This window comes from Malus domestica, chromosome 02, assembly GCF_042453785.1.
Source record: "Malus domestica chromosome 02, GDT2T_hap1".
NCBI classification, from domain to species: domain Eukaryota; kingdom Viridiplantae; phylum Streptophyta; class Magnoliopsida; order Rosales; family Rosaceae; genus Malus; species Malus domestica.
This window is the reverse complement of record NC_091662.1, coordinates 28092256-28236434: the sequence shown is the minus strand read 5'-3', so window position 1 is coordinate 28236434 and position 144179 is coordinate 28092256. Positions and strand designations below refer to the sequence as shown.

Below are 144179 nucleotides of genomic sequence, written 5' to 3'. Positions count from 1 at the left end.
AAATTTCAATTATTTTTAGGTTTGCTCATCCTCAATTGGGTTGTGGAAAGCTTTTCTCAGTTGGCTGCGACGGTAGAGGTTTTTTTTCTTTTTTTTTTCTCTCTCTCTCTCTCTGCCTCTCTATATTTCGATTGTAATTAATCTTGTCCATTTTTTCTTGTTGTTGGTGTAAACACGGAAATTCATGCGATGAACGAGACAAGAACACGTGTACAAAATAATATTTTGTATTAATGATTTTGGGGTTAGAATCTCTTTATAGTTTGATCATCTAATTTGATCTCTGTAAGGTGTTGATTTGTGGATGAGCTGCTGATCCAAAGGGCCGTCGAGGCTTGATCTTATGATGAACGGGTGATGAACGATGAACATTTTCTTCAAGGGCCATCGGAGCTGGATCTTGAATTGGTGGAAGTTCTTCAAGGGCTGTTGGGGCTTGATCTTGAAGGAGAATTTGACAAAGAACGAAGAGAGCTTTCTCAATCCTTCGGGATTGCTTGGGGGCTTTAGAGTTTCAAAGCTTCATGGTTTTGGTGTGATGTAAATTGTTTATGAATTCCTCCTTTAAATGAATGCCTTGGCTTCCTATTTATAGAATTCCAAAACTTGATTTTTGGATTTAAATAATCAGATGAAATAAATCATTTCTGCCAGGTGTTGACATGTGTCATATTTGATGACTTTTCCGATGACTTTCGATTTTTCGTTGAGTCACATGCTACGTGTAAAATTTATGAGACAAATGATTGCTGGAATTTTAATTATTGATCAACATTTATTTCACCGAAATTTCGATGTCTACAAAATGCCCCCACGTCAAGGTGCGTCGTAGACATGTGTTTGTCATGCATTGAAGATGCATTTTGAAATCCCTTAATGTAGATGTCGATCCAAGGGTCGTCGAGGCTTGATCTTGAATTGGGCTGAAAGTTTCTTTAGGGGCCGTCGGGGCTTGATCTTGAATTTGGCTGGAAGATTTTCTGGTCTCCTCCAATTGTTGATTTTCCACAGGCTTAATCTTGAATTGGGTTGGAGGGTTTTCTGGTTTCCTCTAAGGGTTTGAACTTACTCCTTTTATCTGAAGCTGAATTTGATTCAAGGGCGGTGGACACTTGATTTTGAATCGGACTTGTGATTTCTTCAAGGGTCGTTGGGGTTTGATCTTGAAGTTAAATAGGACCACGAGCGGTTTTTAGGATTCAGACACATGGCAAACAAGCACGAGGTGGAGGTGATGGTCTGTTTCTTTGTTCAATCTTTCCAATTCATGCCCGAGCAATTCAGTTAACAGTATGATCTTCAAGGGTGGTGGACACTTAATCTTGAATCGGATTTGTGATTTTTTCAAGAGCCGTCGGGGTTTTGCTCTTCGGCGACAGTGCCAGCGAAAGGTTGTTGAAACTTCTTGAACTCTTTGAGTATAACAATGACGACGGGCTAGGATTTGACTTAGACTCCTCCGGTTGGATTATGCAGATCTGCAGGGAAGGGCGTCGTGCTGCAGTGATTTGTTCCAGCTTATCGTGTTGCATTCTTCTCTTCTTGTTTCTTTTGCATAGCAGAAGTGGTGTTCAACCTTTTACCTTTAAATGGTCATTCAGAGCATCATTTCTCAGCGATTCATCCATGCTTGGCAGCTTCAGCGTAAAGAGCCAACATCACATCAATCGTCATGAAATATTTGCTGAGGAAATTCGAGACCCATCAACAGTTGAAGATGAGCACTCGAGAGCGATGCTAGGTAAGCAACCAGGCAAAGGTTCCCGGCAATCAGCTCCAGATCGGAAGTTTGATTTCAGGTTCTGACTGATTGCTTCATTTATCCTTGTCTTGCAGGTAAGAGCAAGGGCAAATGGAAAGACAGGGAAAAAACATGATATGAGATACCTTTGCTTTTAGCCCTGATGATATGAGATACTTTTGCTTTTGAAGAAGTAGCGGATGAATCAGCACATGTATTTGTTGCGCTTGTCTCAACATGCTTCGATGTATCATTTTCACCTGCCTTATATGTTATCCAAGCATCTGGTATCTTCTTCGGAAGTACATCAACAATTGAATATGAGTACTTGAGAGCAGTGCTAGGTAAGCAATCAGGGAAGGGATTCCAGGCAGTCGGTTCTTGACTGGAAGCTTGATTCCAAGTGCTAATTGATTGTTTTCTTTCTCCTTGTCCTATAGGGAAGAACAAGAATAAAGAAAAGAACAGGGAGAGAACATGCTATGAGATACTCTTGCTTTCAACCCTGATGATATGAGATACGTTTGCTCTAGTGTGGCTTGGTTGAAGAGGTATTTTCAGGGAGGAAAAAAACTGAGTATGTTGAGAGGTTTGGTCGCAGATGTATTCTTGGCAAGGAAGAAGAGTCAAGCATTTTGGATGTGTGCCTTGCCATGGAGGATAGGGGTCGACCTATATAGGGATTTCTCGATAGCTGGTAGTAGTGTGGATGTGGCCTTGTCACCCACGCTTGTCGGTAAAAGTGTGGTAGTTGGAATAGTGAACTTCATGCTTTCAACTCTGTTAGAGATCTTTGACAAAGTTGCACGTGTTATTAGACAAGTTGAGATTGCGTCTGAAAAGTGTTAACGGGCTTTACGCAGGAAAATCTGGCTTTTGAAATTTGGAGAGTGGTGTCTCTTAAATTTTTTTTTTAACTGGTGGGTGTGTTGCCTCTTATTTTATAGAGGTATGGATCACATCCAACATGCACACTTTGAAGATTGCCCGCTTGTGAAAATTGTCTCTGGTGTATTTATGAGATTTCACTCCGTCCAACCTTTTTCTTTTACTATTTTTGAAAATGGCTTACCCGTCCAACATTTGCTTAGATTTGAGTCTCATGAGCGATACATGTGCCCCACATCAGGGTAATATATGGCACCCATCCTTCTTATCTTCGAATGGCCCTCTTACAGTTGAAGACTCCGTGATGATGGATGCAACAATGGCTACCGTAATAGTTAGGAACCTAATCACTCCTAAAGATAGTAGGCTGCTTTCAAGACGATCTGACGAGTTGGCTGTCCAAGCCTCCCTGGTTCTTTGTGTTCAGTGTGCGGGCTTTGTGTCTAATATGGGCCAACGTTTACTTGCTGAAGCTCGCCAAGTTGACGGCCGAGGTGGAAAATCTTAAACAAGAGATCAGACAGCTCAAGCGCGAGAATAGAGATTTGTACATGCTTGCAAATAATTACTCGACGAGCATCAAGATGAAGCTTGATCAATTGCAGGACACCGAAGGTCGGATTAAAAGTGACCATCAGAAGTTTGTGGCTACATTCAAGAGGCACTTTTTGCCTTTACCATCTGGAGTTCGACCAAGTATTGAGGCGTCACATGATCAATCTTCAGTGCCTCCTTCTTCTAGGGTTCCGCCGGGTGTTGAGGCTTCACATGAGCAACCTTTATGAATGCTCCTTTTTTTTTTTTCTTTCTTTCTCCTTTTTTTCTTTTTTTTTTTTATATAAAAATTGTAATTTCCCAGATATATCAATAAACATGCTTTATTTTATTCGATGTATTGTGCTAAAACACATATCTCACTAAGACATGTTACATCCTTTTTTTTTTCTTGTCTTCCTTTTCCTTCTTTTTTTATTTTTTTATTTTTTTATTTAATTTTTTTTTATAAATATATGTGTGTGTGTGTGTGTATTTTTTTAATCATACTTTTCCAAGGTGGTGCCGTGCACCATCCTTCCTTTATTTTCTTCCTCTCAATAATTTCGTCGCCACCACCTCTTTTCCTTTTCCTTCTTGACTTGCTAACAGTAGCTTGCACCTTATTTTTGTGTGTGTGTCCATGTTCTAATGATGAGTACGGTAGACTGACACTGCTGGGTTCCTCGATGGGCTTCCTCACTGCACTGCATTCTTCTTGCATGCGGACCGTCTTTTTACTTGCGCAGTCACCTTATTCCAGTCTTCACTGCATGCGGATTGCTGTTTGCTTAGTCACTGCACCATTATTTGCACAGTCCGCACTTCTTTTACTTCTATAGGTTCTTATATATATATATATATATATATATATATAATGTACATGTATGGGATCGAACCGTCACTGCATAACCATTGCACAGCCACTGCATTGCTTACTGCCTTGCATCCCGACTGCCTTATCCTGCAATCCTGCATTGCTGCTGACTGCAATCACGATTGCGTGTGCTGCTTCTTCGTTGCACTACGTTCTCTGCGTCTGCTGCTTGCTGAACTCGGTGCTGGAGAAGAAGAGTGGCTGTGAGCGCATGTTTGAAGGCTGCGGTGAAGGGGGAAATGAATTCGATGCTCAACCTTTGAAGCCTTTACGTGGTGAGGCTTCTTTGCTTTATGCTAGGGACAACTTTTATATCATGGGGTCGCATGCATACATTCATATATATATACAAAGTCGTCGTCGTCCCTAGCGTAAAGCAAATAAGCCTATACATATACATACATACATATATATATATATATAATGTAATAAAATGTGACTATATATATGTATATATAATGCGTGTACCCCACTGATGGAATATTTTTTTTTATATTTGTAATGCTAGGAATCTTTAATTTTGAGAAGACAGAGCATGGTGCCAGGACCTCACGAAGCTTCTAGAGACGTGGTAGTTGGTGGCAGAGGGAGCAGGGTGTACCTATGCTTTTATGCTGCCTAGTGCTTGTGCAAGAGACTGCAAGGGGTTTCGCTGTGTAGTGCCTTTTGATCACAGTTTTTCCTCGGTGGTGCGCTGCCGTGTGGTGATGTGCAAGAGACTGTAGCGTAATCGCTGCAAGGTTACGTAGCATTTTGGTTTTCTTTGCTATCGTAGCGTGTCTTGAAAGACCGTCCTGTAGCTGCTCTATTTGCCGTGTTGCTCAAGTCTTGCGACTGATGTTTTTTGTTTTTTTGCAGTCATGGTATTTTTTAAGCGTTTTAAGAGAAACACCATTACCATTCTTGCGGAGGAAGGTGATTCGCAAGACAAGGGAACGACGTTGAAGCTTTATATGCCACTGACTGGTCCTAAGGCGCTTGCTCTTCCCGCAAAAGACCACTCCATGCATATTAAGTCATGGTCTTCTGAAGTATCTTGGGAAGTGGTAGACTCCGTTTGACCAAATACGAAGTAGAAGGTTTGCACATCGAGGGTTCTTATCTTGAATCTTTCGCACCATGTTCGTGATAATCATCCGGCTTCGTTTAAGTTTCTTGGTGATCATATCCGCAAAGGATCTATGGCTTGGAATGATACCCTGTCGACTACTGGGGAAACCGTCTTTGTTGAGCTTTATTGGGAGTGGCTTGAAGATGTCTTGAGCCGATCTAAAGATGTGCTTACTAATGTGGGCCTTTACCATGCTGTGTACGCATCTTTGTTTAGTTATGATCGTCATCCTTCCGTCCTTCGTGCATTCTTTGAGCATTGGTGTTCAGCGACCAACACACTTCACACGGTGCAAGGGGAGATGTCAATTTCACTTTGGGATCTCCACAGGATAAGAGGCTTGCAGATCCAAGGTAAGTTTTATGACGAGGTCATTCCCAGCGTGGAGGAACTTTCTCTTTGCAATAGCCGATGATTGCTTGTGAGTTGCCGCTGTTTGTTTTGGGCGTATCATAAGCTTTCCCAGGATGCTCAAGGTAAATCAGACATGAGGATTTCTTCGTGGATCCGATTTTGGTATTGGGAGGCCATGAGGTACAAGAAGTATTTGAAGAAAAGTGGCCATAACAAGACCATTAGGCCAAATGGAGACTCAGACCCGTCACGTGCTATTGGCTCAACCGGGCGTCGCATCTCTATTTAGTTGAGAGCGTTTGAGGATCTTGGCATAGCATCAGAGCATGTGGAAGAGTCTTACCTAGCTATTTTCTTAGCTTGTTGGTTTTGTAAGTTTATTTTCCCAACAGGCGACGTCAACTTTGTTCGTCCTAGAGTTTTCAAAGTTGCTAGCAAGATGGCTGCAGGTGAATCTTTTAGCCTTGCTATTCCAGTCTTAGCCAATATTTACAATGGCTTGAGCATTGTTTCGAACTCGGCAAGCATTGAAGATCGTGCTATGGTACTTCCTTACCACTATGTGTATGGTTGGTTGGGTGAATACTTTGGAACTCATTTTTCTTTGTCGACTTTAGACAAGTCAAGGCCTTCTTCCTCAACTGCAGTCAGGCTGGGGCTTTTGATGATGAAGTATTCTGGCGTGCTCTCTGCGAAGAGCCTTAATGATTTGTAAGCGCAAGCACTATTTAGAAGTTGCGAAGGCTTGAAGATGGACCTCCTAGCGAGAGCTGGCTCAGTGCAGCAAGGCATCATAGATGATTCACATCTTCGCTTCTCAGACTTGTCTTACCTTATAAGTCTTCTCTCGGGGTATGTTTCTTTGCGGCAAGAAGACCGATGCATCGTTCAACCGTATAATCCCCATCGTTTCAGCAGGCAATTTGGTTTCGTCCAGAATGTGCCAGGCAAGCTGAAAGAAAAAACTCAATCGGAATCCTTGCAAGCCGTGTATATGCATTGGGAGCCTTATACTCGTGCATGCACAAATGCTGTTAGCACCCTGCCGGCCAATGACGAGTTTAAAAGTAATCTGATGACCCGTGTCTATGTACGTTGGTGGTCAAAGGTACATTATAAGAACTTGGGGATGGCAAGTGGTACCAATTCTTCTCACTCGCTCAATGATATGTTGAGAAAGGGTTGTTCTGTGGTTTCTATGCAACTGGTACCTTTTGATTACGCAAGTGCATCTCTTTTACAAGATAGACCCCCTCAACGCCTGTGCTTGTCTTCTCAACATCTGGATGCTTTTGAAGAGGCGGGAGACGAAGTTGATTCACACGAAGATGGATTTGTTTTGCAACAGCGTCAACAGGTCTTAAACAAGCGGCCACTCAGCGATGTCAATTTTCGTCATAAGAAGAAAGAAGTGTATATGCCTCCTCAATTTGATGGTCGTGTGCCATTTGAGATAGATGTATGTGTTTCATTTTCTCTCGTGATTTCTTCTGCTTTCATCGTTTTAGCTTTCATTTCTAACATCTTTCTTTGTCTTCTTTAGGTTAGGCCTTCTTATTCTTTTGATTTGGCAATCGCAATCACTTATTTATATACGGAGATGCTATTTGGAGGCAACCTACCTACAGACTGGGAGATCGAGGATTCGCCTGGTGTAGAGCTTGTTCCAAATCCGCCAAATTTCATAAGTTTGTCGTGTGTAGATGAAGGTATGCAAGACCCCGTTATGCGTTTAACACATTTGCCAGCTAGCTTTGAGATCTCTTTGAGAGGGCCAAACCTTAATGGCATTGAGCAGCTTATCCATCGCATCCAACTTGGTGCGGTAATGGATATCAAGAGCCATATTGAGGGGAGGATTTCAAAGTGCCCATTGGAAGACCTTGCATTGCTCGAGGAGGATTTGTTGAAGCTTGTTTCTGCGATTGACAACCTTAACATTGATTCTTCGTTCTTAAAGATCAAGATTGCCAAACTTATGGCCACCTCGACCGAGTATTCTTCTTTGCGTGCTATTTCCTCGAAGAAGTTGAGTCCAGCTGTTAGAGCTCATCAACTCGCAACAATAGACTTGTCGCTGGCCCAAGTCTGGCCTTCTTAGCAAGCTACTTCAGGAGATTATCAAGTCATATAGACTTTTTTAGCTTCCGTCCAAGCGCGTCTAGATGCGTTGGTACGAGAACAAAAGCAGTTGGGAATCGAAACGTCACAACTTGAAGGTGTTCTTGCGGAGCAATGAGCTATACTTTCTCAGTACCAAGATGAGATTTCACCTAGAACAAGAGAAAGGCATGGCTATGGAGTTGCCAATCTTGTTTCCCACCGAGGTTGAGACTTTGAAGACTTTGGAAGACTTGTTTAAAGATCACCTCCGTAGTTTTAGGGACATATTTTTCGAGTAGTGTCTTCCGTTTGTAATCAGGCTTTGGAGCCGACTTCTTCCTTTAAAGAAATAAAGTATTCACACTCTTGAATTTGCTCTTTATTCTTCCAAGTGTTTGTGTTCTTTTTTTTTAATATTTTTTATTGCTGATGGTGTGATTGTACTTGAAGTTTTGAAGTTTCAAGTTGCCTACATACCCTCAGTTGATGAGGGATCAAGTCATAACGTAGTTCAAACACATATTTTTTTTGTGCTGTACGTAGTTTCTGCTCTTGCGGGCCAGGAGCATGGTGCGTTTGTTTTAGGGGTAGTAGCGCTTCGAGAATCTGCCATTGATAAGCCTGATCTTCAAGCCGTCTTCTGCCATGATTAAGTAGGCGCCATTGGTGTAGACTTATTGTATTACGTAAGGTCCATCCCATTTTGATGTGAACTTGCTTTTTGTTTTGTGAGTTGTGATGATAGGCCTACGCAATGCGAGGACGATATCTCCCATTTGAAAAGAACGAGGGCGAACTTTTCTGTTAAAAGCCTTGGAGATTTGTGTTTGATAACAATTTAAGTGCTGTTGAGCTTCGAGTCTTCTCTCATCCAACGCTTCCAACTCTTGAAGACGCAACTTTGCATTCTCTTCACATCAGTCAAGCTTTCTTGTATAACCATCCTTAGTAAGGGGATTTGACTTTCGAGCGGTAAAACAACTTCCATGCCGTATATGAGAGAATAAGGCGTAGCTTGGGTATGAGTCATATGTGTCGTCCTATATGCCCAAAGTGCTTCACTTATTCCTTCATGCCAGTCTCTCTTTGTTCGGCCGATTAGCTTCTTCATGAGGTTTCACAATGTTTTGTTGAATGCTTCTGCAAAACCATTGGCCGAAGCATGATACATGGAAGACTTGTGCTGTTTGAATTTGTATTTCACGCAGAGCTCGTCCACGAGTCGGTTGGAGAACTGTTTCCCATTGTCAATGATGATGTAGCGAGGCATACCATATCGATGGATGATATGCTTCTTGATGAAACGGACGACGGTTTCCTTCTTAACTTCCCTTAGAGGTATGGCTTCAGCCTACTTGGACAAGTAATCTATTGCAGCTAGGATGTAAGCTTCTTCTGCATATGACTTTGGTGAAATCGGCCCTACGACATCCAATCCCCATGCATTGAACAACCATGAAGCAACTGTATGGTGTAATAGTTCAGGTGGTTTATGTATGAAGTTGTCATGGAATTGGCAGGCTTGGCACCTTTTGGCATGTTCCAGACAATCCTTCATCATGCTTGGCCAGTAGTAACCCATTCTTTTGTTTTAAGGGTAGTAGCGCTTTAAGAATCTGCCATTGATAAGGTCGATCTTCAAGCCGTCTTCTGCCATGATTAAGTAGGCACCATTGGTGTAGACTTATTATATTACATAAGGTCCATCCCACTTTGATGTGAACTTGCTTTTTGTTTTGTGAGTTGTGATGATAGGCCTACGCAATGCGAGGATGAGATCTCCCATTTGAAAAGAACGAGGGTGAACTTTTCTTTTGAAAGCCTTGGAGAGTCGTGCTTGATAACACTTTAAGTGCTGCTGAGCTTCGAGCCTTCTTTCATCCAACGTTTCCAGCTCTTGAAGACACAACTTTGCATTCTCTTCACATTAGTCAAGCTTTCTTGTATAACCATCCTTAGTGAGGGGATTTGACTTTTGAGCGGTAGAACAACTTCCATGCCATATATGAAAGAATAAGGTGTAGCTTGGGTATGAGTCCTATGTGTCGTCCTATATGCCCAAAGTGCTTCGCTTATTCTTTCGTGCCAGTCTCTATTTGTTCGGCTGATCACCTTATTCAGGAGGTTGCACAATGTTTTATTGAATGATTCTGCAAGACCGTTGGCCGGAGCATGATACATGGAAGACTTGTGTTATTTGAATTTGTATTTCTTGCAGAGCTCTTCCACGAGTCGGTTGGAAAACTGTTTTCCATTGTTAGTGATGATGCAGCGAGGCACACCATATTGGTGGATGATATGCTTTTTGATGAAACGGATGATAGTTTCCTTTTTGACTTCCCTTAGAAGTATGGCTTCAGCCCACTTGGAGAAGTAATCTGTTGCAGCTAGGATGTTAGCTCTCCTGCAGATGACTTTGGCGAAATCGGCCTTACGACGTCCAATCCCCATGCATTGAACAACCATGAAGCAACTGTATGGTGTAATGGTTCAGACGGTTGATGTATGAAGTTGTCATGGAATTGGCAGGCTTGGCACCTTTTGGTATGTTCTAGACAATTCTTCATCATTCTTGGCCAGTAGTAACCCGTTCTTTTAAGCTGAAAATGTAGCTTTGGTTCAGACTGATGCACCCCGCATACGCCTAAGTGTGTTTTTTCCATGGCTTGATTGGCTTTTTCATCACCTAGGCATCTCAGAAGTACTTCTTCAAAAGAGCGTCGGTAGAGTGTTCCTTTGTAGTAGAGAAAGCGAGGTGCTCGTCGACGTATTTCGGAACGATGTCTAAGATCATCTGGAAGCTTTCCATGCTCCAGGTAGTCGATTAGTGGATATCTCCACTCTTCAGCATCGACTGGAAGTACTAAGATGACATGTGTACCATTTAGTAGCATTTTAGTGACAAGCGGGATCACCCATCTTTGGCAAACTGTCACGTTTGCAACTTCCTCTTCTCCTAGTGTCATACTTGAGGCTAGGTTGGCGAAAGTGTCTGCCATTTGATTTTCTTTTCTTGGCATATGTTCTAATGTCACAGTAGTAGTTGAGTTGCCAGCCTGAAGTATGGGAATATATCATCTTTCCTCACCTCATATTCAGTTAAGAGTTGATTGATTATAAGCTTGGAGTCACCAAATACCTCAAGGGTTGTGATTCCCATGTTGATCGCTATTTGGAGACTGATGATTAATGCTTGGTACTCAGCGACGTTGTTGGAGCATAGTTCACTTAGTTGCAAGGAATAAGGTAGTATTTGCCTTTGTGGTGACATGAATACTACTTCTGCCCCCGCTACATCTTCTCGTGTAGATCCGTCAAAGAACATCATCCATGTCAGGAAGATGTCGATGTAGAACACCTCTTTATCAGGCAAGTCGTATGAGATTTTCCAATTGGCTGGGATTGGATGATCGGCAAGGAAGTTTGCTAGCGTTTGTCCTTTGACGGCTTTAGCTGGGACATAGATAATCTCGTATTGATTAAGAAGCAACGCCCATTTAGCTAGTCGCTCTGTTAAGACTGGTTTGGACATAACGTATTTGACTGGGTCAGCTTTAGTAACCAGGTGGATGATGTAAGCATGCATGTAATGCCTGAGCTTCTGGATGGTAAACATCAAGGCGAGGCACATATTTTCTATTGGGGATTAGTTCAACTCGGTGCCGGTAAGAGTTCGGCTGAGGTAGTAGAACACGCATTCTTTCTGAGATTTATTCTTTTGTGCCAAAAGTGCTCAAACTGAACTTTCCTGAACGGCGATGTACAATATGAGTGATTTCCTGGGCGCAGGCGCCCCTAGGACAGGTAGACTTGATAAATACTTTTTTATGCTTTCAAAAGCATTGTGGCATGCTTCGTCCCATACGAATGAAACATTTTTCTTCATGAGTCAACTGAACGGTTGACAACGCCTTGCAAGGTTGGAGATGAAACATCCGATAAAGGCTAGTCGTCTTTGTAGACTTTTCAGCTTGTGCAGGTTTCTTGGTTCAGGCATGCTTTGAATGGGCTTGATCTTTGACTGGTCCACTTCAATGCCACGATGCTTGACAATGAAGCCGAGGAACTTTCCTGAGGTGATGCCAAATGCGCACTTTAACGAGTTCATCTTAAGGTCACAACCTTTCGAACACTATTCATGAATCCTTCAAGTGACCTGATCTGTTATTTGTCTTAACCACAACATCATTTACATAACATTCTACGTTTTTGTGTAGCATGTCATAGAAGATTTTCTACATTGCGTGTTGATATGTGGCTCCAACATTTTTTAGACCAAAAGGCATCACCTTGTAGTAGTAGATACCTTTTAGAGTGCGGAAGGCTGTTAGTTCCTCGTCTTCGAGAGCTATGCGAATTTGATTGTATCCAAAAAAGTCGTCCATGAATGACAGTGCTTTATGGCCAGTGGTTGCATCCATCATGATTTCGATGATTGGCAAGGGGAAGTCGTCTTTCGGGCAAGCATCGTTGAGGTCCCGGAAGTCTACGCAGACACGTATTTGTCCAGATTTCTTAAGGACGATGACGACGTTGGAGATCCACTTGGGGTATTGCACTTCTCGAATGAAACCTATTTCGATTAGCTTGTTAATCTCAGCCTCAATTTGTGGGATGAGCTTCGATCGATATTGCCTTTGCATTTGCTTTATTGGTCCCGCTCCAGGCTTGACTCCAAGATAATGCACAGTAATGACAGGGTCAAGGCTGGGCATTTCCTTGTAGGTCTAAGCAAAGACGTTTTTGTACTCTAGTAGTAGTTGGTAATACTCTTCTGTCTCATCCGCACTTAGCAGCGCACTTACAAAGATAGGCTTCGACTCCTCTTTTGTGCCTAAGTTGAGCTCCTTGAGATCATCAACCATGGCTTGCCCCCAATCCTCAAGTTGTGGTGGTGTGGCAGTGACGTCTTCCTCGGGGATTTCGTCTACTTTACCTTCTTGGATTGTGATGTGGAAGACATCTTGGGCTTTATCTACAGTGTCGTCCTTTCGGGCTTGTTGGCGTGAAGATTGGCCGGTATGAATGATGGTGCACATTCTCACTTTCAGTGATCCAATTGTGTCAACCTCCAAGATTGCTTGACGTTTCATCCTTAAAGGAATAGAGCTTCGAACATCATATTTTCTTGCCAGACCATCAAGCTTTTCTTCATTTGACGTCATTTCCTTTTTTCTAGAACGCTTCATGTTGTTTTCAAGTATTTCCAAAGCTGACCATCGCGAAGGAAAACTAGCTGTGTTGCTTCGTTTCTTGGGTTTTGACAACCTTTTGAAAACAGAGCTTTGGGATGTTGGTGTGTTATGCCTCTTGAAAACAGAGGTTTGGTCTTGACCACTAATACGATCAAGTGCCGAAATTCTAGGCCTTAAATGATTTATCCTATCGCAGACTGATGTCTGAAGGAGCGGACTTAGGCTCCTCTTAATTTTGTTCAAGGTTCACACTGATGTGTTGAGTGCTAACGTTTTTCGTTTTGCTTGAAATCTTCATAGGTGCATTTGGTGTGAAGTCGAGCCCAGCTTTGTTGTTGTTAACTCTGTAACCATGCTTCTTCAACTTCTTTTGAGTCTTGGTGAGGTTAGTCGTTGACGGTGTTTAAAACCTTTTTTCCAGGATTCGAAGAGGAAACGAAGTCGTACCCAGCTTTCGACATGAGCTTGTAAGCGTTTGGATTAAAACCTTATTCGGTCTTCTTGGTTGGAAGAAAGCTTGGTTCCACCCCCTTTGGTAGAGCTTTTATGAAGCCTTGTGGTAGTCTTGCAACCTTAGCATTGCCTAGCTTTGTCAGAGGCAAAACTGCATTCGTCTTGAGCAACTTCACATTATCCTTGTGCCACTGTGTGTCGGCTTTGCTTGCTCCGATTTCGACTGGGGATTGACCATTCTTTCTTCTTGACATCGGGATGTATCGGAATATGGGTGTGTTCGATCCTTCTGAAGGCGTCTTACTCTTTTGGTTGTTGTAGGTTTAGCAGGCTCGTCATCGTTTTTGCTTAAAGATGGCACGGCTTACCCTTCTTGTTTCTTGGGCATGGCTTGCCGTTCCTGTTTTTTAAGTGCTGCTTTACCTATGGATTTGATGTCTTCTGGAAGAGCTTCAAGCACCATGTCTTCATCCATGTAGAACTTGGCGTCTGCGAAGTGTGATTCGACTTCTGTGAATGGCTTGGTATCCCCTTGGATCACATTTACTCATTCTCGGTAGAATTTTTAGCATTGGTGGGGAGTGGATGGCACTACTCCATTCCTGTGGATCCAATGCCTTCCTAGAAGCAAGTTGTAGGAAGTTCTTACATCAATCACATGGAATATCGTGCTTGATTTGAGTTCACCAATAGTCATCTCCACTCGAATCATGCCCATCGCTCTTTGTCCTCCTTGGTTAAAATCCTGGATTAGCAGACAGCTTAAGGATAATTCATCCACCTTGATGCCAATTATAATCATTGTTGACTTTGGCATGATGTTTATGGCCGATCCACCATCCATAAGCATGCGGTTGACTTTGTGCTCCCTTATGTACCTAGAGACCAAAAGAAGGCGGTTGTGAGGCCTTGATCCTAACAGTAAGTCTTCGTCAGTGAAGTTGATTACATCATGGGGGCACATTTGTGTGGCCGAAGCTTCAAGCCTTCATTCTTGTTGTCTTGCACCTCATGGTTGTCAAGACTCGCCAATACCGTTATTAGTGCTTTTCGTATCCCTTTGGGTAATCGTAACGCTTCCTTGATGTTGACGTGTGTCGGTAGGCCTTCTTTGGGTGTGAGGGTCCTCTCTTCCTCTACTGTGATAGCATTACCTTTCGAAGGCTCTTCTATCTCTACATCCACCATGTGGCAGGCAACGGTAGTTCACTGTTGGAAGAAGTCATTGGAGAAGTACTCGTGCAAGAAGATGGGAATGCGTGGCTCTTGCTTCATAGGTTCCCCATCGTATGTTGGCTTAACAACCCTTACATTTCCTTTGGGTTTCCTATTGTTACGGTGGCGGTGCTTTCTCCCTTGTTCCGCCTTTGGCCTTGTGGCTTGTGGTTTTGGCTTCCTTGTCTTTTTGTAGGTCACCAAGGTCCATCTTTCGTCATCGTTGGTAAGTGCATCTTGGTTGCTTGCCCCTAGTGACGGTTGTGCAGAAGGTATCATGCAGCTTGAGTATTGACGGGAATGGTGAGGTGTCACTTGGAGAAACACGGGATCGAAGGATCCAAATGTAATTGTAGTAGTATATGTTGCAGCTGTGTCTTCAAGGTCAAGCTCAATTTACCCTTGTTATGCTAACTTCATGATAAGTTTTTTAAGGATGAAGCACTTACCAACATGATGGCTCACGATACGATGGTACTTGTAGTACTTAGGATCATTTATGTGATTCATCTCATTGGGACGCTTGCATTCGGGTAGTTCGATTACCTTCTTTTCTAGCAAGTCATTTAACATTGCAGCCATATTTGAATCAGGAAAAGGGTACACCTTCTACTCTAGTTCCCTCAAGGTGTTTTTGTACATGTCTTGGGTGAGAGGAGGCTCACCTATCTTTATCTCTTTTGCTTTGTTCTTGGAGGAGATCTTGATAGGCGCATATGAGGTTTTGGTGGGGGTAGTGTTGACGGTAAAAGCTTCCTTGGTGGGCTTCTTCCCAGTCTTGTTTACATTCGGGGCAAACACCTTATCTTTCTTGAAGTCGGTGATTGACTCCTTCTTCCCGTGATTGGCGATACTCAGTTCCATGTCATGGGAACGAGTTGCCAGCTCCTCAAATGTTCTTGGTTTTATGCCTTGAAGATGTAATGTAACCTTCAATGTATACCTTGAACACACATCTCAATGGCAGAGGTTTCAGAAAGTCGAACTTTGCAATCCAAACTTAATGAAAGCCATCTATTGATGTAGTAGACGACAGGTTCATCCTTCCACTGTTTCGTACTGGTCAGCTCAAGCATGCTTACGGTGTGGCGAGTGCTATAGAAGCGATTGAGGAACTTCCTCTCTAGCTGATCCCAATTGTTGACAGATTCGGGCTCGAGGTCGGTGTACCAGTCAAAGGCGTTACCTTTCAACGAGTGCACAAACTACTTGATAAGGTAGTCTCCATCCGTTCCAGCATTGTTGCAAGTTTCAATGAAATGGGCGACATGTTGCTTTGGGTTTCCTTTTCCATCGAACTGCATGAATTTTGGTTGCTGATAACCTATCGACATCTTTAAAGCGTCAATCTTCTTAAAGTAGGGCTTTGAGTATAGTACGGGGTCATGTGAGCTTTCTTCGTACTGCGTCTTGATGGTGCTAGCAATCATCTCCTGCAACTGCTGGATAGAGAGAGATCCCATGAGCGCTGTTGCTTGGTCTGGCTTTGGCTTCGCATCGACTTTCTTCACCGAAGGCTCATCTTCTTCGCCGACCCCTTTCTTTAGTGGATTAACCTTTGGGTCGGGGTTCTCGCCATCCTGTGCCTTCAGCCAGTTGACTAGCGCAGCGATTTACAAATCTTTTTCTTCCACGGTCCGCGTTAGCCTTACGATCGCTTCATTCATTTGAGCCAGCTACTCATCGATTAAAGTCGTTTCGGTGGTCATGACTTGCATGGCTGAGTTGCTACTTGAGTCGGCATCGGAAAGCATGGAATCAGAGTACTTCTTCGAACTTTCCTCCCTTGGTGCTCTTAGCAAGGCTAGGGTGATCACGGGCTCATGCCTTTGGTGCTCTTGCTCCATTAGCAGAGTTGATGTAAGGGTGGAAGAAGTGGCAGAAAGAGTTGTTGCCTTGCTTCGAGTTATGATGCCTGAAGTGACACCACTTGCAACGAAGACGCTCTTGTTTTTTGCATTGGTTGCGGAAATCACTTGAACCTTCTTTGATGCCATTTGTGCTTTTTGCGGATTTGAAGATAGAGATAAGAGGTAGAGATTGTCCCACTGGGTGTGCCAAATTTGTAAACACGGAAATTCATGCGATGAACGAGACAAGAACACATGTACAAAATAATATTTTGTATTAATGATTTTGGGGTTACAATCTCTTTATAGTTTCATCATCTGATTCGATCTTCATAAGGTGTTGATTTATGGATGGGCTGCTGATCCAAAGGGTCGTCGGGGCTTGATCTTTAGGATAAACAGTGGTGTATGGATGGTTTCTTCAAGGGCCATTGGGTTTGATCTTGACGAACGGATGAAAGGATCTTTAAGGGGCTTTTGGGCTTGATCTTGAAGAATGGTGGATGAATCTATTGATGTTGTTGATCCAAAGGGCCGGTCGGGGCTTGATTTTAGGATGAAAGGGTGATGAACGATGAACACTTTCTTCAAGGGCCGTTGGGGCTTGATCTTGAATTGGTGGAAGTTCTTCAAGGGTCGTTAGGGCTTGATCTTGAAGGAGGATTTGACGAAGAACGAAGAGAGCTTTCTCAATCCTTCGGGATTTGCTTGGGGCTTTAGAGCTTCAAAGCTTCATAGTTTCGGTGTGATGTGAATTGGTTATGAATTGCTCCTTTAAATGAATGCCTTGGCTTCCTATTTATAGAATTCCAAAACTTAATTTTTGTATTTAAATAATCAGATGAAATAAATCATTTTTGCCAGGTGTTGACACATGTCCTATTTGATGACTTTTCCGATGACCTTCGATTTTTCGTTGAGTCACATGCTACGTCTAAAATTTATGTGACAAATGATCATTGGAATTTTAATTATTGATCAACATTTATTTCACCGAAATTTCGATGTTTACAGTTGGATGCTGAGAAAGTGTGAGAAAATAGAATATCTGCTTGTTTTATTGAAAAAATTGTGAAATTTTGGTGTGGCTGCTTCTTAAATTTTGTGCTATACGAAATATGAATATCTGTGGTACTGGTGGATCTTTGGTGGAAATAGAAGTTATAACACATAGAACACATAGAACTATTACATTATTCTTCTTTCAATTGAATATAGCCTCAATTCATTCTATTCATTGCAGTAAGTAAACATATTTGTTTGTTTGTGGTGAAATAAATTTTGTAATTTGTATTCATCATGTTTTGGTTTCATTCTAGTGGCTTAATTTGTTTGTTATTAATCTTATTCTTAGAGTGGTGGATACAGTAAAGATCTGATTCCGATAGTATGTCATCTTTTATCTTCAACACTCTTCATTTGAGTTACAACAATTATCTCACTTAAGGCAATCTCTTTTGTCTACAGGTTGGATTCAATATGAAGAAAGTAAGAAAAAGGAATGTCACAATAAAGTTGTGGGATCTTGGTGGTCAACCAAGGTTTCGAATCATTTTGAGATGAAGGATATAAAACCCGGTTAGGGCGTCGTGTTGATAACGTGTTATAAATAAGCAAAATGAGAGATGACCTTTTCCATAAATTGGAGTGAAACATGAGCAATTGATCAATCTTATTATTTTATTTATTGATGCTAGTCAGGAAAATGAGCGTAAAAAAGATGAGCAATAACCTTGAGGAAAGTAGTGGTATTGTGTATTCTTTTTTTGTATATTTGATCATGCATTGCATGCACCTTATATATGCCTATAAAATCAAACAACTGTTTTGGTTTTTCTTAGATCACATCTTTAGGTGTATTACTAACAAGATTGCTCGTGCGCTGCTGCGGTGCTGTGCTGCTATATTTTGTTCTTACACAATGCTATCTACGATAAAGAACAATGAGCAGCGTTGAATTTAATTTCATCACCAATGGTTTAAAATTGTAGCATCAGAATTAAAAAAATAAAAGTAAAAAAATAAAAAAAACTAACTGTTATTAATATACATTGATCAACAAAAATAAAATGACAGATCCTACTACTTCTATCACGGAGAAAAATATTAACATTTGGAAAAGAAAAAAAAAAGAACTTCGAAAAAAAAAAAACTGAGAACGAGGATCATATTGAATGCAAACCATGAATAGCAAACAAAGGTAAAAGAAAGAATAACAATTGGACAAAAAAATAATAATAATTGAACCATAATCGAAGAAGGCATTTGGTTTTGAACCTTATAATTATGAAGCAATTGTTATAAGGATGAATGAGCCGAACTTACAATGCATTGATGAGTGTGCAATCTCGGCATGAATTTGCTAAAGCAAGATTATCTACACCAAACCAAGCGACAACATTTTAATGGTCCAACCTGTTCCTGAAAAAACAAAGAAAAATTAAACTAAATGAGGGGATCTATACCCTAAGACAAACGAAAAGGTTCATTAAAGTTAGAAAGCATCAAACTTCATAATTTTCTGCAAAAACATACATAGCTATGAAGGCTCCAATTTTTCGCAAGCAGTTATCAAATGTTTGACAAAATTTGTCAATTTGAACAAAATATGTACAACGGAATGATCACAATCGTGAAGACCAATATGTGCAATTCACTAGAAACACTCTTACGAAAAGAGTGCAACTCACAAAATGCAGAATGAAAAGAAGAACATAGAGGTTGCTTTGAACTTCCACAGAGTCCAAAGAAACTGTCAACTCATCGGGTTACATAATTTTAAAAAAGTGTAGTACTCTAAAAAAAAAATCCATCCGAAGGAAAAATTATGACATCAAATTTTACTCGCAGATGGAATTGTTAAGTTATGTAATTGGTTGAAGCAAGAAGAACCAGCCAAAAATGTAGAAGAGCAGCGAAAGAAATTAAATGGATAAATATTGTAAAATTAGTAGGTTGCAGAGAAAAATAAACATTGTTTTCTAGGAATCAATTTGATTGGATACGTAATAAGTCAACATATAGTAAGGCAGGAGAAATGATGAGACACGTACCAGAATTTGAAGACCATAGGTCGAGACGAGTTTCTAGTCCATGTATAGATATTTTGCAGAGTTTCACAGGTCAAGCTGTGAAGAAAGAACTGAGTTATCAGCAATTGTGGACTGGCTCAATTTGAGCTTAAAACGATCACGATACTTTCTTGACGATTATAACAGAGAGATTGGTGTCTGGAACCTGTGTTGTTCCCCTGAAAAGAATGTCATGAATTTATCTATTGGATAAGTGCCAAGGCACCCAAGAATTTTCATTGAAAAAAACCAGAGAGTTTCAAACTCTCAGACTAAAGATGCTTTGCAAGCAATAAAAACTTAACCAAGTTGAGATCAAATACAAACCCAAATGAATGTTAACCCATCAAGCAAAACATTACAAACTTTAAATAGACAATCAATAAAAAAGAAGCAAATGGGGTTTAACAACTTTAAAAATTGTGTATTAAAGCTAATAATGAAGGAGAAAATGTTGTGCGAAAACGGAAAAAAAGGCAAACACGAAGGAGAAGCAGAAGAGAAAGAGACGAACACCTTTCTTTTCCACCTGAGATTTTTGGGTGGTTGGGATTTTTGTGTACAAAGCAATGGTATCAATTTAATTTTTCCTGTGTTTTTAGACCAAACTCGTCTCAAAAAGTAACATAGCAAATCTGCATCCATACCATAGTGATAAAAATGGATAAGTTCTATAGGTAATTGGTAACACAGTTATCATCCGAGCTGCTTTGCGAAGAAAAATAAGAAAAACTAAAATATTAACAAAAAAAAGAAAATCAAGTTTTTTGGTCTTTATTATCCGACGCTACATACAAAATTCAAACTGTTAGCGGTTGACCTTGAAATACAAAGCACAAAAACAAATTGATCCTATATTCAATTTCGAAGGTAGATAAGAGTCATGCAAAGGTATTGCATAGGATTATAGACCATAACGAAGCTACTTTTATAGTTATTTACTTCCTCACATGATATTTACGGTATAGTTAAATGTTCTCTAGCTTTTTAGCAGTAATTAATCCTGCTTCCAACGCATTCGCTTGAGAAAAAGTAGCATTCAACGTTTTAATCAATAGATAAATTCATGGGAATGAACGCAGATTAGAAGTCAAAAGTAAAATCAAAATGAGAATGAACATTCATGAAGTGTAAGATTACAAATTGAGGACAATGGGTTGCAAAGAAGTGAAATAGAAGGAGATGAAACCAAAAAAAGAAAGAAAAAGGCAGCAAGTAGCAAAACTAACATCTAATCTAACAAATTCTATTGTTTGACAAAAAACTCATTACTTGGGTATAGATTAGGGGATCAAATCTGTGAAGTGTAAGATTACAAATTGAGGACAATGGGTTGCATAGAAGTGAAATAGAAGGAGATGAAACCAAAAAAAGAAAGAAAAAGGCAGCAAGTAGCAAAACTACCATCTAATCTAACAAATTCTATTGTTTGACAAAAAAAAAGTAACAGAAAACCGACAGCAAAAAATAGTTCATATATTAGAAACTAAATGTTTCAACAGATTATGTACCTTCATCAAAAGGCCAACATTCAAACACCGGCATTTCCTCAAAGCCAAAAAGAATGAAATCAGATAGTGACATGCAATATCCAATCACACAGACAGACCCTACAAAATTACAAAAAGAAAATTTAAACGTGAAATTTATCTGTAAATCAAAAACCCCCCAAAATAAATAAATGAGGACATTGAGAAAAGAAGGCTTACCAGAGGTTGGTTTAAGCTCAGCTCAAAACGACAGCGAGTCTCAAACTGTATTCAACACTGTGTTTGGAAGATGTAAAAACGACATGATAATATATTAACATCCTTGAAAACAGAGAGGTTCCAAAAAACTTATAAATAAAATCTTTGATTTGGTATAATGCAGGCATAAAAGTTAAAAGCCGTTTACATACAAAAAAAATAATAATACAGTCATCCGTTGGATTTTAGCACTTGCAACCACTTTTCAAGTGGAACCAGCATTTAGATACAAAAATTGGTAAACGTTGGTTTATGCATAAGCAAAAAATATTATGAAGTTTAGATTCGAAGGACATTTACATGGCAACCAAATAATATAAATATTGTTTGATACATGTGAACAAAAAACAATCAACATTTTTCAGCACTGGAGGTCAACTTTTGGTACCGCTCTGTTCATTCTTGAGAAAGCAACCTAGGGAAAGAAAAGAAATTAAGACGGTTAGATGGTTGTTAAGTATGCGTTACAATAAATTTTTCAGGAAAAAAAAAGGCAAGTTAAAAATATAGTCACCTTTTTTCTTGTTGGATGAGTGGTGTCCAATTTTGCACCAGTGGGGATGATTTTTTTTGTTTTGAGCAACTTGATCGGAACTTCATAGAACTCTCTTGGATCTGCGTCTGAAATTTCTTCTATTTCACTATTTTAAATGGGAGATCAATGTTAAACAGCATGAATGTACAATAATTTGAAATTTATACTTACAAAAGTAGTTATGAGACAAACTTTTGTTCACTGACAGTAAAAAGAGCTTTCCTAATTGATTTCTTCTTTTGTTTATCCAACTGTTCAGTGGTTTCAGTTAGGGCTGGGCACGGGCCGGGCCGAGCCGGGCCGGACCTAATTTTCAAGGAACCGGAGGTTAAAAGAAACGGGCCGGGCCGAGTCGGGTACATCATATTTCATTACAGAAATCGGACCGAACCCGGCCCGTTTGAAACGGGCCGGTCCGGGCCGGGTCCACCGGTCCTTGGTTTTTTTTTTTTTTTTTTTTTTTTTTTTTTTTGCGAAACCGCTACGGAAAGGACTCCAGAACCACCGCCATGCTGCCTTCGTCGTCGCACCACAGCTTCTCCACCTAGCCCCGCGCCGGCACCGCCACGTTTCTCACCATGGCCAACATCCTCACAAGCAACACCTCCTCCATGCTTTCCGACTCTGGTGGCACTTGCTCTGTCTCGGACTGCATCCCTCCCTGCTCCGTCTCGGACTGCATCCCTCTCTGCTCTTGAATACACACACACACACACACAACACACATACTCAGAAAATGCATACAGATTTGCACCAAAAAACAAAATCAATTAAAACATAAAAATAAATAAAAAATTTATAGCAAAACCCATAAATGATTAGGACAAATTTTTTTACTTTCTTTGATTTCTGGCCTTGTAAGCAAGAAACAATCTTGTGGGTATCTTCCATAAACTTCTTCTTGCCTTTGGAGGCGGAGACCCCAACTCCAATCCCGCCGAAGCAGACGACTCCATTTTGCGGGATGAAATCCCGAAGCTTCTGGGTTTTAATTTCTTGCAGGACGTTCGAGATCTCAATCATTTGGGATGTCGTCGAGGACTCGAGGAGGACAATCGAGGTTCCAGGGCCATCGTGGTGGTCGCCAGGGCCCAGACTCGCGACGGCGGTGAAGTCGGGGTGGTGGATGAGGTGACTGACGGAGAGTGGCGGAGTGTTGGTGGAAGAACCGTGAAGGGGACGACGATGGGGTGGTGATGGTGCAGCTGCAGTGATGGGTGACGATAGTGGTGAATCAGTGGTGGTCTGCGAGGAGAGATAGGAGTGGGAATAGAAAGAGGACGGCTAGGTGAACTTAAAGAGAGAGAGAGATCAATTTTTTATTTTTTTAATATGTTGATGCAATTATAATTATGAACTTGTAGGACTTTTGTAGCTAATAAGTACAAGTAGGTGCGAAAAGTGGGGTGGGTGTCTGACAATGTTCTCAGTTCTCGAGAGTGAGAACTCACGGGAAGCCTTGGAGAGTGAGACAGTGATGTTTTTAAATTGGGATGTTACCCAAAAGGGTCCTCGGGTACCCGTTTTTTTATTCTTCTGGACCCGGCCCGCCCCTAAAATTCTAAAGCCCCGGCCCGGCCCGCCCCGTTTCTCTTTTTAAAAATTAGGAACCGGCCCGTACCCGCCCCGAACCTTGATTACCCGCCCCGACCCGCGGTTCCTATACCCGTTTGCCCAGCCCTAGTTTCAGTTGTTGAAGTCGAAGATGAAACAGTGGTGGATGATACTATGATTTCTCTCGAGAATGGTTTTGGAGTTACTGGCTGCATAGTTGTACCTTCAATCACACTGTGAAGGAGGATATCATTTTAATTAAAATTATTTCTCATGTTGCCAAATCCCAGGTGGAAAATTTTCTTTTGTCCAATCAGCTTGAGAAATTCATTCGCTAACTGTTGTTGGTCCACCAATCTTTGATTTAACACCAGGTCTTTGCAAGCGATGCCAAAAAGCTTTTCACCACATTTACCAATTATCAAGTATTCATTTCATTGGTTTCATCTTTGAGAAATCAGATTGACTTTGTACCTACATTTAAAAACTGAACTTAATGAGATTTTTCAGAGCTGTGAATTGTCATAAACATAACAGGTTAAAAAGTTGAAGAAGAACATATTAGATATGTGGAGTACGTTTATATAATTATATGACCATCATGTGCAACCAAATATGAGAAAAGAGAAAAAGAAAAGCAAGTGAAGAAACAAATTTTTTTGTCATGACAGTAAAAAAACAATTAGATTTAAGTTTATATAACTCAAGTTGGACAAAAATACAGAGTAAAGAGAAGACAATGATAATAAAACAAAATTTTAAACATCATGTTAGCTACCATTATGTATATCTATTACAAAAATGCTCTACTATAATCTGGAATTTAAGAATGGAGAAATTAGACTCTCATCTCTCTTTATTCTATTGCATTGATTAAAACCATATTTCTTTTTACTTTTTGATCAAGGTCCGTAGCTTTTAATGAACGCATTATTTCAGTTATTAATTATTTACATTTCAGTTATTAGTTTGTACCATTTTTAATTTACAACCTTTTTTTTTATTTGTACCAATTTTCCTTTTAGTTTTAATTTGTACCCATATATTAATTTCAATTCGTTCCCATATTTTTATAATTTTTATTTATACTCATAATTTATTTATCATGCATCCATTTTTCCTTATAAATGTACCACTTTGTTATATGTAATAGTGTAAAATGTATCTTTTTTTATTTTATTTTTTTGTCAATGTGCCATTTTTTATATATAAAATGTACCCATTTTTTAATGTAAAATCTATTTATTTTTATTTATTTATAATGTATACATATTTTGTAATAAAATGTACCGGTTTTTCAATTCTTTTGAACACTATGGGTAAATTCATTTGACATTTATTATTTCAAAGCTATATTGTTATCGTTTTTATCTATTTATTTTATCAAAATTTTTTAGTATTTTTTTTATTTTAATTGTTTTTAATTTATATGCTGTGACATCCTACATCGTCCAGGGGAGTGGATCATTTAAGCTTTATATATATATTCTCATCTCTACATAGCATGAGGCTTTTTGGGAGCTCACTGACTTCGGGTTCCATCAAAACTCCGAAGTTAAGCGTGTTCGAGCGACAGCATTCCCAAGATGGGTGACCAACTGGGAAGTTCTTGTGTAAGTTCCCATAAACAAAACCGTGAGGGCGTGGTCGGGGCTCAAAACGGACAATATTGTGTTATGGTGGAGTCGAGCCCAGGATGTGGTGGGGTACCGAGCCGAGATGTGACAATTTGGTATCAGAGCCAATCCCTAGGCGGAAGTGTGCCAACGAGGATGTCGGGCCCTTAAGGGGGTGGATTGTGACATTCCACATTGCCCAGGGGAGTAGATCCTTTAAGCTTTATATGTATATTCTCATCTTTACCTAGCATGAGGCCTTTTGGGAGCTCACTAGCTTTGGGTTCCATCGAAACTCCGAAGTTAAGCGAGTTCGAGCGAGAGCATTCCCAAGATGGGTGACCCACTGGGAAGTTCTCATGCGAATTCCCAGAAACAAAACCGTGAGGGCGTGGTCGGGGCCCAAAATGGACAATATTGTGCTACGCTGGAGTTGAGCCCGGGATGTGGTGGGGTCCCGGGCAGGGATGTGACATATGCCATATAATATAGGATTTAAAAATAAAAAAATTAATCCCATAACATGTTAAGTAATTAATATCAAACATAGGAAAATACATATTAATAGCAATAATAAGGTGTACAGAGTCAAGGGATTTTGATAAAAAAAAATTGAATACTGTTTGTACCATACTTAGAGCCTCCGTATTTAGATCTCATATAAATACTCGAGAGACTCAAATGTAATTATGTAATAAATGAAGGGGAAAATATGTAATAAGTGAGCAACCCTTATTCTATAAAAGGACTCCTCACTTTCCTCATTAAGGGAGGCCAAGGTTTTAGGCCATGGGAAGAGAGCACACAAAAAATAGGCTAAAGAGCACACTACCTTTAACCTTCTTGTATATTCACCATTCAGAATGAAACAATATCAACATCAGTGTGGACGTAGCCCAAACATTGGGGTGAACCACAATACATCTTGTGTTCTTTACTTTCATGCAGATTCACGGTCGGATTTACGTTGTTCTAAGATCCCTCCGGTTTTGTGCATCAACATTTGGCGTCGTCTGTGGGAAACGACACGAAAAGCTATGTTGGTTCTCTTTCATTTTTTCATCTTACCACCATGAAACCTCACCACAATATCCACCGTGAATCTGCAGAAACCCAAAAACCAAACACCCGCAGAATCACTGCAAAACCCATCTCTAAAAAATGCAGAAATGAAAACTCCTAAACTCAACCACAATTTCTCCTCTCTCTCTCTGCAACTTTTGATTTTTGAATTTTATTCTATTAAAGAAAACAATTTGGGAAAGAAGGAGGAGGATGTACGACCCGCAGTATTTCCTGGAATCGCAAGAGAAGTTCAGTAATTTCAGGGACCCAAAATACTGGCTTTCTGTGGATGCCAACTCGTCCCCGACCCACCGCTCGACTCAGTCCTCACTCGCCCACTCCTCCACCGCCACCAACAACAATCTCGATCGCGTCCTCTTCAAAGATCTCGTCGAGATTATACCTTTCGTCCAGTCCCTCATCGATCGGAAAAGTTGAACAAAAGGGAGGAATGCGGCTTAACCCATTCCTGCAAGACAGAAGAGGGATCATGGAGATAAGGGCTCAAGCAAAAATGAGCCTTGATGCTGACAGCTTTTCAAGTTTTTCCTTAAGGGCTTCGACAGAGAAAAAGTATGGTGCTTACCAATCATCCAACTTTGAAAAAAAAAAGTAGTAGCACTACGATGAACAGGGCCTCCCTCTTGATGTCCCAAAAGGTCATTTCGCCGTCTATGTTTTGTGCACCTTGTTCTTTACTTTGGGTTCCGGACTCTTAAGGTGCCGTGAAATCATGCTGCCGTCGGTTTTGTGCACCTTGTTCTTTACTTTCTTTGATTCCTTCAATTTTTTTCCGTTGTTCGATTAGTGGGTTATTGCATGCTCGTGATAGCTAGGTGTTTGTGAAAAAGCCTAGCTGAGAGAGCTTTCACACCGATTGGCGTTTTCTAGTGATAGGTTCTTGCTTAAGTTCTAGAATCAAAGTTAATACCCCCCTCCACGATGGTTTACATTCAAATAGCAAGGTGTCGTCTGTCTCAGTGCCTTCAACTCCTCGGACAGAGGGCGAGATCCTGTAGTCCTCCAATTTGAAGAACTTCTGCTTTAACGAACTGAAAAATACCACCAGGAACTTCCGTCCTGATAGTGTGGTGGGTGAAAGGGGTTTCGGTTATGTCTTTTAATGGGTGGGTTGATGAGAATTCATTAAAAGCTATCTGCACCATGATCCCTGCCATGCCCTCAGTGATGTCATTGGCACAAGGTGTCATGGAAGCTGCTAAAATGAAAGAGTCCAGTCGTGAAGAAACGGGTTTTTGTGTGCTCAGAACCAAGTTGTCTACACCATGATCCCTGCCACGCCCTTGACGATCTCGTCGGCATAAAAAAAAGCACTTCTACCCCAACAACTACGACCACCACAACTCCATCTCCTCCATTGTCCCAAATCGGGTCATACCCGCTTCCGGCCGTCGTCAACAACCCAACTGGAAATTACCCATACAACCATCCTCCGTCTACTGATAACAGTGGTTATGGATATGGTGCTAATCCTCCTCATAACATCTTACCTTATTTTCCATTCTACTTCAAAAATGGTGCTCGTGGAAAGTTTGAAAGTTGTAGGAAATGGAGTGGGAAAGCAAAAGCAAAGCAAAAAAAAAAAAAAAAACCGAGAAAAAGCAGAAAGCAAAAGCAAGGAATAAAGGGAGGAAAAGGAAGTCTGTAGGTGGAGAAAAGGAAGTCTGTAGGTGGAGAAAAGGAAAAAGATATATGTTGATGCCAAAGTGCTTTCCGAATATTTTTATCATTGTGGAATCTTTTATGTACTGGGGAGGAGTGAAAGGAAGTGAGTCCTATTGGAGCGGGGAGATCAAGAAAAGCAAATGGGTGATGACGGAAATACTTTTTCACTTTGGCTCAAATCTTCAAGCGCCCTGCCCCCCGCAACTGCCAGCTGCACATAATCCCACTATCCAACCATCTGCCATACCCACCTTATGCAACAGTTTTTTTGAGTGATGTGATTTATTTATTTATTTTAATCTTTTGTAGACATCTATATAAACCCACCAGAGGGTAATCGTAAATAAAGAAAAAAGGCAGCATGCCAAAAAAAAAATACGTCCAGTACTCCAAAATTATTCGGCAGTCTGCCGCTATTATCACCAACCAGGTGATCAAAAGTACGTCCACTACTCCAAAATTATTCGGCAGCCTGCCACTATTATCACCAACTATGTGATCAAAAGTACGTTCAGTACTTCAAAAATTATACATGAGCATCACTCATGTCAAATCATACATAAACATTCATGAGCATCACTCATGTCAATCATACATAAACATTCATGAGCATCATTCATGTCAACATTCATGAGCATCACTCATGTCAACATTCATGAGCATCACTCATGTCAACATTTATGAGCATCACTCATGCCAATCAACATAAACATTCATGAGCATCACTCATGTCAATTAGCTCCGAAAGCTTCATTTACAAAGCTCCAGTTTCGAAAGCTCCGACTTCAAAAACTTCATTTACAAAAGCTCCAGCTTCAAAGCTTCACTTTTAAAGCTTCACCTACAAAGCTTCAATGCATGGTATACAAAGACCGCCTCCGAACAACCACCACTTCAGCCCATACATGGATTCAATTTGAAGTCTCAAACCAATAAACTTTATTGACTGAAGACTTAGGAGACTACACTATGTACCATATATTGGGCTTCTGCAACTGGGCCTCATGAAAAATACTTGGGTTACTTAACCCATCACTTATGTATTGAGAAGCGAGCCATTATTCTATAAAAGGGACTCTCTCACCATCATTAGAGAACATCGCCGCCAGCTGAGCAACCGCCTCGCCGCAAGCATCACTCATAACCCATCACTTATGTATTAAGGAGCGAGCCCTTACTCTATAAAAATGACTCCCTTACCTTCAACGCCACAAGCCGAGCCAGCCAAAGTAACATAAGTCATAAGCCGAGAAGCCTCGCAACATGTGCTACTTCTAGTTGAGCATCATTTCACATTGAGCACCGCCTCATATCGAGTATTCAGTTCTAGACGACATCTAGTTACTTCGGCCCACACATGGACTGAATTTCAAGTCTCCAGCCAAAAAACTCTCTTGACTAAAGACTTAGGGAACTACTGTTTATACCATACTTAGAGCCTCCGTATTTAGATCTCGTATAAATACTCAGGGGACTCAAATGTAATTATGTAATAAATGAAGGGGAAAATATGTAATAAGTGAGGAGCCCTTATTCTATAAAAGGACTCCTCACTCTCCTCATTAAGGGAGGCCAAGGTTTAGGCCATGGGAAGAGAGCACATAGAAAATAGGCTAGAGAGCACACTGCCTTTAGCCTTCTTGTATATTCACCATTCAGAGTGAAACAATATCAACATCAGTGTGGACATAGCCCAAACATTGGGGTGAACCACAATACATCTTGTGTTCTTTACTTTCATGCAGATTCACGGTCGGATTTACGTTGTTCCAAGACCCTTCCGGTTTTGTGCATCAACAAATACCATTAAAACAATGTTAGTGGCTAGAGATCAGATCCAAAGTCTTCCTTATATTTATTGTTAAGCTTTGTATCATATATTTCTATTTTTAGTTTGTACCATTGCACCCTTTTTTTTTTTTTTTTTTTTTTTTTGTAAATGTGCTATTTTTTATGTAAAATGCACCCATTTTTCAAATTTTTTGAACACTATGGGTGACACACCCTAACCGGAGTCGAGGTATGCTTGTCGACACCCGAAAGTGACGTTGCCAAAAGGAATGTGATGTATAAAAAATATGGATAAATTTAAACCAAAGCTAACATTTATTTAAGCTAATAAAGAGAGTGCGCAGTAGTGGGAAAAACCCATAAAACATATGTAGTCAGAGCATAGATGACAGTACGACATAAGTAAAGTAGTCGAACTAGTTAAAGTACTTAATACAAAACCAGAAGTAAGCTCCTACATTTATTTATGGAAATGTCATAACGGCCAGAGATCCCTCGTACACCGCAGAGAATTCAACTAAATAAATCATGGAGGGGCGAAAAACAGAAGGTGTGAGTGGGTAAAAACAAAGGTTTATAAAACACATTTATTTTCTGAACATACTAACCCCTCGCCGTAAAGCATGTATAGTTTCTAGAAAATCATACTACGTATAAGCATGAAATCAAATGTAAATGAACAATAATTCTAGAAATACGCCAATCACAAAATCTTAGCCGTAGCATAATAAAATCAGGTGCTCATCAATCTATGCTAACACACGAGTTCATCCAGAGGGATTCTGACATGAATAGGACTGAGTGTAATCATAATATATGCTCTAGTACTAAAATCACGTGAAGACTAGCGCTAGGCGCATCACATACGAGTGCTAGTTGCCTATTGCAACCTAGGACAAGACTGTCACCTACAATGGATCCATGGTAAGCATGCGGTGCGATGTGAACATACACGTGAAGCTTGGCCCTAGCTCGGGGCGAGTACTACACAGGTGCAAGCACACACAATGAGAAAGTATAAGGTATATGATCATGCCATGATAATTTATAAATCTCAACAATACAATAGTACTTTTAAAATTAAATAAAACCTGGCATGATATGCGTAATATCAATCCAAAAGCATTTGTGGAAACTATAAAACTTTATATATCATATATATATATATATATATATAACAAATGCCCACTCATTGATACGTAGTCGGATCATAGGCTCCTAGCCTTGCTTGTCATCGTACCTCCTTAGGATAATTCTCTCCTATATGTGAAACAACTATAGTAATTAATTAATTAGGACATACACTAAAAGTCTAGGAAAGTCCCCCATAGTTTGCTCAAACGAAGGGTTTAAATATACGAAAACATTCTAATCGATGTCACGAACCTGTACACCTCAACCTCACACCATCATGAGGTCTCACACGTTGCCAGGTCACGGCCACATGCGCGTCCACGCGTTGGCATCCTTAGGAAATATTCCGTTAGATTTGACGGAATATTCCGTTAAATCTAACGGTGTCAGAATATTCCATTAATCTAATGAAATCTTCCTCCTTCTTCTCCGATAGAGCTCCACCGCTGTCCGCCGCCGTTTGGTTCGTCAGAATCTGGAAAATTTGGCAGGATTTTTGTAAAAACTTTAAAACTTTATAGCTTTTTCATTTCTCAACCATTTTCGATGTACTTTATATGGAAATGAAACTTGGGACTAGAAGAACAAGATTGTACCTCTTGAGAGTCCAAAAAGTAGATAGAAATGGACTGAAAATATCTCGAAAGTCTCGGACCTCCAACTTCCCAAAGCCGCATGTTTACACGTTGGCTCGACTTCAAACTTAGGCTAGGGACTCCGGTGAGTTGGCTACATGTTTCCAAACCTTTCAAAACCTTGCAACTCGAATGAAAAATCGTTGGAGAACTTACACCTGAGTTGGAGCTCCGAGTTGGAAGCTCAAAACTCGATCATTTTAGAATCGATTTGTACGGATGGACTCGTGGTGATGAGGGGAGTACGATGGTGGTGGTTTGAGGTTCGATCCGTGAGGTTTGATGATGGTTTTTATTTGTTGCAAAGAAAATGGAGACTTGGTGTGAGGGAGAAAAGAAGAAGAAGAAGAGAGAGAGGGAAGACTTCTGATTCGACAAAAATGAGGTCTCTGATTGGGTGAAAAGAAGGAAAGGCTTATTGGTGGTGAGATAGGGTCACGAGGCCCGATTTTTAAAGAGAGAAAGTGATAAGATTTTGTATAATTCAAGGTACACGAAATTTGTCTCCTTATCAAAAATAGCATTTCCTACACTAAATTATTAGCATCCACGTGTACAATTCTACCCATTGATAACGTACTTTAACCTAATGTAACATTTTCGTTACAAATCTAATTCGGGTCTAACTCGCGCTCACGTATTCGTAACAATGAGTACAATCTAATTACGATAATAGGAAAATAAATTAAAAGCCGAATAACTACGTCCACGTCAGGTTCCACTTTGCCAATAAGAGCATAATCATCATTTTACACACTCGGGAAGGAAATTACATGGAAAATTAGGGACGGGTCGTCACAATGGGTACATTCATTTTACATTTATTATTTCAAAGTTATATTGTTACCGTTTTTATCTATTTATTCAATAAAGTTTTTTGAGTGTTTTCGTTTTTACTTTAATTGCTTTTATTTTATATGTCATATGATATGTGATGTTTTTTTTTAATCTCATAACATGTCAAGTAATTAATATCAAATATATGAAAATATATATTAATAGAAATAATGAGGTGTACAAAGTCAAGGGACTTTGATCAAAAATTGAATACCATTAAAGTTTTAGTCAAAGAATGTTAGTGGCTAGAAACCAGATTCAAAGTCTCCCTTTAAAAATTGTTAAACTGTGATTGCATAAATCATTAAACCCAAATTGTATATTATGTATTCAATCTTAATTTTTTTTTATGCAAAGAAATTCATTAAAGCATGAAACCTCTAGTACAACCGTTCTAATACAATCAAAATTAAAGGCAGGAAGAGCAACAAAAATAAGGATTCGAGAGGGAGAGACCAAGTGAGCTAAAGTATCCGCAACAAAGTTTGCCTCCCTGAAAATGTGCTTCCAATCAATATGACTAAAAGACCGAGCCAGGACACGAATATCATTGATGATAGAGCTAACTCTCCAAGGAACTCCCCAATGACCTTGCATAGCTTCAATGATAAGCTTAGAGTTTCCCTCCACCATCACTTTAGTGAACCCTTGAGCCTAGCATACTAGAGCCTCTCTCACAAACCCATTGCTTCTGATACCGAAATAGTAGTGTCATCAAGATTAAGAGCCCTCGCCCCAATCACTTGTGCATTACTGTTACGGATCACAAAGGCAGCTGTTGCACAGTCATTCAAAACTGAACCATCAAAATTAAGTTTAATCATATCGTGCTGGTCAGGAGGATGCCATTTAATAAAGGAAGAGATAGGTAAAGCCTCATTGTGGTCACACTTCCCATTAGCCTTGAGAAAAGCCAAACTAACACTACAGTTGATAGAAACACAACGCAGCGGGACCAAGGGCACACTTCTGAACACCAAGTTATTTCTTTCCGTCCAAATTTGCTAGCAGTTCAGAATTACTTTACTACCGGCAATTCATAATTACTTTACTAAGACCAGAAAGGTAGTCTTTGTCATTAGAACTTAAGGATTCCAGCCAATCAAAAAAGTTATCATTAGTAATAATGTTACTATTATTACAAATACCAAAAGTTGAGCTCCAAACTTTAGTAGCAAAAACACAATTTCAAAAGATATGACATTGGACTTCTTCGGCTGTGTTACATAATGGACATAACTTATCAATATTTTTAACAAAATGACTTAAGCATTTTGTTGTTTGCATTCTTTCCTGAATCATAAGCCAATCAAACATTTTAACCTTAGGAGGAATAGTTAGCTTCCACATTTTCTTTAACAAAGTAAGGCAATTACTAGAGTGATTGTTCCGATTTTGTAGCCAGGTAGTAGACTTAGAAAAGTTCCCATTATTGGTCAAACCCCAATTAACTTGTCCATCGACTCTTGTAAAGGGAAGGGATACGACAAAATTTTCTAGTGATGTCACCATCAATTACAGTAGCTAGTTTAATGTTATCCAACTATTATGAACTATAAAGTAGTTTACTTTAAGATTCCAATCAATATTATTTCTATCATTCACGGGAATTAAATGAAAAATAGGGTAAGGAAAAACCTATTGATGGTTCTAGAAAAAATTTCTTCACTATTAACCATGATCCATGTTACATCCCGGCCCAGGCCCCCACCACATCCCAGGCTCGACTCCACCGTAACACGATACTGTTCGCTTTGGGCCCCGACCACACCCTCACGGTTTTGTTTCTGGGAACTCACACGAGAACTTCCCAGTGGGTCACCTATCATGGGATTGCTTTCACGCGAACTCGCTTAACTTCGGAATTCTGATGGAACCCGAAACAAGTGAGCTTCCAAAATACCTCGTGTTAGGTAGAGATGGGATTATATATATAAGGCATAGATGATCCACTACCATAAGCGATGTGGGATGTTACAATCCACCCCCCTTAAGGGCCCGACGTCTTCGTCGGCACACTTCTGGCCAAAGATTGGCTCTGATACCAAATTGTCACATCCCGACCCGGGCCCCCACCACATCTCGGGCTCGACTCCGCCGTAGCATGATATTGTCCGTTTTGGGACCCAACCACGCCCTCAAGGTTTTGTTTCTGGGAACTCACACAAGAACTTCCCAGTAGGTCACCCATCATAGGATTGCTCTCACATGAACTCGCTTAACTTCGGAGTTCCGATGGAACCCGAAGCCAGTGAGCTCTCAAAAAACCTCATGCTAGGTAGAGATGAGAATATACATATAAGGCATAGAGGATCCACTCCCCCGGGCGATGTGGGATGTTACAATCTATCTCATTCCCTCATAGATGATATTTCTATTAGAAATAGTGCCTTTCCAAGCAAGTGAGTAGTTTTGTTTAATCTTCGAATTAAAAAAATCGGACTTATGTAAGTATTTACTTTTGACTATTTCAGCCCACCAATTATCTTTATTGGTTAGAACTTTCCAACCTAATTTGGCTAAACAAGCATTGTTAAAATGATCAATCCGTTTGATTCCTAAACCATCCTGATTCTCCGAAGAACAAACCTTTTTCCAGGCCATTGGTCTGAGTTTAGTATTTCTACCCCAAAAGAAATCTCTGCATTCTTTATCAATTTTAGTTGTTACCCTATTAGGGCACTTAAAGCAAGGCATTACATGATTCAACATCTAGGTGAGATTATAATTAATAAGTTTAGTCTCCCGGCCTTGGAAAGGGTTTGCCCTTTCCAACTGGCAAATTTTGGCTTCATCCGTTTAATTAATTCTATCTCGTTAACTAGATCCTTCCAGAAAACTATATTATGGAGCCCTAAGTACTTCCTAACAATGGTTTTATGTTGAATGCTCAAGATATTCACAACATTGTTCTTGCCCTGATTGATAGTATTATTCAAAAAAAAAAAACAAAAAAAGATTTATGAAAATTTACCTATTGAACTGTCACCGATACAGACATCTCAAGGATTTGAAGAACATTTCTAGCCCCTTTAGGGGTAGCTCGGGCAAAAAGTAGACAATCATTTGCAAAAATTATGTTCGAAATTTTGAATGCCCTAGGGGATGATAGGATTCCCACATGGGATTTAGGGGTAGAAGCCAAACGAATAAAATGTCTAATAAACGGTTCCATACATAAAATGAAATATAAGGTGATAAGGGGTCACCCTGTCGCATGCCACGTTTAGGATAAAAATAATCATGCGGAGAGCCATTAATTAAAATGGAGAAAGAAGTTGATGTAATGCATTCCATTATTAAGCTGATCCATTTCTCATTAAAACCAAAGTGAATTAGAAGATACCTTATGTAATCCCAATTTAAAAGGTCATAGGCTTTTTCCAAGTCCAATTTAATACCAATGGTCTCCGTCTTGACTTTCTTTACCTTGAAGTTGGAAAATAACTCATGAGCAATTAAGATATTATCGTGAATGGAACGTTTCAAAGTAAAGGCAACTAGATTAGCAGAAATGCATAGGTCAAGCAAAGGCTTAAGCCTTTTAATAATAATTTTCGTTATAATTTTATAACTAATATTACAAAGACCAATGAGTCTATAATTGGACACAGTTTCAGAATTATCCACTTTTGGGATTAAGGCAATATTTGTATGATTAATAAACCTTAGGCTTGAATTATTTTGAAAGAAATCTTTAATCATAGGAATAATAGTATCTTTAACCTCTTCCCAACAACCTTGGTAAAAAGCAGCACAAAAACCATCAGGTCCAGGTGCTTTCAAAGCACCAATGCTACTCACCGCTTCCCAAATTTCCTTTTTTGAAATACATTCAAGTAGGTGCATATTATGCATATGATCCATGCAAGGAGTTATGATATCAACCATTGTAGCCAATGTCTCTTGAGAAGGGAAACTATCGCAAGAATAACGCAGTTTAAATTCCTGCACAAGAACTTGCTCCAAACCTTCCCCATAATTCCACCAGAAACCATTATTATCTTTAACATATTTTATTTCATGTCTTTTCTTACGGATAGAAGCCACCGTTTCAAAATATTTAGTATTTTTATCTCCTAATTGAAGCCACTCAACCTTGGCTTTTTGAGCCCACATAATTTCATCTTCATATAAAACTCTGTTAAGCTCACTTCTAATTTTAACCTCTTCATCCATGCTTATAGAGTTATCTTGATCCCTCATAATGTTATATATTTAGAAAATTACTTTTGTTAGTACTTTAAAATCTCATTATGCATTCCTAATAAGAGTAAATTTTGTTCCCTTCTAAATATAAAAGGGTAATGCTAGAGAGATTAAATTTGTGAACTAAATAATGAGTTACCAATAGGAAATGATCACGTTTATCAATGCTTAAGTAATAATTCAATCATCAACTTACATGTCATTTAATTTACAAAATTTTGTCTACAAATTTAATATCCCTAGCATTACTCAATATAAAAATTTCTAGTACACTGACATATTTTGATTGTCAATAATAACACTCTACAAACAATAGCTTTCCAATTTTATTATATAATAAGGTTATATATTGAAGTGAACTTTAAAGTTAGAGTTTTGAAGTTTTTTTTCTTCATGTTTGGTTGTTTAAGATTAAACTGCTTTTGATTATCTAGTGAAGGTTATGTTTGTAGCTTTTTTACTTATAATTAATGACATTTGTAAACTTGCAATCAATGTTGATTTAAGCGATTGTTTTATAACATCAATACATTGTTTTACTTTTTTTAATACTATCTTAAGGAGGGGTCATTTTATAAATTTCGCACAGGGCCTCCAAAATCTCAGAGACGGCCCTGCTGAAGAGCTTAAAACAGTAATATTAATGGAAGATGAGTTCCAAACAAACAAACCTCACCAGCTCTGCCAGTGGGATTGCGGTAAAAAACCTGATCAAAGTGCCTACTTTAGAAATTGCTTTGGACATTGTCTAGGGAAATCTTTGTTTCAAACAAGCAAAAAAGGTCCAGCCCAATCAAAGTACATAGAAAACTAAAATTACTATTAAAATCAGGTCTCCCAAGACCCCTACAATTCCATACCATGCACTTCATTGATCAATATTTTTGAGCTCACAATACCACAACCTCTAATTTTACCATACAAACTTAAATAGACACCCATTATCAAGGAAAATGGAGATAAATTACCTTTGTCAACTTTTAAGTTTCTCCATGCTTGTTGAATGATTATTTTTGTATCATTTTTGTAACATCTTATTTTGATTAACCATACCATCAACTTACCTTTAACCAATGCCACCTTTTGGAATTCAAGAAACACACTGTCATTCTCGATTGCCAATATTACATATACCTAGAAACCAAGTGTTTCTTTCAACTTTATGAACTCACGAGAATCCATCAACCTCAAGTAGTTTGCTTTACCGCTTAACGTAGTCCTCTAGACTCTAGTCTTCAAACCCCATTTGTGATAATTGGCTAGGGAAAATTTTATAATTTCAACCTAATTATACAGATCCATGCAAATTTGATTGTAATTTTCAAGAAGACCCTTAGCCTATGCTTAGCAATGAACAAGACATTTTCGTAAGGGATTAGCGAAATTGCACACCCCAATTAACCATCAGCAATTATCGTTTCTCCAATTAACTTCTAACACATTAATTAGCCTACTTATATTAGCTAATTTGCAGACCAAAAAAAAAAGGAAACATGCATAGCCAAATTTGTACTTGGATCTTCAGCCTTTTGTGTCGTCGGCCCCTCTAGTAAAAAAACCCTCCCAACATAATGTCGCTACTTCTTCTGTCATAGCCTTCTCTGTATTTATTTGTCCCAATTGGTTAATGAGAACGAACAACATAACATTAATAAAGAGCAAACTTTTTATTCCCCCCTTTCAAATATTTGATTTGACATTACCAAGGAGTTGGAATCTGGTTTGGATGTTTTTGGCAAATGAGCTTGTTTATACCATATTTAAGGCCTCGTATTTAGATCTCGTACAAATACTCGAGGGACTTAAATGTAATTATGTAATAAAGGAAGGGGTAAATATGTAATTAGGGGAGGAGCCCTTATTCTATAAAAGGGCCTCCTCACCCTTACAAACCTGAGGTCACTCCTAGCTAGAGCAAAGCTCTCACACTCTCTCCCTCACTTCTCAAAGAAATATAATACAATCAGTGTGGACGTAGCCCAAACTTTGGGATGAACCACGATAACTCTTGTGTCATTTACATTACTTGCAGATTCACGGTCGGATTTACGTTGTTCCAAGACCTCCGGTTTTGTGCATCAACATTTGGCGCCGTCTGTGGGAACGATACGAAAAGTTATGTCGGTTCTCTTTCATTTTTTCACCTCACCACCGTGAGACCTCACCGCACACCACCGTGAATCTGCATAAACCCAACACCCACAATCAGAGACACCACCATCTCTCTCTGGCTAGGCAATTATCTGGTACATATTGATATTATTATTGTTATTTACATTCATCAGATCAATCAGAAATAAGTAGTGTTTGCGTCGAGCAACACAAATTCCACCCCTCCTACCAACTCCTTTCATGCAAGAAAACCCTCATCAGAGACACCAACATTGACATACCACCGAGGAAGCTCCTCACCAACCGCAGCCCCCAAGAATTTTCCTCTTCTGACGTGTACGCCGCAGCTGACTACGGATCCCCGCGCTTCTCATCTGCCGACGAGGCCCTCATCCGCAGTTCTGAGCTTGTCAGGAACTCCACTTAGTCTTCTAGAAAGTTCAGTTCTTGCTGGAAGACTTAGCCCGGGACGACACTAGAGTATGGATGTTGATGAAGTCGGTTTACGTGGTGAGCCAGTTTAGGGTCTTAAGTTGGGCCATGGGCATGGCTCTCGATATTCTGCCCCTCAGGTCGGTCGACGCCTCCGTTGAGGTCAAGAAATAAGATGAGGAGCTTGTGAAGGGGCAAAAACAGCGAAGAAGATATACAGGTGGATAGATGGGTTTTGGTTGAAGGCGGTTATGACCTTGATGCAGAGAAGAAAGAGCGATCGGTTGGCATTCGGGTTTTCCCGCAAGGACCGACCCGGCCGTGATTAAAAGCTTTGAGATGGTGGACAGGGACAGGAATGGGTACATCGATGAACACGAGCTGTAGCAAGCTTTGTCTTCTGGGTGCCAGAGTCAATTCCGCCGTCGATCCTCGCCTTGGAGGTCGACTCGGGAAAGTCGAGCTGGCTCAAAGACTACATTGATCAACTATCCAGCACCCTCTCGTCCGAGATATGTCATTTCGTAGCTCTGGAAGATTCTACAGTGGAAGTAGCTGCCAGAGCGAGGTGTCTATCGCCAACGATTCGAGCTTGGAAACAAAGCGCGTCGGAGAAGAGATATCCGAGATGTTTCAGTGGCTTACAGGGGTATGATTGGTAAATTTAATAAAAGGACTGCATCAGACAGGAATGGAGAACATGGGTGGGCAGAGAATGAGTGGAGAAATAAAGAAAGGCAATGGCAATTAAAAACTTAAACTCAGATGGTCTCCAAAGGCCATAAAACAGAAAGGAAAAGCAGAAAGGAAAAGCATAAAGGAAAAGAAAAAGTAAAAGTAAAAGCTTCTGCAGCCATTTGCCATTCCACTACCCAACCTTCAATTGTGCAGATACTATCCCATTATCCAACCATCTGCCATACCCACCTTCTACAGCAGTTTTTTTGAATGATGTAATTTATTTTTATTATCTTTCGGAGACATCTGTATAAACCCCATCAGAGGGTAATATGTATAAACCCCATCAAAGGGTAAAAAAAAAAAAAAAAAAAGGCAAAGCCCAAAATAAATGGGCTGGCATGTTGTGGAGGGCGGAGGCCTATAAGCCCAAAATAGCTCCAATCAGGCGATCAAAAGTACGCCCAGTACTCAACAATTATTCGACAACCTGCCACTATTATCACCAACCAGGTGACCAAAGGTACGCCCAGTACTCCACAATTATTCGGCAACTCGCCGCTATTACCATCAACCAGGTGATGAAATGTACAACCCGTACTCTAATATCAGTTGGCAACTAGCTATTCATGCCACCAACCAGGTGATGAGATGTACAACCCGTACTCTAATTTGGCAACTAACCATTCATGCCACCAACCAGGTGATGAGATGTACAACCCATACTCTAATTTGGCAACTAGTCATTCATGCCACCAACCAGGTGATGAAATGTACAATCCGTACTCTCCTTCATGCCACCAACCAGGTGATCAAAAGTACGCCTAGTACTTCAAATCATACATGAGCATTACTCATGTCAATCATACATAAAATTCATGAGCATCACTCATCCAATCATACATAAACATTCATGAGTATCACTCATGTCAACATCCATGAGCATCACTCATGTCAATCAACATAAACATCCATGAGCATCACTCAAGTCAAATCAGCTTCAAAGACTTCATTTACAGAGCTCTAGCTTCCAAAGCTTCATTTACAAAAGCTCTAGCTTTAAAAGCTTCATTTACAGAGCTCTACCTTTAAAAGCTTCATTTACAGAGCTCTAGCTTCAAAGCTTCACTTGCAAAGCTTCACTTGCAAAGCTTCACCTACAAAGCTTCACCTACAAAGCTTCAGTGCAAGGTATACAAATACCACCTCCAAACAACTGCCACTTCGGCCCATACATGGATTCAATTTGAAGTCTCCAGCTAACAAACTCTATTGACCGAAGACTTGGGGGACTACATTATGTACCATATATTGGGCCTCAACTAGGCCTCATGAAAATGCTTGGGGGACTTAGCCCATTATCTATGTACTGAGGAGCGAGCCCTTATTCTATAAAAGGAACTCCCTCACTTTCATTAGAGAGCACTCATGAAAAATACTTGGGGGACTTAGCCCATCACTTATGTATTGAGGAGCGAGCCCTTATTCTATAAAAGGGACTCCATCACCTTCAAACGCCACAAAGCTGAGCCAACCAAGGCAACATAAGCCACTAGCCGAGCAGCCTCGCAGCGTGTGCTACTTCTAGTTGAGCATCATTTCAGATTGAGCACTGCCTTATATCGAGTATCAGTTCAAGACAACATCTAGTTACTTCGGCCCACACATGGACTGAATTTCAAGTCTCCAGCCAAAAGACTCTTTTAACTGAAGACTTGGGGGACTACTGTTTATACCATATTTAAGGCCTCGTATTTAGATCTCGTACAAATACTCGAGGGACTTAAATGTAATTATGTAATAAAGGAAGGGGCAAATATGTAATTAGGGGAGGAGCCCTTATTCTATAAAAGGGCCTCCTCACCCTTACAAACCTGAGGTCACTCCTAGCTAGAGCAAAACTCTCACACTCTCTCCCTCACTTCTCAGAGAAATATAATACAATCAATGTGGACGTAGCCCAAACTTTGGGGTGAACCACGATAACTCTTGTGTCATTTACATTACTTGCAAATTCACGGTCGGATTTACGTTGTTCCAAGACCTCCGGTTTTGTGCATCAACAGAGTTGGCCAGTTGTTGGACCCTTGTGCATTTGTTTTACATAGTTCAGGCAAACGCTGTACCACCAGTCAAAAAGTTTCACAGATGCTTTACACAGAAACATATCATCTTGTAATATGTTTTGTTACACATTCGTAATAGTTAGAACAATCACATAATTTACTTTTATTAAAAACGTAAAAATCCAATTGCAGGATTTAAAGAAAATATATATATAAATAAGGAAAATTAGGTCTTATACATTGTGCAAATCTGAATCCAAAAAAGCCAATTCATCAATTGTAACTTTTTAGCAGTCTGCAAAATTTCAGTTTCGTGGCTTCTTTGAAGAGGGAGGCAGTATTTTTAGAGCTTCTTCACAATTGGAAAACCTGCAGGATTCAAAACATCACACATGTTCAACAATTAAAAAAAAACAATTGTTCTCAACTAAAGACAATTAACACAGTGTTATTTTGTTTTAACAATAAGAAATATACTCACATTGACTTATACGGATTCACTTCCGAGATGTTTGGATCAATGAAAAAAATTATGAACCAGTACTATTCAAAATAATTTTAACTGTGCATTGGAATCACATTGTAAAAAAACACAGAGAAATGATTAATAAACATCGTTAATTATATTAACAAAGTTAAAAAATGAAACACACATCCCGATGCATACAATTCGAAGTTTTGTTTTGACCGCTACATTATTTTATCACAAAAAACTACATAATAGAAGAGACGATATGCAATACACAAATGCTCTTCTTATTAAAAACTTTTGACAAAGTGATGGCACAATCAGTTTTATCATGCGGTCTATTTCAAAACAACTAACTTACTCACAACATAATTTTAATTATTTTCTAATTGTTAATAAAAAACCAACCATGCTTAAATCAACCTAACACATACAGCTGAATAAAAAAGGAAATAAAGCAAGAAAATGATTAATAGCAGTCATTGATCACTAATATGTTCAGATGTTTGCAAATTAATTGGCCAGGAAGGAGGGAAACATATAATGACAAACTGCACCAAAGAAACATAATAAAATCCTACAATGATAAAACATCTAAACAATTTAAATGAAACAGTATCTGTATACACCAAAAATTAGTTTTTAACAAAACGAAATACCCATGTAGAGCTTGACTTTCAAACTTGTGAAAACAATAACAACTAACGTCTTTGTTGACAAAGAAGGAAAAACCTCTGCAACGTCTACCCACAACGTAACCATTAGTTCTTCTTTTCTGTTGATAAAAGAAACGACAAATAACTTCTTAATTTTTTATAGCAACAAAGCAACAAACATTGAAAACAATTTATAATAACAGCAATAAGAAGTGAAAAATAACCTTGTATTTTGGATAAGCACATCACACATGTACAATCATCTGATTAATCTGTTTTGGTTCCAGGCGCTGCACATAGCTTATACGACCAATGACATCTTATCATTTAAAAGATAAACACATGCAGATAGTTAAAATCCATTTTAGAAAGTAAATATTAAAACGCTTTAATCCATGCACATGCAGATAGACATTAATAGTATCTGTAAGGATGTTAACTCTTTTAAAGTGTGTTATAATCTTGCAGAAAAAATCGATGTCGAGGGATGGGCAGAAACATACTTGCCAATTTTTAGAACGCTGTTTTCATAGTGAACAAAACCTGAGTTTCATACAATACCACTCTGTATTGTCTCTAAATTCTAACGGTTAGAAAATTAGTGATTTCGTAGCATCCACCGACTTCAATTTTTGATGCCATAACATCATGGTCAACATCTAATGTATAGCCCTCGACCGCATGCTGCTTCACATTACATTATGGCGCAAAAAAAACAAGGGAAAAAAAGTAAGAAAATTGATTAACAAAGAAATGAAAACACAAATCCTACATTCAACAACACAAACAACAATGCATTAATCAAATTGTTACCATGAGCAAACACAATGAATCAAAACAGTTAAATTATTTCAGGCAACATCTAAAAAAAAATCCAAACGAAAAAAAAATTGGCACAGAAATTGTTACATGCCGATCATAAGTTAGAAACAAAGTTGACAAAAAAAAAAAAAAAAAAGAGGTAACAGATGATTGATGTATACATTTTGTCGACCATAACATATTTAAGTTTTACATTGTAACATGTAAAAAAGCATGGGAACATAAGGATTATCTGCTAAGTTAATTGTCATTGTCTCAATCTTTGATTAATATAATTAAACAATGATTTCTCGCCGCTTCGACCAATATACAGTGCAGGGTTGTATATTTCTTAAGAGTCCTTGGGATCGTTGATTTCCAAATCATGCATATTCGAATTTTGATTTTCTCTGGCTTCGTGTATGGTTTTAACTGATCAATAGGAGTTGACCGCATGCTTTCCATTAATCATATCAAAAGGAAATTTCCATCACATATTAGAAACTCGTACAAAACTACAAAAATAACAAAATAACAAAAACTATAAACCATGTGTAATTTATTCATCCATGTTCTCAGAAGAAGAGATTAAGAGCTTAGTGACCATCAGCATCCATTACAATTGCAAAAGAGAAGCTATAAACCCAAAATTAATAAGAAAAAAATGGTCTAAAGTTTACAAACACAAAATAAGTACCTAAACAAATAACTAAAACAGCCAACATGAGGCCAAAAAAAAAAAAGGGAAAAAATTTAAACAAAAGATGCATGTGTCACTTATTCCATGCCTAAATAATAATTGCATAAATTTCATATCCTGCAATATGATATACGACTCAAAACACATAGTTAGGTTGCAGATACCTCCAATCACACCATTGAACAATATATAATATAATTTTCACTAAAGTAATGAGATACCCAAGTTTTCAGACCAAGCAATGAACACTTGAGCTAGCATCACCAAAACCAAGAGCTGCAACACAGAGACAACAAACCTAAGAACCACACAAAAAACAAACTACTATAGAACAGTAACACCAGACAATAATATCACACAAAAATTTAAGTACAAAAACACCAACCCAAACCCATTTATCAACCAACGTGAATCCGATTGCATAACACAAAACCAAACCTCTATTTCCAAAAAGATACAAACTCATGTCATCCTTTGGACACCAAATATGAACTCAAAAGGCTTGAAACAACCAAAACATACAATGAAAAAACAAGTGTCACACTAAAACAACCACATTCCCAAAACAACCACCCCATAATATAATTTTTTGCTTTTGTTTTCCATCAACCAAACTAAGCTCGTTCCACATTCTTTCACCTTCCCATCAAGCACACTAACCAAATATTGCCCAAACACAAAACGAAAAAAGAAAAATTCTGATTCAAAGCAAAACATTAATTCACAATCGAAACATCAAAAGACTAGAACCGATCAAAATGCCTATGACTATTATACGCTTGGATTGTTGAATAAAAATTGAGAGACGTTCGTAAGATGCTTGTCATTGCTTCTTTCATCAACTCTTCTTGATCTTTAACTTTGAGTTGTGGTAGATTAGTGGCGCATGAATTTTCCTTTGTGAACTACATTTTAGATCTAAGAATGAAACACATATATTAAAAAAGAGGAATGCACTGTTAAAAACATGGGTAATTAACAATTGAAATAGTAACCTCAAAATTCATATAATCTGGCTTAAACTAATTAAAATGATTTGCTTATTTTGGTAAAGGATTAACAAATTAGGTATAATGTCACAGCCCGTCCCAATTTATAATACTCAGGATTGTGAAAAGACGAAATTGCCCTTAAACGGGATTAAGATGCGTCACTTTGGCATTGGTTTTTACATAATTTCCCTATACTATTGTTAACTGGGATATTATATAGGGTTACAAACTTAAACTTGGACTAATAATTTTGTGTTTGGACTTTAGGTAGGGTCCTACACCCTAAATCCCTCCCCATTTCCCGTTTGTTGTCTCTCTCTCATCTCCTCAGTCACTCTCTCTCTTCCTCAGCTCTTCCTCAGAAACTCTCACTCTCTCTCTTCTTCTCGAACGCACGGGCAACCACCAAAACCACCTAAAACCTATACCAACGTCCAAGTTAAGACTACCATTGCAACCCTGAGGACTTCACGATCACGTAGGTACCATTTTCAGGTAAGTTTTGCTTCGGAAAACCCTAGTTTCAAAGTTCCCGTGAAGAACACTGTTCATGATCTTCGAATTGACTTTGTTTTAGGTGAAACCAAGCTCACAGTGAGCTTAAGGAAGTCCCAAGGAAGCTCGGAGTGCTTCGTTGGCATGAATTGGACGTCGGGATCACCTAGTTCGAAGGTAGGCCGATTTCTTGAATTTTTGAAAGTTTGATCCCGTTGTTTTTAGACCCTAAAACTAGTCCAACGTGATAGTAGATGTTTAGGGCTTCAATTTGGTATAAACTACGTGAAAAATGGATGAAAAACGAAGGAGAATAGCAAGTTTGAAATTTTTCCAGAAACCGGCGAACAGTCGCCGGCGACCGTCGAATCGCCGGAGAAGACAGGGAATATTCCGTCAGTTTTGACGGAATATGCTAACGGCGTTGACTGACGCCGTTAATTATTAACGGAATATGCTAGGATTTAACGGAATATTCCCTAACTGCCGTTTACTGTGCCGTCAGTGTACACGACACGTGGCCGCGCGTGGGGGCGCGTAGGTCCGTGCCACGTCAGGCGCGTGGGGGCGCGTGAGGACTCCAAAAATTATTTTAAAAATATGGGGATGATCCTGAGGTTGTGTAGGTCACGGTGGTATATTCATATACCCAATTTGAGCAATATTTGAGGAGTTATTAACTAAGTTTTGGGTTAGGCGTTAAATAACGTCAAATTGGTTACTCTTGTATAGGTGAGGTTTATGCGGGCATCGGGCATGGCCAAGGGATGCTCAGGGACTTACGAGACGTCGATGTATTCTGTGAGTGGGCAGTTTTGTTTTCCGTATATATATATATATACTTGACGTTTCCCAGAAATTGAATTGAAATGAAAATATGTTTAAAATGAAATGCATATGAGTTATGTGGAAAAACGGGAAGTGAAATACCATGCATAGAATTGATATGAAAAGTATATAGAAATGTGAGTTGAAATGCCATGCATGAATTAATATATGAAGCATATGTATGAATTGGTGCGGTGGACGCACATGTAAGAATTGATTTATGATGCATATGTATGAATTGGTATGAATTGGTGCGGTGGACGCACAGGCAAGAATTGATTTATGATGCATATGTATGAAATGGTGCGGTGGACGCACAGATGAGTATTTAATTACTGTTATGATGATGATGATATATATTGAGCTCAAATCCTGCACCATGGTTTAGTGCTTATAGTATTCACCGCATCGCACGCTCGCCTTGGATCCAAGTAGATGCTAGTCGTACAGTCCACGCGGAGTGGGTACGACAGACCAGTCGCGAGAGTGTTAGTGAGATTCCGACTGGTGGGTGACCTTAGATTATGTGCACAGATGATTTATGAGAAGCACTAGAGCGTAACTTGCGTGCAGAAGGCCGGACGGGTCACAGAGGTGACTCCGGTAGAGTGATAATGATAGATTTTGAGCTCTAGGTTCAACCGTACAGGGCTATTAGAGGGCCTACGGTTGATTACTTTCTTGCACCTGATATGATTATGTTGATGCATTCATACCTTATTACTGTTGAGATGATGTGGCATGGCATAATTAATATGAGAAATGTTGAGATGATGTGGCATGGCATAATTGTTATGAAAATGTTGAGTTAACGACTTGAAGTCTTGAGAATATATATGTATATTTATATTTTACATTTCTGGGAAAGTATACAGGTTTTACGGAGAGGGGTTACAACGTTTTGAGAAATGTTTGGATTTGGAAAAAGAATTGTTTTACTGACCCACTCAATTTTGGTTTTGCGCCCCTCCAGGTTCAGGAATCACAAAGGTGTGGTGACTACGAGGAATTCGACGGTGTTCTGACAGATTGGACAAAATTAGGACTCACCTTCGGGTGTATCAACTTATAAATTGTATCTTAAAGCTTCCGTACTGTGCAAATGGTTACGTCACTCTCACGTGACGGCCAGCATGCCCTCCTTCGGGACGGGGTGTGTCATATAATGTATGAGATTAATTGCAAGGATGAATAAAACACTTCAAACAACTATAGGTTTTATAGAAAAGCTTTTCAAGAGCTTAGTTGGAGGAGATAGTATCTGAAATAGATCACTCAAAAGAAAAAGATTATTGAAATTTACAATGCTTAATCCTACATATTAAATTTTATAATGCAATGTTCAAAGACAACCCTAAAACAGACACACCCTCGTGTTTGCCCAACACAAAGGTCAATCTATGTCCACACATTGTTTATACCCCTCAATGAATCAAAACCCCTAAACGCAAATGATCACAAACCAAATCAACGTTATTTATCTCTCAGATACAATGAAACCATAACCATATTGGCCAACAATATATAAAGCACGCTAAACTACCATGATTTCAAAATTTTGAGACAAAGAGATTAATACATTGGTCAACACCACAAATGTCCAAAGCTGGAACACAGAAACGATAATCATAACCTAAACACGAAAACATAACGATAATCTCACACAACAATACCCCACAAAATGTTCATAGAATTAATTTACGATAGTCTACATAATTTTTTTTTTTTTAAAAGTAAATTTAAGAAAGAAATTAGCCTAAGTTCACTCTTTAATAATCTCGGGCTAAAATTTTAGGCCAAAAGAGTTGGAGTAGAAAAGTTGTTTCTAGGCTAAAAGTTAGATTGTCCGAGCTAAAAAATTTGGCTTTTAGCCCAAAGGTTGGAGATGGTGGAGACTAACTTTGTAAACTAAATAACATGTGTTGATGCCCAAAACCGGAGGGGTCTTGGAACAACATAAATCCGACTGTGAATCTGCAAGAAAGTAAAGAACACAAGATGTATCATGGTTCACCCCAATGTTTGGGTTACGTCCACACTGATGTTGATATTGTTTCACTCTGAATGGTGAATATACAAGAAGGCTAGAGGCAATGTGCTCTCTAGCCTATTTTTTGTGTGCTCTCTTCCCATGGCCTAAAACTTGGCCTCCCCTAATGAGGAGAGTGAGGAGTCCTTTTATAGAATAAGGGCTCCTCACTTATTATATTTTGCCCCTTCATTTATTACGTAATTACATTTGAGTCACCCGAGTATTTATACGAGGTCTAAATACGGAGGCCCTAAGTATGGTACAAACAATAGTCCTCCAAGTCTTCAGTCAAGAGAGCTGGAGACTTGAAATTCAATCCATGTGTGGGCTGAAGTAACTAGATGTCGTCTAGAACTGATACTCGATATGAGGCGGTGCTCAATGTGAAATGATGCTCAACTAGAAGTAGCATATGTTGCAAGGCTGCTCGACTTGTGGCTTATGTTGCCTTGGTTGGCTCGGCTTGTGGCGTTGAAGGTGAGGGAGTCCCTTTTATAGAATAAGGGCTCGCTCCTCAATACATAAATGATGGGCTAGAGTTGATGCTCGCAGCGAGGCGGTTGCTCAGCAAGCGGCGATGGTCTCTAATGATGGTGAGGGAGTCCCTTTTATAGAATAAAGGCTCACTCTTCAATACATAAATGATGGGTTAGAGTTGATGTTCGTGGCGAGGCGGTTGCTCAGCAGGCGGCGATGCTCTCTAATGAAAGTAAGTGAGTCCCTTTTATAGAATAAGGGCTCGTTCCTCAATACATAAGTGATGGGTTAGAAGTGATGCTTGCGGCGATGCGGTTGCTTAGCTGGCAGCGATGCTCTCTAATGAAGGTGAGGGAGTCCCTTTTATAGAATAAGGGTTCGCTCCTCAATACATAAGTGATAAGTGTTCTCTAATGAAAGTGAGAGAGTCCCTTTTATAGAATAAGGGTTCGCTCTTCAGTACATAAATAATGGGCTAAGTCCCCCAAGTATTTTTCATAAGGCCCAGTTACGGAAGCCCAATATATGGTACATAGTGTAGTCCCTCAAGTCTTCAGTCAATAGAGTCTGTTGGCTGGAGACTTCAAATTCAATCCTTGTATGGGCCGAAGTGGCGGTTGTTCAGAGGCGGTCTTTATATACCATGTATTGAAGCTTTGTAGGTGAAGCTTTGAAAGTGAAGCTTTGAAGCTGGAGCTTTTGTAAATGAAGTTTTCGAAGCTAGAGCTCTGTAAATGAAGCTTTTGAAGCTGATTGACATGAGTGATGCTCATGAATGTTTAAGTTGATTGACATGAGTGATGCTCATGGATGTTGACATGAGTGATGCTCATGAATGTTGACATGAGTGATGCTCATGAATGTTTATGTATGATTGACATGAGTGATGCTCATGTATAATTTTAGAGTATTGGACGTACTTTTGATCACCTAGTTGGTGATAATAGCGGCAGGCTGCCGAATAATTTTGGAGTACTGGACGTACTTTTGATCACCTAGTGGGTGATAATAGCGGGTGAACCTTAAGTGGAGGGGTGGAGGTTGGAGTTTGAAGTCATAGAGCCTAGCTCTTTTGGGCATATGGGCCTTCACCCTCCATATAACATTTCAGCCCATTATTTTGGGCTTGTGGGCTTGCCGCCATTTTGGCCCTTTTTTTTTCCTTCTTTCTTTATTTATGATTACCCTTTGTTGAGGTTATATAGATGTATCCAAAAGATAAGAAAAGTAAATCACATCATTCAAAACAAAGGTTTCGACACAAAAGCTTCGACAGTTGCAGATCGTTGGTGCGTACTGGGTTGTTGCAGATCTTTTTCCATGTGCATACTGCGCCTACTGAATGTTTTACCTTTTCCTTTCTCTTTGTTTTTCTTTCTTTTGGCAGATGACAGATAAGGGAATAATGTCATATCCTTGTTTTTGTAGAGGCAGATCAGGAGAGATGAGGATAAGATATTCCTCTTTCCTTCTTTTTCCCCTTTTTTCTACTTTTGCTTTTGTTTCCCACTCCATTTCCAGACATCCTTTTGCTTTTCTTTTCTCCTTCCACTGCGCCTCTGTCTCTGTGTTGTTGTCCATTTGTAAAAAGCATCTTTGGAGGTTATCACTCATGAGCTCCGCAACCACATCTTTGGAGGTCATCACTCATGAATTCCGCAACCACTTCTTTGGAGGTCATCAACCCACCTTTTCAGGCCGCAAGTGACAGGGGAATCGATATCGAAACAAACATCTTCGGGGAACCTGTAGGGTCTGGAAAAGATATATTGTAGATAAATGGTGAGAGGAGAGGATCAAGTGCAGATTCCTGTGCATATGACCTTCCATTTTCTAGCAGTGCCTTCCCAAGCATTGCTAAACTACCAGGCCACAAACCAGATTTTTGAGATTTTCTCCTGTGCTTGAATAAGCTTGCATGATGTACCGTAAAATGTGCAATTACATCTTTCCTCAGATTTGCAGCGCATAAAGGACAAACTGCATTTTTAAAGTTAAAGCAGTGTTCTTCCTCCAAGTGGTTGCAGAGCAATGGGACTTCAATCTCCACATAATAGAAAGGGCGTAGAAAACAAGATTTTGCATCGTCATCTCCTTCAAAATCTTCCAAAACCATATGATTATCATAGTGAAGGCGAGCAGCATGAACAACAGAAAAACTCTTAGCTGTATGAACCCTGGAAGCCCACAAGTCAGCGTCCCTAGTGAGTCAACTCTCCGGCGACCCAAGTCAGCTTTTTTTGGCGAGAAACGGTGGAAACGGTTCCCTTGGGAAATGGGTTGGGATCAAAAGGCTTAAAGTGCGAAGCTCTGAGAGAGATTTTGGGGTGTGAGTGGCGGTGTGGTCCGTCAAGGAGGTGAGGAAGTCGATGAAGGCGGCGTCATCCTCGTGCTTTCTATCGTCGCTCGGTTGCTGATTCTGGTTCTGATTTGGGTTTTGGTTCATCTTTTTTCCCTCTCTCTTTCCAAAATACGATCTTTTGTGACTGGCAAGAAGTGGTGCAGAGAGCTCTACGATCGATTCCAGAAGCTCTCGACGATTGATTCCAGAAGGACCGCCAGAAGCTTCCATTATTGGAGCAACAAATCGGAGTCGTCTGAAACAGCTAATTTCGCGACGGTTCCCGAGTGGTCTCGGACGAGATCTTACTGCTGTGAAATCTGTGGAGTTTAATGGGCAAGTTAAGAAATCTGCAAAGAGAAAAAAGAAGAACCAGTACAGGGGAATTCGCCAGCGCTCATGGGGTAAGTGGGCTGCAGAGATCTGAGACCCAAGGAAAGGGGTTCGGGTTTAGCTTGGAACATTCAACACTGCAGAAGAAGCTGCAATGACGTATGATGTCGAGGCACGTAGAATTCGCGGCAAGACTTGTGCCTATGTTTCTCTTTCTCTCTGTAGATTGAATGGGTATGTCTCTGAGTGTGGGTGTTAGGTTGTTTGGTTCTTGGGTTTCTGCAAATTTAAGATGGATGTTCTGGTGAGGTTGTGAAGGTTTCACGGTGGTGAAATGAAAAATTGAGAGAGACCCGACATAGCTTTTCGCGTCGATTCCCATAGACGGCGCCAAATGTTGATGCACAAAACCAGAAGGGTCTTGAAACAACATAAATCCGACCGTGAATCTGCAAGAAAGGAAAGAACGCAAGAAGTATCGTGGTTCACCCCAATGTTTGGGCTACGTCCATACTGATGTTGATATTGTTTCACTCTGAATGGTGAATATACAAGAAAGCTAAAGGCAGTGTGCTCTCTAGCCTATTTTTTGTGTGCTCTCTTCACATGGCCTAAAACTTGGCCTCCTCTAATGAGGAGAGTGAGGAGTCCTTTTATAGAATAAGGGCTCCTTACTTATTACATATTTGCCCCTTCATTTATTACGTAATTACATTTGAGTCCCCCGAGTATTTATACAAGGTCTAAATACGGAGGCCTTAAGTATGGTACAAACAACATGAAAATTAATAATTGAATTATTACTTAAGTGTTGATTGATGTGTTTCTTTTTTATTGATGACATATTATTTAGTTTGCAAATTTTATTTACAAATATAGTTTACCTAAGATGACTAAAAAAATTAATATTAAGTCACCAAATTTATTTAGGAAATATGCTTAGTCCATGTCACAGCCCGTCCCGAATTAAAGTTATCGATAACATGAATTGACGAAATTGCCCTTGAGTGGTTGGTGGTGGTGTGTGTGAATAGGCTAAGGTTTGGACTAAATAAATTTTTTAAAGTTTTAGTTGTTTGGTTGGTGACCCAATTTGGACCACACAACAAAAAAAAAAAACCCTTTCTCTCTCTTCTTTCCCGTGCTCTCTCCCTCGGACTCTCTCTCTCCTTTCTCCCATACAAATTAACAACAAAACTAGTGGAAAGTTTGCAGATCGAGGGTTTAAAGGACACCATCGTGTTCCTGAGGTTCATACGAGTTGAATGGTGCTATTTTTAGGTAAGAACTTCTTCGAAAACTCGTGAAAACCCTAACCCGATTTATGTCACTATTCATGCAATAGTAAAATCGTGTGTTTTTGGGGATTTCAAGCTTATAGGTAGCTTAAGGAGGTCCTCACGAGGCTCGCAGTGGTTCGTTGGAAGAATTTGGACGTCGAATTATTGAGAACGACGAGTTTTAAGATTTGCCGAAATATTGAGGCTTTTTTCGATGGTTTCAGGGCTCGACTCAGTTATGGTTTTGTTCGTCTAGGTGAGATCTTCAAAATGGGTCAAGTTTCATGGAATTTGGTTAAGAAATGAAGAAAATATAAGATTTTGAAATAAATTCCAGAAACCGGCGAAGTCACTGGCGTCCGGCGACTCGTCGGAGAAGATGAGGGCATATTGCGTCAGTTTTGACGGAATATGCTAACGGCATTAGATGACGCCGTTAATAATTAACGATATATGCTTGCTTTTGGACGGAATATTCCTGATGGCGTTAACTGCCGCCGTCAGTGTGCTTGGCATATGCCCACGCGTGGGTGGTCGGAAATTTTTTCTAAAAATATGGGGATGTTTGTAAGGTTGTGTAGATCACATTGGTATATTCAAACGTCCCATTTGAGCAATGTATGAGAAGCTATTAGCTAGTATTGGTGTTGTGCTTTAAATTAACCTTTTTATAGTTGTTTTGCATATAGGGGAGACTTATCTCGAGGACAAGCGCAGTCAAGGGCGACTCGAGAGCTACGACCCTTCGACATACCAGTCAGTGGGCTTTTGGTTTTCAGTATATACCTATATACTTGATATTTTCCCAGAAAATGCGTTTAAATAAAAGTATGCTTTGAAATGCCATGCATATAAATTTATATTATGTATATGAAATAGGAGATGATGCATAATATATAATTGTGGTGTTATGGACGCTCAGATAAGCTAAGTGAGTTTATGAATTGTGAATGTGATTAATGTTTGTGATTAATTGAGAAGTTTAGAGCTCATAAACCTGCACCCCGGGTAATTATGAATTATTAGAGTTAGAGTACAGGCCTGTTTATAATGTCACCTCCTGCACCATATGCTCATATTGGATCCAATTTAGGTGCACAGTCTTGTCGTACAGACCATCATAGGTGGTTCCGACTCATAGGTGACTAGCGATTTATTGCCTAACTATTATGAGAGCATAGTATTGAGCATAATTATATTACCCCCAGTCTTGTCGTACAGACCCTTTTAGTGGTGTGTAGTGTAGTGCCGTATAGGTCATTTGTAGTGACTCCGGCTAAATTGAATAATAACCTATTATTTCAGCCGTACAGACTTCTGCAGGGGTTCTGACTAATATGTTATTTTCCATGAATTTATTCTCACCTGAGTTACTTATTCTATTTTATGTCTTAGCATGGCATACTTATGATTATAAATATGTGAAACATGATTTGAATTGATATATATATATATATATATATGTATATGTTTATATTCTAATCTTGGGAAAAATTATACATGTTTTACAGTGAGGGGTTAGAGCATTTGAAAGTTAAGCGTATTCTCAAAACCTTTGTTTTTGCCCACTCACATTTTCTGTTTTGCGTCCCTCTAGGTTTTAGGTAAGCTTGTTCGTCGGTGGCTTACAAGGATCGAACAAAGGTTCTGACAAACTAGCACAATGTACGACATCCCTGGGTGTCGTTTAATTAGTACTTATTTTCTGGACTGAACTTAGGCTACGTATACTTTGATTGTGTATTCACACACTTTCCAGCACTTATCTTAGCTAGTACTCTTATGAATTGGTTTTTAATTATTCGTATTCTCTATTATCTTTATTACTTCTGCACTGTGCACATAGCTACGTCACCCTTACGTGACAACCAACACGCCCTGACTCGGGTCGGGATGTGTCAGTCCATATTTTAACAAGTCCCATATTAATAACTAAATAAATTGAAAAACAATTCAAAATTGAAGCAATCAGACGTTGACACGTTACACAATAATAGCATTTTAATAAACAGATTTAGCATTAAATCGTAGAAATTGAAATTGAAATTGAAATTGATAAGAAAGATACAGGCGGGCTAGAGAGAGAAGATGAGAGAGAAGGGGGGAGAGAAATAAGGGTAGGAAAAACGCTTGAAAAGGAAGTGGGAGTCCGGTTTACGTATTTGGGGGGAATTGGGGCTGAACACTCTAGAGAGAGAAACAAGAGAGAGAGAGAAAATCCTTTGTAATTCTATCACTATATAGTAGCACAAATGAGAACCAAGGTAGGAAGAAGGGAGATTTGGGACAACAATTGGAAGGATGCAATGCCTGCTGCCGGTGCTGTTCTTGTTCGGGACGCCGGCAACAACCACCCCGACGCCCCTTTTGCTCTTCACCAACAGCAAGCTTCTGCCGCCGCTCAAGAGCAAGAGCATCAGGAGGAACCTCAAGCTACCCAAGAAGATGGCGATGGCGACGGAGACGGCGAAGCTGAAGAGGACGCTGACGATGAGGGAGGTGGCGACGGGGACGGTGAGGCTGGCGCTGATGACGAAAATAGAGAGCGTAACAAGCTTGATGACGGCTTCTACGAAATCGAAGCGATTCGCCGGAAAAGGGTTCGAAAGGTACTACTCTCTGCCCCCAAATTTTTATTTTTACATATATGTACTCAATTTTTTTTGTGTGCGAATTTGTTACCATTTGAACTTTGCCTGTGAGAAATGAATTGGGTAATTTTTATTTTTGCTGTTTAAATTTGAGTTTTGGTAAGAAATGATGGGTGTATATGTTTGCTTACTTAAATTAATCTTACTACTGAGTGCTTTGTGTTTTCATTTGTGTATGTTGCAAAACCAACGATATAGGGTCAGCTCCAGTACCTCATCAAATGGTGCGTAAACCTCTTTCTTATCCTTTTTTGTTGTCACTGTTTAACTTAATTTACGTACACGTACACTGCTTAGATACATTGAATCAAATCGAAGTCCTGTTGATGCTGAAGATGGAAAATAGATAGGGCAGCAGAAGGAGGAGGGGAGAAATTTAAGGCCTATCTGCATATAGTAGACATTCTTAGACCAATAAACCAACCCTATATAGTAATATGTAAATAAACCCGCAAAACACTTATGTTTTCTAAAATCCCAAACTTGAAATTTGATAAAAGTGTCTCCTATAATCTGCTTCACCTGTTAATTGATTTGGTGTATTGATTTGGTATTTGCTTATACAGGCGCGGTTGGCCAGAGACTGCCAATACATGGGAACCCTTAGATAATCTCCAGTCAATTGCTGATGTTGTTGAGGCCTTTGAAGAAAGGTATATTTTGTTTGGTTTTCTATCTTCCCCTAGTTATTCATTTTGTTTCAGAAAAGTTGGATGAAAGGACCATAACTTTTGACTGTGTTTAAGTTTATAAAAATCATAGAAACTAAATCGTTTAAGATTGACTTGATTGGGTTTATTTTTTGCTAGTAGTTTTTTCTCAAAAATAAAAACTTTATATTTTTATGTAGTTATTCTTATGTCTGCTACAAAGTTTACAAATATCACATAAACTCATCCTTTTTATAAGTTTTTCATATGTCGTTTATAAAGCTTGCGAACTGGTAAGCATCGGAAGCGCAAGAGAAAGCAAGGGACTCCTCTTTCTCAACCCAAGAAGAGGCAGCAGCGTTCTAGTGATCCTATTCCTATCTACAATATGACAGATGTGGAAATCGGCATCGTGGATAAAGCTCTGTCCTCCACTGCTCTCAACTGCTCGAAACTTGTTGGTCTTCCTCCCCCTCAACAGCCAGTGGTTTTAGCTCGTGACGGAGAGAATGATGGGCATGTCAACAATATTGAAGCAACCAAGAAAGTTAATGCTGAGAATGGCTGTTCAAATACTTCTCAACAAAATGGTGGAAGGAGAGAGGAAAATGAGGATGATCCAAAGCTTAGTGAGCTCAGAGCAACAACATTTACTAATGTTGTCAATTGGGATAAAGTTTCTGTACCTTTCCAAGAAGCAAAGGCTCCAGAAGTTAATGGCCCTACAGATGGTCTTTCCAAGGTTGATTGTGCAGAACCAGTACAGAGCAATCGCAGCACTGGAGCTAAGAGAAGGAAGTCCAGTTCTGTGAAGAGGTTTAAACAAGAGTCACAAGTGTCCGAACTGGGTGCTACACCAAATGCAACAACCAGAGTCAGTGTTAGATATGGCGGTAGAGGTAGTCAATCAGGGGCAGAAAATCTTGATTATGCTGGGGGAAATTCAAGTCGCAGGAATAAGATTGATGAATCCAGAAATGCAGTACGTATCACCAAGATAATAAAGCCAATAGGATACTCAACTTCAGTGTCAAACGACGTCCAGGATGTGTTAGTCACCTTTAAGGCAATGAGGTTTGTCTTAAACTTCAATTTACAATTCTTTTCCACTGCTGAAAATGAATTTAAGAATATATTCTGACCAGATTTATGAATAGTATGTTTATTGAATAGGTTGAATAAAAGATGCATACTCTATTAGTTCCTCTTTTCCCCCTTCTGTTTCATAAAAGGAAAATGCATGCTCCATCAGATGTAGATCGCTATCCTTAATAATAAACATTTGACTGGGTTATTCCTAACAATCTACATGTTAGTTAGTTAGTTAGGTACTACTGGAATTTCAGTAACTATTTTCTTCCCTCTGATATGATTCATCTAAAGATGCCATGCATTCGGTTAAAAGAACGATTCTGGTGTAGTCATACAGTTTTGTGGCTATCATCTATAAATATTTTTTCTTTTCTTTTCATACGTTTATATGGCTTGTAAGTGCATGCCCGATAACAGTTTCTCAAATATCTTAGATAGAGGAATGCTGTGCATAAGAATCCTTTGACTAGTATCACCCCCTTTGTAGTTGAAGTTAGAATGTTTTCTAGTTTGCTTAATAAAAACTCTTGAGTAGCATATTTGCTTAGGAGCAGTGATACATGGCATCAGTGTAGCTGCGTCTTTGATGGCTTCGTAGTCTGAGCAGTTCAATAGTCATTGCATAGGCAAAATATTTTTGTCAAGTTATAACTTTGAGATTTCTTCAAATGTTGGTTGATCTTATGGTTTTAAGACAATTTGTTTTAAATGTGTATGGTCAAAGTTGCATCCTTAACACTAAAATTCAGGAAAAGATGACTTGTTTCCTAGTCTCCTTGTGATAACTTGTGCGAAGTACAATGGTTGAGTATCTGTGTGATTTTTATGTTTAGACATGTTGGTGCTTAACTGCCCATGCCTACGAGTATTTTATGGGTTAGGCGTTTTTTTATGACCCTTATTGGAGAAGTTGGTCGGCTTGAAAGTTAAATCCTCTGACAACTGATTATGGACTTTTCAGTAATGTATTGCTTTCTTTAACATTACTACGGTACCTCCATAGATAATTTCAATTTGGGGTCTCTCTGATCCAAATGTGGTACATTACAATTCTGACATTAACTTGGATGATCTAAAAATTCCTTTTTGCTCGCTTACCTTTTATTTTTAGTACTTAGGAGTAGTCCTTTATAAATTAGGACATTTTGAGATGAAAGGATGATACAATGGAAAAGCTTCTACTTGAACTGCCTTGTCAAGTTCCAAATTCTAGTTATTGATTTCTATGGTTCATGATAAATCTCACATTCTTGCGCTTCAATGCATAGTGATTAGCGACTACCATGTTTTGTTCCCATTTTCGGATCGCATGGACCTGCATCTCTGTAAGGTAGATATGAGCTTCCTGAACGAATGGATGTAAAAGTTTTGGCATGTTAAGATGGACAACATCCCTGTTGGGGTTTTTCTTTTTTCTTTTTATTTTCTAGCAAGAATTATCTGGTCCTGCACCAGTCGAACCCAAGACCTGATGATTATTAATTTTAATTTTATATAGATGTAATGTGGAAAGTCTAGATTCTTCTCAATGGATGAACGTATATTCTCTAGATATTGGAAGTTGTAATTAGTTCTGCTCTTCAATTGCTAAAGATCCGGCCTAAAGTCTGGATCACATGGTTCTCTTCACATGCTTTATAACATTTTTATTCGTGGTTTGCCTTGTTAAAGGTCCGATGGATCTGAAGTGATAGTGGACAACAAGTCTCTCAAGGTTAATCATCCGCTTCTGGTAAGTGATTATTGCTCAAAATGATAACATTCTATGTTGACAACATTTCAGTGCTTTAAGTAGCTAATGATAATTGACTCGTCTTTGATATCGTCATTTTTACTTCTGCTAATCTCTCGCTTCTTTTCCAGTTGATCGATTTTTACGAGCAACATCTCCGATACAATCCTACATTTTAATTCAAGGTGTAAATGGAGGATGCAACATGATAGCTAGATCTGCATCATCTTTGTTGTCAGATGTACACAGCGTCGGAAATTGGGACTAGTCGGAGTTTGGATGAGAGTGCAGGTTAACAAATGTAGTTAAAGTTTGGTGAACTCAAGTCAGTCTACCAGTAGCTGATTGGCTTGTTACTCTCTTGTGTCTCCTTCATTGACCACAGTATTTACTGTAACGTGAGATTTGTTGTATCTGGATCTGCTTTATTTTATTTTATTGGTCAATAGTATCTGGATCTTTCTCTCTCGCTTTTTCGCTGTTGAATTATGTGATGATTTGAACTAATATGGTTCTCCGGAGTCTGTTCTCCGAAATCCTTAGCCATTGGAAATTGATCATTGCATACTTTCCCCTAAAGATTTAACTGTTAAAATCTATACTAAAAAAATCTCAGAAATATTTATCCAAAAAAATTGTAACAATGATCTGTTAGTTTTAATCCAATTGAAGTAATGGTTTTTCAACTAAAAATCCATGATCAATTCATCATTGGCTCCTAAACTCATCAAACGGTGCAACCATGCTCCCTTTCATCAACTCCGTCAGAATTTTGACAAAATGTCATGTTGGAAGGATCATTGCGACAATTGGGTTAAAGTTAAGGAACTATTGCTCTAATTGCGTTAAAGTTGAGTGACCATTGATATAATTTTTCTCATTTGGTTTTCTGTATTTGTCACTTGAATCAGCCTCACGTCCATGTCACTTGACTCATTTTGACAAAAATTCTAACAAAGTTGATGAAAGCTCTAACGGAATTGACGAAAATGACCATAACTGCACGCTTTGATGAGTTAAGGGACCAATAGTCATAAATTTTTAATTAAATAATTATTACTCCATTTGGATTAAGGTATAAGATTATTTTTACAATTACCTCTTTAAATAACTGTTACTCCATTTGAATTAAAGTAAGAGATTATTTTTACAATTTCCTCTATTTATCCGTTTCAAGAATTCAGTTGCATGAATCTTGAATTTCTCGTTGGTGCTGTCATCGTCTATTTCACGAAAACACCCATTCTTGAAGGCATCGAAAAAAGAAAATATAATAAGAAGCTGTTTCGTAAAGAAGAAATGTTCATGCAGAAAATGCCCGTGGTTGGCTGCCTATACTTGCTAAATCCTTTACTTTAAAAAACCCTTTAAGGCTCGATAGTCACATCGTCGCATTGATTTATTAATATATATTTTATAATATAAGTGGATGAATTTGTTAATATTTGATAGACTTCAAGTATAATATTAATAAACAGTATTATATTATATCGCGAGATAATTAGTAACATTAACTGACAAGTTGATAGTCAAAATGAGAAATCTCGTGAGAAAATTACAATAATAGAAGAATAGGGATTCCTGTAGAGACGTTGGCATCGCTCAACAACCATCAAACATGCAACAAAAAAGAAAGAATGATTGTATTTAGAAGTTATCTCCTACTGCTACTATCAAACAACCCTTTCCCCTCTTATAAATCACTCCCCTCCTTTGCTCTGAGTAACTTACTTTTTTGCTTTCTGCACCCACCGGAAAGTGCTTTCTGCACCCGTTAGAAGCTGGAGATAGAGCAACTGCCAACTGAGCTTTGCAATGAGGAGCAGAGGGCCGTCGCCACTTGTACCTTCTCTATTGGTGGGTGCATTGGGTTTGATCGTCTGCAGACCTACCATAATATCCCTCCTGGAAATCTCAGTGTCTGTGTTCCAAGTAGGTGCAGAGACAGAGCGGAGAACCACCTTTGCTTTTGTGATGCTTCTTCTTCTCTTAGTTTTACTGGTTGTGCACGTTCTTGCTTCATTTTTTCCATCGTTTGAGATGTCATCCCCCGAGGTTCGTCACACGAGTACCTCGGAACACGGTGGTGACGGGTTAGGGTTCGGAGTGGGATCGTTTCTTCTACTTGTACTCTTCCTTGTTCTATTTCATCTGGTGTGAGACCAGCAACAGCTTTGCTTGTGTTGTATGATAAAGCTCATTGCATATGCTTTTGGTAGCACATTCACACATCTCTCTCTGTCTTTATCTCTTTTATTACAAGCGATATTACTATTTTAAGTTAGACTAAGGGGGCTCGGGAGTGTTTGAACTTGGGACGTAGTAGATTAAAGAGACAGACTCTATTCACATAGGCAATCCACCACTTGCCCTCTCTCGAGTTATATCGGAACTTGGAATAGTAATGTTTACTACTAACATTCTTTTGAGTTTTTGTTTTATCAATCGTTGGATCCAATGATTTAGAATAAAGTAATTATAAGTACCTTATTAAACACTAGTAGATAAGTATTTAACATTTAATTGAATAGATTACGATCACTATTTTAGTTTTCATAAAACCAAAAATATTACGATATATAGGTGAAATGATAGATCCTTTCCAATGCAAAACAAGACAAAAGCAACAAAATCCATGATACCACAATGTAAGATGCATATGATCCAAGGGTTAAATTATAAATAATAATCGTTAGGCAACAAGTTATGCAATGCATGTAAAAGTTTCAGTGAGAGAAAGAAGAGAAATATGATTGAGTGGCAATTCATGGAAGAATTTACGCCATTTGCCTTCTACAGCTTTCGTGAAATTTGCACAACTGCTATAATAATTATCTTGATAAGTTCTGGATATTTCCTCTCCCTCCTCGTAGCCTTCCTCCTTCATCTTCCCTCCCACCCACCTTGCCACCTAAACCCAATTTCCATGTCTGTCTTTCCTTTAAATTTAAGTTCATGTGTACTTAGATTTGTTTTTTGATGAGTAAATATTATACTATATATTTGACAAAAAAGAGAGGATATTATAATATATATTTTACCTTAAACCTAGTATTAATTTATTGGTTATTCGGTGAGAATTTTGATACATTGAAGTATATTTTTAATGTAGGATATTCGACTTTCTCTTGAGCAAAAGGTGATCAAAAAGATGAATTTTGGAGTGGTTCCAATTGGAGGATGTTCGTTAGTCTCTCAGCTTGTTCTTGACAAAGTTTCAGATTTTTCTACCAAGCAGATTTTCCAAAGTTATAATAGGAATGTATTTCCTAATTATCTTATTCTATTTTCTTTATTAGTTTTAGAAGACCTTTTTTAGTAAGGATTTTATTTTGTAGTAGTATAACTAAGGCTATTTAGCCATTAGGGGAAAAAAAGGGATGCACTCCTTTGGCGAACTCGGCTTATAGAGCTTTTGATGACTCAAGTTTATTTACAAAGTTTTTTCAATCTATGTTCATAATAATATTTTTTGTATATGATTGTGCACAATCCCTTTTGTTAGGGTGAGGCCACGAGTCTTAGCAAGAATATGTAGTTTCTTTTCAATTTTCTTATGATATTATATATGCATGCATGTTTTGAATTATTAATCACCGTGTTTTAAACTATCTATTTGTCTTAATACTTGATCACCATTAGGCTATTTAGAAAAGTAATTTGATACAATTTGGTCGGAGGCCAGTCCTTGAAATCAAAGGCATCTTGTGTTAATAATTGTAATTTCACTTAGGATGAATATCACATCTTAAGGATTGCATGGTTTTTCAAAGTGTTTTAAAAAGGTTTAATGAGTTTTGCATGTTTAGATTTGATCTGAATACCACAGACGGATTGCATGTTTGATATACGTTCTATATTGGAGGTCCAAGTAGAGCATAATTTAGGAAAACTTAACCTTCAAAATATGCATGTATAAGTAATATGTAATTGGGAGAACTACTTAAGATTGTTAAGATGACGGTGGAACCCTAATGCTTTTTGACACACCCCAACCAAAGTCGAGGCATGTTGGCCGTCATGTGAGAGTGATGTAGCCAAGAGTGCAAAAGAAGTAAATAAGAATGTGAACAAATAAAAACCAAATTAAAACTTATTTAAGCAAGAATTAAGTAAGTATGCGGAAGTGGTCAAACCCAACTACAAACATTCAGAGCATAAATAACATAAAGGTGCAGTCAAACTGATTAAGTACAAAATACACAACTAAAGATAAAATATCCCTAAATTATTTGATGGAGTGTCAGAACCGCTAATTATTCCTCGTGTGCCACCAAAAGAGAACGGCTATCTAGGACCTGGAGGGGCGAAAAATAGAAAAGTGAGTGGGCAAAAACAAAACTTTAGAAAACACATTTCTCTTTTCTGAAAGTAATAACCCCTCACTGTAAAACCCGTATAGTTTCCAGAAAATAATACTACATAAGTACGAAAACGAATGCCTGAGTGCAGTGAAAATGAAAGCATGCCATGCCACGATATCTCAGCAATAATAAGCGAAGCCAGGTGTTAAATCAGCCTAACTAGCATGCCAGTCGGAGTCACCTAATGTGACCTGTACAACTGGACCTATTGCTCATCATAATGCAATATTTAAATATAACACATTTAAATCATCGCATGCTATGCATAATGAATTTAAAACATTTTTGGAAACCGTAAGATATATATATATATATATATATATATATATATATATATATATGAAAACAAATGCCCACTCACTAATATGTCGAATGATCGTAGCCCCTTAGCCTCGCTTGTTCGCACTCGTCCTCGGGGTAAGTCTCCCCTATATGCGAAACAACTATTTTTAGTTAATTAATTAGCACATACGCAAATCTAAGAATAACTTATCATAGTTTGCTCAAACAGAAGGTTTGAATATACGAAAATGTTCTACTCGAAGTCACGGACCCGCACATGAAGACCACTCACCGGCCGGAGGCCGAACGTGCCCTCACGCGCCATCCAACCCACGACCATACCCTCAGCCACGCGCAGGCACGTACACGGCATGCGCTAAAGGAACCCTAACGGACGTTAGGAATATTCCATCAACTTTGACAGAATATTCACCTTCTTCTCCGCGCGAGCTTCGCCGGCGCTGCCGTCTGGTTCACCGGATCTTGGAAAGTTATCACCAGATTCTAGGAAATTTTTGAAACCTTAATATCTAGTTCATTTCTCAACCAAAATCCATGAAATTTATATGGATTTGAAGCTCTTGAGGAGTAGAACAAGTTCGTACCTTTTAAAAGTCCAAAATCAAGCGAAAAATAGCCTGAAAATCCCTCGAAAATTCCAGCCAAAACTGAAACTTCTCGAACTCGCATGATCCGACGTCAACTCCTTTCCAAACTTAGTCTAGAGTCCTTAGGGAGTTGAGTAGAAACTTTCTCGAGCCTTAAAATCTCGCAACTCAGCCACAATCACGACGACGCAAGAACCACCGAGTTGGAGTTCATAAGTCAATGGGTTAAAACTCGTTAAAATGAGAAACGATTGGTACGATTGAGTTCGTGAGGTCGAGATGAGAACGATGGTGATGTTTTAAGGCTTGATCCGCGATGGTTTGATGATGTTAAAAGGTGGTGGTGGCTCGGGTTTGAGAAGAACAGAGAAGAAGGTGCGAGAATGAGAGAGAGAGAGAGAGAGAGAGAGAGAGCTCAGGTTTGATTGGGCAAATGAGAGAGAGATAATTTTAATTGGTCCAAAAGAAAGAGAAAATATCTAATTGGGCTAGGGATAGTGGGAACCAAAATAATTGTTGGATAAGGATAGTGATAAAAATAATGTAAAACCACATATGTACATCCATGTCACTTAGCCAACCAGGGCATAATCGTCACTTTACACACTCGGGGAGAAAATTACATAGAAAATAGGGATGGGTTGTCACACTTTTACAACTTTATTTTTAAAAACTATTTTCTTTTATGTTTCTTATCTTTGCCGGTTTCTTTAATATTTTTAATTAAATTTGTTTCTCTTATTCTAGGTCTTATTATCAACTTTTTCCAGAACTTTGTTTTAATTAATTAATTAAGATTTGATTTTCACATTAATTATTCATTCAATCATTGTGGAGAATGACCTTGCTAGAGCCGACTATACTACAATTACCTTGTACTCTTGCAAGTATTTTAAGTATTTTTATCTTTAATTTTGTAGGTTGCGAAAATCCATCATTTTTCCTTTCCATCTATAAGTGCCTTCTTGGTGAGGTTTGTTTGTGAATTTTCCCTTTGAGTAATTCCATTTTGTGTGTAATTGGCTCATTTGCGGTCTACTTCATTGATGGCTTTGAGGATAAAATTCATGCTGGTATGAATACTAGTTAGTTCATTGTTAGTTCATCTTCAAAGTCGGCACTCCTTGTTTTCAAAGAGTGTCCTCCTATTGGTTATATTGTATTTTTTGTTCACAGATTTTCTCATTTGCCAATTCACAAAGTTCCGTTGACTATAATTTGGAATGCCATCTCAATCTTCTAAAATTGAGTGTGTCCATTTGCTTATTCTCATTCATGAACTGACTAACTTTTTAGCCCCTGCATCAATTTGGTAGTTCTTTCCATGGGTGATGGCCTCACCATTGAACTGATGGCACATCTGATAGGAAGAAGGAATATGAAACTTTGTTTGTACTATGTTAGAAGTTCATGCGGTTTGTTAATCTACTTCAGAAAATTTTTCGATGATGAAATATTAAACATCTTCTCCTAATCACTTGGTGAGATAAGCTTGTATGATGTTAGAAGATTTTCTATGTCTAACTTTAGATAGGGAATAAGTTTTCAATTTTTAGTTTTGCTGCTGTCATGTATCACTATATAATTTTAGTGTGTGTATGTGTTTACCCTAAAAACTATCAAGCCTATGTGGCGCGCAGGCCGAGAAACTAATAAGCTAACTACGTCATTCGGTTGAATGCAGGGCATGCCAACTCGACGACTGAGCTCGGTCGGTGAGTAAATGAATGTGGTGGTGATGGTGTCGAACGCGCTGCTGACTTCTGCGTCTTGCGATTGTGGTCGAGGAAAGAACTCGTCTCGACCTTCTAGGTTCTAGAGCCTGAAGACAAGGCTGCTAGTTTCTTCGAAGTTCATGAATTGTCGGCACCAGGTTCGATCTCCGTAATTGTATTTGTGTAAATATAAGTACGTCGAACCGATACCAGATTGTGGTTCGGCAGTCCGAATTCCAAACTCTAAAATGTATTAAGGTTTTGATTGTAAATGTGGTTCGACAGTCCGAATGTCAAACTTTAAAATGTACTTGCGAATATCCAACCAAAAAATAAACTCAGCTTTCAAGGTGTCGAGCCTGGTAATACCTCACTTTGCAGAGAAGGCTAATGAGGTGACCTCTTTCAATAAAGACTCAAAGACTCCTTACTGACTGAGACTTAGATAATAACTAGTCAAACTCGAAGTAGTGTTGTTAAGACTAACTGAAGGTGCTTATCGACCGTCTGATTATACGGCTCCAGTGCTGTTAAGACTAACTGAAGGTGTGCTCGACAAGGTTAGAATGGTTAGTGTTTTCTCAAGAGAGATTTCGAGTAGAGTGAGGGTTTATAGATGGCAGATTTGTTTGTGTGTTTGGAGGGCTATGAATGTTGTACATCCTCTCTTATTTATAGCAACAACCAAGGTAAAAACCTATCAAGATTAGAACTCAACGATAATACTCTTCATACCAGGATTGGGCCTTGAGTGGAGTTACGGGAACAGTCGTCTGATGGAAAACTACTTTCACGTTCGGTTCAGAGAGCACTTTTTTCGTTGAGAATTCCTCGTTCCCTTTCGTGTAAATTCCCCTACAACGAATTAAAAACTTGTGGGGCCCTATCTATTTCCCTCTCTCGAGCCCTGAAGAAAACGCCCTCCCCTTCGGACTCCACATCTCTTTTGACTCTATATATGTGGGCACCTGATATCTATGAGGGTTCACCTACCCTGGTTACAGCATTCCTTTCTATTGCGCCTAAAATATCTATTTCTGCAAATATTTCACGTGTTTCTATTTATGGTTCCTATGAAGCTACATTGCAACAAATCTTCTTTTTCTGTAGCATTGCTTATATGATAGCTCTGGAACTCTGATCTTATGTAAATTCTTGACCCTCGATAAGATCAAAAAATCATATTATGATCATCCCATTTGCTGAGGTAATCCAACAAGTTTTATCTCTTATCCAAAGAACCTAGAATCCTTGCCACTTAATATTATGGTCTAGTGGTATTCCTCTTCACTTGTAAGTAAGAGGTCATAGGTTCGATTCTCGCCAAAGTTGAATTTGAACCACATTATTGCTAGCCCATTGTGAGGCTAAGCACACCCCTCCCCCTTAGTGTATATAATATTGTTTGTTCAAAAAAAAAAAAACCTAGAATCCTTGACCAAATTGGACTCGGCCAAGTTACCTTGTGAACTGGGTTGAGATATTACCGTAAATCTAGATCTCCTTATGGGTCAAGACTCTACTATAGGCCAATAATCTATCATGAGCCAACCAAAGAACTAACTCGGCCCAGACCCATTGATTTGGGCCTAAACAGTTTTCAAATAAATGTCCTTTAAGTTTGATCTGCAAATAGGGGTCGAATGTCAAATTATACAAGAGACCACATAAGACAACGTAAAAAAAGGTAGATTGGGTATGATTTTCTCCTTGGGTGAACCCCTTTGTCTTGATTACACCATGTTTGGAGTCTAATCCTATTACATATAAGGAACCTAAGATATCAAAAGATGTTGCTTTTGGAAATGAAGCTACACTACTACGAAACTACCCATTAGTGTCCTTAAAAACGACAAGAAAAGTTAAGTCATGTAGGATATTAGGTAAAATCTGATAAGAAATGAACATAATGGCGGAATAATCTATCATGAGCCAACCAAAGAACTAACTCGACCCAGACCCATTAATTTGGGCCTAAACAATTTTCAAATAAATGTCCCTTGAGTTTGATCTGCAAATAGGGGTCGAGTGTCAAATTATACAAGAGACCACATAAGATAGCGTAAAAAAATAGTAGATTGGATATAATTTTCTCATTGGGCCAACCCCTTTGTCTTGATTACACCAAGTTTGGAGTCTAATCCTATTACATATAAGGAGCCTATGAAATCACAAGATGTTACTTCTGGGAATGAAGCTACACTACTACGAAACTACCCATTAGTGTCCTTCTTAAAAACGACAAGAAAAGTTAATTCATGTAGGATATTAGGTAAAATCCGATAGGAAATGAACGTAATGGCGGATAAAAGAAGCGACAGGAATGCTAGAGTTAGGAAAAGACTTTTTTTGTCAGATAACATTCTTAGGTTGCGTTTGGGACATCTTAAATTTTTTTAAAAGCTGGGATGAAAAAAAGTTGCTGCCAGAATTGTGTTTGGTAACTCAACAACAAAGCACTTATTTTTAAAGTTGCTGCCAGAAACAGTTGGAAGGTGGAAGCAACTATTTGCTGCTTTCAAAAAATAGCTTTTTATTATGAAAACAAGGGTGAACAGTACCGTTGAATGAAAGTTTTCAAATGGCCATCATACCTTCTCGCATCTCACTTCTCTTCCTTGCTCTGGCATCTCACTTCACTCCTTCCCGTCCACTCATTCTCCAACCTGAAACTTCCTTCCTCTTAGCGATCTTTGTCATTCTCAAGGTCGTTATCTCTCGTTATCTTTTCTGGGTTATATTGTTTTTTTATGAATTTCTGGGTTCTTTGTTTTTTTTTTTTATGGAAAATGTGTTAACTTTTATGGGTTATTTTTTTTGGGTTAATAGCTTTTTCTGGGTTTAAAGAGCTTGTTTTAGACATTTAATTTATGGGTTTTGTTGCTTTGTTTGTTAAGCATGAAGCTCTATTCCCAGAGTCTCTCTTTTAAGTTTTTCCTGTTTCAATTTTTTCTGTAGATCTGTTCGAATCTGGGGTTCATAGATCTATGGATTTCATGAATATATTGGTTCTGTAATTTACTATAATTTAAGGACACTTCTGATTGCATTTTCTTGCATTGCTGCATTTCCAAGAATATTATATGCATTTTCTTGATTGTTTGGGAATTGGTTTCAGATTCCAGAGCAACTTACTGGGAAAGTTTGGAAATTGGAAGATTTTGAATCACATCCTGCTTACTGGTGAGTTCTTGCTTTGTGTTTTTCTTCAATGGTGTTTTGGATGGTTATTTTTTGTTTGATTTTCTTATTATCTGTCATATTATATATGTCATGTATTGGATATTGGCAATTAGTTAGAGTGGATTTTTAGATTAATTAACATGAATGATGGGTTCTTAAATAACAAATCTTGAACGAATATTCAACTACAAGAGGAGTGCCTTTGTGAACATGGATGCATGTGGTGCATGGTTGTCAGTTGCATTCTTATAATGGATTAATAAACTAACCTCTAATTAAAAAAAAAAAAAAAGAAGAAATGATTAGGTCACTGATTGAAACTTGATATAGAGATGCTTCAACTTTTCTAATTCTAGACTTCTAATGTGAAGGCTTTCACTAGTACAATAACTAGTTAGAATAGGATGACTTTAATCTATAAGCACAATACCCAGTTAGAATAGGACGACTTAAACATCATCTTACCATGCAGAATAAAAGCAAAAGAGTTACCATTGTAAAATCCACCAGTTGAATGTGCAGCAGAGGGATCTTCATAGGCTAAACATGCGTCCCTTTGTTTTTTCCAGACTCGTCTGTGTATATTTTGATATTATATGGCCATTGATCCTTATAGTCACGTTTTTGCTTGATTCTTCCCACCTGAACAATAATTTAGCATTAAGTAACCGAATAAATGTATACCAATTTGTGGAGCTGACAAGGCAATTTAACTTGTTCCTACAACTGCTAGAGAAACGAAAACTAAATTTCCATACAGATCCTTAAACTATAAAAATCAGTAAACAAAATTCAATCTTATAAACTCGGATGCACAAAGTATTGCCATTTGTAAATGATATGCATGGTATTGCCATTGCTACAGCTGGTAAATGATATGCATGGTATTGCCATTTGTAGCTAAATATTCGTGGATTTTAAGATTAATTAACATGAGTGATGCATCCAATACCATAGAGCTTTTAGTTGAATATTCGTTCGAGTGTCTTTCCTTGTCCAGTTTTTTTTGCTGTTTGATTGTTCTGTGAATTGTTGTCATTTGTTCTTGTTTTAATATATATATATATATATATATATATATATATATATATATATATATATATAAGTATATGTACAAATCAGTAGTTGGTATCGATGGCAAAGAAGGGGGCATCTTCGTCAAATCCTTCAGCTACATGGAATGCCCACAATATATCTATATTTTGTGATGTTTGCATCAAGGAGGTTGAGGCTGGAAATCGTCCAGACACTCACTTTAGCAAAGAAGGATATGCAAAGAGTTCAACTAAAAAATAAGTAGGATGCATTTAAAAATGAGTGGAGGTTGTGGAAAGAGTTAGTTGGTAAAGAAACTGGCCTAGGGTGGAATTCGAGCAAGGGTACCATTGATGCCTCTGAGGAGTGGTGGAATAATAAAATTCAGGTTTGTGTATTTATCTTTTAATATGTATTATGATATCATGCAATATGTATTAACCATATTCTTTCTTACTTGTAGATAAACAAAGAATATGGAAAATTGCGAAAAAAGGGTATTAGTCTTGAGATGGAGGACAAGTTAGATAGGATGTTCTCGAACACAGTTGCTATTGGTGAACATGCCTGGGCACCTTCATCTGGAGTAGCACCACCAGAGACAAGAAAGGAATCATAAGACAAATTGATTCAGTTGATGAAGATGAAACTGAGACTATGCAGGATCTAAGGCACGCTAGTAGGAAGGGAAAAAAAAGAGCGGCTAACCAAGGAGAATTGCAAAAAAAAAAAAAAAGGTTGATAAGAAAGGGAAAAAAATTGGAGGTGCTGCAAAACTTTGTGGCCAAACTAGCAGGTGCTGCAAAAGAGGGTTGATAAGAAAGGGAAAAAAAAGAAGCTTATGAAACTAGGAGTTCTGCAAACTCATTGATATCCAAACTGCATATAAGCTGTAGTATTCTGGAAGTGATAACGGTTGTTCCATAATTGCCTGGTTGTGAGCCACCTAGTGAGTTATGGCTATTTGCTACATGTTTATTTTGTAGTGCAAAGAAGCGAGAGGTGTTTGCCACGATAAAAGATCCTGAAGTACAACTGACTTGGTTGAAATATATGTTCAACAAACAACAATAAGGAGCTAAAACTATGAATTAGGAGCTAAAACTATGAATTAGGACTATGTGTGGTTTGTATTTTGCATTAAGATTATGTGTTGAATGTTGCTACATGTTTATTGAATGTTGGATTATATGTTGAATGTTGAATTATGATTTCTTGTTAAATGTTGGATTATGACTTGTTCTTGAATGTTGGATTATGACTTCTTAGTGATTGTTGGATTATGACTTGTGGAATGTTGAATTATTTGTTAGGTTATAGGTGTTTATTCAATATGAACACCTCTGATGATGATCTTGAGGATTTGGAGGATGATGTAATTATATGCACTGTAGCGAGAGCTGTTGAAACATATTATTTAAAATATGTCCACAAAACTCTGTATATGAATTCTTCCCACACAGGTAATATTTGGTTGATGGAAGTACTACAAGGAAATGATGCGTGATGCTATAGAATGTTTAGGATGAACAAAGATGTCTTTTATAGATTATCCAATGACTTGCAAACTAATTATGGATTGAAAGGTTCAAGGAGAATGAATGCAACTGAAATATTAGGAATGTTCTTGCATATGTTGGGACATGGTGTGAAAAATAGATTAGAGCAAGAGAGATTTCAACATTCTGGTAAGACTGTTAGTAGATATTTTGATGCTATGTTAGATATTATATGTAAGATGGCAACATATATTATCAAACCGATGGATTCAGAGTTTCGTGGCATTCCCCAAGAAATAAGGAGAGATACAAGATACATGCCTTATTTTAAGGTAAAGTTTGACTCGTCTTCTAACTTATTTGCAAACTATAAGTGTAGGTTGACTGTTTTCTTCTATGTTATTATTTTTAGGATTGTATTGGTGTCATTGATGGAGTACATGTTGAGGCTTCAATACCACTTCCGGATCAAGTTCCATACATTGGTAAGAAGGGAATGCCGACTCAAAATGTTATGGCTGCATGTAATTTTGACATGCAATTCACATTTGCTTGTGCCAGATGGGAAGGCACTGCACATGATACAAGGGTTTTTTCTATCCATGCTATGGAATCCAAATTTAAACTTTTCTAAGCCTCCAAATGGTAATCTTCATACTTTATTATAACATTTGACATACTTGCTTTGTAAAATTATTACAATACAAAACAAAATTTTCAATTTTCAGGAAAATATTACTTGGTAAATGCGGGGTGCCCACAAATGAGAGGTTATTTGGGACCATATAAAGGTGAAAGATATCATCTCCCGGATTTTCGTAGGGGTGCCGAACCAACAGGTCATAAAGAGGTATTCAACTACATGCATTCTTCTCTTAGGGGCATCATTGAACGAACTTTTGGGGTATGGAAGAAAAGATGGGCAATTTTAAGGAATATGCTTAATTACCCGTTCAATAAGCAAGTGAAGATTGTCATTGCTACAATGACTCTTCATAACCACATATGGAGGTTTTCTGAACGTGATCGTCATTTTGATGACCCCAGGGACTTTTGTGAAGAGAGCGATAGTAGTGATGATGATGATGAAGAATACCAAAATTATCAAGTTGAAGGATCACATAAGATAGAAGCATTAAGATATAGAATAGCGGCAAGTTTGATGAATGCATCTAATTAGACTACTTTCAAGTACATTAACAATAATTGTAATAATGAATTCTAGCTATTCAGTTTAAAATATTTCAATTGAAATAGTTTGTCATACTAATTAATATTTAAGATAAAGTTTATAAATATTTTTCTTTTAAAAATAAAGTATATTTAGTAATTCACCTTTACTTGTTAAGAAAATTAAATTAATGGCACATCCAGTATTATACCTCTTTTTGGTCATTTCACACCGTCACAGCAGTTTTACAAAAAAGTTTACCAAACACTATAATACTGCTTTTTTTTTTCAAAAGCACTTTCACAAAAAAGTTTACCAAACACTCTGCTACTTTATTTCACAGCTGCTTATTCTCACAGCATAGTAGAAGCAGTTTTTTTTCAAAGCACAACAATACCAAACTGGGCCTTAATCCGCCAAGAAAAAGGAAAGCATTTTAAATTTAAAAAGAAAAGAAAACGTCAATGGTGTCGGATAGAAGACTATCAACGATAAAATGATGAAATCGATTGTGAGCAAAAACACATGGAGAGTTGTTGAATTACACCCCCCCCCCCCAACTCCCACTTGCAATATATAAACCAATATGGAAAGTGGACCTCAAAAAAGAAGATGAAAGTTGATGTAGTTACATACATACATACATACATATTAGGAAAATTATCCTTTCATTTCATTACTTTAATAAGGTTACACAATGATGTCTTATATACTAGTTACTCACTAGTATTAGATAACTAACTAATTACACCTTCATCAACTAATCACTCACTAATTACAAAACTACCATAACAACCTTAACTGTTTACAGTTTTACCCTTATTATCCCCCCTCAAACCTAACTGAGGTAGCCGAAGGGAGAGTTTGTCCCTGAGAAGATGGAATCTGTGCTTGGACAAAGCCTTTGTGCAAATATCAGCAACCTGATCTTGAGTACACACAAACAGAACTTGAACTTGATTAGCAAGCACTTTTTCCCGAATGTAGTGATAATCAATCTCCACATGCTTGGTTCGAGCATGGAAGATTGGATTTCTAGCCAATGAAATGGCAGAAATGTTGTCACACCAAATCTGAGGGGAAGAAGGAAGATCAAGACCAACATCAACTAATAGCTTGCATATCCATGTTAGTTCAGCTGCAATGTTAGCCAATGATCGATATTCAGCTTCGGTCGATGACCGAGCCACAGTGGGCTGTTTCTTGGCACTCCAGCTTATAAGTGAGTCACCCAAATAGACACAAAAACCCCCAGTAGATCGGCGATCAAGACTGCAACCGGCCCAATCGGCATCAGAGAAAGCAGTGAGAGTAAGAGGTTTAGCACATTTTGGAAACCATAAGCCAAGAGACAAAGTACCCTTTAGATATCGGAGAATGCGTTTGACTGCCTGAAAGTGAGCTTGTCTTGGACTATGCATAAAATGACAAACTAAATTAACTGCATAAGACAGATCTGGCCGTGTCCATGTTAAGTATTGTAAACCACCAACCAAAGATCTATATTCCTCAGGTTTATCAAGCAGACAAGAGTCATGATCCAATTTAGTTGTACTAAGAGGAGTGACACAAGGTTTGGAACCTTCCATATGTGCTTTGGAGAGAAGATCGAGAATATACTTGTGTTGAGAAAGAAGAATACCAGATGATGACCGCTTGACTTCAATACTAAGGAAGTAATGAAGAGGACCAAGATCTTTGACAGGAAATAAAGAACAGAGCTGAGAAATAATGTCTTTACAGAGTTGAGCATTCGGTCCAGTAACAATAATATCATCAACATAAACCAAAATGAAAATCAACGCAGAAGCCTTCTTGAAAAATAAAGAATGATCATTTGAGGAACCTGAGAAACCCAAAGACTTCAATGTAGTGGTGAGCTTGTCATACCAGGCTTGCTTGAGCCCATACGAAGATTTATGGAGATGACAAACATGATTTAGCTTGGTAGGGTCTTCAAATCCTAGTGGTTGGATCATGAACACAGATTCTGTCAAAGTACCATGCAGAAAAGCATTGCTAACATCAAGTTGATTGAGAAACCAATCAAACTTGGCAGCCAAAGTGAGAAGTAACCTAATAGTAACAAGCTTGGCAACTGGACTAAATGTCTCAGTATAATCAATGCATTGCTGCTGATGGAAGCCTTTGGCAACAAGTCGAGCTTTGTACCTATCAATGGTACCATCGGGTTTTCTTTTAATTCTAAACACCCATTTTGCACTAACCAAGTTCTGAGTGGGATGAGCAAGAACTAGAGACCAAGTGCCAGTTTGAATGAGAGCATTGAACTCTTCCTGCATTGCTTGACGCCAATGAGGATGTTTGGAGGCTTGAAGATAGGTAGATGGTGTATAATCGGGAGAGAGATTAAAAGAGATGGGATACTTGGTTGCCAGAAGTACTTTGGCTTTAAAAATACCCGATTTGGATCTGGTTTGCATGGTATGAGTATTGAGAGGTATTGAGGGTGCAGAAAGTGGATGAGGGAGATAGGGAAGAGGAGGGTTAGGTAAGGCAATAGAATAGGGGACAGGAAGAGATTGGGATGGAGAGGGTGAAGATGGAGTTGGAGATAAGATAGGAGATGAAGAGGGAGAAGGCTGAGATAGAGGAGGAAAAGTTAATATGGTTGGAATAGGATTGGATGGCTGTAAATGAGAAGAACTAGAGCTTGAATGTGATGGCTGAGGATGATCCTTTTGAGCAAAAGGAAATGTATCTTCATCAAAAATAACATGTCTCGAAAGATACACTCTGCCATTGGAAGGATTAAGACATTTATAGCCTTTGTGGTTCAAATTATACCCCAAAAATACACATTCCTTGCTTTTGGGATCAAGCTTGGAAGTTGTATAAGGTTTCAACCATGGGAAACATCGACATCCAAAAATTTTCAGTGAGATGTAATCTGGAGATCTGTGAAATAGTAGTTCCCAAGGTGAGAAGTTAGTGGTTGTTGGCATCTGATTGATGAGATAGATAGCTGTGGCAAAAGCTTCAACCCAATAGGAATGAGGAACCTTGGATGCTACTAGGAGAGTTCAAGCAGTTTCAACTAAATGCATGTGCTTGCGCTCAGCACAACCATTTTGCTTAGGTGTGTGAGGGCAGCTTAACTGATGGGAAATGCCATGTTCTTGAAGAAACTTGATAAACTTGAGACTAAGAAATTCCCCACTAGAATCAGATCGCAAGATAACAATCTTAGTACTGAGTAAAGTTTCCACCAACACTTTGAATTGCACAAATGTATCAAAGACATCAGATTTAGACTTGAGAGGAAAAAACCAAGTATACTTGGTGTAGTCATCAACAAAAATGAGATAATATCGATATCAATTAACAGAAATAAGTGGTGCAGAACCCCATACATCAGTGTGCAGGAGCTCCAGAGGCTTACTGGATGTACAAGAAACAGAAGCAAAAGACAATTTGGAACTCTTGCCTAGAGCACAACTGGAGCACACAGATTTATTTAAAGCACTGGAAACTGAAATACAAGACTGAGATGCTAGTTTATTAAGTATTTTGAGTGCAAGGTGACCCAATCTGTGATGCCAAGTCTGCTGTGAAACTTTAGCAGAAGCTGCAAATGCCTTTTGATTACCAGCAATAGAGGATGCATGAAATGGATAGAAACCAGCTCTCACAGGACCTTTAAAAAGCGTTTTCTCCGAAGAAAGATCCTTCACAATGAAGTGAAAAGGATACAAATGAATAGAACACCAATTATCAAGAATAAACCGATTTGCGGAAATCAAATCTTGCTTAAGATGAGGAACATGCAAGACATTTTTAAGATCAAAACAATGAGAACCAGTATTAAGTGTAGAAGAACCAGAATTGAGTATAGGCAAACCTTTGCCATCACCAATATACACTTGCTCAGGTCCAGTGTAGGGCTCATGATTCTGCAAATTTGTGGAGGAATGAGTCATGTGCAAGCTAGCACCAGAATCAAGAAGCCAAGTAGGAGGGGTAGAGGCATGATAAGTAGTTGGAGAATTCTTGTTACCAAAATTGGGATTCATGCGCTGAGGACACTCAACAGCTTCATGATCGAATTGGCGACAAATTTGACAAGAGATCGTTCTGTGAGAATTGTTGTACTGAGAACGAGGACCCCGATTGTAACGATGATTACCTTGATTACCGCAATTGAATCTTTGATTGCGCTGAAAACCTTGATAAATCCGTTGGGAACCACGATTGGTGTAATTACGAGATTGAGAGAAATTGCCACGATTCGAAGGACCATAGGATTGTGAAGAAGATCCGTTCTGAGTAAAGAATGCTTGAGCACCAAAATCACCAAGAGGTGTGGGAAGAAGACTAGCAGAAGCATTAAAAGCTTGAATGGGAGCAGATGGTGAGGTTTTCTTGCGAGCAGTCAGTTGAAGCTCCTTATTCAAAAGCAGCCCATGAAGTTCATCAATAATGGTTGAACCCAGGCGAAATTGGATTGCATCAATGAAAGACTCATACTCAAAGGGCAAACCATGTAAAATTACATAAATCAACTCAGAATCTTCAATTGGGGCCCCTGCATTTGCAAGAGCATCTGCGATTTCTTCAATTTGTTGAAGATAAAGCGCAGCCGTAGAATCACCCTTCGTGATGCTACGAAGACGAGAACGAAGCTCATGAATGTGTGATTGCGATGCAGTTGCAAGTCGCGATTCCAATTTTGACCAGAGCTCACGGGCCAAATTAACTCCAATAGTGTACGGAATTAGGGCATCCGATAGGGTAGAATTAGTCCAAATCAAGATATTCTGATCATTTTCAAACCAAGTAACATACTGAGGATTGAGAGTAGAGGTTTGATTACCCGAGGAGTCAAGAAGGTATTTCGGCGGAGCAGACATCGTGCCATCAATGATTCCGGTGAGATTGTACCGGCGAAGGATGGGAGGAACAGAGCACTCTAGGTGAGATAGTTCGTCGATGTGAGCTTGATCGGCACCATAGATCCAATATTTTGGATTGTAATTGACGATGTCGTCGAGGAGAGAGAAGAATTAGGGCAAGAAGCAGAGCCAGAAGAAGGAGATCCAGCCATGGCGATTGCTAGGTTTGGAAGAATCGAAGAGAAGGAAGCAAGAGATTTCTAGGGTTTGAAGATTCGAAGAGGAAGAAGCGGGAAGCAGAGGAAGAGGATCAGCTGTCGTAGGACTTAGGCGAGTAATAAGGTTACACAATGATGTCTTATATACTAGTTACTCACTAGTATTAGATAACTAACTAATTACACCTTCATCAACTAATCACTCACTAATTACAAAACTACCATAACAACCTTAACTGTTTACAGTTTTACCCTTATTAATACATACATACATACATACATACATACACATAGACAAGTTTAAAGTTACGTTAGTTGCCGAATGATTTAGACAAAAAGACGTAGGTTACTTTGATACCTATATACCGGTTACTAGGCTTAAATCCAAAATATAAGTTTGAAATGATCACTAATCGGATGTCAAAACCCTAAAACATGAGGAGTCAAACCCACCGCATCTAACTGTGAAGAAGATTATAAGCATGGGACGCAGTCGGGAAAAACTCTCCAGCAACCTAACTAATGGGCACAAAACGAAGTCTCCAACCGAACAGAGATGAAGATTAAAGAGCAGGTAAAGACTGACGGATCAAAACGCAAGGAGGAGAGAACGAGACTTAAGGATGGTAACAACAGCTAGCCGAGTCAGATTCCATAACAGATATATAGTAGTTGAACTGCACATAAAGCTCATAAATGGTATTCACTATCACATTTGCTTCCAACTGAGAGAGATTTTTAACAAACGGCTTCAGACAAATGAAAGATGGCCCTTTTTATGTACCAAAATAGGAAAGGGTGGCCCCACTACAAGAATATTGATTATTAGGGGCAGTAGCTTAGGGGCGAAAATAAGGATTCATCTCTATTAATTTGCATTAGGGGCGGATATATAATTTTGCCTCTAATTAAAGTGATAGGGGTGGAATAAAAATTGTTGCTATTAATTTCAGATATTAGAGGCGAATAAATGGACCTCTAATATATTTAATGAAATTTAATAATTTTAGTTAGGTATTTACATATTTTTCCGTTTATTTTGGATGTGTTTAATGCATAAATCAAAAGATATTAACTCCCAAAACCCTAATTCTCCGATACCTATGCACCGACATCCCTTATTTCTCTAATTTCCAACCTTCCACGCGCACAGCTCCTTCCTTTTGACCTCGTGTTCTCTGTCATTTCTTCCTTCTTCATAATCTTTTCTTCTCTATTTCGTCTTTATCTTTCTTCATTGTGATATTCCAGAGATTAAAAAACTGAGCGACAAAATTTAAGATTGGGGAGAGTGCCCGGATTTGAAGAATTCGAAGTAGAACTGATTGAAAATTTTCAAGAAAGTTTAAGGTAAAGGCCTTGTGCTAATCTTCACTTAAGGATTTTCTTATACTTTTAACTTGGTGTAAGATTTCTAGGTTTTATTATTAGAAGATTGCCTTATGAACCGGCTCAATTTGGGGTTGGGCTTTCTTTGTTATTTTTGTTTGTTTTGCTTTTGCAGATTTAATGTACAATTCTTTTGAGAAGGGTGACAATACAGGTTTCTTCTTATTTTTTGAGTTCTGTTTATATTTAAATATTACTTTATCTTATATTGCTCTTTTATCTAGGATTTTCAATTGAAGTTTTATTTTTTGGAAATCTATTTTCTTTCATCTCCCTCTACTGTATCTACAAGGATGAAGGAACGATAAAAGACGTGTGCATTTGGGCTTTTGGAGGCTGAAGATTGAGTCTTTGATTGCATATAAGTTTTGTTATAATTTTATAAGTACTACATTATGGGCTAGATTTGTACTTCTTCTTCTTTCATGTATTCCCTATAAACATTGTAAATCAATGCATTCAAGAAGAATATATATACGTATTTGACAAAAAATGTAAGTATATATTAATCTAATTTACAAGGAAAGTAAAATTAAATAATTAAATTTAAATAAATTCTACAATAGAGGCAGAATTGTATGCCTCAATTGCTTTAACTGCCAGATGGAGTAATAGCAACAGCAGTTTTAAGAGCAAATCTTTTATCCGCCACTCCTTAATTTTAGGGGCAGAAATTAACAATAATTGCACCTAATAATAGTTAATAGATGCAAATAAAACTGCCTCTAATAATTACGAATTTTGTAGTTGCCTTCCTGGAGATTTACTTTCGACTTATAAGGCCAAAAGAGTTGCCAACTTGCCACTTTCCTGCAGATATAGAATAGAACACTAAAACGTAATATAGGGTCGGTCTACATTACCTTTCATAAGAACGTTAATATTGGGATGTAATAACGTCTGAATACAATTTTACATTAAAAGTGTAATCTGAGATGCACGTTGTAAAAGCCAGCTTGTTATAGTAATAGCAATATCAATATTCATAATTAATTATAACGTTACGATAAAATATGCCTTGGAGTGTAAGTTTGAATGAATCGTAACTTTACATCAAATGTTTTTTTTTTTTTTTTTTTGTCTAACGATAGATTTTGTTAAATTAGAGGTTAGATTAGCTACTGACGGGGTTTGAACCCATACCCTCATGCAAAGGCTCAACACTTTTCCACCACTGTGGTAAAAGGCTCAACCTTACCTCAAACGTTGAATGATACGTCATGTTGTAACACAATTATGATGTGTAATTTCATCATGTCCCCTAGTAATAACCTTACCTTGACGTTAATTGTTGCGTCATGTTGTAACACGATTACCATGTTGGGTAATTTAAGGACGCCCCCTAATAGTAATATACGTCTATACTATTATATATGGACGTCAATGCTGTAATAAAAAACGTTATAGTAATTCAAGCACGCTAAGGGGTGGTTTGGGAGTGAGGTGCTTAAAAAAAAGCACCCATGAAAAAAAACTGTGAGGGTTTTAGGTGTTTGGTAAACTAAAAAAAAAGGGCTTATTTTGGAAGCTGCTGTGAAAATAAGCTGAAATCAAAGGAAAAAGCTAAAGCAGCTATTTGCAGCTTTGGAAAATTGGCTTTTTTTCAAATCACACGGAGCTACAGTGCTCCTTTAATAAAAAGACTCACTATCAGACTGCTTTTTTTTTTTTCAAAAGCACTTTTACAAAAAAGTTTACCAAACACTCTGTTGATTTATTTCACAGCCGTTTATTCTCACAGCATAGCCGCTTATTCTCACATCAGCTTTTTTTCAAAGCACAGCAATACCAAACCAGCCCTAAGTATAAACACCTGCCTTTACACTTATAAAATGGAATCGATGCCATTTTCTTACTAAGAGCAACTCCACCATTGCTAAGGCCTCCCAGGGCTATTCACTATTTAATCCACCTAGTGGACAGTAATTGCCCTTAATGAACAGTAACAGTCTTTTACATCTCCACCCCTACACTGAATAGCCCTGGCAATAGGCAATAAAATATTAGTAATTTTTTATTTATAAAATAATACAAAATAATTTTATTTGTAATTTTGAATAAGATTTTTAATCGTTCTCGTTGCGCCACATGCCATTATCCGAAAAGACAATTATTGGTGATGGATTTCGATATGATTTTTATCCAATGCCGTCGTGCCACGAGTCGTTACCTTTTCAGAATCGTTGAGGATAGATTTCCAATAAGATTTTTAACCAATCACGTCGCGTCATGTGTTACAATCTTTGAGGATAGATTTTGATCAGATTTTTAACGAATGACGACATGCCACGTGGCATTATCTACAACCTAATCATTTCTGAATCCTCCATATAATCCACCATCCATCCTCAGAAATCTCACACTAATTTTCTCAAGATCTCTATCATTATTAATAGTTTATGCTTCATTCTTCACCAAAATCAAAATTTGTATCATTATTCATAGTTTCTTGTTCCTTCTTACAATGTCCTCTTCTTCAAGGATGATGTGGGAAATCAATTAGTAAGAGGAAGAATTGTTTAACCAATCAGAAGGAATGTTCAATCTTCAGGTGGCCCAAAATGAGATGGAAGAGGATGAGGAGCGTAGAAGGAGAGATGACCAACAGGCACAACTCTGAATACAGTCACATAAGTTTTGTTTGAATTTCTTCAAAAACTCGTTAACTATTCCACCTATGGAGTTTAGATGCTCACTGGATGTGGTTGTTTTAGAGTTACAAGCCCTCAGTAAACATTTTTAATTTCTGAAAAGAAAATGAAATAAAATTTCTTGGAGGGAATGGAGAACTATTTTTATTCTTTTTCTAGTGTTGTTCAACCATAAATGATTTTCCATATTCAGTAAGGCGTCTGAAACTTGAAGGAATAATTAACCCAGCACAATTGTTCATAGCAGTGACAGTGAGAAGAGATTTTTTAGCGTGACGGGCACACGGGATGGTACACCATATGTCACTATATAAATGGTGAGTATATGTATTAAAAAGTTAATAATTTAAAAATAAAATTTTTTGTCACTTACATAAAAGCACGTGATGTACCATTCGTATCATTGTCACAATGAGTTCCATGGAATATGGAGCTTTTGAGAATGGGAGAGCACGAAATGGACAATAATTGGAAAGAAAACTTGTTGATTGTGACGGATGTGACCATTGCGCATTAGCTTTTATTAAAGGGAACTTTAATGAAAAGCACATGGTACTGTTCACTTTAACGAACTCAAATGTCGACATTGGCAGTGTCAATTCAAGTGAAATGACAGATTGTCCCCTAACTTTCTGGAGGGGTTGGTAGCGGGTTGAATCTCCTTGATGCTGAAGAAACTATGTATAAAGACCAAAAGTTCTATTTATTCCAGATCTATATTAGATCATCACTCTTGAGCATGGCACCAGAGAAAGATGAGATGATCATCCTCAAAACCCCAGCACTTCTGAAGGTTCATTCTTCATTCCTCTTTCCTCAATGTGTATAGCGTACGTATATATGTGTGTGTATCTTTGAAGATCCAGTGCTGGAATTCCATCCCTAATAGTGCCCCTTCGAGGTCGGAGACTAGGGTTTATAAAGAAGGGTTATGAGAGATTAGCTCTTTATTAATAGTTGTGTATAAAATACCAACCTTCTCTTGAAGGGGTAAAGACTGTTGCACCCAAAAACCCTCCTCCCCCCAACGCACACAAACACTAGTTTAAGGGCTAGAATATAAATAAAGGTTTTACATTTTATATATTTTTAGGTTGAAGTTTTCCATCTTGTGATATACATGATTTACTTTTCTTCACAAGATAAATATATTGGCTTTAATTTCTTGTGTCATTGCAGTACATCCTTGAAACAAGCTGCTACCCAAGAGAGCACGAGCAGTTGAAGCAATTAAGGGAAGCCACTGTCGAGAAATACCAGTTCTGGTATGTTCAATATATATGTTACATATTTACAATAATTTTGAAGACTTATGTTTGGGCGAAGAACCTTTAAAGTACATACTAGAAATTTTATGTGTTTACTTTTTTTTTTTAACAAATGATATTATATAAAAAGAGAGTGCATACTAGGAGTTTTAGGTGTCAAAAAAGCAAAATTTTTTTTTTGAACAAAAAATATTATTTACACTAAGAAAGAGGAGGCGTACTAGGAATTTTATATTCAAGTGTTGAAAAAGTAATACTCGGACACTACTAATGAATTGTTCAAGAACTACGAAACCTGATTACTAGGGGTTCCTTTGTAGAAAATCCTTTTCGAAAAGCTGAAATTGCACCTTCAATGCGTTATATCACGTTCAACACAGAAAAATTAAATTGAATTAATAGCATGTTGAGCATTCAATAAAATAAAATAAAAAATCAATAATAATGATTAGAATGCGATACTCCCCTGAGTGTGTTGATAATATGTTGTGGGCCTATTTGACTTAACAATAATAGAGAGATTGAGAGAGAGAGAGGGTGCGGCAAAATGTAGAGAGAATTGGGTGAATTCCTAAGTGTGCTTTCACCATTCATTGTGTTTTTATTTATAGTAGTAGAGAAGTTTAATTTCTTACCACAATAAAATTACAATTCTAAGAAAATAATATCTAAAAATGAGGGAGACACCCTTTATACAATGAAGCCACCCTTTATACAAATGAGGCCTTTATCAAATTAAATTAAGAATAAATTAAGTTCACATCCATTTTTTTGCTATTTCATTGATTAAAACTTTATTTCTTTTCAATTTTTTATCAAGTCCCCTAGGTATTAATAAACGTCATTAATTATTTTAATAATAAAATATTTGTTATTTCTAAATATATTCATTTAGTGTTAGAAATGTTACATTTGATAATATCATTTGGTATATTTATATTTATGGCTAAATTTTTTATCATATATTTTTATTTTTATTTTGCAACTTTTTTATTTATTTGTACCAATATTCTTTTCACTTTTAATTTGTACCCATATATTAATTTCTTTTTGTGCCCATATTTTTCAAGTTTTATTTGTATTTGTACCCATATTTTTTTATTTATTTGTACCCATTTTTAATTTTACTAAATGTACCCATGCTAATTATGTTTTAAATTATATCAATAGTTATTTTTTAAAATATGTTAATAATTATGTGGGTATATTATTTTCTTTGCTATAATTTTGTGAAGAACAATATTATTCTATTATTTATTTTCAAGTATTTATTATATTTTAAAAATATTATTTGAATTTGTTTAAATTTCATAATCTGTGGGACATTAAACGCATAAATGCATGAGTTAAATATCTTAAATAATGTTAAGGACCTCGATCAAAATATTTAAACAAATAGGGTTTCTGTGTAGCAATTAAGTTGATTAGGAACCGGAACCAAAATGACCCTTAATTAACCTCAAAAGTTACATTTTGGAGCACAGGAGTATAATGAATGTGCCTGTTGATGGACTTTTCCTCTCTATGCTTCTAAAAATCATGAATGCAAAGAAGACACGGGAGCTCAGAGTTTTTTCTGGCTATTCTCTTCTCACCACTGCTCTTGCACTGCCCCTTGATGGCAAAGTATTCTCTGTACTTTAATCTTCCAAATTCGAATATCGCTCTTTCCGCAGTTTAAATTTTTTTTTAAATAGAATATCGTTGGTATAAAAAATTGATGTATGCTGGATGAACACTTATAATTAGTTATGGTGTTTGTAAAACAAATTTTCAGATTACAGCAATCGATCCAAATAAAGAAGAGAGTTTGGATTGCCGTTCATTCAGAAGGCTGGAGTGAATCATTAGATTAAATTCTTCCACTCGGATGCCTTCTCAGTCCTAAATGATCTCATTTCCAGTGTAAGTTTCTGTCAAACAAAAATTGGCTAGATTCGTTATTTACTTATAACATTGCAAGATTCGCAGTTAGAAGCCTACATGATCAATATACGAGTGCTGCTATTTGTACCATCTCAACTAACGACTATTAGGCCATCTCCAACCAATGGCTGGCCAGATGGCTCGTTTTAGCCCTCTGGCCCTCCAAGATTCTCCAAGATATTAATATTTTAATGAACAGTACAAGGTCATATTTGTCTTCGTCTCCAACCGAGGGTCAGAGAGCTCGTTTTAGCCCTGTCACAAAAAAACCGTCTTCAACCGAGGGCCAAAGGGTCATAGGGTCAAACATAATTTATTATTTAAATTATTGAAAAAATATTGAAGGAAATTATTGAAAATTTGAAAGAAATATTGTAGATGAAGGAAATATTGAAAAATATATTGAAGGAAATATTGCAGATGAAGTGACGAATTGAAAGAGCTTCACCATATTTATAGAAGTAAAAAAAAGTTTAAATTCAAAAAAAAAAAAAAAAAAAAATGAATACAACGGCTAGCTGCAGTCAGCTAGCCGTTATTCAAAATTTTTCAAACTATATGTGTCGGTTATAACCAACACTATTTGCAATTCAAATTAGTATTTGTGTCGGTTATAACCGACACTAATACTACAACAACAACAACAACAACAAAGCCTTTTCCCACTAAGTGGGGTCGGCTATATGAATCCTAGAACGCCATTGCGCTCGGTTTTGTGTCATGCCCTCCGTTAGATCCAAGTACTCTAAGTCTTTTCTTAGAGTCTCTTCCAAAGTTTTCCTAGGTCTTCCTCTACCCCTTCGGCCCTGAACCTCTGTCCCGTAGTCACATCTTCGAACCGGAGCGTCAGTCGGCCTTCTTTGCACATGTCCAAATCACCAGAGCCGATTTTCTCTCATCTTTCCTACAATTTCGGCTACTCCTACTTTACCTCGGATATCCTCATTCCCAATCTTATCCTTTCTCGTGTGCCCACACATCCCACGAAGCATCCTCATCTCCGCTACACCCATTTTGTGTACGTGTTGATGCTTCACCACCCAACATTCTCTGCCATACAACATCGCTGGCCTTATTGCCGTCCTATAAAATTTTTCCTTAAGCTTCAGTGGCCTACGACGGTCACACAACACGCCGGATGCACTCTTTCCATCCAGCTCGTATTCTATGGTTGAGATCTCCATCTAATTCTCCGTTCTCTTGCAAGATAGATCCTAGGTAACGAAAACGGTCGCTTTTTGTGATCTTCGCTAGATTGCTCCGGTCATTAGTGTGGATAAGTATATAAATGGATAGAGATAGGAAAGCAAACACAAGATGTACGTGGTTCACCCAGATTGGCTACGTCCACGGAATAGAAGAGTTCTCATTAATTGTGAAGGGTTTACACAAGTACATAGGTTCAAGCTCTCCTTTAGTGAGTACGAGTGAATGATTTAGTACAAATGACATTAGGAAATATTGTGGGAGAATGATCTCGTAATCACGAAACTTCTAAGTATCGGAGTGTGGTGTCGTCTTGACTTGCCTTATCTGTCTCATAGGTAGATGTGGCATCTTCTCTGGAAGTACTCTTCCTCCATCCAGGGGTGGTATCTTTAACTGGTGGAGATGCACAAGGTAATGTATCAATTTCACTTGAAGCTTACTTGTAGTTTCAGGCTTGGTCAAGCGCGATACAAACCATGTAGTAGGAGTCCCCCAAGTCGCCGAGCTAGGGGGTCTGCTGAAAGAGGTGACAGACAAGGTAAGCAATCAGAGCTCCGACTGATTGTTCACCTTCTCCCCATCTTGCAGCAGCATGAAGGATAAAGAGAAGAAAAATGAGAAGAGATGATATGAGATACTTTTGCTTTTGAAGAAGTAACTTTCCACAGGCTTATTCTTGAACTGAGCTGGAGGGTTTTCTGGTTTCCTCCAGAGTATAAGGCCGACTGAAGAATTTGAGGGTCAAAACAAGTCCATCAAATCTAGAGTACGTTCCACCCTGCTGATATGGGATACTTTTGCTTTTGACAGAGTAATGGATGTATCGGCACGTGTGCTGTTACGCTTGTCTCCACATGCTTCCTTGTATCCTTCGCACTTGCCCTATCTGTTCCTCAAGCAGATGCGGAATCTTCCCTGGAAACATAAGATGATGAAGATGAGTACTCGAGAGCAATGCCAGGTAAGTAATCAGGTAAGGGGTTCCAGGCAGTCAGTTCCTGGCTGGAAGCTTGATTCCAAGTGCTGACATATTGCTCTCTTTCTCCTTGTCTTGCAGGTAAAAACAAGGCCAAAAGAAAAAACAGGGAAAAAGCATGATATGGGATACTCTTGCTTTTAACCCTGATGATATGAGATATTCTTGCTCTAGTATAGCTTGTTTGCAGAGGTATTATCGGGGGGAAAGAAAGCTGAATATTTCGAAAGGCTTTGTTGGGAGTGCCCTCTCAGATATGATGAAGGGTTGAGCATTTTTGCAGGTCTGCCTGTCCGTTGGGATGGAGGTCGACATATATAGGAGTCTCCCTAACAACAAGTAGTAATGCTATTCCTTTACCCTGCTTGGTCATAGCACGGTAGTGGGAGCTGCCAGTTTCACATGTTTTAACTCTGTCAGAGCACTTTGAAAAAGTGGTCTGTGGTATCTGGCTCTCGAGATTTGGAGAACGATGCCTCTTCGATTTTTGAGAAAGCAATCATGCTGGGGGTCTGACTCTCGAGATTCGGAGAGCATTGTCTCTTCGATTTTTGAGGAAGTAATCATGTTGGGAGTCTGGCTCTCGAGATTCGGAAGGCGGTGCCTCTTCGATTTTGGAGCAAGCAATCTTGTTGGGAGTGTTGTCTCGAATGTGAGTAAAGGTTGGACATGTTTGCTAGTCTACCTTGCCACGAAGCACAAAGGTTGACACACAGGGACTTTCCAATTATCCAGCAATGGTACTGTTCCTTTACCCTCTCTTCGATTTTGAGAAAGTAGTCATGTTGGGAGTCTGGCTCTCGAGATTCGGAGGACGGTGCATCTTCGATTTTGGAGCAAGCAATCTTGTTGGGACTGTTTTCTCGAATGTGAGTAAAGGTTGGGCATGTTTGCTAGTCTACCTTGCCACGAAGCACAGAGGTTGACACACAGGGACTTTCCAATTATCCAGCAGTGGTACTGTTCCTTTACCCTTGTGGGTAATAATATGGTAGCTAGACCTTCAAAATTTATGTGTCTAAACTTTGTTAGTGCTGTTTCTTTGCTATTCTTTTACCTTTCTTGGTCAGAGCGATGTAGTGGGAGCTGCAAGCTTCACGTGCTCAACTTTGGCAGAGAACTTTGGCAAAGTGATCTGTGGTACCCATGAGTTATTGTTGCGTGTGGGAAGTGGGTGATTGAACAGTAAGATTCATGTGCTTTCTACTTCACCAGAAGTCTTCGACAGAATGCCCATAATTTCTGCAAAGCTGAGTGTGCGTGTGACAGGTGCTGACAAGGCTAGAAAAGTAGATGCCTCTTCGATTTCTGAGATCGGCCCTCGTGGTATCTGAGCAGCCCAGCTTTTGAGAAAGCGAGCGCCTCTTCGATTGATTCGGAGAACGGTGCCTCACCGATTTTTGAGAAAGCAATCATGCTGGGGGTCTGGCTCTCGAGATTCGGGGAGCAGTGTCTCTTCGATTTTTGAGAAAGTAATCATGTTGGGAGAGTGGCTCTCGAGATTCGGAGGGCGGTGCCTCTTCGATTTTGGAGCAAGCAATCTTGTTGGGAGTGTTTTCTCGAATGTGAGTAAAGGTTGGGCATGTTTGCTAGTCTACCTTGCCACGAAGCACAGAGGTTGACACACAGGGACTTTCCAATTATCCAGCAATGGTACTGTTCCTTTACCCTCTCTTCGATTTTTAAGAAAGTAGTCATGTTGGGAGTCTGGCTCTTTAGATTCGGAGGACGGTGCCTCTTCGATTTTGGAGCAAGCAATCTTATTGGGAGTGTTTTCTCGAATGTGAGTAAAGGTTGGGCATGTTTGCTAGTCTACCTTGCCACGAAGCACAGAGGTTGACATACATGGACTTTCCAATTATCCAGCAGTGGTACTGTTCCTTTACCCTTGTGGGTAATAATATGGTAGCTAGACCTTCAAAATTTATGGGTCTAAACTTTGTTAGTGCTGTTTCTTTGCTATTCTTTTACCCTTCTTGGTCAGAGCGATGTAGTGGGAGCTGCAAGCTTCACGTGCTCAACTTTGGCAGAGAACTTTGGCAAAGTTATCTGTGGTACCCATGAGCTATTGTTGCGTGTGGGAAGTGGGTGATTGAACAGTAAGATTCATGTGTTTTCTACTTCCCCAGAAGTCTTTGACAGAATGCCCATAATTTCCGCAAAGCTGAGTGTGCGTGTGACAGGTGCTGACAAGGCTGGAAAAGTAGGTGCCTCTTCGATTTCTGAGATCGGCCCTCGTGGTCTCTAGGGAGCCCAGCTTTTGAGAAAGCGAGCGCCTCTTCGATTTCTGAGATCGGCCTTCGTGGTCTTTGAGCAGCCCAACTTTTGAGAAAGCAAACGGCTCTTCGATTTCTGAGATCAACCCTCGTGATCTCTAAGCAGCCCAACTTTTGAGAAAGCAAACGCCTCTTCGATTTCTGAGCAGGCGCCTCTTTGATTTCTGAAGCTCCGTCGAGTGCAGATTTTTATAGAGGCTGGCATTAAGTTCCAAAGCACACTTGAATCTCCACCAGTAGAAGCTTCATTCTTGCACTTCTAAGATCTTGATTTGTCCGACCTCTTCTCTCTTCAACACCTTTGAAAATGTCTGGCCCCTCCGACCGTCGTTTTGACTTGAACCTTGTTGAAGAGGCAGCCCCGCCTTCTCCAGACAACATATGGCGCCCATCCTTCGTCTCCTCAACTGGTCCTCTTACCGTTGGGGATTCCGTGATGAAGAATGATATGACCGCTGCGGTGGTGGCCAGGAACCTTCTCACTCCCAAAGATAACAGACTACTTTCCAAACGGTCTGATGAGTTAGCTGTTAAGGATTCGCTGGCTCTCAGTGTTCAGTGTGCAGGTTCTGTGTCTAATATGGCCCAACGCCTATTTGCTCGAACCCGCCAAGTTGAATCATTGGCGGCTGAAGTGATGAGTCTCAAACAGGAGATTAGAGGGCTCAAGCATGAGAATAAACAGTTGCACCGGCTCGCACATGACTATGCTACAAACATGAAGAGGAAGCTTGACCAGATGAAGGAAACTGATGGTCAGGTTTTACTTGATCATCAGAGATTTGTGGGTTTGTTCCAAAGGCATTTATTGCCTTCGTCTTCTGGGGCTGTACCGCGTAATGAAGCTCCAAATGATCAACCTCTGATGCCTCCTCCTTCTAGGGTTCTGTCCAGTACTGAGGCTCCAAATGATCCCCCTCCGGTGCCTTCTCTTTCTGGGGCTCTACCGACTGCTGAGACTTCTCCTAAGCAACCTTTGTGAAGGCTCCCTCTTGTGTGTTTATTTTGACTCATGTATATGTACATATTTGTAGCTTATCGGGGATATCCTATACTAATTAATAAATATCCTAGTAGTCATTAGCTTTAATTCATTATATTCTATACTATTCCTGTCGGTTTTAACCGACAAGAAATCCAACACTTCAAAAAAAAAAAAATTGGCCAGCCCAGGGCTGGCTGGCTGGAAGTGGCCAGCCCTCCCCGATTTTGTGGGGCCCTCCCAGATTCCAAAGCCCTCTGGCCTAACCCTCGGTTGGAGACGGTTTTCATGCTATTTTCGGCCCTCTGGCCCTCTAGACCCTTCGGTTGGAGATGGCCTTAGCTTAGAGAATTGAAATTTTAAACAAATATGCAGGGGGAGGAAGAAGGGAACTTTGATTTTGCATTTGTGGATGCTAACAAGGATAAGTACATGGAATATCATGAGCTACTGTTAAAGCTTGTTAAGGTTGGTGGAATGATCTCGTACGATAACACGTTATGGTTCGGCTCAGTGGTGGAGCCGAAGGAGAAACTAGATGAAAAAGCTAGACCAAACAGAAAACATATCTTGGAGTTGAACAGCTTTCTAGCTGCTGATTCTTGTATCGAATTGGCTCACCTTTCCGTTGGGGATGGACTCACCCTCTGCAGGCGCCTCCGTTAGGAAGATGCAACTTCTGCGTACTCTGTTGAAGTCCTCCAAAACAATCAGTTCGTTTATCTAAAATAAAATGCTAAACATGTTTTGTTTAGACTATGGAGATGTACTGATAAACATCTCTTCTCCTCACCAGATGGGATGAGCTTTGTGTGATGTTGGATATGTTGCAGTTTTTCGTGTTTTGTTTCCTTTCTGGCCTAACAGCATACAGTTTTAGACTAAAATCTTACATTTCACGTCATACATAGAACACCTTTTATCTCTTCCCAAATTGTCGGTTTTGCTCAAATGACAAAGCGTGAGCAACTAACTGTATGCAGGAGTGAATCTAACCGCTCACCACCCCACGTATTTCTCATCCACACTTCCAATGCATTTAATCGTAACGTGAACAAAAAAGGCTCTCACTGGCGTGCTTTTTGTCGCTCGGGAGGAACAATTCCAAAATATGTACCCACGAAAGCCCCTTGCCCTAGGACTAAATAAGGTGATGATGAGGGAGTAAAAGTGAAGATAGGGATAAGGATTAGGACACACCACCCATCCACATCCACCAGAATATGTAGCTGTAACCCATATGGCTTTACCTCAGGGGACTATCTCAGTTCCATGATTTTATCGGGACCTTTGCAGGTTATCATTTCACGGCTGTCTTATCCAAGAAACTACCTATGAACCAAATAACAAGTTTCCAAGAAGTCTACACAGATTCGAAATCTTGCTATTCGTTGTACCAGTTCAGATTAACCTCTCTTCACCCAACTCACCCAACAGAGTAGCCTTCCTCAACCCCAAATGATTTAGATTAAGTCATTCCAAATTGGGTGAATATATCACCAATGCAACCAATAATAAATGAATGCCTTTTGTTCACAAGAAAGTAGAAACAAACTTCCATTCGCACTAATTGAGTACAAACCAGAACTAACAAGTTACGGATGACAACGACCAGAAACGAACATGGGAAGAATTAACAGTTCAATATGGACAGCAAAGAAGTTATTGCAATAAGCTCTAAACAAACATGTCAAATAATATGATTGTAGCATTGTAGCCATATCATTGACACAAATGATACAAAACAAAACAAAAACAGACAACACCTCTTTAGTCGATTTCCTAGTTTATCGAAGAGTACCCAATTCATCCAAAAGACAAAAATTGTTACTTTCTATCACAAATTCCGCGAACAGCGTTAATGAACTCAAACATAGTTTCACAAAAGACTAGCATCGTATTTCCACTATCTAACATTCAAGTCAACCAAAACCAGTTATTCTTGCTCCTATCAAGTGAACTGCTTCCATAAATTCACAAAACACTAGTTAACATTCATACGAGTCAATGTCGATACAAAAATTCACAAAACCGAAACAACTTAAACAAAAAAGGGAATCAAACTAACTCTTGGGAATGTTCTTCCCCACAATTTTAGCAGGAGCAATGCGGAGAAGGTTTCCGGGCTTACCAGGCAGAGCGCCTTTGATCATCACAACATTGAGCTCCTTATCGATCTTCACAATCTTCAGCTTCCTAATCTTGGTCTTGGTTCCTCCCATTCTCCCGGGCATCTTCTTCCCCTTGTAAACCCGCCCCGGCGTGGTTCCGGCACCGATAGACCCGAGAGCTCTGTGGCTCTTGGACCCGTGGGTCATCTGCCCCCGCTTGAAATTGTGCCGCTTGATTCCTCCCTGAAACCCCTTTCCGATTGTGGTTCCAGAGACGTCGACAATGTCGCCCTCGTTGAAAAGCTCATCGAACGAGAGCTTCTGGTTCGGCTCGAACCCTTGGACGTTTTGAAGCCGGAACTCCTGGAGGTGGCGGAGGGGGATCGAGCCGGCCTTCTGGAGGTGACCCATTTCGGGCTTCGTTAGCTTCCGGTCACGGACCCGCCGGTACCCGATTTGGACGGCGTCGTAGCCGTCGGTGGCCTGGGTTTTGACCTGGGTGACGATGTTGCCCTCTTTGAAACCCACGACCGTGACCGGGACGACTTTGCCGGTGGGCTCGAAGAAGCTCATCATGCCGAGCTTCGTGGCCATAACTCCAATGCCGGCCTCCATGCTCATGGTTATTCCCGTCAGTCGGTTTTTGTGGTTTTTTGCGACGGCGAGCGATGGGGTGGCGATTTGGAGCGGCGGGGTGAGGAATGAGGAGGATTTGGAGGAGAAGGAGACATTGGGGAGGAGAGCGGAGGAAGAAGAAGGTGATGAAATGGAAAGGATTGACATGATGGCTGTCTGGTTTTTTGGGTTGAGTGAGAAAGAGAACTGGAAAGCCGGTGGCCTTGTTTCTTATCCTTTCCAATTGGGTTTTGGGAAACGATTGCAATTTGCTAAAGATTTTTCAATGTGATCGATACACGAGGTGGTACATCATGTGTTATTGTATAAATAATGGAATATGTGTGTTAAAAAGTTAATAACTTAAAAAATGAAATTTCTCACCATTTTTATTAAAACACGTGATGTATCATTTATATTCCCGTCACAATTAAAAATTTCTCGCAATTTGCAATCTATGTGGGACCACCCAAACTACAGTGGGGCTATCCTATTCAATCACTGAACTTGTTTTTTTTTTTACTTACTACTACGTTCTAGTGGTATGTATTCCTCTTCAATGATAAGTGAGAGGTTTTATATTCGATTCTCGTCAAAAGCGAATTTGAACCACATTATTGCTAACTCATTATGAGGCTAAGCCTACCCCCTCCCCTTAGTGTAGATAATATCGTTTCTTCAAAAAGACCTTTCAATTACAAGTAAAGAGGAATACTACTAGATCGTAGTACTAATTAGCAATCAATGAACTTTATTTACTTATCAAATTTAATCACTCTCTCCTATGTGGTATGAATTCAAATTGGGAAACGATAGAGATTGGATACAGAGCTGTTTTAGGCGACTGAAGACGAACGCTGGGTGGTGGTGTGGTTGGCTGAGAATTTGGGGGTGTTAGTAGTGACAGTTCTAGAAATTGTTTTGGTGAACAAGACGTACACAAGTTGACATAGCTCCATACATATATTCTTTTGAGCTTGAATTCAAAAATATAATGAAATAATTGTGAGCCGAGTAGAGCAACGAACACGGGTTGAGGGTTTCTATACAAAGTCGTTCTCTTGTTCACTCAGGGGGCAATGTACTTGGATAATATATCCAAATCTATTCCTTCTTGATTGAAGAAATGGATTCCTATGACTCTAACGATTAACATAAATAAAACTAAAACAATCATCGGAAATAACATAATATTGTCCGACTCATGAGGATATGAGAAAGTGCTCTTGGAATGGCCGAATGAATTCTGCTATTTTTTTTAAGGATAATTATCTTATTATTCTTCGTTTATGGTTTGATTGACCTATTTATCCGCAGCCCTTTAAAGGATTACTTGTACACTTCAATCATATTCTACTTCTACAAAGTTTACTAAAAATAGGTAAAAATATCTCTCTTCTCTTGGTTATATTTGGAGTTGCTGAGTAATTTGTTTAATGATAATTGTTATTTTCCTTAAATAATAATAATTTTTTTATATTAAGGAAAAATTGAAGAACTATTTGAGAATAACGGTAGGTGGGGAAAGAGTTTATCAATTTTTTTCACTTTTTTATGATGGGTGAAAATATAAGGTGGGTGGGGAGATAAGACAGTGGATCGATATAGCTCCAATCTTTTGTTAATATGGAGAGCAACTTAACATAAGATGGGTTCATCACACATTATATACTTGATTTGAATGTCTCGGCGGCCATGAATCATTTGTGTAAGTTGGCACTTGTGTAGCTCACTCTACAACTTTTGTCAATTATCCAAACCGTCCATAATTTTAATTTAGAACTAGCAAAAATTGTCCACCTGATGCTGCAGGTTTCAAATGCAACCAATTCTTGCAATTAGTAAATATGGTTGAGAAGTTGTCAATAGTCAAAAAAACATGTTGGCCATGATAGTCAAATTTTATCAGTTTACTTCAAATAACTTCAACTTCTCCAAAAGGTTGGCTTCTAGACCCTTACAAATCACTCAATAGATTTGTTAATTGGCCCTAAACTCTTAGTAACAAAATTAGCCAACTCTAATTAACAATTCATAATCAAACTGCAAAAACAACATAGTGAGTTTCAACCGTGTTCAAACATCTGAATCAACAGATTCAAAGGTCTTGATATGCATTATTACCCAAAAGGCATCCATTACATTTTAATAAAATTTTCCCTAATGGACTACAATTCACATACAATTTGAAATATCTAATTCAAACATTGAAGCACTCAAGCACTCAAGCAAAAGATGAAATTCGAACAATAAAATCATTGTGCAACTGATTCACATGAGTCGTAGGAGGACCTTACCAACCAAAACTTCACCGCAGCCAAACACTAGGTCCTGTCCATTAGTTAAGTAGATTTTATGTAGCGGCATTCGCATTGAAATAAAGGAAATAAATTAGTAATCATAATTTTTTAAGGAACACAAATATTTCCCAACTTGCTTGTTTTCCTTGCATAAAAAATTATAAGCACATAAGGGAATGGATATTTCCCAACAAATAATGCAAAAACCAATAATAAAGATTTTAAAATAAATTTTGTGGTTAATGTGTATAGGCTATAGCAATTGCATCAGAAAATACACCTTGAATATCATAAAACGAACATGTCTCTAGGAGGAGCCCACTTCAAACATGATGGAACTTTGATGGGACTGTCCCATCATGCCACCTATAGAAAATACCAATTGATAAGAGTCAATATTAGATAAGTTTATTTCACAGTTAATTGATTTAAACCAATGTTTTTCATATGGTTCATCACATAAGGGGTTTCTGAGAAATCCAAACACCTAAGATACTGGTAAGATTCGGAGATAAATCGCGAAATGCTATGCCATTCAATGACAACTGAAAGGGCTAAAAATAAGTAGTAGTATTGGTTATATTAGGATACAATTAGAAAAGCATTGAAATGCTTAGCTTTTAGTCTAACACTCGTTTCTTCTTTAGAGAAGAGAGGCAGGGGAAGGCAATAAGGACAGTCTGCCATGATTTTCTATAAACTTGATTTGCGAATGAATTTTGGGTTAGGCCATTTCACAACAGTTGCTCACTCTCACTCTAGGTTCTAAGTTCCACACACACACACACACACACACACACACATACCAATATTATTACTTCAAATAACTATTAATTAAGAAGAATAAGAAACTATATATGTGAGTGTGTGTCTGTGTGTACAATGGCAGCATATATGGATATTAGTGATGGTGGAGATCAAACTCCCAACGGATCAAATAGGTGAAAGAGAGAGGAAGCAATATGGGTCATACATGAATATGTACAATTTCCTTCTTCAACTAAAGCACTTAAATTCTTCTAATCTTCATCTTTTAAAACCATAAAAACAACAATCCCAGATTTTGGGTTGAACAATGTGACAACCCGTCTCGATTAATTAAACAGATTTTGAATCGGGAAGGCATTTATGTAATTTCACAAAAAAAGGGATATTTTTTATTTTGGAATTGCTTTTGGGACCTTAAATGGTGAGCCGGGTGGGACCACTTTCTCTTTTTGGTTCCCCGGTCTCCTTTTCCCTATGGCTGCCATGTGGCAATCCTCTATGTTTCCCTCTTCTTCTCTCATCTCTCTCCCGGTTCTCTTTTCTCTCTCTCTCTCCCAAAACTCTTTCTCGGACCTCACTCTCCCCTCTCCACTTTTTTTTCCTTCTCCCTTAAGCTCCTTGAGCCCCATTCTCTGCACCACTATCAGCTCACCCTTCCCCACATCCTCTGCAAGTCCCACGAATCCAGGACCGATGGAGGAGCCCCTCCCCCCAAGCTCCTCTCTTTCCAGTCACCGTGCAACCTTCCCTGAAGTGTTCCGCCGTCTATGACCAAGGGTAAGACTCTAAAACCTTGTGGGGTGTGTTTTAAAGTTTAGGGTAGGTTTGATGTTGTGTACATTAGTTGGACGCAGAACAGGTCGGGGGAAACTCTCCCCATTTTTCAGCGATTGAACTGTGTGCTGCAAGCCTTTTTTTGGCCACGATTGGCCCCGTGATAGGTATATTATTCTTCCCCTCCTTCGTAGCTTCATTTTGGTATATGGGTTGATGAGTTTAGTTGAGTTATGGGTTGTCCGGAGCTTGGAGGCTCCGACTTTCTTCTTTGGCGAGACCAGCCGACCCATGGCCATGGAACCCAGCCCTTTTTGGGCAGCCCAACTCCATAACATGTTAAGCCCAAAGACCCTTGGGCTAGCCCAGAACTAAACCCAAGGCTTTCGACCCTATCTAAACCTAAACCCATATTTGTAAAACCCTAACTCGGGCATTGGGCCATGGAATAGGCCCAATTGGCAAACCCAAAACCCTTTTAACCTAACCCAAATCAGGACTCAGCCCAAGCACTTGGGTAGGGTTTTCAAGCCCAAACCTAATATAACCCAGCCCTAAAACCCGTTTTAAATTAGAAACCCTTAACCCATTATCCTAAGCCCAATCCACCTAAACCTAACCCTAAGGCCAACCCGGTGGAATATTTCGAGGAATATTCTTTGGAATATTTCGAGGAATATTCTTTGGAATATTCTCTTGTTGACTTTTACGAAATTTAACTAGGACCCTTCTTAGGGTAATTCGACGTTTTGGATCCGTTTATGACTTCCGTTTTCCAAAATTCAATCGTTTGAGTATAGTTATTGGACCCTTTATGTGATTAGGTGCAATTATTAGCGGGCGTTTCCGTTCCGCCTAGTTCGTACGGCTCTACGACGATGAAATATCTGTGAGTGAACCCCTTCTAAAATGTATGTTTTAATAGTAGAAATGCATACATGAAAAACATGATTTAATGGTTATGTTTTATGAGACATTATGCTTATTGAGAATATTTTGGAATACCGTATTTTATTGAACTGATGTTCTTTGTAGTATATATGATGGATGACTATATACTATTTATTAACATGTTTTTACACACTTCTATGTAGTATATATGATGGATGACTATATGCTATGAAGATGTTTTGAGATATATGTACCTATGTTTGGAAAGACTATATTCAATGTTTTTGTGCGTAGCTAGTGGTCATTGTTCTGCCTAAGGGCGATGATACATATATTGGCTTCGGTCAGGCGTAGATTGGTGCTTGTTTGGCAAATGATATTTATATTGGCTTCGGCCGGGAGTAGGTTGGTGCCAGTTTGGCAAATGAAGTGTTCTGAAGGAAGAGTTCTATAGGCCTTCGGGCTATACTGATACCATTGGTTAGCACATTATATACGAGATATGTTTCATGAAAGATTTTATGGCATGCTAGGGTTTCAAAAACCTATTACATATTATGCTATGAGTTTTCGTTAAACTTTGGAGGTTAGTATATTGATAACTGTTTCGGTATTTTATATATATATGTATGTATGTATGTATATATATATATATATATATATATATATATATATCAACTTGGTCCACTTATGTTTGTTTTGCGCCCCCTCAGGTTTTAGAATCGAGGCATACAATCCCCGCGTCAAGGCACTTCGACATTGGCATCTTTGAGTCTTTTCGGTGTAGGACCCACTCCTTTGTTCATTCAATTGTATATCATTTCTTTTATAGTGTATAGAATTAGTTGTATACTCTGAACACATTCCTCATTTGCATGCTCATTGTAATTTAAATTTATAAGTCTTATTTATATTTGTTGTTCTCATGGATCCTAATATGGCTTCATCACCTTCGGGTGTCGGCCAGCACGTGCCTACACTGGTGTTCGGGGAATATCAGGGTCGGTCGTGTTAGTTTGGTATCAGAGCGTGGTTTGTTCAGAGCATACGTAGGATCTTCTCTTACTCTAGTAGTGTGTCGGTATTGACATCATTTGGATGCACAACTTCCGGATTGGTTGTCATTCGGCACGGTTGTGCAACCCTCATCACGTTGTGAATAGTCACATCCTATTGAAGAAAAAGAAATCTCGTGTCGGGATTGTGCCTCACCGATAACGTAATGGATTATGGGACGACTTTCAACATCAAACTAATGCTCTGCAACATTCCCTAGGAATTGCGAATAGAGTCGGATCTATATCGGAATGTTGGGAAACAGAAAAATCTTAGTGGTACGAGTTGGTTAAGACCAACTGGAGATTTGAAGCAATGTTGTACTCTGCGACATGCATTCCCCAAGAATGGCGGGCAGAGTCATATCTCTTTGGAAACTACTTTAAACTTTCGAAGTGCATGCTGGAGAAAGCAAGTAAACGCTGGTTGTTACGAAGTTTAGTAAGTGGTAATTGGTGGGATCGAATCAATGTTCTCGAACTTGTTCATGTTGAGGAAATTCGTGTGGATCTTTAGAACAATTCTCAGCGATTGTTCTATCGATTACCCTCTTGCTTACTCCAAAGACGAAGTCAAGTTCCCTAACCATCGACTGTTAGTTTCACCCGAAATTCATCGAGCGTTGGTTTCGTTTAGATTTAATACTTCCTTAGAAGAATCTTCAATTGCAAACGATATTCTCATTAATTTCCAAAAAGGGGTTGTGACCATTGGAAATTGAAATTCCTCACAGGAGTTATGAAATACGAATTATCCTTAGACTTGTTTTGACCCTCAAATTCTTGAGTATTCTTATAGCCTTCTCGACATGGTTTCTCGCTCAATTAGTGAGGAATTCATGATCGATCAATTTGGCGGAAATGTGCGCCCAGTTCATATCGATTCTAACAGGAATGTTAGGAACACCTTTTCACAAGCTTACCAGACTTACCTGGAAGAGTTCCAGGTGAGTGTGAGGTTTGAGCCATCTTTTAGTAAGGGATTGGTGAAGGTAGTAGTACGGGTAGTCAACGGATTGCATCACCAATCACAATCTTCACGTAGAAATGAGTAGTCACATCTTATTATCTTGCTACAATTCGTAAGTATCATATCGTACTAAATCCAAAACCTGCATTCTCATAAAAAAATTAAAAAAAAAAACAAAAAGCAGTAAACATTCAGATTTTTCAGATGAAACCCAATTTCCACACAATAAATTCAAAATCCCATCAGAGAAAATCAAATGCTAAATCCAAAACCTGCATTCTCATCAGAAAAAAAAAGGAAAAAAATAACTAAAAAGAAAAACCCAGAAAAGTAAAAAGAACTTGAATACTTAAGAATGCGTGGAGCCGGTGAGTTGGTGGCACTGGCGGTCGACGTCGTGTAAGTCGTTCTGAGCTGTTATGAGCTGACTCAGAGTGGATTTGAAGGGTTTTTTTGCGGTAGTCCACCACAGGCTCTCGTACTCGACCACCTTCGTTTGCAGGCGAGAGAGAAAGCTCTCCAGATTTTGTGAACTCGACGCCTAAAATGGTGGCCATGGTTGAGAGAAATTGGATGAGGGATGACTAGGGTTGAGAGAAATTAAGCGACTAGGGTTTTTTTTTTTTTTTTCTGAGAGAAGATGAAATAAATGAGAGATGAAGAAGAAGAATGGGGGTGAGCGGCGTTGGGGCTAGAGGTTGAGAGAAATGAAGAGAGAGAAAGAGAAATTCGAATTTGAGAGAAATGAAAAGAGAGAGAAGGGGAATGATTTGCAAATCCCTGAAATCCCACCCTTTGTCCCATCTCTCTCTCTCTATGCAATCCTTGAAATCCCTCGCAAAAAATCCTCCCATATATCTCTCTATCTTAGAGGCAGCATAGCCTGCATCCTCGAAACCTCATCGAATGACAACCAAGCCAAATCTATCCCAATTCGCTCAAAACGTAGAAGACAAAATTGCCCTTCCTAACCCATCATCCCCACCGTTGGATTTTAAGATTTGGTGGGCAGAATTGTCATTAAATTTACTGATGGCCGGGCTTCTACCGAAAACCAATGAAGCCCATGAAAAAAAGGGGCCAGCCCAAACACCAACCCAGCCACAGATTTGGTGACAAAATTTTGACTGTAGCTAAGCTATAGTCAAATCCCTCCTCAATTTTAGAATAGATAATGTATAGTCACTACAAAAAAAAATTAAACAAATCTAAAATCAGTTAAACATTCAATTATAGTTAAGGATATAGATGAATACAATGCTTTGAAGAAACACTAAAATAACCGTTATTTAATTTGTCACATGAACTCCAATTTTGAATAATATTGATAGAGATAGATCTTTGAAGGAACGCCTAAAAAGGATAAATAGTTAGATGTTGAAATACAATGTGGACTACAAAAATATCCTCCTTTTTGAAACGTCTCTCAACTGAAACTACGGATCTTATTTTCCTTTTTCTTGAATGCATCTAATCAGATACGAGTATAGAATAGATTCTTTTGTTAATTAGGGTGACTACGCAAAATGTAGGTGGATTACACAGCAAGAGGGCAGTGGGAAAGGTAAATAGGAAAAATGTGCGGCCCATGGTAAACCATATGGGTCCAACAAGTAACGGTGTGACAATCATGCTAAAAAATTCTCCTAGAATTCGAAGGTAACTTGCACTTACTTCGCAAGTTTACAATGTATGACACCCAAAATAAATAGGCCCGTAGATTATGAACAATACTAGAAGAACACTTGGAACAAGAACTACTTGGCTAAGCTCCTTACGCCGCACTTTACGGCTAAAATCAGATTACAGCTGAAAATCAATCAGTAAACTAACCAAAAGGAACTATTCTACAACCTTTCGCCGCACCTCTTCCAATAAACAATTTAACACGAAGCTTATTTGGTCACGCGACCTCTCTAATTCTCAGCCAAAATAAATACTGCGACTGCGCTCTGCATTTCTCTCTGTTTCTCAAAACAAATAATGGAATATTCGATGGAATCTGTAGCAATGTCAAAGTATGCTGCTGCCTATAAGGACTCCGGAGGAAGATGTTCGGCAGGTTTAACTCATTTTCGTCAACATTCTCCGAGCAACTCGTCTCCTTGTCAAATGTCTGAAGGGTCGTTGATGTCCTGGGCAGTGTAACGGAATAGTTTAGCAGATAAAAGTGGAAAATCACAGAGGCCCGATAAACGAAGAATAAATAAAAAAAAGCGACTACCTTATTCTCTATTACCACTCCGTCAGGAATTTCCAATTTCATCCCGGGTTTTGCAACAATAGTTACTTTCCCCTTGAGAAGTAAATCAACCATAAGAAAAGAAATGAGATACAGTTGGTGTTGGTGTTGGATCGACAAATAACAGAGAGAAACAGTGGAAGGATTGATGGCAATATGCTGTTCACGAAAATCAATTTTTATATGAATGGATAAATGAATGAATGAATGAAATCGAGCATGTACATGTGTTCTGCTTTGATATCAATACCCTGAGTCCTACGTATAATGATAGATAGCCAGAACTAGCAATTTGTTTTCCAGTAGTAAGAATCTGAGGTGTTTTACCGCCAATATCACAAACAAAATAAAATAAACTCCACAAAGCTAAAAGGTTACAATTCATAATATGTTTGGGCACAAAGTTCATACAAATTTGAAACAAATTCCAGGAGAACATTAGCAATACCTTGAGAGTTATACCAGCTCCAAACCATACGTCACCAGTCACCTTCAATCTATCCAGGTCCATAATATCGGGTATGGACTTAAATCGGCTCAGGAGGTCACTGACCTGAAGGAGATAAAATAAATAAAGTTATTAAAGACAAATGGCAACAGATAAAGGCATGGAAATTGCAGTTAAACAAATCTTTACCTTTTCGAATTCAGGTCCTAATTCAATAACAGGATCTTCGGGATTTGTTCTAGCTATATTCCGAACTAGAACTCCTCCATCGCAGATGAAGATATCTGACTGTAAAAATAAATAAATGAGATAAAACAAAAACAATAAATTTGAAGCTCCAGAGAGAGTACTATTTCACTTGTTAATATTAAACATATGGGTTAGCGAAGTGTTAACATCACCTTTAAAAGGAGTAGGTCTGATGTTTTATTGATTGAAAGGGATCGAGAATGGGGAACATTGACACCAATAGCACGATCAAAGAACTGGTAGACACAAAATTTAAATTACATAAGAACATTGAAACAATAACTACTGAAAGAAATGACAAGTATTGATCATCGGACAAAAAATACCCGTATTGCTGAACCAGCTGCCGTTTCTTGCAAAGGAACTTGATCACTCTCCGTTCCCTGTTAAAAAGTAGTATTTTTAGTAATTACTAGTTAATGTAGGGAAGTTCTACAGATTATTGGGTACAGTACCTTTGAAACAGAGATGTCTTCTATCTTTATTGCATCTGTATCCAAAAGCCTTTTAACGGCTTTCAAATTGACCCACCTGTTCAAGATAGCACAAATATGAAGTTAAACATATTATTCAGTTGCAGAAGCAATGCAAATTGACCTACTATTTCAACTTACAAGCTGCCAGTATCAAGAAGTTTGAATTTGTCCATTGACTTGGATGTATCAACAAGCACATAACACAGAAAGTGAGTCATCATTTAAATAAAATCAAGTTAATAATTAATCATACCAAGTATTATCAGCACAAAATAGAATTTCACACCTAAAAAGAGAGATAAAACAAAACATAACCAAAAGAGGAGACCAAAAAGAAGAATAAGTCACAACTTACATGTTTAACAAAGTTCTGAGCTATTTCCGCAAGCTGCATAATATTAGGGGAAGAAATATTAATTACCTATTATTTAACATATTAAGACCAAAATAAAATTTATCCGTCAATAGTTAACATCAAATTAAGATGATTAGAACGAATATTTAGACCAAAGCCAAGTTAACAAAAACAAATTTACTTCAACAAATCATAGAGCATTTGGGATTAGAAGCAAATACGGATTAAAAAGTTCACTTCTAGAAAGCAACAATCAATTTGTCTCGGCAATAAAACGGGCCTAACAGATCTTCCATAACCCAGCAGACCAACCCAATCAGGATTCAGGAGGGTTCTCAAAATGAAAATAACACTAGCCCAAATCCATGTTGCAGCTCCAATTAGCAAGGCTATCAGCTATCCAATTTGCCTTAGCTCACAAGAAATATATAGCATTTTAGAATTGTGAACATATTTGGATTTTGAGTTATTGACAACTCATCTTCTCAAAAGTTAGTGTGGGTGAGATAATTATGTCCATCACCAATATGTAGTTAAAACCAACTATCAGCAGCCAGTTGGATTGCGAATTTGCACCATAAACATATCCAAGCGTATGTTCTTTTAGTAAAAAATAATACGTCAAAATTATTTCCTATCCAGATCGAAGGAAGAAAAAGTTATATCAAAAGGTTATACCCTCCAATCTAACTCCCTACACACTGGACGGATCGTAGCACAAATGGAAGGAAGGTTTCGCTCTCGTCAATAAGCTTAAAGGCTTTCATCATGTGATCAATCATTTGGATTAATATGAATTTCAGTAATGACAATAACTTTTCAGTAGTTCAATCTAGAACCCCAGGTTCTGGTCAATTACGGCATAACTTCCAGCTTTATGAACAGGTTTCCAAATTTATCTAAGCAGTTGCTTCCTTTCAAGGCTTCCCCTAAACTTGAATCTCACTCTTTACAACCAACTTAAAATGAAGGAAAAATAGGACCCATACAAGATGTGGATTCATTAAAGAATTTCACGTTTAACCTATCACTCAAAAGCTCAAACATTTATAAATTGCATCACAAAATTTAATTTATACAAAAAGTAAAAAGTTAACCACCTTTGAAAATACTACCATTGAGCACTCCGACCACAATTTTATTGGATTGAGATAAGAGGAAGGTTATATACAACTTACCTCAAACTTCTGTAGGCGTGAGCCAATGTTGCTAAAATCTGAATCATAAGAGGTAGGTGTGACCTGTTGGAAGGGTAAATTCGCACTTACAATATTACCACAGAAAATGAGAAAATAAACTAAAGAAAAAGAAGGGGGTTGATTGTTACCTCCATACAATATTCAATTTTGTTTTCAATCAAATGGTTTAAAATTTCTATACATCCACTTAAGGGACACAAGGGTCTACAATTAAGCCCAAAAAAGATCAAAAGCACAAAATAAATGAAAGTATGACAGAGGACTACACTTTCATAAGGATTCGACGTAACCGAGGAGTACCGGTTGTCGACTACCTGACGCCCTCCCCCTCCTCCTTTATCCGGGCTTGGGACCGGCAATGTAAGATAAACTTACATTAAAAAGGTCGTACCCAGTGCACAAGGCTCCCGCTTTACGCAGGGTCTGGGAGAGGTGAATGTCGGCTAGCCTTACCCCCATTTATGGAGAGGCTGCTCCCAAGTCTCGAACCCGAGACCTACCGCTCATGGGCGAAGGCACTTGCCATCGCACCAAGTGCGACCTCTATAAGATAAACTTACATTAATAAAAGAAAAAAACTACGACAAGGATACTTGGGTCAATTGTAGCAGCCACGTTGTCTGAGTTAACCAGAAGGATATACTCCTTACCCTGAAAAGGAAAGCTGAAGAAGTTAGTCAAGTTTACCTTTAGATACCACCTCTCGCCAGGTACTTCTTTAGGCATTGATTCAAATTGATGTTTCTAAGCAGTTAAGATGAAAATGTAAATAAATAAACATAAAAATAAAACAAAGAGAACTACTATACATACCTGTGATAATAGGACATCAAGAGTTCCACTTTTGACAAGGGAAAGGAACAATGCTCCATGTCCAGAAGGATACCTTCACATATACACAAAAGGAGTGTAATTGATAAAAAAAATATATTAAATGTCAAAATAAATCAATTTGTGATGGTACGGGCATGAGAGATGTATTAGATGGTATCTATATGGATAGATCCCTAGATAGTGCACATAATGAACATGAAAAGAGAAGTTGAAGAACAAAAAAATATTCCTATCCTCACACCAGAACAAACACTGCAAATCACCAGGAACTAATAACACTTAATCTATCTGAAAATGTGTTATGTCTGCTATCAACATCAAACTGATTTTTTATGTTATAGTTAAAAAAAAATTAATAATGTTGAAAAGACATAAGAAAGATCGTTTACAGTTCATCTTCACCACCCCGTCCTACTCCATGTGACTTCAGCTGTGGTTGTTCGGTCTGTATAGATTAGAACACATACATTCACAAGTAATTCCTAATCCAAGCTTCCAATAACCCAAAAAAGGGAAAGAAAAAAAAACAACATAAACTACTATACAAATAAAATATAAGTTAGAGTTGAAAACCTGTTTAAGAGAATGGATATCAATGTTTGAAATGGAATATTTCTCCAAGACCTACATTACACAAGCTGATATCAGTAAAAAACCATAGGATCCAAAAGTATGAACTTACAAGTATATGCCAAGGTCACCTTGACGGTATCTTCATGTGTCGTTGGTGTGTTCATCAGGAGCAAAGGAACACTGCATCTGTACTTAGAACGGAGAGTCTGCAAGAAATTGGAGCAGTGATATTAGGATATCTGAAGTGCAGATCATAGAATACATTATGCAATTTTGAAAGCAACACAAAGAGACACGAGAGAGTGGTTAAAACTGACCTCAATTTGCTTAACAATTAAGTCCAAAGATGTCAACCCATCACGGATTTCAATAGCAGACCTGAATTAGAAATAAATATAATTACAGTAAATTTTCTCCAAAACCAAACCAAGAACAATACTGGCAGAACAAGTATACCAATTTAGGCTACGAATGCAATTAACTGAGAACAGAAAGAGAAAAAAAAAGTGTAGTAATTGAGTATGAGTGCATACTTGGGGCCATCGAATCCCATATTTGTACCCAAAGCTCCATTGAACTTGAGCACAACAAGCTTGTCTAAGAGCTCCTCAGTTTCTTCAACACCTGCGCTCTCATACACGCACGAAATGAAATTCCTTAAATAATCGATTGCTTTTGGTGAAATTTCTTAAAGGAATAATGTTTATAATTTTACCAGGAGAAATGGGTAACAAGTTGTAAGGAAGCACAAGCAACTCAGCCTTGTTGGTAGTCTTACTCTCCTCTATACTCTCCACTTTCTCCCTTCAATACAACACACACAATCAAATTTCACCACAAAGTTTCACTGGAGCAAAACATCAAACACCTAGAGCGCAACTCAATAAACACAAACAACACGATACCCACCTCGTCCCCTCGTCCGCTGCAACAGCACCATTTCTCTTCTGCTGGAGAAGAAACGTCTTGGTAATCAAATTGCACACCAAGTACACGAACTGAACCGAGTCATTGGCGGGAATCGGATAGGTGATCTTCTTATAGTACTCCAATGGCATTGCCGAATCGACAAGCGAAACAATTGGAATCTGCAACCTATCAGCCTCGAGAATCACCGAAGATTTTCGATCCGTGTCAAAAACCACAAGGCAATCCGGGGGCTGGGTGGGGCCGAAGCAAATCTTCTTATGGCGAGACCTGAACTTCTTGGGACTGTGGCTGTTCGTGAGGAAGCCGCCAGTGCGCCAGAGCATGTTCATGGAGGGGCTGTAGCACCCAATCCTCTTCGTCATCTGCTCGATGATTTCGTCCCAGAGGGAGTTGGTGTTGACGAACATGAAGCGGGCCTTCTGCTGGGCGAGGGCGGCGATGAACTCGGCGGCGCTGCGGAGGCAGATGAGGGTGCGGTCGGAGTCGATGATGGCCATGCCATTGCGGGTTCCGTAGGTGAACTGCTTGAAGTGGTGGGCGGCGACACGGCGGCCCAAATGGGCGTTGGTGCTGAGCAGCTTCTGTATGACTATGGAGTGGAGAGTCATGGCGTTTGTTAGGGTTTACCAATTACCTGGGTTCCTTTTTCCGGCTGAAAATGGTGAAACGAATACATTGAAATTTGGAGGGGGTGGAGAAGTGGGTCGGGTCGATCGGGTGACTCGTGATCCATGGGTTGTAAGGGTTATCTTTCAATTTTTGCCTTCAATTGTTTTGTGACTTGCACTTTAGTCCTCCTCCTCCAGGTTTTCTATACGTATCAAGTTGGTCCTTGAATTTTAAAAATGTGTTAAATGAGGACAACCATGTTTTATATATATATAGATAAGTTGAGGAAGAACCTTTGCTAAAGATTTGAAGTGGAGCGGAGAGTGATGGATTTTTCAGTTTATTTCTTTTATTGGTATCTGTAGTAAAGATGAGGTTAGAAAGGTGTTGTAAGAAAACACCTTATGGGAGTTACAGTGCTCCTCCGAGTTTGAATGTTTGCAGAGTGAAAAGTGAAAGTATATGGATAAAGCCAATAGTTCTCAATGAAAACTAATAAAAAAAAGTTTTAAAACTTTGAATCTTAATAAAAAATATTTTAATAACTTTATTTAATGATTAAGATAAATTCAACATCAAACCATCCGAATAAGACTGGCACAAGTCCAAATTCAACATTCAACATTTTTCTCATGAAGGCAAGCCTTTGCCCTTTTATTTGGTCCATTTCACGCTGGAAACACATTAACTGCTGCTTGTGTTCCTCCATCTTTTTTCCTTCTTTCCAATCTTAGATTCTTCATAAATCACGCAATGTCCGAGGCTACGAGTTCATATCGACGCCCTCGTTATTCTAATAGAAGACCCACACTTTGAAACTCAATGTCTAAAGACATCAAGCTCCCCAATGGTGACGATTTTCTGGCAATTTTTGCCAAATTTTTACCAGTCCTTGATCCTTGACCCAAGAGAGAAGTTTAATCCTCTCTTTATGAGCTTTCTTTCTATGCAAGTGCTTCCTTAAAATTGATACTTTCATATTGGGTTCTAAAAATAGTGACAGTGTTCGCTTAGGTAGCGTTTGGTACGCAGACGAGACGGGACGGGATGGGATAGGACGGGACGAGACGGGATGGAACAGATGTTCTGTGTTATGTTTGGTACGCGCGGGACCGAATAGGACGGTTGTTCTATCCTGCGTTTGGTAGTGCATGGACGGAACGGAACTAAAAGATTAAAATGACCAAAATACTCAAAACCCTTCTTACACACAGAACATCGCCACTGCTGCTTCTTTTTCTTTATCTTCCACTCTCTTCTCTCACCCTCCAAACCCAACACTCATCGCCACCCCTTCTCTTCTCTCACCCACCACAACCCGCCATCTCCACCATCACCGCACCTGGTAATCAAGTTCTCCTGCATCCTCAGCGACCACAAGAACCCTCACCACGACTTGGAGCTCTCCCTCAACGCTTTGTCTACCCAAATCTCCACAAACTTGGGTTGAGCAAGTTCTGAAACGCTGCAAAAATCTCGGGCTTTCTGCACACAGGTTCATTCTTTGGGCTAAAACAATTCTGGGTTTTCGACATAGTGCTAAAAGCTATCACATTTTTTGCACACAGGTTCATTTTGATTGACATTTTAGGAAGTAGCAAGCAATATGCTGTGTTGTGGGATTTCCTCATAGAAGTGAGAGAGGCCAAGTGTTGTAATACGAGATTCCTTTGACGAGCCAGATTATATTATCATTGATACCCTCTTTGCTCTAGCTGAAGCTTACATACTTTGATGTTGTCATCACTGGCAGGTCATGATTTTTCCTTTCCTCTAAGCGTTCTTTGTTGTTATTCTTTACCATATATCACTACTTTATTAATTCCTTAATTGGAGAATGCTAATCTGGATTTCAATTACCCTACCCTTTGATATAGTGTAGGTTTTTATGAGTTATGTTGTTTATCATTATGTTCACCATCTCTGAATTTGCTAAGCATTTGTTTGCCATCTACACCGCTTATGTCATAGTAACTATCATTTTACTAACCATTAGAAGTGGTTACCTATGCAGTGCAAAGCCAAGCTTCTTTCATGATGGTAACCGTGCTAATCTGTTTGAGGTAGAACTCGAGTCAGGGATGCTAATCAATACTGATAATGGTTCTTCTACGGCTCAGGTTGGTATGCTAATGTTGATAATTCATTGTATGTCGCATTATACACTCGTATCCTCTTATTTTATCTAGTTTTATTAATTAATTTCATATTCCAAAAGGTTGGAAGTTCTTCACCTGCACCTACATTATTGTTGAAGGGATAGAAGAAGGCTTGTAGAGTTTTCTAGGTACTCTTAAATATTTAGTGCATTATATAGGATCATATTAATAGCTTTATTTGAATAGTTTATTTTCTATAACAAAACCTTCCGTTTTTCTGATTATTGTGTTAATTATTTCAACTTGAGTAATAGTGCCTTTGACATTGTTTCAGGGAGGTAGCGTTGGCCATCTTCATAAACTACTTTCAATTGAGTCAAGTTCACAGGTGAACTATTCTTTCCTGGAAGTACATCAGTTGTAAGAAAAACCGATGCTACCAACAAACTTGGGTCTAATATTTTACACATTTTTCATAGGTTCTTTATGTTGGTGACCATATATATGGAGATATTTTGCGCAGCAAAAAGGTTCTTGGTACTGAGTCTTATAATTTCCTTTTTTTTTTCCCGATTTCAGTTATCTGTGTCACTTCTTTAAACAATGTGCGTGTTTTCTTTCTTCCACGTTGCTTCCCCAAATGTGATCATATTTTCCCTAATTTATTGTCTATATGGATAGGGTGGAGAACAATGCTTGTCGTTCCAGAGCTAGAGATGGAGGTTGAACTCCTATGGGAATTGAGAGATACCCGCAAGATCTTTCTAAAACTTCTTGTGAAACTGTTGTAATGTAGTATCATGATCAACAAGCTAACTTGTATGCTGGTTCATACAGCAACTTCAATTGTTGATGAATCAATGCGATCTAATTGAAGACAAAATACATCATCTAAAGTGGTCTCTCAAGTCAGTGTTCATTTAGAATTCTATAGTACTTTTATTTATTAAATTTTCAATTGTGAGCGAAAATTTACACAGAAATGCTATTGCCCTTATCAGATATGACGATTTTAGTATTGTGGAGAAGCAAAAATTATCTTATGAATGCAATGCTTTGGAGGTAAGCCTGTTAAACTTGCCGAGTAAAGTTTATTTCAGCTGCTTAAATATGTTGCTCAACAGTTGTGAAATTCGTATTTATACTTCTTAATGGCTTGATTTTATAGTTTCAAAGAGATCAAGTGCATTTCACCCATCAACAGGCTCAACGTGAATGTCACCAAATGGTAGTAATTCTCTTGTACAACATGAAACATGCTTCCTAGTTCAAGGCTTTAGTCCAGTGGTATATGAATTTGGTTTCAAGAATGTTGACTTGTGGTTTGTTTACATTTGCAGTTTCATAAGAGCTGGGGGCAACTCATGAAGACTGGCTATCATAACTCCCACTTGCCCATCAAGTGCGGTGTAAAATGGCGTCGACCTTTAAAAAAAACACACATTCTTACTTAAGCCTTTTTCTCTAAGATGGCATCAATTGAAACTGTGTTTTCATGATGCAGGTCGACTAGAGGAGGCTTGTAAATACTTTCTTAGTTTGTTTATTAATATAGGTATCTTTCTCTTGCATGTCTATTTGTATAGGCATGCTCAATGAAACTTTTGTTACTTGGTATGTAAACTATTGTTGCTGTTATGCTTTGGTGGTCAGTCTTACAACCTGCTGGCAGTTACGAATCTTTCATGATATTTTGCTACAGCTCCATCCGAATTTTCAGCACAAACCCATCAAATTTTATTATGCAAATTGCAAAACCCACACCCCAAATCAATTTTTAGTCCCTAATTTTGGTCCTTTCAATTGTGGGTTGTTGTTCTGGGAGTTCAGGTTCTGCAAACATTAAAATTGACCTTGTTTCGAAGGACACCCCTCTAAATTTTCCCCATTGCATTACATGGCAAACCACACAAGAGCACATGAGAAATGTTGAAAAATATATAAGTTTAATGATCATGCATATTGTAAATGTTTTAGAGTTTAAACATTCAGAACTTAAACAAAGAAAATGAAATATGCAAAACTTAAACATGAAATATCCAAAATTAAACATTCGTCCCAACTTAAAAAACAAATAATGTCTTGCTAAAGCAATAATGAAAACACTAGAAGTTGATAAAGTTCATCAAACTAAAACCACAAATACTAAAACCCCAAATGCTCAAGGGCTCTCCATAAACACTTTAATGAAATTTGGCTTCTATGAGTCATCCAAGGTAGTCCAAATACCCATCAGATCGGTATCTTTCACTAACTTCATTGAAATTCTTAGCACCTGATTGTAGGGGAGGCCCATGGCCTGAAGCTCAAAAGGTAGTCTAGCTTTCGCTTCTCTGAAAGTAAAACTTTCACCTAATTTCTTCATTTCAATAACAGCTTTATTCCAACCTTCATTGATAACAGATACAATATTTACATCACCATCATTCCTACTCCTCTTCCTTCCTAACAGGTTGAGATGCACTAGATGTAGCAACAGAATGAGATGGGGTAGGTGAATGCGGAGGCATCTCGGAAGTCTCACAATCCTCACTTTCCAAACCCATATTTTCAATTGCATCTGCTGCTGATTCAGCTATACTACCCATGACTCGGTCTCTCCCAAACACTGTACATAACCGTGGATACAATGGGAATGGCTTATTTGGTTTGCAAGATGCATTGGGATGTTTCTACAATAAGAACCCAAAGAAATCAAGGTTAAGACTCTCAAAGCAACTAATTGATAAAGAATAAGAAAAAAAATTTACCTTCATCCAATCTTGTAGTATTTCATCATTATCCACAACAACACATTTTTTTTCATCATCCCAACCAAATCCAGATGTATTCATCATGTCATATGCAGATGAATACTTTTCTTTCAGGCGCTTCAATTTGTTTTGTATATGCTTAAGCTCTATATTAATGCCAGAAATCTGTTCCCTCATCTTGGAGGCAACCATTACAAAAGTATCAGCCTTAAAACTGCCGGTCTCACACCTAACACCATGAGCAACCATCTCCTCGAGGATGGTAAGTAGTACATCCTCCTCATGATCAATCCAATTACGTGAGGTGGCCATATAATCTATCAAAGAAGCCATATATTACATAAGTAACACAAATAAACATAGATATAATGAATAGAAAACCACATTCATGTGTTGTTTCCATTGAAATCTTTAAATTAGAAACACAATCAAATGACAATGACTAAATTTATATTAGTTGTACTAATCAATTACCAAATCAAAATGATTTATTAGCTATACAAATTGAAAGCCACCAAATTAACGAATGGGGTTTTGCAGAAAAGCTTCCAGCTTTCTCAAATTTCCCTAAAATTGCATAGATCTGTGTCCCTAAACTTGAATTTTTATTGATAAATCTAACCTGTGGAGACGAATTGTGAAATACTAGAAGAACAAAGTTTTGAAGACACAAAACTAAAAACCAATTTCACAGAAAACATATATAAATTAGGGTTTGCCCAAAGCTTAGGTTTATCAACCTTAGAGGTTTTAGCACTAGGTTTGCAGGACTGAGTACAACTACGTGGAAGAGAACAACAATACCCTGAGGAATGCAGGAAGCCATAAATAAACAAATAAACATATCAAAGAAGCCATAACATTTAGTAACACAAATAAACATATCAAAGAAGCCATAACATCCAGATAACTCCCAATTACCACATTACAATAACAAGCATCCTAATAGTCTTTGATGTTACGAATTTTCAAGCCAATTACAACAACTACCATGTCAACCAATTTTCAAGCCCTCATTCCTCTCCACTCATCATATATTTCTCTTGCAAGATCATCTCTCCATTGAGTCCATATCTGGCTTGACTCAATGGTTTCAATGTAGGCTAATACTTATGGTAAATCTTCCCCTATAGGTAATTCATCAAATGCAAGTCTTGCATTTTCCTCAGGATCAACCGCCATATACATTCTGATAAAATTATGAAGTAAACTACATGCGGTGATCATTCGTCCCTAAATCTTGATTGGATAGTGGGAAAGACTTCGTAAGATAGCCCAACGTCGTTTGAGGAGGCCAAAACATCTCTCAATGACATTCCTAACACGTGAGTGTTTCATATTAAAATATTCTTCATGATTCCTAGGTGCACGTGAATTGTCTTTCCACTCTTGCAAATGGTATCTAATGCCTCTATACGGTGCCAAAAAACCCTCACCATTCGTATATCCGGAATCAACCAAATAGTATGTACCTATATTAGTTGATAATAAATTTTAGTTGTTGGCCAACAAAGGTAAGGAAAAATACTAGGTGCTTGTCTATCTTACCAGTTGGGACCTTGAGGTCATTAGCTCTAGTAACAGCGTCACCAAGAACTCTCGAATCAGTAACTGATCCCTCTCAACCGGATAACACATATATGAATTTGAGGTCGTGTGTGCATACGCCTAACACATTAGTTGCTATAAGACCCTTCCTTGTTCTATATCTTGGTCTATCGACATCAGGCACAGTGACCCCTATGTAGGTTCCATCTAGCGCTCCTAAGCAACCCTAGACAAAAGAAAAACTTATATTAATTAGCAACTACAAATAATTATGTTATTAATGATTTTACTATGATGATTATCTTAAAGCATTTCCATCTCGATTCCGTGCAATCCTCTGGGATAGGGGTTGGTTTTGCAAACATCTTGCAAACTGAGCAACGCACGCAATACTCTGCGGACATACCAACTAATAGTTTCACCAGACCTAATGAATCTAACTTGCATTGACCTATTTTTATTGTGGTGGGCTAATAAGTTAACAAAAGTAGCTACTTGCTCCTCTATTGTAACATGACCATCATCTACCAATCCACCACGAGTTTGTAGTAAATCACATAAAACTGCAAATGCATTCCTATCCATTCACAGCTCCCACAAACAGTTAGTATCACTCAATCGCGTGATATGATTTATTTCCTCTCTCCTAACATGAAGTCTAACAAATGTCCTCTGCTCTAAACTAGCTATTTCCCGTTGTCTCCTTTGTTGTTGTCTATACCTTAACAATTGTGCATTCATAGTAAAGACTTGTGCCATTATAATCCAAACGTTCAAAAGAACAAAGAATTGAGTCTCATATTCATCTATACCTTCACATGCAAAAAAACAACACATGAATGAGTGGAGCATCAACATACGCTAAATTCATTTTAGATACTTGGACTTGGTAAAATTAAGCAAACACATACAAGAGCTTTAACACAAAAAAAAAAAACCCTAGAAACCATCACAAAGCAAAGCACAACAGGTATATAAACTTGAAAGTGATTTTAAGAAAGAATCAATAAGAATCAATCACGCAGGAAAGAATCAATCAAGTAGGCTAAATGTTAGTCTATATGATCATCATGAACTCACATGCTCAGTGAGAAATTTGATAACAAGGTCCTACACTTTTTGCAAGGGTAATGGTCTACTCAACAACATGTCAAATTTTCTCTAACTTCAATTTCTATTCACTTTTCCATCCATCTAAAGAATTATGAATAAATAAAACTGATAATAAAATTTTGATCAAAACAAGAAATGGGAACGCCATAGTAAGCTGTGTAAATGCAACCTACTACTTATCTGTCTTCTATAGCAGACAAATTAGAACACATAAACCAGCAACTGTTAAAGGGGTAATTCATGGGTGTATATAACGAGAGAAACATGGGTGTATATAACGAGGGAAACATAACTGAGGCAATTCATATCTGTGCAACCCTGCATGACCCCCATCCTAAACATGTATAGCATTTCAAACCCAAAATGTGTTGATATCTATAACAAATAAAAAGTACCCATCTATGGAAAGGAAGAAAATAGAAGGGAGATGAAGTGAAACCTTGAGCAATTTGGGCACGCTGCTTTTCTTTGGTTGACTCTTGATAAGCCTGTTATAGATAACAAACCTTAATAAGTTTCTGAGAACAAATAAGATATTGACTGCATAACAAAAAAGTTGACATGAGATTTATATATTCACATATCTAGCTCAATTCCTTCTGCATAAGGTTAAGGTTTTACGATTCATCAAATATGCACTTCTCAAAACCTAAAAAGCATTTCTAAATAATGAATAAATATAGCAACAGTAATATGGAACTACAGCCAACGTATCTGCTGCTCTTTATATATACCAACCATGCATTTTCTTTAGTAATCTAACAACCTTTAGTTGATACTGCTGCTAGTTGTTTGTATATTAGCTAGGTGTGCTTCATAAATTTCAAGTAAACATATTATATAAAGGGAAAATAATGAAATTTGCGAGTTTTTGTTAATGCAATGGAAGAGAAACGATCAATTTTGCGAGTTTTTAATAATGCAAGGGAAGAGAGAAATCGAATTTTGTATCTCTTCCAATATTTGGAACTGAAATATAACCAAGAATTAGTTGGTAAAAATTTTGTGAACAAATTTGTAATTAAGTATCACTAGGTAAGAGCTAAGTTTAATTAGGATATCAAATTGCACTCATCATGCATCTAAACCTGCAATTCTTTTGCTAAGTTAGAAATTCTCATTACCCCATCCTCCCTTGCCAATACTTGAAATTAATATCAAAGACTTACGCATTCCTTTCCAGTGTTCGGTGCCAACAATACTTCTAATTCAAACTAACAGTGTTATAACATAACATCTGTGCACATAATCAGAATATAACATTACATAATTCAGGTACATACATATATATATATATATATATATATATATATATTTCAATATATAATCTCAATTCTTTTTTTGTTAAGTTTTTAGTACCTACGTGGAGAAGGCCATTGGCCCAAACCTCCATATATAATGTTCCAAAAAATTTATACATGTATAAATATAAAGAAAGTTTTAAAAACCTACACTGGTCCCCCAAATATGACAGTATCTGCATTATAGGCATCCCTAAACGTATAATGCAAGGACTTTCAAGAACTTACATCATTTGACAGCATATGCCTGCCAATGTTCACACGCGCGCGCATATATGTGTGTGTGTGTGTATATAACATAAGAACACAACTTCACATCCTTCGATCGCCTTTAATTTCCTCATTTGAATTTTTCACAAATGCTATTTCTAATTTGAGTTGTCCAATTTCCTATCAAGCACATTCATTTCATTTTCATGGCCATATACATAACATGCTTTCAACTTTGTGTACACTGACGATGAAGTGTACTACACATACGAGCATAAAGTTCAGATAATCTCAAGAATAGTTTTGAACCAAACCATTGGTAAATGTGCTCGCTATTATTGGGATGACATGGATCCAGATTGGGGGCAGTTGTCGTCAAAGCCTAGGGAGCAATGTAATCAGTATCACCTCTGTGGAGCCAATGGAAAATGTACTTTTGACAATTATCAGGTCTGCCAATGTCTGAAAGGATTTAGGCCTAAGTCTTAAGAAAAAGGGAACTTGACCGACTGGTCTCTTGGATGTGTGCGCAACAAACCTTTAAGCTGCCAAGAAAAGGATAAGGATGGTTTTCTTAATTTCACTAGCCTAAAGTTGCCTGATACCACACACTCTTGGGTGAATCGAAGTATAAATCTCAACGAATGCAGAGCAAAATGCTTGGGCAACTGTTCTTGTACGGCTTATACAAGCTCAGATATAAGAGGAGGTACTGGCTGCGCCCTTTGGTATGGTGATCTACTAGATATAAGGGAGCTTGTGACTGCTGGGCCGGATCTATATGTTCGATTGTTAGCGTTAGAATTAGCTTTAGGTAAGAAGTAACAATAGCTGCTTGTTAAATGCATTTATCTGCCATGTAGTTAAATTACTTTTCCATTGTGTTTAGGGAAGATTTACAATTGCTTCTACAATGTTACTTGGTAGTTCATCTTCCTTCTCAGATACTTCATCCGGCAACCAAGAAGAAGGAAACGATGGTAAATGGAAGACACCATTGATAGTTGTAGTTTCAATCACAATATTGTTTTCAGGAATTCTGTTAGTTGGATACATTCGGCGAAAGATGAAAAACCTAAGAAGTTAGTAAACTAATCCGACCATCCTTGCTTAACACTTTCTCGTTTTAGTTTATTGTATACTCGATATGAGCATCTGAGAGAAAGAGATGAAAAATTTGTTCCAGTTTAAATTGATTGAACTAATATTTATTGCATCTTCAAATATAAGTTTCATTTTGCTTACATGAAGTATATTACAACAGAAAAAATAGAATTAGGAGAAAGAGATCAGAGCAATGAATGGGAAGGAAAAGAGAACCTAGAGTTGCCACTCTTCGACTGGAATGAAATAGTTAGTGTGACAGAAAACTTTTCAACCGAAAACAAGCTAGGAGAAAGTAGCTTTGGACCTGTTTACAGAGTAAATTTGTAACTTTCTTTACAGCAAGGCTCAGGATAACAAAGAATCACTATAGTGAATTTTGCAATATTTGATGCAGTGTAAATTTTCAGGGGACACTAGCAGATGGACAAGAAATAGATGTGAAGAGGCTTTCTAGAAGTTCTGGTTAAGGATTAGACGAGTTCATGAATGAAGTCGTACTGATTGCCAAACTTCAGCACCAAAATCTGGTAAAGGTTCTTGGTGGTTGTATTCACGGCTGAAACAGTGCACATTCAGGAGACTATTGAAAGGTAATCATGTATATTTGCTCTTCTATTTTTGTCGTATAGCTGAGTAATTTGTTGAATGTCTCTATCAATATAAACTGTGGTTGACAAACTTTTTTTTTTCTTAATCAGGTTACAGTTTAACTTGTCAAGTCTTGAGTCTGAAAATTAGGTGTTACGCCAACAGGCTTTCGTTCCATCTCAAATGAGGAGCTCTCAGAAGAACTGAGAATGTAAGAATGTGCAATCTATTAAAGATTTTCACCTTGTGGATGGGTAGAATCTTATAATCTATAATTTTTACTATCTTATGATTGGCCAAGTTTTCTGCAAACGACTAAATTAAACAGATTGAAAGAAAAAAACAGAGAGATAAAGAATAATAATAAGAAGAAGACGACTGGGCAGTGGAAATGTCAACCACATAAAGCCTTTAACAAATAAAAAACATTTGAACAATTGGTTTTCACTATAATGCCATCAAATTACAAAGAAATTTTTTTACAAAGAAAGAGAGACCGAAAGAACAGATTGAACCTGGAACGGAGATGCAGAGCTGAAGATGCTACGAAAGAAGATGAGGAGGAAGGTTCGCAGAGTTGCTACACGGAAGAGGACGAGGATGAAGGTTGCGAAGGGGAGATGCAGAGGTGAAGAGGCTACACGGAAAAAGATGAGGAGGAAGTTTGCGAAGGTGTTCATAGCGGCTGAGAGAAGAAGAGAATATAGTTTTTAGGGTTTGTATGATTTTGATGATGCAAATTTTGAAAAAGACAAGGGGCATTTTTGTCTTAAAATATTGTAAATTTTTGTCCCACGGACGTGGAACAACCCGTTCCAGGGGGGAGGTGGTACAAAAAATCATCCAAAACTTGTCCCGTGGAACAACCCGTTCCACTCATTTTAAGCGTACCAAACGTGGGACAGAATGCCTCGTCCCACTCTGTTCCGTCCCGTCCTGCGTACCAAACGCGACCTCTGGGAACTCACGCGAGTAGAACTTCCCAGTGGGTCACCCATCATGGGAATGCTTTGGCCCATTCTTGCTTAACTTCTGAGTTCCTACGGAATCTGAAACCAGTGAGCTCCTAAAAGGCCTTTGCTATATGGAGGTGGGCATGTACATATAAGGCACATCACCCCCCTCCATTGGTCGATGTGTGATGTTACAAAAATTATCACATCCCGAGCCTCGCCTCGCCTCCGCCGTAGCACGATATTGTCCTCTTTGGGCCCCGACCACACCCTCACGGTTTTGTTTCTGGGAACTCACGCGAGTAGAACTTCCCAGTGGGTCCCCCATTCTGGGAATGCTCTGGCCCATTCTTGCTTAACTTCGGAGTTCATATGGAAACCGAAGCCAATTAGCTCCCTAAAAGCCTCGTGCTATATGGAGGTGAGTATGTACATATAATTGCACTACACATCAAAGTGGCTCTGATACCAAATTGTCACATCTCGACCCGGGCTCCACCACATCTCAGGCCCCTCCTCTGCCATAGAACGATATTGTCCGCTTTGGGCCACGCTCTCATGGTTTTGTTTCTGGGAACTCACACGAGAACTTCCTAGGAGGTCACCCATCCTAGGATTGCTCTCGCTCAAACTAGCTTAACTTCGGAGTTCCGATAGAACCTAAAGCCAGTGAGTGCCCAAAAGGCCTCGTGCTATAGGAGGTGGGCATGTACATATAAGGCACATTACCCTTTCTCCATTAGTTGATGTGGGATGTTACATTATTAACTTTGCAAGAGAGCCCAAGAGACTAACAAAGGCTCAACTAAGGCACCTTTCAAAATTAACACAAGAGTTCATCATTCACGTAGGGGAAGTTGTGCGAGGAACACATACACCGAACAAGTATAGCTATATTTTTTTTTGAGAAAACTATAGCTATATTTGACTACAAAAAATATATATCATGTGAGGCAGAGATGTATAGCCCTTCGTAGTTGTCTTTTGGTTAAGTTTGCCTAGCTAAACTCCCGCAACGGAACCAATGCTAGATTAAGATGCGTCGATGCTCGCCTTCCTTCTCTTTGCCATTTGAGCCCAACCAACAAGTCCTGAGCGTATATTCTCATCGAACATTGCTTTCTTGAAATTGGTTCCCATCTGCATTGCATTGCAGAAACAGAATTTTATATAATCAACATTTTGAAAAAGAATGAGGAACCTTAACAATCACCTCGAAAAATAGACAAAATTTAGTCATCCTGATGAAAAATAGCCTTTTTCAGAATAGTGGCCAAAACTCATGACAATCTGTTTTAAAATGGCTATTTCTCTTAGGGTGACAAAATTTAGTCACCCTGATGAAAAATAGCCATTTTCAGAATAGTGGCCAAAACTCATGACAATTTGTTTTAAAATGGCTATTTCTCTTAGGGTGAGTTTGCCAAAATTTGATGATTGTTGACAAAACACACTCCTTTAATTATTTTCTTAAAGCCCCTACGAGTATCGACTCTTCTAAGCGTAATCAAACCCGCTTCGAGTCTTTCTTGAAGAGGCTTAGGGGCAAGCTTCGAGTAAGGGCAATTTTCGTCCATCAACATCAAATTTTGACTAAATTTGCCAAACCCTCATCTTCCAGAAAAAAAAGAAGGTCAATTTGTTAGTTTTAAACTCGACACACCTGCGTGACAATCGCATAAAGTGGTAGAGTACTATAACTACAGAGCACCTGAATGAACACCCTAATGAAAAAGAAAATTAAAAGGCGATGGATTAGCAGTAAGAAATGTTAAATAAATGTTCTTCGAATGTTTTCGAACGATAATTTATAAGAATGAAGGGAAAGGTCTTTGGATTTTTACCCAATAACAAGCCTGGGGACAATGTATTTTACTTTCCCCATTATGCAAGATGTAAAACCATATTGAACCTGCAAAAAAATATAAGCAGATTGATTAACTCAAACTCGATTACAAATTTAGTTGTAGTCATACGGTGTGTTGTGGATCATAGAATCTGAATTTACCCATATCCAGAAAAAGAACGCCATTTCGAAAGCATTTTGGAAGAGGATGAAATGGATCAAGAAGAGAACAAACTTGGGCTTGCCAAACCAAAAGTGCTTGTCTGATGGCTGAACTATTAGTTCCCCTTCTATGGCGATATGTTTTTCAGCAACCTCGTGAGCCAACTGGGTGATTACGTGTTGCAGCTTGGTTCCGACAGCAAGTAGAAGCTGGAGAAATAGGAAAGAAAAGATTGAGTACATAACAAGGAACTGAAATCAGATGAACGATGATAAGAGAAGCAATTAGTTTTCTTCATTATGCACAACTCAAATGGCGCGGTGACTGAAATGTAATGGAAAAGTTCGTGTGCTTATGCAGCTACCTGCTAATAGGTAAAGTTACATTATGTCACTCTGGTATGTAATTGAAGTTGGATGAAATGCTTGAATCTGCAAGTATAGCAGTTTTACATGCAAATGCAGCACATGTGAATGAGCCACAAAACCTGAGAGTAAGGTTATGTCAAGACTACTTACAAAGAAAGGAACAAAAGCAATCCAGAAGTATGCATGCCATCCTGCACAAGAAAAAGAAAAGAATGTCATTATTTATCGCGATAGTGTTCAACTTGAAGGCGGGCAATGCAATCCATGCCACAACTGCAAAAACTGCATGAAAATGTCAAGGGGAGGTGGTTTCGTTTGAAACAAGAATCATACCATCAACATTCAGAAGCATGAAGAGGACGACAAATATCCACAAATACCAACTGCAGCCAACAAAAACCATATGGTGAATCAAAACGAATCAAAACCATTTTAAAGGACGGATTGGTCATAAATATTAAACTCCTCTCGAAAATTAACCAAATTAATACACAAGGAACTTCAATATGGCAAAAATATATCATATAAAACTTGCCTGATACCGACGACTCTTTTAAAATCATCTTCAAGTGCGCGTACCATGTATGTGTAGAAATTAAACTTAGGGTTTCCCCTGCAATGGGTCTGCAGTAGAAATAATGAAGATGAAAAATATATCATAGGTTAGGAGCCGACTGAGACAGTAAACATACTTATATTAGAACAAATCAACCTCTTGTAAGGTACTTACCGAGATGAAACCCAATCGCAAAGTCAAGTAATCTGATCTGCACACTGATCCATAAAGTTGGTTGAGAAAAGAATGCTGAACATATGCAGAAAGAACAAACAAACAAAACGCTTTGTTAGCATTATAGTATTTCTATTGAAAAAACAATAAAAATCGTTCTAATTTTAAATGAATCTGAAGTATAATGTCTTAGATGCCTTGACAGTTCCTATCCCAGAAATGTGTAAGACTCACCAAAATCGTTGGGTATCATGGGCACTTGGGAAAACAAAAATAAGCATCGTTTCTTTTTCTTATCGTAAAAGTAAAAGAAATGCACTAAACTCAACCATTATTTTATCATTCGTAAGTTCTAGCCTTAGTTAGAATTATATATGTAGATAGATTGAATTGTAAACAGAAATAACTTACCAGCCATCCCATGAAAACATAATTTTTACCGATACCCCAAAAGTGATCCTTGACAAAGTCATGCTCCTGAACATGGGTAATTTTTGTTTGAGCTGCACCAACACAAATCCCGAATTGGAAAATACACAAGCAACAAGAAGATCGATGACGCAAAGCCTTTCCAAATGAGAATGTAGTTCTGCAAGTCAGTCAGATTGCTCATCTGAAGACTCGCAGTGCATTTTCTAATGGAATTAAACCTACTAGTTGTGATGTTGAACACATAAACATGCAATTGGGACATCACATAAATCCCATAGTCAATAACAAATATCAAAAGAAAACACAGCAAGAATTCATACCTTCATCTACTTCAATAATCTCTTTTGCATTTTCATCCTCCCATTTTTTCCATTGATGTATCTGAATCATGGTAACAAAATCAAGGGTGTTATGAAAAGGGCTGCGTTTAAAACACCAACAGTAAAATGTCAAAGTAAAGGTTTAAGAAAGATAATCAGTGGTCTAGCTCACCTTTAAACTTCCGAAGACAATAGTGAGAGCACAGAAGCTCACATGGACAATGGCTAGGACAAAGATAAAGATGTGCAAGTGATGGAATGCCTCAACTGATAGCAATGGCACCTTATTCTGTGGGAAGAAAAAAAATGAAAAGAGTCATAACAAATAATTTTTAGGGATACTTTTGATGCGGCCCATAATCCTTAACATTCTTGGATTAAAATCTTAATAATATTCAAAGTTTGATCAAGGTCCCTTAACTTTGTACACCTCATTATATTACTATTAATATTTATATTTTTATAGTTTTGACATTAATTGTTTCATATTTTATGAGATTTATAATCCTATAAAATTAAAATCCTCATTATAATACTATTTGAAATGGTTACAATAAAAAAATTCAAACATTTTGATTGAATAAATGGATAAAAACTATGTATAAATAATAAATAATAAATGCCAAAAGAATGTATCCATAGTGTTAAAAAATTTGGTACATTTTACAAACAAATTGGTACGTTTCACATATAACAAAGTAGTACATTAATAAAGAAGAATGGGTACATTAGAAATAAATTAGGGTACAGATAAAAGATTAAAAATTATGAATACAAATGAATTTTTAAAAATATAGGCGCTAAAAGAAATTAATACATGGGTATAAAATATAACTAAAAAGAAAATACTACAAATTTAAAAAAAAATGTTGCAAATTAAAAGTGGGTACAAACTAAAAATATAAATATATGATACAAAGTTTAGGCATAAAACATAAATATACCATATGTAATTTTTCTATCATTGATTAAATGTCACGTGACAGTAGACACTGAGTACAAACACAAATAAAACTTTAAAAAATATGGGCACAAAAAGAAACTAATATATGGGTACAAATTAAAAATGAAAAGAAAATTGGTTCAAATTAAAAATATTTGCAAATTAAAAATAGGTACAAACTAAAAATAAAAATATATGATAAAAAATTTAGCCATAAATATAAATATACAAATTGTAACATTTTTAACATTAAAGGAATATATTTAAAAATAAAAATATTTTATTATTCAAATAATTAATGATGTTATTAATACCCAAGACCTTGATCAAAAATTGAAAATGAATAGGATTTTAATCAATGGAGTAACAAAAAAAAGGATGTGAACCTAATTTTCCCTAATTTTTATGTATCTGTGCATATACAATGAAAATGAAACATTAATTTATTGTTTTTTTTTGAAATCCATAAAAACATAAAGAAATCATTCATGGAATGCCCAATGAGGTCCTCTATTCCTATTCTGGAAAATGAACTTCCAAAATTATTTCTATCAACTTGCATTGTAGCTGTATCTCTTTTGGGTATGTCTATCTATCTATCAATCATTTGGTCTTATCTCCCTGAAGATTATCATAGACAGCATGGCTTCAATAAAATAGATCATTTATTTGTTAATTTGTTCTCAACTACTCAGTTCATTAAGTCATGATAAACAAAAACGGATTCATTTTGCTGCAGTTCTCAAATGTGTTTCAGGTGTGAACCATTCCTTGATTCTAGAATCAAAACCTTTCAATCTAACTCGAAGAGGCTTCAATTTCACAACCAAAACCCCTTCGAACTTAGTCAAATGGGTTCCAATTTGGCACACTCTTGAACCAGTACTATAAGTTCATTAGTCTCCATTTGACGAATATCAAAACACATGAATAAATCAGACAAGTTAGTCAGAAAATTTAAAAAATTAAAGCAAACTTTAAAAAAATCCCAACCACTGTAGCAAATAAATTGAAATAAGAGCAAACTTTTTGACACCAGATACCAAAATTCTTATCAATATCGTGTTGATATTTGCTCAAATGTTGATGAATAACAAAAATGCACTAGGTACCATAAACTGATCGATACTCGGTATAGCCAATCATCCGACACTAAACATTGATAAGATCATCATATATAGAAGCACAAAATAAAAAATAAAAAATAAAAAAACTAAATAGGGTTTTGGGTTATGTTGAAGATACCTTTTTGCCACAGTAACCTCGTTGAGCCTCACCCCCGGCAGCTAGCAGCCTCCTGGTAGGTCCAAGAATGCCACCAAACACGGAGTTGGCTGAGTAATGGGCAGTTTTTTCGCCGTTCAGATGATCGTCATAGTGATTGAGTTTGCATGGCAGCCACTTGACCATAATCCTAGGGCTCACGCAAATTTTAGTGATCCTCTTCTGAAAAACAGTGAGGAGGAGAGAGATGAACCCCAGCAGCATCAGCTCCTCCTTCACCTTCAGCAAAGCCTCGTACAGCGGCTTCTGCTTCTTCTTCTTCAAGTACTTGCCGCCGGAGTGTAGTGCACGCTCCATAGCGAGAGAGATAGCCACGATCAGCGTGCACACCGCCGCCACCACCCATGTTGGCGTGAACTGTAGCGTTGGACCTTCTCCACCACCAGCCATTTTTACCCTTTTATTATAATTTTTTTCTTTCCTTCTGGGACCTTTTCTCTTCTTCTTCTTCTTCTTCTTCTTCTTCTTCTTCTTCTTCTTCTTCTTCTGTATTTTCTGAGAGTCTCCTCTCCTGCGTTTTCACAATCAATTTGTTGTGAGTTAGCATGTATGGACAAACATTTTATGGTAATAGAATCGGCATGGAAAATTTGAATTTGTAATATTGCACCAAAAATGTGAAATTTTTTTATTTGTCCTTCTCACACTTCAAAATGTACGCAAAAAGATTGTTGAATACAATATCAAATTTTATGGGATTTAATCGGATTAAATTGCAGTAATTTCTATCTATCACTCTACCCACCTTGCTAACTCTAATGGTTTTAAACAACATTCACTAATAAGTGAAAAATTTTAAGTTTAAGTTTCATGGGTGATTAGATGAAAACCATTTTATTCACACCACCCTTTAGTGTAAATATATTATTATTTCAAAAAAAAAAAATCTTAATTATGACTTTGGTTGTGAAGTCACGAACACCAACTTTTTTGCACCAAGTTTGTCCGCGAATAATGAGTCTGTACACATGTTAGAGTCCTACTTGTTAAGAAATAAATGAGATTCCATAAGTTCACATTAACATTATTGCCTACTTAAGCCAATCACTGAGTAAAATATATAAATAAAGAAATTCAAGACACGGGTGATGTATATGCCCATATTGTCTTTGAGAGATTTTTTAGTGTGACCGTCACACGAGACGGTACACCACGTGTCCCTATATAAATGATGGGATATGTGTGTTAAAATGTTAGTAACTTAAAAATTAAAATTTTCCATCATTTACATAAAAACACGTGGTGTACCATCCGTATTCTCCTCACAACTAAAAATTTCTCGTTGTCTTGAAGTTAAGTCAAAATTATATTTTGAAAGTAGGCAGTATGTTGGTGTTTCGTTTTGGACTTATCACATGTTTAGATATAATAAAAAGTGTAATTGGAACCAGAGAGCAAATTGAATCCGTATGGAGGAAAGTCACGATTTCGTGTAATGTTTAATTGAAATAGGAAAGTAAAACAATATCAACTCTCCAATTGAATGCTTTACATGGCTTAACATTATCTGATTAATGTCTAAAGCTTGCTCATCCTCGTATTATAAAATTCAAAGCCTAAACCGTCTCTTCAGATCACGTGTACGTGCTAATTAAAACAAAACAAATACCACCATTACGAATCTTGATCTAAATTAAATTATAGAAAAAAGAACACGTATTGTCATAAATAACATATATAATCGACACAAAATAAACTGTTTGATATCACCATAATATGTATTTCCTTAATCATTAAAACGCACTATGTTTTCCAGCAGAGAATTGGATAATTCAGTATTATTATCTAGTTTGTTATGTTGGGTGGTTTCGAACCTGTAATCTTAAATCCCATTTCTCATTCTCCATCTAACAAAAAAAAAAAAAAATTGGTATTATATGTCCATACAATACGACGTAAAGATTTTATTAATCATTTTACTCAATTTCCTATAAATTAAGCCAAAATATAATACAATACTTTCAGGGAAAATTGTATAATTAATATAAGAAATCTTATTTGTCACATTCCGGTCAGGGCCCCCACCACATCCCGGGCTCGACTCTACCGTAGCACGATATTGTCTGCTTTGAGCCCCGACCACGCCCTCACGATTTTGTTTCTGGGAACTCACACGAGGACTTCCTAGTGGGTCACCCATCATGAGATTGCTCTCACGCGAACTTGCTTAACTTCAGAGTTCCGATAGAACTCGAAGCCAATGAGCTCCTAAAAGGCCTCGTGCTAGGTAGAGATGAGAATATACATATAAGGCTTACAGGATCCATTCCCCTGAGCGATGTGGGATGTTACCCCTTAGTGGCCTGATGTCCTCATCGACACACTTCTGGCCAGAGATTGGCTTTGTTACAAAATTGTCACATCTTGGTTTGAGCCCCCACCACATCATGGGCTTGACTCCACTGTAGCACGATATTGTCCGTTTTGGGTCCCGACCACGCCCTCACGATTTTGTTTTTTGGAACTCACACGAGAACTTCCCAGTGGATCACCCATCATGGGATTGCTCTTGCACGAACTTGCTTAACTTCGAAGTTCCGATGGAACCCGAAACCAATGAGCTCCCAAAAAGCCTTTTGCTAGGAAGAAATGAGAATATACATATAAGACTTACAGGATCCACACCTCTTAGCGATGTGGGATGTTACATTATTCGTATGTGAAGGTCATATTATCGTGGATAAGATTCTGAATGTTCATACACATAATTATAGCCATTTGAACTATAACACACATATAACATGCATAAAACATAAAAACGATCAAAGGGAAAGTTTATGAACAAGAGGAGAGATAAGAGAAACCTGGCTTCTGGCTTGTGAAACCAAGAGAGGCACCAAAGTTGCTTACAAGCAAGGCGTGACCTGATCGTTGTTGTTCTAAAGCCGTAAACGCCTTCTATCTGAATCTAACAATGGCCGCTTACGACTTTAAGAACAATACCAACTTTACATAATTTCGATCCGGTATGAACGCTTCCTTCTATTTATACTCCAAAAACTAAAATGCATTCCCACTTTTTCTCTTTATTTTTAGATATTTTATCTTGTTTCCAACCGGGTTAAGAAAATTATCTTGTCCGTAAAACAAATTAATTTTTTTTTCAGAATATTTGTGAGATATATATATATATATATATATATATATATATGTGTGTGTGTGTGTGTGTGTGTGTACGTATGTGTATATGTATATGCATCCATTCGTGTATGTAAATTTGTGTGCGTATATGATGGTACAAAGAAGAAGAAAAAAAGCTGAACATATTAATTTACTTGGTATTTGTATATGCCAACTGATAAGTGTCTTTGGTTCACCATTTTTCTCGCATGCAAATGCTTAAGTCGTTAGGTCGAGAAGTTTACAGATGTTTCAAGGGGAAGAGAATGATATCCAACAACAATAAGATTACACTAATCTATTTGAACCATATTTTGTAGATCACATAAAATACATCAAAAATATTTTGTTATTTTATCCATCTCTCTAGGGTTTACAATATATAGGCACATATGTCTTAATCTACAAAAAATATACTTAAAGGATTACAATCAAATTATAAATCCTAATCCTAACTAAAATAAGACTCCTAGAATATTTACAAATTAAGACTCAGATTAACACTCCCCCTCAAGTTGGTGCTTAGATATCATACATACCTATTGTTGATCAGCCTCCACATGCTTTGTTCGATCATGTTGTACCAAATTATCTGTTATCTCTTGTAGACTTATTGTCACAATATACTTCATTGTCTCATTTGGTTAAAAAACAAGACATCTCAAAAGTTTACATAACCAAAGGAGTTCACATATTCTGTGTGCCACACCCCTATACTCAGCTTCAACAAACGACCTTGACACCACTTTCTGCTTCTTACTACGCCACTTAACTAAATTACCTCCAACAAATGTAAAATGTCCAGATGTAGATAGTTTGTCAGTAACATTGGCAGCTTAATCTGCATCTGTAAACCCTTCAACCTTTAGATGCCCATGTTTTCCATAAATTATACCCTTATCGGGTGTAGACTTCAGATATTCCCAAATTCGCATTACCCTAATCATGTGATCTTAACTTAGTGAGTGCATAAACTAACTTACAACACTCACAACATATGCAATATTAGGACGAGTATGAGATAAATAAATTAATCTCTCCACAAATCTTTGATATCTACCCTTATCAACAGGAGGCCCAGTGCCTGATCCACTTGGAGAGTCTTCAACTACTAGCAAGAGAAAAGAAGTCGCAAAAAGAGACTAGCCTTAAAAAATTTTGGTAAGGATGGAGGCATGTCTTTTCCATGATTCAAGCTTTGTTTTTCATCGTAATACAATTTCTTTTTTGTTTTTTCCTCATGTATGGAAAAGTCCTAATCGATAAACTTCTCTAAATTAGACGAACTTTATAGGAGAAATAAGTGACGGAGCATCTTGTGGGCCCAAGATAGAGCTTAAAAGCTCCCTTGGCAACGTTGATTCGGAAAAACATTACCTCCCAAACTTAGCATTCATAAACTATTTTCGTCGCAATATCCGGAGTACCACATTACTCTTGTACCAGGAATTAAACATTAAACCCATGAGAAAACTTTTGCTCCACACTTTTTGAAACACATTTATCGAATTAAGAGTTTTGAATCGTACCTGAAAGTAACTTGTAGACAGAGGCTGATTCTTCTATGCCTTTCCTCAGTTCTTGGGCTAAGGACTTCAATATTTGTAATGTGGTGCTAAGGAAATGAGTATTTCCTTGTGTGTCTGTTTCCAGTGAATCTTAAATGAAATTTCTTTGGAGCCTTGGTCGTTGGCATGTGATAGGATTAAAAGCACACCACAAAGTAGCACACAAATGTCCTATTGATTTTCCTTATTAATACTAAGATTTGTCAATTGTAGCATATGAAAATAAGGGTCTTTCCCGCAGAAGATTGTTTTATCTAACTACTTAAAATGTCACCAAAACTGGTTGCTGTCCCTACTGACCAGCTACCGAAAAATAATTATTAGACTAACTTACACTAATCTGAAGTCTACGAAATTTTATATACAGACATTAGACACACAGAGCTACACTTTTACAAATTTTTGGGATTTTTGGAGTTGATTTGCTATTTAAATTAAATCGAACAAAAACAGGATAGAAACAACTTTTAAGTAGTTCACAAATTAAGAAAAACGAGTTAGGGGAATTGCTATCCACAACCAAATAATCATGCAAACATGTTATGTTTCATTCAAATTCCTTTTATTTCCGGATGAAGATGCTCAAGTTGGCTCAATATTAGAACTTAACCTATTACTCTTTCTTATGTAGTATGTTAAGAGAATGACGTTTTCAACTTAACTTATTTCCTAGCATGCAATCTAGAATGGCGTGTTCATATATTTAACAAGTAGAAATCATTAAGAATAAAAAGAGTTTGAGTCATCACAAGGGATCGTAAGTACTAGCGTTGTCTTACTTATCCTAGAAATTGGTTCACATGTTAATCGCTATTAACAAGTACTACTCTAGAACATATGTAGGTCCTCATTCAACAAGGGCATGCACACACATATTCATAGCATTAGAATCCTAGATATGCTTACTAAGTATGCATCCGTAGAAAAAACATAAAGAATTCATCAATGAGACAAGTAGTGAATCAATTTCCATCCATTCAAAAAAGTAATTCAAACAAAATGTCATAAAAAACTTGCAATCATATTCGGGGCTTCAAAACAGCCCTTAACTACTAAAAATTTAGTTACACATTATTATCAAATAAAACCAAAAGAAAGACATGAGTTTGAGAGGATAAAACTGAGAGAAGAGAATGCCAAGATTTCCTCCTTCCTTTCCTTCCTTCCCCAACGCTGCTGCCTTATCATTTTTCCTTCCTTTCCGCAAAGCTTCATTGTCCTCTTTCTTTTCTATTTTTTTTTTCCATTCTCTTCTTTTTTCCGCTGCAACCTACCGCCTTTCCCCTTTTTAACTTGCTGTCCCATTTTCATCTCCTTAACTCACCCACTAACAGCCATTTAGTGATGGCAATAAGTGAGAGGAAATGGTAAAACAATTGTAACTCTTTGGGTAGCCTTTATGCCAATTACTCCCACTTAATCCTCATCCTTATTTCCATTTCCTCTGATATTTGAATAGGTGTCAGCTGGCTTGTTTTTTACTGCATCAGTTTTGGCTGCTAGATTTATTGGATTTATTGCTTTCAGTTACAAAATGTTCAGCCTCTTAGGAACCTTTCAGTGTTAAAACGGCCATAACTTCTTCTAGAAAAATGATACTAACAATCCGTGAAATGCTCCAGAAAATAGATATCCGTAAATTTCAAAGCATTAAGGCTCATTCTCTAATTCATTATGAGCTGTTCGCAACTTGCTTTCAAATTCACTAATCTGCACAAGCAGTTTTGACGAATTTGTTACTTAAAATCCCACTTGTGCTATTTTTCTTTTCTTTGCTTGACAAATCCCACAAAACACAAAAACAAAGTAAATAGCTCAAAAATATAAGGAACTAACTAAGAAAAGACAAGTGAATTTAATGTAATATATATATATATATATATATATATATATATATATATATATATATATATATATGAGCTTATCAGCATGTGGGTTGGAACACTTTTTGAACCCTCTTGTCAAACCCTATGCGTAGGACCTAAGAGTTTTTTATTGGACTACCTTAACTGGCTTAGTCATAACATTTTCGCATATCGGAGCTCCATTGGATTAAAATTCCTCTTGGGGTTACCTAGTCTCAATGCTCCCTTCAGACTTGTTAACATACAATGTTGCAGAACATACTTGTCTTAGTATGTTGGTTCGGTATGGAAGTAGTCATACTTGGGGTTGGAGTTTAGAGCCACCTTCAAATGATTTTTGGGTCACACTTTCAACTATTCCCTTGAATGGCATAGAGCACAGGTTTAAATATTATAACCACAACTTTGCTAGTTAAATAAACTTTTTGGAAGCCAAATGGTGCATTGAACTTTTGGGTTAGGGCGCCATGTGCCTGTGCTCGTAGACGCCAATCATTACCATGCTTATTAGGGGTTGAGTCCCCTAAACTCCTAACCGTTTAGTACGGATGGGCTAAAAGAGACTCATTTAACAATGTTGTTTTAAATTTTAGACTTGCATTCGTGCGAAGTTTTCAAATTTTATTCTTTGTTTGGAACAAGTAAGGTATTCCTTGCATCACCAAAAATAAAAGAACGAACGGACATTGAAATCATGACAGATAAAGTTTCTTTATTCATGGCAAAAGTAGGATTGATTGACAATCAGGGAAAGATTGCCTCCATATCTCTGGAAAGGAGAATCAAATCACTGATGTAGTTATAAGAAAATGATGATATAATGTAAAAATTACATTAGGGATTACTTTTGACGATAAGTTTATGGTGGGGCGTGAAGAGATGAGTTGTCTATGGACTTGTCTTCATGCAGATGACTGCATTGAGATTGAGTCCGGAATGGACTGCCTACATATCCTAGGAAGGGAATCAAATCGCCTATAGTTCAGATTTGGTAGCTTTTTTCGCTTATGCCACTTGGGAGACGTTTGTGAAGTGTTTACCTTTTGTCAGTATAGGCTATTTCTCCCAGCATTGGTTATTCGGTTTCCATATCATTCGATCTTCTAATATTTGCCCTTATGGCTGGATAGCGAGACAAGAGATTGTCGAAAAAGGGTATCTTGCCCATGCGATGTAGCCATTCTCGACCAAGGGTGGCGTTGTAAAAAGATGGTAGTCCATGACATAGAAGGTCATCAAATGTTCGAACAATTTTGCTTGTACCATAAGCTATATTGTCCTCCATATTGTAAAGTAGAGTCCCATCAAAGGTTTGGATAGTATCCCTTTTAAAGCTAACCCTAACGAGGATGACCATCATCTCAGTCGCACCCTTGAAGAGGATGTTGCCTTCTAATCCATTATGCATCAAAACTCGACCTACCATGGCATCAGAAATTTGCAACTTGATGAAGAGTGACATCAAGGGGAAAATGGGTAGTTCCTAGTTTCGTGACGAAGGTCACGGGAATCTTTTGTTGGTGTATTTCATGTACCACCTTTCTTCCTATATGTTCATTTTGGAAGCATTCTTGCTTTCCTTCTATGCGGTTGACTCGGGAAACGATCTCCTTCCAAAATACATGGTCGAGGGTAACCCTTAGGTTCTTTGCAGCTTTCCATGGCATGCTTTAAGGATGAGTTCTTGGGTCAACATGCATGGACCTTGATCGATTGTATTTGAGGTTGCTTAGATGGTTGGATTTTCAAAACGAACGATGACATCTTCAATATTTTTCATCCTCTCATCTAGCTTTGAGTGTTTTACCCGCTCCCTAATTTGCAGATCTTTCTGAAGATCTTTCACTGACACACTTACTTTCAGTGGGTCATCCCAAACTTGATCCATGAAAAAGGTATATTCATTATATGGGTTTGTGGCTTGACCATAGAGTGACCGTCTGGGTAAAGTTTCCACAGGGTTGAGTGGTCTGGTTGAGAGGAATAAGAGTTCACTCTTAATAAAAATGCCAACAGTTGGAATCAAAATCACCGCCATGTGTGGAGGAAGTGCTCAAACTTAACTATTTGCAATACAATAAACAACCATGAGCAGGCCTAGGACCAGGGGGTGTGCTGACCAAAGGTTCTCTGATGGTCAAGTTAGTGAACATTTTTAAACTTAAGCAGTGGGCAAGAGAATTTAAGTGTATAGATTGCGTTACTAGAGATGAACCCTAGACGGGTGTATTTATACCATGGGGAGAGAGACCATTTTAGGATAGAATCCTAGTTCTAAGCCAAGAGAATCCTAGAAGATATCTAAAAGTAGATATTGTACCCTTATAGGAGTTATGTTTACTTGTGGTGCACTCCAATTTTCAGATTGTACGAACTCCAAGACTCAAAGGATCTGATTGTGTCCATATCTGGATCAGATCACGTATCTTGCGGAATAAGCATGGTCATTCAGCAGTGTCATAGTCCGTCCCAGAAATGTACTTTATTTTATCATTGTGGTTGTGAAAAGATAGATTTACCCTTGAGCGTCGAATGTGTGTTTGTGTGGAATTAAAGAATTGAGTCAAATTGAGTCAATCAGTTCTATCCCTAACTAATTGGACCCAATTAGAACTAAAAGATTAAAGAGTTGGGATTGGTGTGCAGTTTTGGACCACACAAATCCATACCCTTCTCTCTCTTTCCCGTGCTCTCTCTCTCATCTCGCAGACTCTCTCTCTTCACTCTCCTCCGTACGGACCACCTTGACACTGAGCAAAATCTTCATAGATCGAGGAAGAAAATGGTACCATTGTGTTCGTGAGGACCCTACGAGTTCAAAGGTACCCATTTTAGGTAAGAACTCGTTCGATTTCACGTTGAAAACTCAAGCTCCGAGTTGAGCACTATTCATGAACTTTTGAATGGTTATGTTTTAGGACAATCCAAGCTTTCAGCAAACTCTAGGAGGTTCTCACGAAGCTCAGAGTGCTACGTTGGCTCGGTTTTGACGTCGGGATCACGACGTTCGAAGGTGGCCGGTTTTGTTGAGATTTTTCCGACGTGTTTTTTAAGAATTTGAGGCTCCAAAAAGGTATAACCTTCTTCCTCTTGAAATTTGTGACATTTGGGTGAAAATTTCGTAGAAAATTGTGCAAAAATGAGAGAGAAATGGGCAGTTGCAGGTCTGCCCAGAATCCGGCGCTGGTGGCACTATTCCGGCGTTTGGAGGTTGAAGGTGATGCGCGTGAGGGCGAATGATGCCATGCCCTCCCTAGCGCGTGAAGGCGCGTGAGCTATAGGAAATTTTTTCTAAAAATATCACGATGTTCGTGAGGTTGTGTAGGTCACGTTGGCATATTCATATACCCATTTTGAGCTATGTATGAGAAGTTATTAGCTAGTTTTGCCTATGTGCTTTAAAATAACATTTTTATAGTTAATTCGCATATAGGTGAGACTTATCTCGAGGACGAGCGTATCCACGGGCGACTCGAGGGCTACGACCCTTCGACATACCAGTGAGTGGGCTTTTGTTTTCAGTATATATTTATATACTTGATATATTTCCCAGAAATGCATTCTTTAAGAAAAGTATGCTTTGAAATAATATGTCTAATGCTTCTATATTTTGAATATGCATTGCATGGTTGCATATATATATATATATATATATATATATATATATATATATATATATATATATGGTGTTGTGGAGGCACAAGTGAGTTCAGGTAAGTTATGTTTGGTTGTGTGAATCATCAATGATGTGATATGTGATATGTGATTAAGTAATGTTGAGCTCATAAAGCTGCACCTAGGGTGATTGTGATTTAGCCAAAGATTTGAAATGCAGGCCTGTTTATTTACGTCACCTCTCGCACTATATGCTCATATTGGATCCAACTTAAGTGCACAGTCTTGTCGTACAGACCTTATTTATGGTTCCGACTCGTAGGTGACTAGTGATTTATCGCCCGGCTAACATGAGAGAATAGATTTGAGCATAATTATATTACATCCAATCTTGTTGTACAGACCCTTTCTAGGGGTTCTAACTTATGTGCAGTATATTGCCGTATAGATCATAGTAGTGACTCCGGCTAGTTCGAGATTGAGCTATGAATTCAGCCGTACAAACTACCACAGGAGTTCCGGCTAACATATCACATTTCTATGAAATTATTCTTACTTGAATTGTTTACTCTATTATATTTTGGCATGGCATATATACGTATGAATATGATTATCTGAAGCATGAATTAAGTTGATAAATTTCATATCTAATTATGTATATGCTTATATTCTGATTCTAGGAAAAATAATACATGTTTTACAGCGAGGGGTTATTATATTGATAAATGAAATGATTTTGTAAAACATTTGTTTTTGCCCACTCACGTTTCTGTTTTGTGCCCCTCCAGGTTCTAAGTAAGATTGATGTTGGTGGCTCGGGATCTTCGGCAGTTCTGACCTATTTGAATAATAGTAGGACATTCCTGGTACTGTGTAACTAGTACTTGTCTTACTAGACTGCACCTAGACTTTATGCTCTGATTAGGAGTGTTTACTGTTATAACTAACTCCTATCACTTTCTGTTTAGTAGTGTACTCTAGTAATGCGGTTTTTAATTATTCATATATTTGCTATCTTTATTGCTTCCGCATTGTGCACATGGCTACGTCACTCTCATGTGACGGCCAGCATGCCTTGGCCTTGGTCGGGATGTGTAAAGTAGAGTTGCTAAGATGATGGTGGCACCGTTGCTTCGTCTGATCCAGCTCAACCCTGAGCTGATAAGTCTATGACGGGACTTCTGAGATATTTGTATTTGGATCAGCCTTACTCCAACTATAGAAAATTATGGTCCCACAATTTTAATCCAAATTCTTTAGCAGAAAGCACAAGTACCCTGTCAAATCCAATCCATTATCTAAGATATTTGGTATTTTTTAGGCAAATTCCCAATATTAGAATTCAATATACTTTTAGATAAGCAAATATGGTAGCGGACGCTTTTGCGAACTTATGGCATAAGTATAACCACTCATATATTTGGTTTTGTAATTTTTCCTAAAAAGTCATACTTAAAGATCAGTTTTGTTATGTACGGTTTAAAGATCCGTCGAAGTTCTTCTTTGTAATTTTTATGTTTTTTTTTTTAAATATTTGTATTTTTTTTTATGTATTTTTAATACAATTTAAGGATTTTGGCTAAATCATATTATAGATCAACAAGAATTAGATACTGAATTCGCTGTTTACAGAAATAAACTTGAGACCTCCCACTTATAAGTATAAATGTCTCAAGTTTGACAAGTGACAGTTGGTTTGATTACTTCTTCTCCTATTTTGCTTAATTGGTTGGCTTGTTCATTAGTTGTCAAATGAGTTGTGCCATTAAAGCCAATTTTAGATGATATAGTTTTAAAGACATTTTCCTCCCTTTCTGTTTAAGTTTTGGTCAAAATACAAAGATGTAAATATGTAACTACACTCTAAATATAAGTTTGAAGCTATATAACTACAACAACAAAATACCTCTACAGTCTCAATAAAAGTATTAAGCTATATAACTACAACAAAATACTTCTACAGTCACAATCACTTTTAAAAACTTCCAAAGTGTCCATATATATATAAATTAATATCATGCCCATTCGAGTCATTTAGCTATTAATATCATAAAAATTAAATTGCTTCTAGATGAGAGCAAAATTTTCTAAAGAGGATATTTCTATAGAAGAACAAACAAATTTTGAATGGCAAATTTACTACTAAAATAAATAAGTTGTATTTCTTTGATTTAGTCTTTATTTTATTAAGAAAATTTTAATTTTTGTTTTAATATTTTGACTTGTAATAATTAAAGTTAAAGTTGATGGACATTGTGATTGGACAGTGGGTAATATACTCGACTGTGATGATTATTCAGATATGGATGAGATTGATGTCTTGAAACTTAAGGAAGTGTGCCCTATAGTTGCACAAATGCAACAATCATTGACTTTGGCATATATCATGGTACACCTCTAGTTTTCATAAAGTTATGAAGGGACCTGGGAATTTACAATTTTAGGAGGTTCCTCTTTAAATGTATGTGTTTACTAATAACCAATGATTTGAAAAGAATGGAAATGGTTTCCATTCATGTGTTTACTAACAATCATAAAAAAAAAAAAAGTGTATTCACATTAATTTTGTATATCTCATACTTCATAATTGAAATCAAAGTAAAACTAAACACGTTTTCTTTTTTATTTTTTAATAACCTAAAAGTGTACAACATGTTTGTTATACACCTCTAGTTTCATAAAGCTTAGGAGGGACCCCTAGGGTTTACAATTTTAGAAAGTAAGATTCAAATACCAATTTCAATTTCCAAAAACTATCCTAGTTAGCAAGGCTGTAGTTCGTTGCACGTTATCGGTGTGTTAAGTGAGTATAACAGTAAACACATAGCATTTAGATGTTCAACAAATATATGTACCATGTATGTGTGTGTGGGATGTATGACACAATAAGCATAACTTGAACTCAATAAACGTAACTTGAACACATGATATTTTTGGCATGAAAAACCCACATCTAGGTTAAAAAATCGGGGACTCTCCACTAAGTCAAATCCACTAGTGTAAACAAAGGTTCATACAAAGATCACGCAAGCTCAATTCCTAGATCCTTATCTACAGAGTAGCTTTACTTTGTGTAACCTTGCCTTACACAAGATGGACTCATTCGGTCTTCATGAAGTGGCAGCTCTTCCTGAACTCATCACCTTGTGGCATTGAGAGCAACACGATCAATGATGTGATATGATTTTATGATATGCACATGAAATCTGGATTTAAATGACCAGTCAGATTCTCCAGTCATACTGTTGAAGAAAGAATCTAACTTGAATCCAAAAACTTGGTCTAAAAACAAATTTAAAGCTTAAAATTAGGCCAAGACATAAATGCAAAACCTTAAAATAATGCAACCCTAATAGACAATGATTTGGTGTTTAATGCATGAGGAAGGTTTGGTAGTTAGGGTTCATAAGTGGAGAAGATGCAAGCTTCAAACCTTTAAGGTAACTCTCACTTTAAAACTAAGTTCTAAACCCCCAAGAACAATCTGAAACCCTAGAAGTAAATATACCCAAGGTTCTAAAAAACGCTAGGCCAGTCGGGCGGCGAGTTGGGGGCCTAGTGCTTACTCAGCCTACATATTTAATTCATTATTTGACTTTGCTTTTTTTATTTTTTTATTATTCAATATTGGGATTTGCTTTTCAATTAATAACAGCCTTGTTTTCTTATAAAAAATAAATTTATTCTCTAAAGCTACAGACGTGGCAAAGAAAAGCATTGTTTCCTTGTTTTTACACATCTCTTCCCACTTTAATATCTTATCAGCAGGTGACCCATAACACACAAACCCAAAAAATCTCCCCTTATCTCTCTCTCTCTTTAGTTTTTTCCAGAAACATCTAGCAAGGCTAGATTTAGATGCATACACAAGTTGCGATGCGGGTGCAGATGTTGCTGCGACAGTTGGAGTTGCAGATCCGATGAGAGTTCAACATGGGAGTTGTAGATCCGATAAGAGTTCGAGATGGCGATAGTTGTAGAACCCTTAGCTATGGCGAGAATTTCAAACCGTCTAGAGTGTTGCCTAGAGTGCCTAACGAGTGCCTGGGCAGCTGCCTAGATACCCACTGATTTTTGTAACGATTTCCCAGGAATCGTATCGGGCAACCACAGCTGAACACCTAGGCGGCAGCCCAGGGCGATTTTTAGAACACTGAATATACCCTAGGAAATCTGATTTTCCATCAGCCAACTTATCCTAAAGACACTTGTCAACTGCAAAAAAGATCTAGGTAGATCAATGGCCAGAAACTGACTACCATCAGAAAGGTGTCAGTCACCTCATGTGGGCTATCTTAATTTGTGTGCTTAAACAGTTGAAAGTTAGCGTGCAAAACTTACTAGACAATCAAACTAGATAGAATGCAACATAAAAAGAGATATGAAATGCATATGCATGAACAAACCTTTGGGCTGAAATGTGCCACTTCTTGAACATTTACTCCAACAACAACATCCCATAATCTAAGTATATTCTAAAGCTAGATTAAGCATGTGTGATGGTTCAATTACAATATTTGACAAGGAAATCCAAACACTTAAGACCAGACTTTACAATATCCCCCTTTGGCTTTCCTTGACTAAATACCCCAAGCCTATAACTAATTTCACTCAAAACCCACACCTAAGAAAACAACAATCAACAGAAGAATACCAAGTAACAACAACAACTCTTGACAAGACAAGTGAAATTTATCATGGGTAAAAGGCTTGCAAAGTATAACACAATGAAAAATATATTTTCTCCCCCATTTTGTCATGGTAAGACAAAGAAATGGTCGAAACCACACATAAGAGTCAAATTTGCTTCATAAACACATGATAAGAACCACAAGAGCATTGCAGATAAAGAAATTGTAATATATCATATGGATATGCCTAAGCATAATGAAGCAACAAATAGACTAGCAACAAGTAAGCACGAAAAGATGCATGCGACGTGATTGAACTCCCCCATAATAGAAACTCCCCCAGAAAGAATGCATGCAATGAAAATGAACTCCATGAAAACACACTCCCCCATAATTCCAAATCATAACTTCATTTAACTGACGAGGGACAGTGACTCAACATACAAAAAAGATGACCATTGACACAAAAATTTGAGCATAAGCATAGACAAATGTACCCAAGCCATTGAAGGTAGCTCATTAAGACGATAGAGATCAAGATAACAGATGAAACTTTGCACCAATAAACTACTAATGACATAACCACAAGATGAGAATGAACTATAATGTAGCTTGAATATCTATGCTTCCAAGAGATATGTAATTTGAAGAACACAAAAAGTAGACGTGCAATGCAATTCTCAATTGACAAATCTTCAAAGGCATACACAAACATTATGAGATTACACAAGGTCTTAATCCGATAGTGATGTGTCAAGGTATGGGAGAAAGGATTTTGGATAGCCATCTTAAAATCATAGAACCAAGCATTTAATCTCAAACCATTTTCAAAGTTAATCAAGCTTTTAATAATCCATTGACCTTAAGAAACAACACTTCCAACATAATATGGATAATGGACAAGGCTCGCAAAAAAGCAAGGTATAAATTTAAGTGAGGCATCAATTTGAGAAACACCAAGGTCATTTGAATGAAGGTGAAAAATTGATGAATTACCATTTATATTTAAGATAATTTGATACATGACCTACGGAGGGGGATCTTGAAGCACTACTCATGACATTGCATAGAAGGCCAAAATGAAGGGATTTTCCCATTTGATAATATATACTTTCTTTTGAAGACACCCCTTTCATAAAACACTCTCCCAATTGAATTTTTGTTTTGATTTGGGGAGAGGACAAAAAGAAGAGAATTGGCACATGGTTCAGATTATAGAGTAAGTAAAGTCATTACCACTTAATTAGGACCAAAGTAACACTAAATTCAAGAACACCACTAGATTTGGATGATTGTAAAAATGATTTTTCAGAGGCCATCAAGATAAAAGGGAGAACCTTTGACATCACATTGAATAATTAACCAAGGATAATCCCAAAAATGTCATGAATGTATGATAGTTAAGATAAGCATATAGAGAGACAAAATGAAGGTATCTAATGGGTATGCTGACAAGATAGACACAACATGAAAGCGTAGCTATTCAAACAATTCAGTTCATTGTAGAAAGACCAATAGACCGTCGAAGATCTTCATACCTTTGATTATATAGGGCTTTAGTGAATATGTCAGTTAGTTGTTTTTCAGTTGGCACAAAGTTTACTATAAGAATCTTAACTTCCACTAGATCTCTAATGAAATGATGCCTAATGTCAATGTGTTTGGTTCTCGAATATTGGACAGGGTTCTTAAAGATATCAAATGCACTTATGTTATCACAATAAACAAGAAAAGTGGATTGAGATATATCGTAATTGCTGAGCATTTGTTTCATCCACATCAATTGAGTGCAACAGCTCCCGATAACCATATATTCTGCTTCTACAGTAGATAAAGAAGCATAATTTTGCTTCTTGCTATGCCAAGCAACCAAATTGTTCCCAACATAAAAAGCTCCCCTAAGGTACTCTTCTGATCATCAATGCACCCAACTCAATCAGCATCACTATACCCATCCATGTTGTGTTGGTGTCATGAGTATATTGAAGTCCATAATCAGTGGTCCCACTCACATACTTGATGACCCTCTTGACTACTTGTAAGTGAGACTCCTTAGGGCATCTTTGAAATCAGCACACACCCCAACAACAAATAAGATATCTGGTCGACTAGCAGTTAGGTAAAGTAAGCTTCCAATCATGCTTTTATACAGAGTATGATCAACATACTTGCCACTTGAGTCCTTGTGAATTTTGGCACAAGTGCTCATGGGAGATCTAGCAGATTTTGACCCCTTTAGACCAAACTTCTTCACAAATTCTTGGCATACTTTGTTTAAGAGATGAAGATGCCATCATTTTCTTATTTCACTTAAAGTCCAAGGAAATAGTTTAATTCACCAACCAAACTCATCTCAAATTCATTTGTCATCATATCGATAAATTGTTTCACAATAGAATCAAAAGTAGATCTAACAACTATGTCATCCACATATACTTGAGCAATCACAACATGAGATTTAACCATCTTAACAAACAAGGTTTTATCAACAAAACCACGAGTATAACCATAAGTAAGAAGATGAGACGAAAACATGTCATACCAAGCACGTGGGGCTTGTTTAAGACCGTGGAGAGCATTCCTTAGTTTGTACACTTCATTTGGCTTGTGAGGATCCTCAAAGCCTTTTGGTTATTCCACGTAGACCTCCTCATTAAGATATGCATTAAGGAATGCAGTTTTGATATCTATTTGAAAAAGTTAGAACTTTAAATGGCATGTAATAGCACATAGAAGTCTGATTGATTCAAGATGAGCAACAAGAGTGAAGGTTTCATCAAAATCAACACTTTCAAGTTGAGAGTATCCTTAAACAACAAGCCTGACCTTATTTCTAATCACAATCCCTGACTCATCAAACTTGTTCTTGTAAATCCATTTTGTCCTAATAGCATTAGTGTTCAATGGACGATCAACAAAGGACCAGACTTCATTCCTCTCAAACTGATTTAGCTCTTTATGCATGGCTAAGATCTATTCATCATCAGTTAGAGCATCTTTGATATTCTTAGGCTCAATCTAGGAGACATAGCAAACATTTGCAACTTCATCAGCTATTTGTCTTCGGATTCTAACGTCTTTGTCAATCAAACCCACAATTTCCTCATCACGATGACCTCTGGCCCACTTTGGTTTTTCATTGAAAATGACATAAGAGTCTTGATCAGTGCTTGATTCACTCTCATTGTCACTTTCTAATACTACACTTGATTCACCAAAAACATCACCATTATCCTTAAAAGAGGGAAATAACACATCGTCACTTTCAGTTGCCAAAGAAGGAGGGACATCAGTGTCATCAATCTTGATATTTATGGACTCCATGATGGTCTTAGTCCTCAGATTATAAATTCTATAGGACTAACTTGTGTTCGAGTACCACAAAAAGATTCATTCATCACTTTTAGTATCAAACTTTATAAGATGTTCTCGATCATGTAGAATGTGGCACACACTCCCAAAGACTTTGAAATATTTTACCATTGGCTTCTTACCCCTCTAGAGTTCATAGGGAGTCATATTAGTGCCAGGTATAAGGAACACATAATTTGAGATGTAGTAGGTAGTGTTTATTGCCTTAGCCCAAAAGTGTTTTGCCA

General features: G+C 38.0%; 5 protein-coding genes and 4 long non-coding RNA genes across 12 annotated transcripts; 4 read left to right on the top strand and 5 right to left on the bottom strand.

The window, feature by feature from the left end:
• Positions 1 to 10639: 10639 nt before the first annotated feature.
• Positions 10640 to 11239, bottom strand: LOC139191635 (uncharacterized). Its single transcript, XM_070812597.1, has one exon. It carries the CDS (start codon positions 11237 to 11239, stop codon positions 10640 to 10642), a length of 600 nt encoding a protein of 199 aa, XP_070668698.1.
• Positions 11240 to 45417: 34178 nt separating this feature from the next.
• On the top strand, positions 45418 to 47596 carry LOC139190542 (uncharacterized). The gene is made up of 4 exons (XR_011574830.1): positions 45418 to 45603; positions 45686 to 45780; positions 46336 to 46404; positions 47405 to 47596. It is a non-coding gene; the product is annotated as an uncharacterized lncRNA (long non-coding RNA).
• Positions 47597 to 54957: 7361 nt separating this feature from the next.
• On the top strand, positions 54958 to 59488 carry LOC103418450 (chromo domain-containing protein LHP1-like). 2 transcript variants are annotated; one of them, NM_001328826.1, is given in 6 exon segments: positions 55003 to 55503; positions 55744 to 55769; positions 56112 to 56198; positions 56478 to 57269; positions 58959 to 59019; positions 59151 to 59472. In NM_001328826.1, coding segments are annotated over 6 exon segments (1371 nt in total). In that variant the 5' UTR covers positions 55003 to 55146; the 3' UTR covers positions 59199 to 59472.
• Positions 59489 to 79063: 19575 nt separating this feature from the next.
• On the top strand, positions 79064 to 79938 carry LOC139190541 (uncharacterized). Its single transcript, XR_011574829.1, has 2 exons — positions 79064 to 79297; positions 79452 to 79938. It is a non-coding gene; the product is annotated as an uncharacterized lncRNA (long non-coding RNA).
• Positions 79939 to 92597: 12659 nt separating this feature from the next.
• On the bottom strand, positions 92598 to 93638 carry LOC103454999 (large ribosomal subunit protein uL3c-like). Its single transcript, XM_008394594.4, has one exon. It carries the CDS (start codon positions 93516 to 93518, stop codon positions 92688 to 92690), a length of 831 nt encoding a protein of 276 aa, XP_008392816.3. The 5' UTR covers positions 93519 to 93638; the 3' UTR covers positions 92598 to 92687.
• A 1806-nt stretch (positions 93639 to 95444) lies between these two features.
• Positions 95445 to 96101, bottom strand: LOC114823777 (uncharacterized). The gene is made up of 2 exons (XR_003771728.2): positions 95931 to 96101; positions 95445 to 95681 (listed from the first exon to the last, which is right to left on the bottom strand). It is a non-coding gene; the product is annotated as an uncharacterized lncRNA (long non-coding RNA).
• A 5629-nt stretch (positions 96102 to 101730) lies between these two features.
• LOC103407923 (small ribosomal subunit protein uS2m) lies at positions 101731 to 108129 on the bottom strand. Of its 2 annotated transcripts, XM_008346800.4 has the most exons (20): positions 107394 to 108129; positions 107200 to 107288; positions 107018 to 107108; positions 106802 to 106862; positions 106613 to 106690; positions 106485 to 106535; positions 106301 to 106356; positions 105891 to 105963; positions 105671 to 105728; positions 105206 to 105252; positions 105057 to 105119; positions 103879 to 103911; positions 103662 to 103699; positions 103503 to 103578; positions 103374 to 103430; positions 103200 to 103283; positions 102988 to 103086; positions 102799 to 102903; positions 102333 to 102404; positions 101731 to 102243 (listed from the first exon to the last, which is right to left on the bottom strand). In XM_008346800.4, exons 1-20 carry the CDS (start codon positions 108020 to 108022, stop codon positions 102217 to 102219), a joined length of 1887 nt encoding a protein of 628 aa, XP_008345022.2. In that variant the 5' UTR covers positions 108023 to 108129; the 3' UTR covers positions 101731 to 102216. The 2 variants fall into 2 exon arrangements, with proteins under 2 accessions (XP_008345022.2, XP_070673630.1); XM_070817529.1 differs by lacking the exons at positions 101731 to 102243; positions 102333 to 102404; positions 102799 to 102903; ... (5 more) ...; positions 103879 to 103911; positions 105057 to 105119 and having other exon boundaries at positions 105223 to 105344; positions 105638 to 105728; positions 107394 to 108115.
• A 2321-nt stretch (positions 108130 to 110450) lies between these two features.
• On the top strand, positions 110451 to 110880 carry LOC103454997 (uncharacterized). The gene is made up of 3 exons (XR_532081.4): positions 110451 to 110510; positions 110602 to 110659; positions 110804 to 110880. It is a non-coding gene; the product is annotated as an uncharacterized lncRNA (long non-coding RNA).
• Positions 110881 to 120518: 9638 nt separating this feature from the next.
• LOC103407897 (MLO-like protein 1) lies at positions 120519 to 128743 on the bottom strand. Of its 2 annotated transcripts, XM_008346774.3 has the most exons (13): positions 128586 to 128742; positions 125743 to 126292; positions 123727 to 123843; positions 123555 to 123615; positions 123214 to 123305; positions 122803 to 122877; positions 122608 to 122696; positions 122406 to 122455; positions 122223 to 122263; positions 121704 to 121913; positions 121540 to 121607; positions 121359 to 121419; positions 120519 to 120835 (listed from the first exon to the last, which is right to left on the bottom strand). In XM_008346774.3, the coding sequence occupies exons 2-13, from the start codon at positions 126169 to 126171 to the stop codon at positions 120728 to 120730; spliced, it is 1401 nt and encodes a 466-aa protein (XP_008344996.2). In that variant the 5' UTR covers positions 126172 to 126292; positions 128586 to 128742; the 3' UTR covers positions 120519 to 120727. The 2 variants fall into 2 exon arrangements, with proteins under 2 accessions (XP_008344996.2, XP_008345009.2); XM_008346787.3 differs by lacking the exon at positions 121359 to 121419 and having other exon boundaries at positions 128586 to 128743.
• Between the last annotated feature and the right edge of the window lie 15436 nt (positions 128744 to 144179).

Coding starts and splice junctions, on each gene's coding strand:
- LOC139191635 (XM_070812597.1), bottom strand. CDS start 11,239: ATGTGCCTCGCCTTGATGTTTACCATCCAGAAGCTCAGGCATTACATG.
- LOC103418450 (XM_070804480.1), top strand. CDS start 55,196: ATGCAATGCCTGCTGCCGGTGCTGTTCTTGTTCGGGACGCCGGCAACA. Junction 56,199..56,477: donor GTTGAGGCCTTTGAAGAAAG/GTATATTTTGTT, acceptor TCGTTTATAAAG/CTTGCGAACTGGTAAGCATC. Junction 59,020..59,150: donor AGGTTAATCATCCGCTTCTG/GTAAGTGATTAT, acceptor CTTCTTTTCCAG/TTGATCGATTTTTACGAGCA.
- LOC103454999 (XM_008394594.4), bottom strand. CDS start 93,518: ATGTCAATCCTTTCCATTTCATCACCTTCTTCTTCCTCCGCTCTCCTC.
- LOC103407923 (XM_008346800.4), bottom strand. CDS start 108,022: ATGACTCTCCACTCCATAGTCATACAGAAGCTGCTCAGCACCAACGCC. Junction 105,120..105,205: donor AAATTGAATATTGTATGGAG/GTAACAATCAAC, acceptor CCCTTCCAACAG/GTCACACCTACCTCTTATGA. Junction 102,904..102,987: donor TAGGACCTGAATTCGAAAAG/GTAAAGATTTGT, acceptor TATCTCCTTCAG/GTCAGTGACCTCCTGAGCCG.
- LOC103407897 (XM_008346774.3), bottom strand. CDS start 126,171: ATGGCTGGTGGTGGAGAAGGTCCAACGCTACAGTTCACGCCAACATGG. Junction 123,616..123,726: donor TTGTCTTCGGAAGTTTAAAG/GTGAGCTAGACC, acceptor ACCATGATTCAG/ATACATCAATGGAAAAAATG. Junction 121,914..122,222: donor TTGCTTTTGTTCCTTTCTTT/GTAAGTAGTCTT, acceptor CTATTTCTCCAG/CTTCTACTTGCTGTCGGAAC.